This window comes from Amphibalanus amphitrite, unplaced genomic scaffold, assembly GCF_019059575.1.
Source record: "Amphibalanus amphitrite isolate SeventyFive unplaced genomic scaffold, NRLGWU_Aamphi_draft 000837F_arrow, whole genome shotgun sequence".
In the NCBI taxonomy this organism is placed as follows: Eukaryota; Metazoa; Arthropoda; class Thecostraca; order Balanomorpha; family Balanidae; genus Amphibalanus; species Amphibalanus amphitrite.
Genome location: NW_024882331.1, coordinates 141485 through 284651, shown reverse-complemented (window position 1 = coordinate 284651; position 143167 = coordinate 141485). Strand labels below are relative to the sequence as shown.

Below are 143167 nucleotides of genomic sequence, written 5' to 3'. Positions count from 1 at the left end.
AATGAAAATGGCAGCTGTGACCCCTTTTTATATGCCCCTCAGGTCATTGCAGGTCCCCAATGCTATCTGACTGTTTTTCGCGAATAACTTTTGATAGAGCATGTTAGAGCGATGAAAACACCTTAGTTGTGTTGGCTCGACGATACGGATGGACTGATATGCAACTTAACCATTACCGGTCAGGCAATGACCATTTCACCTTTTCAATTTTCAAGTTGACCTTTCAAGGTCAAGTGATAATTCATTCGACGCGTCTTGACGAGAGGAACACGATGCTGGTAAAAGGAAGCTCGTGCAAGGTTTGAGTCAGAAGTTATTGCAGAAAAACGGTTTCCGAAGAAATCGGCTATTTCGGCAGTTTTTGCCCCCTGCAGGCAAAACCGTTGACGGTAGGTCAAATCCAAGGGAATTGCTCAGAAAGCACGGTAATTGGGCTATCAAATGAGCCTTTCCGCGGCGCTGTAGCTTTATTATATAGTTTCCGAGCTGTGCGTCGATTTGTTGAAAGTCGTTGACATCTGACTTACAAATCGGCGAATTTTGGACTTCAATGACCTCTGGTGATCGGACCTTTGACCTGACCAAAAAAGTGACCAAAGTGATTTCTTCCTTTTTTTGGCGCTCTTTCGAACGCCGCCTTCTGCGTATCGCTACATGGACCAGGAGCCGAGTTAGAAGGGGGTGTTCAAACACCCGCCCCCAGCAGGGCGTGGAAATCAAGGACCCCCAGCCGGGCGCGGATTAACATGAGTCAAAAGGGAAAAACTAATTGATTAAATATATTGTCAATCTCTTACGATGAGTTATTGTAAAAATCAAATCAACATGTACGAGTACAAACCTATGTTTGTGTATCGTCCACCTCATCTACATGTTATCTCATATGACGTCATCTAATATTTCAGCGAAGGCCTGCTCAGTGACAACCCGGAGCCGAGGGGAGACGAGCTAGGCGGGGCCATCGCGTCCCTCTTCTCCGCCATAAAGGCGGCCATACTCGGGCGCAGCAGCGATCCCCAGTGGCAGGAGACCACGAACCTTACTGTCAGCTCCTGCCAGCAGAGCCTCCAGCCGGGCCTGTCACTGAGCCAGGCGTCCGTCTACGCGCTCCTGTGTATCCGCTGGTCGCTGTTCGCCGACTGTGACCGCCAGCAGCGGGAGCGCGGGGAGCTGGACGCCGCTGGAGAGCAGCGACAGGTCGCCTTCCTTCAGGGAGACTGCCCGCTCAGCCCCCAGACCCTGAAGGACGTGCTGGAGGCCGTGACCGGACGCACCTTTGAGCAGTGCGGGCTGGACACAGCCGCGACCTATGATGACTTCGTCAACGCGCTGCACTGCTTACTAGAAAACTTCCAGAACGGAGTGAACATGGACTACGACGAACTGAAGAGTGCCATCAATGCAGCACTGACGGGGCCCAACGCCCAGCAAGCTCAGACTCTACTCGAGAAAATCGTAAACAAGTGCGAGGCCAACAAGAAGAGCGACGACTTCTTCAATTGCTGGATCAATCTTGGCGTGCTCAGCTGCGCTTACCAGGAGGCCAACCAGGTGGCAGCCGCCATCCCCGGCCAGTGCAAGCTGTCCGCCTGAGGGCCACATCCGGTGTCGGAGGAGGGGTCCGGGAGCCACATCCGGGAGGGGGCTGCAAGGGTCGCCGGCGGACCGTCAGCAGCCGACAGGACTGCCAGCAGATGTCCTGATCCGTGGGACGCACAACACCCTTTGAGCTAACGATTGCAGTTTTGGTTGAAGGAATGTCACAGAGAGTTCTTGCATAATGAAGCTTTAAAATGTTTGGGATCCTTCATCTGAGCGCCGTGCGATTTAAAAGCGGTGCAGATGCCGCCGCCGAGCGCCGCCGCGCTGATGGTGTGTGTGCTGCATTTTGTGTTTATCTACCTTAGTTTGCCGTCCGTGCTGTCTTTAGGCGCACTTTTGCATGCTGTGAGCTATCAATATCTTTTGCGGGCCTAGCACCTTTGGTGACCACTGTTTGTATCGATGATGGCGTTGAAATACATGGGAATTCGCAATGCTGATTTCAGACGGCGAGTCCCGCTGGAACCGGGTCACCACTGGTAAATAGGGGGGAGGGGTCACACATGGGGTCACTGGACAGTCCACCGGAGGTAGCCTCAGCAATGCTGAGGCTACCTCTGATGGTCCTCAGAGGTAATCTCTAGCTGTCCCCCAGAAGTGACCTCTGACTGTACCCAGAGGTGACCTCTAACTGTTCCTAAAGATGACCTCTGACTGTCCCCAGATGTGACCTCTAACTGTTCCCAGAGGTGACCTCTAACTGTCGGCAGAGGTGACCTCTGACTATCCCCAGAAGTGATATCTACCTGTCCCCAGAAGTGACTTTTGACTGTCCCCAGCTGGTGACACCTATCCGCGGAGGTGACCTCTGACTGTCCCCAGAGGTGACCTCTACCTGTCCCCAGAGGTGACCTCTGACGGATGTCATGATTCAGACCACGCCAACCGTCCGCAGCTCACGGAGTGAACCCCGGAGCCGTTTCACCAGCGATAGATCGCCCGTCCGGGATGTGTCACAACACTGCGGGCAGCGCTGACTCACCTGATCCTGTGACGCCTTGTCGGACGGGGGGGGGGGGGGGGGTACAGGGGTACAGGGGGGGGGGGTACAGTCCGGGGTGGGGTGAGCGTCAGCAAGGGACACGGGCACTGCCAGCCTCCCAGCTCCTCTGACGAGCTGAGCTGGGTAGGCGTGCTGTTGTCTTACTCTCTCGCCATACTTATCTTAAGACTTATCCAGACTTATCCAGACTTACCTTATGAGACCTGGGATGACGTAGGAACGCCTTCACCGTTGGTGGCGGGCACTGCTCGTTTGACGATGATCGGAGAGGTTTAGGGAGGACCCACTAGACACGATTGTGACCTCCACATAACCCAATCACGGACGGAGACGGCAAGACACCGTTTTCCGTTTGCTCACGCCCCAAACATTAAACTGTCCTCCGATTCTGAAACGTACTGACATTGAGAAAATATTACCCGAATAATGATACGACTGAATAATGACCTATTTTGACAAGTTTTAGGTTGTCTTTGTACACTAAATCGTCAGCAGGCGTTTTCACGACGGTTATCTGGTAAACATTTGATTCACATATGGTGCAGAGTCGGTCAAATTAGGTTCATGGTAGCTTTTGAGTGGATTTCCAGCTAAGGAAGCAATGGTTGATCATTTGAAAAAATTTAGCAACCAACCAGACATTAATTTTAGTTAAAACGTTATGACTTGAAATTGTTTGATGAAATATACAACTTGCAATCTAAATAGCGTAGACATATATAATACCAAGTTGCCACGCCGCACATATTTCATTCAACTCTGGCTGGCGCAAGATAAGCGTCTACGGACCAACGTGACCAAAGAATGTTGTAATTAAAATTTACGTCGGATAACTGGATAAGTTAACCTTCGCCCTGGCAGGGCATTTTTCATAACACGGCCTGGCAGGGGGGTCGATGCGACCCCAGCTCGCGATTGGCTCCTATGGCACATAGAAACACCAAATTTGGTAGGTAGGTGGGCCCCCTAGAGTTCTCGCCCCTGTGCAAATTTGGTTGCTCTAGGTCAATATTTAGGGGGGTTTTGGGGGGTATAAATGTAAAAATTTCGCTAAAAACAGGTCAAAAGTTTTTCGCTTATAACTTTTGATCTATTTCAGATAGAGCAAAAAGAGAAGCACCAGTCAACTCAGCACGTCAAGGCGCGTCGAATGATGTACTTTTTAGCTTGCTTAAGTGTACTTAAAGTTTTTTTTTAAATTTTTAAGTAATCTTTAATTAATTAATTAAGTTCAAGTTAACCAAATTGCATCATATCGCATATCATTCGATCCGGCTGATCATAAGGCACACAATGACACCATTTTTTAAGATCTAGCGTCATTATGTGCCAAGTTATTGGCAAAAACGTCATTTGACCTCAGTTGACCTCATTTGACCTGACCCATGGATAAGTACACCAAACAAAGAAGCACCAAGTGACCTGCTGTTAAGTACTGTGGTTTCAAAGCACAAAATTGATAGAACGAGGTGGATATCTCCAGTATTTTCCGAATTTAGTATTTTCCCATAGGCTGAACATTACGGCGTAATGACCTCTAACTGACCTCAGGTCAGTGACCTAAAAAAACCGAACCATGTGTTATACAACTCGGTGAACTTAGCACATCCTGAAAGTTTGAAGGAAATCAGTCGAAAACTGTGAGTTGGACAGGTGCAAAAAGAAAATTGGAATTTGACCATGACCTTGTACCGGGTTTTCTGACCTGGTGACCTGACCCAAGGTCACCCGGATCTGAAATTTTCAGGTCATATGTAAAAAGATTGCCCCATAGGCTGTGCCAAATCTGGCGGCGCTGCGCGCCGCCGTTTTTACGCTATCTTCGAAAAACCTTAGGGGGGGTCGCATCGACCCCCCTTGCCAGGGCGAGGGTTAAAATCATCAACGAATGCTTCCTAAGCTGGAAACCTACTAAAAACAACTATGAGCCTAATGTTACTAAATCTGCTCCAAATATTTAGCATATGCCGGAGTATGTCTTTAGCATTAGCGCGAGCGTGCGGTAAAAGCTTTTTAGATTAAACCGCATAATGTTGAAGGCAATTGGTCAAAGGTTTCGGCCCATGGGCAAAACATTTTATCAGCGAATTTTAGAAGCATTTTCTGGGAAGGAGGAACCTGCCAAAGAAAAGGAAAACTTCGTATAGTAGTAATGATGAAAGAAACGCATTAATGAAACATCTAAAGTGTATTTTGATGAGACACTGACGCAAGTGCGCACAATCAGGACACTAAAGACATGGAGTCACTGTCTTTAAATTGGTAGTTTATCATGTGATGCTGTATAAAGTGAGCGGTTCGTTCACTTTGCTCAACGAGCGACGACAGTTATGTACATATGTACAAGAACCGCCTACTTTCCTGAAACGTTCACGTTTTGGCAGTTGCTGATGTTAAAAACGAAGGTAGCGCCGGGTGCCACGGTGACCTCTGTGGATGACTTCGTCTTTTTAGTGGCCGAAAACTCTGTCCCATTCATGATGCTGGTGCAAAGAGCCCTCTGAACATTCACGTCTGCTACAGCATAGTTTTCGAGACTTGCCACAGACTTGTGCCCAGTTAGCTGGGCTACATATTCCCGTGGGCATCCGGTGTCCAGAGCTCTCTTTACGCACGTTTTGCGTGCCGAGTGGTTGCTTCTCTTTCCTCCGATGCCTGCTTTTTCACACGCTTCTTTGAGAAATGAAGCGAGCTTGTTTTTCCCCATGGGAGCCTTCTTGTACCATTGGAATGTTGTGTCTTTTTCCGGGGACCAGCAGTTGTTGACCGCCAAGAAGAAGGGGCTGTCGTCATCCATCATTTCCCTTGGGCGGTGTGCGGCAAACTTCTTGTAAGCCTCAATGGGACATCTGCTGGGATCTTCTTCGTTTTTGAAGACTTTTGGGTTGAACGCCCGAGCACCGGAAGTGCTTCCTCCGTCTCGGGTCTTGGTGAGTCGCTCGTTGAACTCTAGGTACTCGGACCCTGTCTCGTCAGTTTTCAAAACGACGTCTCCCCACTTGAGCTGACGGCTTTCATCACGCCCTCTGTGACCAAACAACATAGTCAGATGCCACCAGACGGTCCGTTGCAGAGATTCGGGGCTGTGAGTGCCCAATTGGCCCTTCTCGAACAGCATCTCTTCTTCTTCTGGACTAATGGCAATGGCCTGGTTTGGGCGATTGCCCTTTCCATCCGACTTTAGTTGCTTTAATTTCGCCCTCTTCACATCCCTGAGCCCCTGATAGACGTCATCCTGTTCAATATTTCCCTTCCCCATCTCTTTCACGTAACGACCAAGCACTGAAACGGTGGAATGCATCGAGCTTGTTTCATAGTTTGTGCCGTCCACTTTTTTCAGTTGAATAACGAACATACATAGCAGCTTATTGAGTTCCGTCTTTTCTAAGCATTCTGGTTCACCAAAACCTGACTGAGCTGCAAAGCCTTTTAAGTTGTCGATCCAAAAGGTCATCTTTCTTTTGGTTGATTCAGATTCTGATGTTTTAATGAATTCGGCAATTTTGTCGCCCTCTTCATCTGGAAGAAATCCTAAATATTTTGGAAAAAATGGCCTGCTCATGTTTAGTCATCCACGGCATATGCTAAAATAAATATCACACTTGGGCCGGAATGTTTCATTCAGGACCTCGGGCTTTGTTGAATTTTCCGCCCTCGACCTTCGGTCTCGTGCGGAAAACTCAACAAATCCCTCGGTCCTGAATGAAACATTTTACCGGCCCCGTGTGATATTATATAGAACCAGATGTTTACGGGATAACCGTCGTGAAAACGGCTGACATGATCTTTATATTTTGTCAAGTAACTACATGTCAAGTACATGCTAAAACAAATACGCCGCTATCGTTATTTTGCAGACACATTCCAGACGCGGTTCCAATGGTAATAAATGCTTGACAATATAAAGAAATTCTGAGCCGGGAGTACATTTTAGTATATTTCAACTCCTTGAACAGGTCAAACCAACAGCAAACATTGTTCCATTGCTTGATTCATAATGTCAATCACGCATGCCAGGTCAACAGTCACGATAGATAGTTGTGTTACATTTTTCTGGACTCAAAGTTCGAAGTAATTATTGCACTTCTTAGTTCTTAGTTCTATACAGACAATTGATGAAATCACTGTATCCGCATAAATGCGAGGAACAATAAATACCATGCTGAAGGGTGCTGTGATGATTTAACAATCAGCCTCAAACGTAGTTTTGCCATTGGTGGCTCTGAACATGTAGCTAATGAAGACTAACAAAGAATGCAAGAATGCATGGCACAGACTTCAAAGCATCGAAGCACGTAATGTTGGACACTGATCTATGTTAGACGGCTGTTAACTTTGCTGGCAGGCGCAGGAAACGGAATCAGATGGCCTACATCGATTTTAGAAGCTAGTATACTGCATCATCAGATAGTTCAGAGTTCACCAGTTGCCGTTTTCACGACCGTTATCTGGTACACGTTTGGTCATATTTGATGCGATTTGGTCAAGTTAGGCTCAGATTCTTGATACTGTTCTGCATTGGTTGCACCAGTTTTTTTATTTTATAAATTTAGTCCGAATGGCTGAATGGGCGGATTTGAGGAATCAGAGCCCACACTAAGCATAGCTTGTTGTGCTGACCCTGACCCCACCACCCGATCGCGCAATTCCAGTTGTATGGCAGAATTTTGTCCGAACGTTTAACGTGCCCTCACGACTGGACACGGTCCCCTCCGCTCACTCACGTTACCTGGCTTCTGTGCGGCCCCTGCCACAGACACGCACGCCATTACACGTAGGAGCTAAATGTGGCCGCCCGCACCGGGGCTTGAACCGGGCTCTCACTACCGGCTAAGCGTCGAATTCCGGCGCTTTTACCCACTCGGCCACGGAGAGGTTATATCCCTTAGTTGCTTATATGCCTTGTCTATAGATTTATCAGACATCATTTTCTATTAAACCATTATATGTCAAGGAGTTTTGGTTGAAATCAAATTCGTCAGATAACCCGTCATGAAATCGGCTAATGCATACCAATAGATTGATTTGATAACAACGTTGATGAAACATACAGGGTTTGACGTAAAACGAACTCCAGACCGAGGCGTTAGGGTGACTGAAGCGGCTCAGAATTCCAGCGTCATTAATTCACAGAAGCTGTCCATACATTCTCAGAACAAGCGGCACAGTGACGGAGTGGAGTATTGGACGGACGTCAGGCGTCCTGGGCCTCGTTTCATAAAGCGAGTCCGTAACTTACGCCGGTTTTTGGTATCGTATTGCAAGCGCATAGGAAGCGATGACGATAGTTTGAATCGTTGAACTTATTTATCTTGGAAGCAAGAACGGAAGGGAGAAGTGGAAATAAATTTATTGCTTCACATGCGCTTGCAATACAAGCCCAAAAACCGGCGTAAGTTACGGACTCGCTTTATGAAACGAGGCCCTGCACGGGAACAACGACATGACGCACCGCCCTCAGCTGTCCCCAATAACCGGCGCTACTTCAAACACACAGCACACACGGGCGTATACGCATCAGTGTATCTCGCGATACTGCACCGCAGAGCAGACCTGCACCGCGGCACAGCCTACCTTCCAGGTATCGAGACGCAGCGCGGGCTTACAAGGACCAGCGAGCGCACCAGAGAATGTCGCCAAGCTGATCATGCCAATATCTACACTGTGAATGGTAACAATAGCTCAAGCAAGAAATGGCTCACTGCTGAAATACAATGCCATCAACTGCTTCCCGAAAGAAGATGAAGTGTATGAGATATCCTCACCCCTAAGACAACATAACGTATTAAACACGACTCGCAATCAAGAAACGCTTCAAAACGCCGATCAAATACGCAGTTTGTTCCTTTGACAGTTGGATACGGGGTAGCTGTAGTGCGCCTGTTGTCTTTCACGAGTGCTGAAAAAACAAACACATCTTATAATGTCATATGTGACAAATTAGGGTGTCGTGAAATGTTAATTAGGCGTTGTTACATGTTATATGTATGCTGTTATGGTGATTTTATCGAAGAACATATCGCAAAATGTGATTAATGTACATATAAAAACATTGTATAAATACATGTAGCTAATAGCTATCAGTGGTATCAGTGGTAGGCAGGCAAAGGCATTCAGGCACAGTGCAGTTAACTGTTTGTCTTTAGAACCTGGCACCTCACATGAGTCCATTAAATTAATCAGCGTGCTTTCCTCACGAAAAATGTGTTTCATGTGAGGCTTTTTGTGCCTTTTTAGTGTGAGCATGCACGCAGAATAAAAAGTGAAATGCCTTTTTTGGAATGAGGTGAACATACGTGCAATTATGAATAGGAATGGTCGACCTGCGACCTGCTATATCAGCAAAATTTGCATCGTCGTTCAGTTTTTTTTTTAATTTGAGTCCATTTTAATGTTGGAAGCAGTCTTTTCAGTGACGAGGGCTGCAAAAGAAACGCCTAGTGCAGAATGACTTGTATTTACTTTTCCACGCTTTTTGCCTTTCTATTGATTATGTTTTTGTCGTGCCTAGCGTATCAGCAATAGCGTTAAAACACTTCTGATGTCACCAGATCAGCATGTAAGATAAAGTTAGATGCACCCAGGCCCGTAGCAGCAGAGCCTGGTATGAGGATTGTAATCATCTTCGGAGAAATCGGTGATAGCCTCTGCAGCAGAAGCACCTATTCATATGGGTTCTGCGGTGTCTGAAATGTCATTGGTATCTAAAGCAGTGGTACTTACAGTTTGCATCGCATGCGATTTCTTCTGACGTTTGAGGTAATGTCTGACAGCATTACGACATCATTGGCGATTTTCGATTCACGTGTGGAATGTGGATATCGTCGCGAATTAGGACTCCTCCGCTACTAACTGTAACACTCGGAGATAAATTTCTTTTTTCCTTTTCCCGCTTTATAACAATGAATAACTCTGTGGCACTTTGCGAAGCATGTATAACGGTTGCCCTCGGAACGCTATGCAGTAACAGCTCTTGTGTCTGGTTTGTATGACCGTTGGAATGCGCTGTAGCTTCGATGGCTCATCCTCTTCGCCTGCCCGCTTTATCCGGATTATTTGCTTTTCCACCGGATCTCTCGCCTGACTTTTTCCCCTTCCTTTTCCTCTTCGGCATATCCTTAGAATAGTCTGAGGTTGTGGTTGTGATTTTAGCATGCTTTATGTTGTTAATGGTATTGGATAGGGCTGCGGTAGTGCCTAAAGTAGTGTTCGGATATCCCTTTGTGGCAGCTGCGCTTGTCATGCTAGCCTCGGCGGCACCTTGGTTAGAGTGTTTGATAGCTTCTGTGTGTCCGATTTTACCGTTCGTTCCAAGATTATCGGGTTTACTGCTTGTGGCACCGTCTGAATAGTCACTACCCTTGCTACCCTTCCCCTTTTCGTTGGTTTTCCTGTGTCGATGGCCCGGAATATTTGTTGGAATATTGCCGTGCCTTGTGTGGCTGACCGTACCAGAGGATGTAGCAGAGCCCGCAGGAAGGTCCGTATCGGTCCGTTTCGCCGCGGCGCTGGTCACCGGCACCACTGTGGTGCCTATTTTGGTTTCTGTGCTTAAACGGTGGCTTGTTGTTGCTGGATAATCTTTGTTTTTAGTTGGCAAAACACTATAAACCATAGCATTGGTTGGTCTCTTTTCTCCCTCTGAACCCGCCGTAGATTCTGTTGGGAAGCCTTTGCCATGTCTTCCAGCCTTATTCTTGCTGGTTTTTGTTTTTCGGCCGAAGTTTCCTCTAGCACTGCTGCTTCCTTTGTCCTCCCCTTTTCCTTTTGCTGGCTGCTCAGTAGTGATATCTGTAGTAAGACCTTTCAGGGATGCCCCTGTGCTGCTCGTTGTAGTCTTGCCACCATTGATATTGGTACTGGTATCTGTCGAAATAGTTTCTGCCATAGTGACTGTTGCTGTGCCCAAATTATTGTCTGTCGTTACCCCCGTAGTGGTAACTAGCATGGCATCTGTGACTGCCTCGCCGTTTGAGTGCGTTGTAGTTAGTTATTGTAGTCAGCCCATTGTTGTGTTCTTTGTCTTGAACTATGTCCTTGTTTGGTTTCTCACCAGAATTACCATTATTTTTCTTGCCATTGCCCTTGCCTTTGGTTGTTCCTTCGTCCATTGTATCCGCACTGGCCAATGCAGCGGTAACAGTATTACTTGAGCCAGTCACTAGATACGTAGTGTTCTTGGTGCTATATTCAGGAGTAATACTAACAACGTTTTCTGCCATGGTGTCTATAGTTTTGTCAGCAGATTTAAGTGCTGTATTATTAGCATCAGTTGGAGTCGTCATTGGACCTGTTGTAGTGTAGGTAATGGCATTTGTGATACCAGTATCCTCGCCGTGTGAGTTTGTTGCCGGTTTTGTAGTAAACTTGTTCTCGTTTTCTTTGTCTTTGTCTTTGTTCTTCTTTGAGTTTTCTCCAGACTTGCCGCCATTCGGATTTCCCTTTCCTTTGATTTTCGTTGTTTGCTCAGAGTTGTATAGAGTTGTTGCTGTGCTTCTAGCATCTGGAGCTATTTTAGTGTCAGCAGTGGTATCCGTAATAAAGTCAGCATCAGTTACTCCTGACACTGGAACTGTTGTAGTGCCAGTAGTGGTATCTGTGGCAAAATCAAACTTAAACGAACTTGCCATATCATCTGTCGTAACCTCAGCGTTTGGATATGTTGCAGGTTTTGTAATATATTTCTTATCACTATCTTTGTCTCCATCTTTGTTCTTGTTTGGGATGTCTCCAGAATTTTCATTTTGCTGGTTCCCCTTCCCTCTTTTCTGTTTTGCTGGCTCCGAAATTTTTAGAGAGGTTGCTGCGCTTGGGGCATCTGGAGTTGTTGTGCTGTGCTCAATAGTAGTTCCTGGAGTAAAATCGGTATTGGCTGAACCTGCCACTGCAGCCGTTGAAGTGTCAGTTGCGGTACCTGCAGTAAATTTAGTATTAGTTGAACTCTCCACTGGAAATATTGTAGTATCAGTAGCAACGTCTGCAGTAAAATCAGTCAAAGTTGACTCTGTCATACTCTCTGCCGGTAGCTCAGGGTTTGGGTCCGTTGGAGATTTGGTAACAGCCTTCTTTCCTTTTCCTTTATCTTTGCTCTTATTTTTGTTTGAGCTGCCTCCAGCATTGATGCTAGACTGGTTTCCCTTCCTCTCCTTTTTCGTTGTTGGTTCAGAGTTGTACAGCGAGGTCGCTGTGCTTGGGGAGTCCGGAGATGTTGTAGTGTCAGTAGAGGTGTCTGTAATAAAATCAGTAACAGTTGAACCTGTCGTAGTACCTGTCGTCTTCTTGCCATTTGTGTGTGTTGCAGATTCTGTGCTAAACTTATTCTCGTTTTCTTTGTCTTTATCTTTGTTTCTATTTGGCTTGTTTCCAGACTTGCTACTTTTCTGATTCTCCTGTCCTTTCTTTTTTGTTGTTGGCTCATAGGTGTATATACTGGTTGTTGTGTTTGTGGCATCTGGAAGTGTTATAGTGCTATTAGTTTTATCTGTGGTAACACCTCCAAGATTTTTTCCTTCCACTGGAGTCGCTGTTGCGTCAGTAGTGGTGTCTTTAGTAGTATCTGTAACAGATGAGCCTGCCGCTCGAGGTGTCGTAGTGTCAGTGGTGGCATCTGTCATAAACTCAGTCACAGCTGAACCTACCACTGGAGCTGTTATAGTGTTTGAAGAAGTGTCTTCAGTGAGAGCAGTAACAGTTGAGCCTGTCATATTATCTGTCGTCTCCTCCCCGTTTGAAGATGCTAAAGGTTTTGTAGTAAGCTTATTCCCGTTTCCCTTATCTCTGTCTTTATTCTTGTATGGCTTATCTCCAGAATTGCCTCTATTTTGGTTGCCTTTGCCTTTGTTTTTCGTTTTTGGCTCTGGAGATATTGAAATGTCGGATGTAGTGTTTGTATTAGCATCTGTAACATTCGCACCTGTCACTGAAGATGTTGTAGTATCAGTAGTTGTATCTGTAGTTAAACCAGTATCAATTGAGCCTGTCACTAGAGCTGTTGCAGAATAGGTATTGATATCTGCTATGGGATCTGTGACAGTTGAGCCTGTAATATTCTCTTCCGTCTCCTCCCCATTTGAGCGGGTTGGAGGTTTTGCATTAAACTTGTTCCCGTTTGCTTTGTCTTTACTCTTGTTTGGTTTTTGTCCAGAATTACCGCTATTCTCCTTACTCTTCCCTTTGTTTTTCGTTGTTAGCTCAGTGGTGTATGTAGTGGCTGCTGTGTTTGTAGCATCTGAAGTTTTTGTTGTGTCAGTAGTGTATAGAGTGGAAGATATTCTTGTGGCATCTGGAGATGCTGTATTGTCGGTAGTAGTGCCTGCAGAAACTTCAGTACTAGTTGAACTTCCCATCGGAACTGTTGTTGTGTAAGTAATGGTATCTACAGTGATTTCAGTATCAGTTGAACTTGCTATTGGAGATGTAGTATCAGTGGCAATGTCTGCAGTTAAATCAGTCAAAGTTGATTCTGTCCCACTCTCTGCCGTAGCCTTAGAGTTTGAGTACGTTGTACGTTTTGTAGTAGGCTTGTTCGGGTTTTCTTTATCTCTATCTTTCTTTTTGTTTGGCTTTTCCCCAAAATTGCCTCTGTTCTGGCTATTCTTCCCCTTGTTTTTCGTTGTTGGCTCTGGAATTGTTGTAGTATCAGTAGAAGTGTCTGTTGTAAAACCTTTAACAGTTGAACCTGTTACTGGAGCTGTTGTAGTGTCAGTAGTGGTTTGTGCGGTAAAATCAGCATCAGCTGAACCTGTCACTAGATTTGTTGTAGTGTCAGTAGTAGTTCCTGCAGTAAAATCAGTATCAGTTGAGCTTAATATATCATCTGTCGCTACCTCGCCGTTTGAGGATGTTGGAGGTTTTCTGGTAAATTTATTGATTCCTTTATCTTTATTGTTGTTCTTGTTTGGTTTCTCTCCAGGCTTCTCGCCCTTTTGACTGTCCTTCCCTTTGTTTTCCGTTGTGGACTCTAGAGCTGTTGTAGTGTCATAAGTAGTGACTGTAGTATAATCTGAAACACTTGAGCCTGCCACATGAGCTGCTGTAGTGTCAGTTGTGGTGGCAGCAGTATCATATGTAACAGTTGAAGCTGTCCCTGAAGCTGGTGTAGTGTCAGTTGCTGTGTCAGCAGTATCATATGTAACAGTTGAAGCTGTCCCTGGAGCTGGTGTAGTGTCAGTTGCTGTGTCAGCAGTATCATATGTAACAGTTGAAGTTGTCCCTGGAGCTGGTGTAGTGTCAGTTGCTGTGTCAGCAGTATCATGTGTAACAGTTGAAGTTGTCCCTGGAGCTGGTGTAGTGTCAGAAGTGGTGTCTGTGGTAACATCTACAACATTTGTCCCTGCCACTGTAGCTGTCGTAGTTGGAGTAGTGGCGGCAGTAGTAAAATTAGTACGAGTTGAATCAGTCACTGGAGCTAGTGTGGTATCAGAAGAATGAAATGAAGCAGTACCAACATCAGTTGAACCTGTCGCTAGGTTTGTTGTAGTGCCAGTAGTAGTTCCTGCAGTAAAATCATTTTCAGTTGAATCGGTCATAGCCTTTGTCGCCACCTCGCCAGTTGAGAATGCTTGAGATATTGTGGTAAACTTGTTAGCGTTTCCTTTATCTTTATCTTTGTTCTTGTTTGGTTTCTCTCCTGACTTCTCGCTCTTCTGGCTGCCCTTCCTCTTGTTTTCTGTAGTAGGCGCTAGAGTTGTTGTTGTAGTGACTGTAGTAAAATGTGTAACACTAGAACCTGTCACTGAAGCTGTTGTAGTGTCAGTGCTGGTGTCAGTTATATCAACTGTAACAGCTGAGCCTGTCACTGAAGGTATTGCAGTGTCAGTAGGACCATATGAAGTAATATCAACAACAGTTGAACCTGTCACTGGAGCTGTTGTAGTGTCTGTAGTAGTTCCGGCAGGAAAATCAGTATCAGTTGAAACTGTCACTGTATCTGTTGTAGTTTCGGTAGTAGCTCCCGCGGTAAAAACGGTATCAGTTGAACCAGTAATGAGATCTGTTGCAGTGTTAGAAGTGCGGTGTGTAGTAAAGGCTGTGTTAGTTAAACCTGTCATATTATCTGTCGTTACCTCGCCGTTTGAGGATGTCGGAGATTTTGTGGTAAACTTGTTTCTGTTTCCTTTATCTTTATTTTTGTTCTTGTCTGTTTTTTCTCCAGACTTCTCCCTCTTTCGGCTGTCCTTCCCATTGTTTTCCGTTGTGGGCTCTAGAGTTGTTGTAGTGTCAGCAGTAGTGGCTGTAGTAAAATCTGAAACACTTATTGAACTTGCCACAGGAGCTACTGTAGTGTCAGTTACTGTGTCAGCAGTATCATATGTAACAGTTGAAGTTGTCCCTGGAGCTGGTGTAGTGTCAGTTGCTGTGTCAGCAGTATCATATGTAGCAGTTGAAGCTGTCCCTGAAGCTGGTGTAGTGTCAGTTGCTGTGTCAGCAGTATCATATGTAACAGTTGAAGTTGTCCCTGGAGCTGGTGTAGTGTCAGTTGCTGTGTCAGCAGTATCATATGTAACAGTTGAAGCTGTCCCTGGAGCTGGTGTAGTGTCAGTTGCTGTGTCAGCAGTATCATATGTAACAGTTGCAGCTGTCCCTGAAGCTGGTGTAGTGTCAGTTGCTGTGTCAGCAGTATCATATGTAACAGTTGAAGTTGTCGCTGGAGCTGGTGTAGTGTCAGTTGCTGTGTCAGCAGTATCATATGTAACAGTTGAAGCTGTCCCTGGAGCTGGTGTAGTGTCAGTTGCTGTGTCAGCAGTATCATATGTAACAGTTGCAGCTGTCCCTGAAGCTGGTGTAGTGTCAGTTGCTGTGTCAGCAGTATCATATGTAACAGTTGCAGCTGTCCCTGAAGCTGGTGTAGTGTCAGTTGCTGTGTCAGCAGTATCATATGTAACAGTTGAAGTTGTCCCTGGAGCTGGTGTAGTGTCAGTTGCTGTGTCAGCAGTATCATATGTAACAGTTGAAGCTGTCCCTGGAGCTGGTGTAGGGTCAGTTGCTGTGTCAGCAGTATCATATGTAACAGTTGAAGCTGTCCCTGGAGCTGGTGTAGTGTCAGTTGCTGTGTCAGCAGTATCATATGTAACAGTCGAAGCTGTCCCTGGAGCTGCTGTAGTGTCAGTTACTGTGTCAGCAGTATCATGTGTAACAGTTGAAGCTGTCCCTGAAGCTGGTGTAGTGTCAGTTGCTGTGTCAGCGGTATCATATGTAACAGTTGAAGCTGTCCCTGGAGCTGGTGTAGTGTCAGTTGCTGGGTCAGCAGTATCATATGTAACAGTCGAAGCTGTCCCTGGAGCTGCTGTAGTGTCAGTTGCTGTGTCAGCAGTATCATGCGTAAGAGTTGAAGCTGTCCCTGGAGATATTGTAGTGTCAGAACTAGAAGTGGTGTCTGTGGTAACATCTACAACATTTGTCCCTGCCACTGTAGCTGTCGTAGTTGGAGTAGTGGCGGCAGTAGTAAAATTAGTACGAGTTGAATCAGTCGCTGGAGCAAGTGTGGTGTCAGAAGAAGTAAATGAAGCAATACCAACATTGGTTGAACCTGTCGCTAGATTTGTTGTAGTGCCAGAAGTAGTTCCTGAAGTAAAATCATTTTCAGTTGAATCTGTCATAGTATCTGTCGCTACCTCGCCAGTTGAGAATGCTGGAGGTATTGTGGTAAACTTGTTAGCGGTTCCTTTATCTTTATCTTTGTTCTTGTTTGGTTTCTCTCCTGACTTCTCGGTCTTCTGGCTGCCCTTCCCCTTGTTTTCCGTTGTGGGCTCTAGAGTTGTTGTAGTGTCAGTAGTAGTGACTGTAGTAAAATCTGAAACACTAGAACCTGTCACTGAAGCTGTTGTAGTATCAGTGGTGGTGTCAGTAATATCAACTGTAACAGTTGAACCTGTCACTGGAGGTATTGTAGTGTCAGTAGGACCATATGAAGTAATATCAACAGTAGTTGAACCTGTCACTGGAGCTGTTGTAGTGTGTGTAGTAGTTCCAGCAGGAAAATCAGTATCAGTTGAAACTGTCACTGTATCTGTTGTAGTTTCGGTAGTAACTCCCGCGGCAAAAACGGCATCAGTTGACCCAGTAACGGGATCTGTTGCAGTGTTAGTAGTTCGGTGTGTAGTAAAATCTGTGTTTGTTAAACCTGTCATATTATCTGTGGTTACCTCGCCGTTTGAGGATGTCCGGGATTTTGTGGTAGACGCGATCCTGTTTCCTTTATCTTTATTTTTGTTCTTGTCTGGTTTCTCTCCTGGCTTCTCGCTCTTGTGGCTGCCCTTCCTCTTGTTTTCCGTAGTGGGCTCTAGAGCTGTTGTAGTGTCATAAGTAGTGACTGCAGTAAAATCTAAAACACTTGAACCTCCTACATAAGCTGCTCTAGTGTCACCTGTTACAACTGTTTCTGTCACTCTACCTGTTGTAGTGAAAGTAGTGGTGTCTCGAGTAAAATGGGCACGATTTGAAGCTGTCACTAGAGGTGTTGTAGTATCAGTAGTGGTGTGAGTAGTGTCATCTGTTACAGTTGTACCTGTCACTTGAGCTGTTGTAGTGTCAATAATGGCGTCTTTAGTAAAAACAGAATCTGTTTTAGTGTCAGTTGCGATGTCTGTAGTAAAATTGGGTCCAGTCGAACCTGTCAGTGGAAATATTGTAGCGTCAGTAGTAGTGGGTTTTGAAATATCAGCGACGGTTGAACCTCTCACTGGAGATGTTGTAGTATCTGTAGAAGTTCGTGCAGTAAAGTCAGTATCAGTTGAAGCTGTCACTGGAGCTGTTGTAGTGCCAGTAGTAATATCTGCAACAGTTGCTCCTGCCACTGTGGTTGCTGTATTGGGAGAAGTGGTGTCTGTATTAAAATGAGTATTTGTTGAAACCGCTACTGTATCTGTTGTAGTTTCGGTAGTAGTTCCCGCGGTGAAAAGAGTATCCGTTGAGCCTGTAACAGGCTCTGTTGCAGTGTTAGTAGTGCGGTGTGTAGTAAAATATGTATCCATTGAAGTTTTCGTAGTATCTGTCGTTTCTCCGCCGTATGAAGATGTTGAAGGTATTGTGGCACACTCTGCCCCGTTTCCTTTATTTTTCTTTTTGTTTTTGTTTGGTTTTCTTCCTGAATTGACGCTTTCCGTGTTGCCCTTTCCCTTGCGTTTTGTCGTCGGCTGCGGAGTTATTGTAGTGTCGGTAGTAGTGTCTGTAGTGAAAAATGTAGTGATATGAGTTTCAATTGTACCTGCCACTGGAGATATTGTAGCGTCAGATGCAGAGCGTTTTGTAAAATCAGTGCTAGTTGAACCTCTCACTGGAGGTATTGTAACATCTGTAGTAGTTCTTGCAGTAAAATCAGTATCAGCTGAACCTGTCACTTGAATTGTTGTAGTGTCAGTTGTGGTGTAAGAAGTACCATGTGTAGCAGGCGCACCTGTGATTGGAGCTGTTGTGGTGTCGGTAGTAACATCTGCAGCACTTGTTTCTTCCTCTGTAGTTGTTGTTGTAGTAGTGGTGTGTATAGTAAAATCAGTACGAGGTGAATCCGTCGCTGGGGCTAATGTAGTGTCGGAGGAGGTATATGGAGTAATATCAGCATCAGTTGAACCTGTCGCTAGATATGTTGTAGTGACAATAGTAGTTCCTGCAGTAAAATCAGTATCAGTTGAATCTGTCACCTTATCTGTCGTTACCTCGCCACCTGAGAATGTTGAAGATTTTTGTGATCAACTTGTTTTCGCTTCCTTTATCTTTATCTTTATTCTTGGTTGGCTTTTCTCCAGAATTGCCGCTATTCTGTTTTTCCTTCGCCTTGTTTTTCGTTGTTTGCCCTAGAGTTTCTGTAGTGTCGTAAATGGTGTCTGTAGTAAAATCTGTGACAGTTGAGCCATCCAATTCAGTTGTTGTTGTGTCCGTCGTGGTGTCTGTAATAACACTTAAAACAGTTGAGCCTACCACTGGAGAATATAAAGTGTATGTAGTCATTTCTGCAGTACCATAAGTATTAGTTGGGTCTGTCTCTGGAGATGTTGCACCGACAGTAGTGGTGTCGGTACTGGTAGTAACAACTGTATCACCTGAATCTGCAACTGAAGCTATTGCATTATCTGTAGTAGTACCTTTCGAGAAGTCAGTATCAGTTAAACCTTTCACTGGAGGTGTTGTAGTGTCTGTAGATCTTGTAACAATAAAATCAGAGCCAGTTGAATCAGTCACTAGAGGTGTTATAGTCTCAGTAGGAGCATATGCAGTAATATCAGCATCAGTTGCAACTGCCACTGGATCGGCTGTAGTGTGCAGTTGAGGTGTCGTGGTGTCAGTACTGGTGTCTGTAGTAAAACCCTTAATCGAAGAAGCTGCTTCTAACGGTGTTGTAGTGTCGGTAATGGTATCTGTAGCAGGATCAGCATCAGATGAGCCACGAACATCAAATGTTAGAGTGTCAGTACTGGCATCTATTGTAACAACAGTAACAGTTGAGCCTGTCGCTGGAGATGCTGTAGTTTCAGTAGGAGTCTCAGCAGCGAAATCAGTAACAGTTTGGCCCGTCATATCTCCTGTCGTCTCCCTCCCGTTTGAGGATGTTGCAGGTTTTGTAGTAAGCTTATTGCCGTTTTCTCTGTCTTTATCTGTATCCTTCTTTGGGTTTTCTCCAAAATTGCCGCTATTCTGGTTCCCCTTCCCTTTGTTTTTCGTTTTTGGCTCGTTGGTGTATTGAGTTGTTGCTGTGTGAGTGACATCTCGAGTTGTTGCAGTGTCAGTAGTGTTTACAGAAGATGTTGTTCTTGTGATATCTGTTAATACCGTAGATTGAGTTGGGATGTCCGTAGTAACACCAGTAACAGTTGAGCCTGTCACTGGAGCTGTTGTGGTGTCGTTAGTTTTGTCAGTAGAAACACCAGTAACAGGTGAGCTTGTCCCTGGAGATGTTGCAGTGTCAGTTATGGGATCCATAGTAGAACCTGTAACAGTTGAGCCTGGCACTGCAGCTGTTGTAGTGTCAATAGTTGTGCCTGTAGTAACACCAGCAACAGTTGAGCCAGTCACTGGAGATGTGGTGTCAGCAGTTGTGTCTGTGAAAACACCAGTAACAGGTGAGCTTGTCCCTGGAGATGTTGCAGTGTCAGTTATGGGATCCATAGTAGAACCTGTAACAGTTGAGCCTAGCACTAAAACTGTTGTAGTGTCAATAGTTGTGCCTGTAGTAACACCAGTAACAGTTGAGCCTGTCACTGGAGCTGTTGTCGTGTCGGTAGTTTTGTCAGTAGAAACACCAGTTGCAGCTGAGCCTGTCCCTGGAGATGTTGTTGTGTCAGTTTTGGGCTTCATAGCGCTATCTGTAACAGTTGAGCCTGTCACTGGAGCTGTTGTGGTGTCAATAGTTGTGCCTCTAGTAACACCAGTAACAGTTAAGCCTATCACTGTAGATGTGGTGTCAGGCGCTGTGTCTGTGAAAACACCAGCAACAGGTGAGCTCGTCGCTGGAGATGTTTTAGTGTCAGTTATGGGATGCATAGTAGAACCTGCAACAGTTGAGCGTGGCACTGCAGCTGTTGTAGTGTCAATAGTTGTGCCTGTAGTAACACCAGCAACAGTTGAGCTTGTCACTGGAGATGTTTTGTCAGCTGTTGTGTCTGTGAAAACACCAGTAGGAGGTGAGGCTCTCCCTGGAGATGTTGTGGTGTCAGCATTTGTGTTTGTGAAAACACCAGTAACAAGGGAGCCTGTCGTTGGTGCTGTTGTGGTGTCGGTAGTTTTCTCAAAAGAAACACCAGTTGCAGTTGAGCCTGTCACTGGAGCTGTTGTAGTGTCAGTTATGGGATCCATAGTAGAACCTGTAACAGTTGAGCCTGGCACTGCAGCTGTTGTAATGTCAATAGTTGTGCCTGTAGTAACACCAGCAACAGTTGAGCTTGTCACTGGAGATGTGGTGTCAGCCATTGTGTCTGTGAAAACACCAGTAACAGGTGAGGCTGTCCCTGGAGATGTTGTGGTGTCAGCATTTGTGCCTGTGTAGACATCAGTTGCAGTTGAGCCTGTCATTGGAGATATTGTAGTGTCAGGATTGGTATCAGTATTATCACCCGTAACCAATGAGCCTGTCACTGAAGATGGTAAATTTTGAGTAGTATTATCAGCATGGAAATCAGTAACAGTTGGTCCTGTAACATTTTCTGTAGTTTCTACCCCGTTTGAAAGTGTTGCAGGTTTTGTAGTAAACTTGTTCCCATTTTCTTTGTCTTTATCTTTATTCTTATTTGGGTTTTCTCCAGAACTGCCGCTATTCTGGTTCCCCTTCCCTTTGCTTTTCGTTGTAGGCTGGCTGGGGTATAAAGTTGTTGCCGTGTGTGTGACATCTAGAGTTGTTGCAGTGTCAGAAGTGTTTGCAGAAGATGCTGTTCTTGTGAAATTTGTTGATACCGTAGGTTTAGTTGTAGTGTCTGCAGTAACACCAGTAACAGTTGAGCCTATCACTGGAGCTGTTGCGGTGTTGGTAGTTTTGTCAGTAGAAACACCAGTTGCAGCTGAGCCTGTCCCTGGAGATGTTGTAGTGTCAGTAGTGGGATCCATATTACTACCTTTAACAGTTGAGCCTGTCGCTGGAGCTGTTGTGGTGTCGGTATTTTGGTCAGTAGAAACACCAGTTGCAGTTGAGCCTGTGCCTGGAGATGTTGTAGTGTCAGTTATGGGTGCCATAGTAGAACCAGTAACAGTTGAGCCTGGCGGTGCACCTGTTGTAGTGTCAATAGTTGTGCCTGTAGTAACACCAGTAATAGTTGAGCCTATCACTGTAGATGTAGTGTCAGCCGCTGTGTCTGTGAAAACACCAGTAACAGGTGAGGCTGTCCCTGGAGATGTTGTGGTGTCAGCATTTGTGTTTGTGTAGACATCAGTTGCAGTTGAGCCTGTCATTGGAGATGTTGTAGTGTCAGTATTGGTATTAGTATTTTCACCAGTAACCAATGAGCCTGTCACTGAAGATGGTAAATTTCCACTAGTAGTATCAGTATGGAAATCAGTAACAGTTGTTCCTGTCACATTTTCTGTCGTTTCTTCCCCGTTTGAAAGTGTTGCAGGTTTTGTAGTTAACTTGTTCCCGTTTTCTTTGTCTTTGTCTTTATCTTTATTTATATTTTTGTTTTCTCCAAAACTGCCGCTATTCTGGTTCCCCTTCCCTTTGCTTTTCGTTGTTGGCTGGCTGGGGTATAAAGTTGTTGCCGTGTGTGTGACATCTATAATTGTTGCAGTGTCAGTAGTGTTTACAGAAGATGTTGTTCTTGTGATATCTGTTGATACCGTAGGTTCAGTTGTAGTGTCTGCAGTAACACCAGTAACCGTTGAGCCTGTCACTAGAGCTGTTGTGGTGTCGGTAGTTTTGTCAGTAGAAACACTAGTTGCAGTTGAGCCTGTCCCTGGAGATGTTGTAGTGTCAGTTATGGGATCCATAGTGCTATCTATAACAGTTGAGCCTGTCACTGGAGCTGTTGTAGTGTCAATAGTTGTGAAAGTAGTAACACCAGCAACAGTTGAGCCTGTCACTGGAGATGTGGAGTCAGCAGTTGTGCCTGTGAAAACACCAGTAACAGGTGACCTTGTCCAGGGAGATGTTGTAGTGTCAGTTATGGGATCCATAGTGCTATCTATAACAGTTGAGCCTGTCACTGGAGCTGTTGTAGTATCAATAGCTGCGCCTCTAGTAACAACAGCAACAGTTGAGCCTGTCACTGGAGATATGGTGTCAGCTGTTGTGTCTGTGAAAACACCAACAACAGGTGAGCTTGTCCCTGGAGATGTTTTAGTGTCAGTTATGGGATGCATAGTAGAACCTGCCACAGTTGAGCGTGGCACTGCTGCTGTTGTAGTGTTAATAGTTGTGCCTGTAGTAACACCAGCAACAGCTGAGCCTGTCATTGTAGATGTGGTGTCTGGCGCTGTGTCTGTGAGTATACCAGTAACAGGTGAGGCTGTCCCTGGATATGTTGTAGTGTCAGTTATGGGATCCATATGAGAACCTGTAACAGTTGAGCCTGTCACTGGAGATGTGGTGTCAGCTGTTGTGTCTGTGAAAACACCAGTAACAGGTGAGGCTGTCCCTGGAGATGTTGTAGTGTCAGTTATGGGATCCATAGTACTACGTGTAACAGTTGAGCCTGTCACTGGAGATGTGGTGTCAGCAGTTGTGTCTGTGAAAACACCAGCAACAGGTGAGCTTGACCCTGGAGCTGTTTTAGTGTCAGTTATGGGATGCATAGTAGAACCTGCAACAGTTGAGCGTGACACTGCAGCTGTTGTAGTGTCAATAGTTGTGCCTGTAGTAACACCAGTAAAAGTTGAGCCTGTCACTGTAGATGTGCTGTCAGGCGCTGTGTCTGTGAATATATCAGTAACAGGTGAGGCTGTCTCTGGAGATGTTGTAGTGTCAGTTATGGGATACATAGTGCTATCTATAACAGTTGAGCCTGTCACTGGAGCTGTGGTAGTGTCAGTAGTTGTGCCTGTAGTAACACCAGCAACAGTTGAACCTGTCATTGGGGATGTGGTGTCAGCATTTGTGGTTGTGAAAACACCAGTAACAGGTGACCCTGTCGCTAGAGCTGTTGTGGTGTCGGTAGTTTTCTCAAAAGAAACACCAGTTGCCGTTGAGTCTGTCACTGGAGCTGTTATAGTGTCAGTAGTTTTGTCAGTAGAAACACCAGTAACAGGTGAGCTTGTCCCTGGAGATGTTGTAGTGTCAGTTATATGATCCATAGTGCTATCTATAACAGTTGAGCCTGTCACTGGAGCTGTTGTAGTGTCAATAGTTGTGCCTGTAGTAACACCAGCAACAGTTGAGCCTCTCACTGTAGATGTGGTGTCAGGCGCTGTGTCTGTGAATATACCAGTAACAGGTGAGGCTGTCCCTGGAGATGTTGTGGTATCAGTTATGGGATCCATAGTAGAACCTGTAACAGTTGAGCCTGGCACTGCACCTGTTGTAGTGTCAATAGTTGTGCCTGTAGTAACACCAGCAACAGTTGAGCCTGTCATTGGAGATGTGGTGTCAGCATTAGTGGATGTGAAATCACCAGTAACAGGTGAGCCTGTCACTGGAGCCGTTGTGGTGTCGGTAGTTTTATCAAATGAAACACCAGTTGCAGTTGAGCCTGTCACTGGAGCTGTGGTAGTGTCAGTAGTTGTGCCTGTAGTAACACCAGCAACAGTTGAGCCTGTCACTGGAGATGTGGTGTCAGCAGTTGTGTCTGTGAAAACACCAGTAACTGGTGAGCCTATCGCTGGAGCTGTTGTGGTGTCGGTAGTTGTGTCAGTAGAAACACCAGTTGCAGCTGAGCCTGTCCCTGGAGATGTTGTAGTGTCAGTAGTGGGATCCATAGTACTACGTGTAACAGTTGAGCCTGTCACTGGAGATGTGGTGTCAGCAGTTGTGTCTATGAAAACACCAGCAACAGGTGAGCTTGACCCTGGAGATGTTTTAGTGTCAGTTATGGGATGCATAGTAGAACCTGCAACAGTTGAGCGTGGCACTGCAGCTGTTGTAGTGTCAATAGTTGTGCCTGTAGTAACACCAGTAACAGTTGAGCCTCTCACTGTAGATGTGGTGCCAGGCGCTGTGTCTGTGAATATACCAGTAACAGGTGAGGCTGTCCCTGGAGATGTTGTAGTGTCAGTTATGGGATCCATAGTGCTATCTATAACAGTTGAGCCTGGCACTGCAGCTAATGTAGTGTCAATAGTTGTGCCTGTAGTAGCACCAGCAACAGTTGAGCCTGTCACTGGAGATGTGGTGTCAGCATTTGTGGTTGTGAAAACACCAGTAACAGGTGAGCCTGTCGCTGGAGCTGTTGTGGGGTCGGTAGTTTTCTCAAAAGAAACACCAGTTGCCGTTGAGTCTGTCACTGGAGCTGTGGTAGTGTCAGTAGTTGTGCCTGTAGTAACACCAGCAACAGTTGAGCCTGTCACTGGAGATGTGGTGTCAGCTGTTGTGTCTGTGAAAACACCAGTAACAGGTGAGCCTGTCACTGGAGATGTTGTAGTGTCAGTTATGGGATCCATAGTAAGACCAGTAACAGTTGAGCCTGGCACTGCACCGGTTGTAGTGTCAATAGTTGTGCCTGTAGTAACACCAGCAACAGTTGAGCCTGTCCCTGGAGATGTTGTAGTGTCAGTTATATGATCCATAGTGCTATTTATTACAGTTGAGCCTGTCACTGGAGCTGTTGTAGTGTCAATAGTTGTGCCTGTAGTAACACCAGCAACAGATGAGCCTTTCATTGGAGATGTAGTGTCAGCAGCTGTGTCTGTAAAAATACCATTAACAGGTGAGCTTATGCCTGGAGATGTTGTAGTGTCAGTTATGGGATCCATAGTAGAACCTGTAACAGTTGAGCGTGGCACTGCAGCTGTTGTAGTGTCAATAGTTGTGCCTGTAGTAACACCAGTAACAGTTGAGCCTCTCACTGTAGATGTGGTGCCAGGCGCTGTGTCTGTGAATATACCAGTAACAGGTGAGGCTGTCCCTGGAGATGTTGTAGTGTCAGTTATGGGATCCATAGTGCTATCTATAACAGTTGAGCCTGGCACTGCAGCTGTTGTAGTGTCAATAGTTGTGCCTGTAGTAACACCAGCAACAGTTGAGCCTGTCACTGGAGATGTGGTGTCAGCATTTGTGTCTGTGAAAACACCAGTAACAGGTGAGCTTGACCCTGGAGATGTTGTGGTGTCAGTTATGGGATCCATAGTGCTATCTATAACAATTGAGCCTGTGACTGGAGCTGTTGTAGTGTCAATAGTTGTGCCTCTAGTAACACCAGCAACAGTTGAGCCTGTCATTAGAGATGTGGTGTCAGCATTTGTGGTGGTGAAATCACCAGTAACAAGTGAGCCTGTCGCTGGAGCTGTTGTGGTGTCGGTAGTTTTCTCAAAAGAAACACCAGTTGCCGTTGAGTCTGTCACTGGAGCTGTGGTAGTGTCAGTAGTTGTGCCTGTAGTAACACCAGCAACAGTTGAGCCTGTCACTGGAGATGTGGTGTCAGCTGTTGTGTCTGTGAAAACACCAGTAACAGGTGAGCTTGTCCCTGGAGATGTTGTGGTGTCTATCATGGGATCCATAGTGCTATCTATAACAATTGAGCCTGTGACTGGAGCTGTTGTAGTGTCAATAGTTGTGCCTCTAGTAACACCAGCAACAGTTGAGCCTGTCATTAGAGATGTGGTGTCAGCATTTGTGGTTGTGAAAACACCAGTAACAGGTGACCCTGTCGCTGGAGCTGTTGTGGTGTCGGTAGTTTTCTCAAAAGAAACACCAGTTGCCGTTGAGTCTGTCACTGGAGCTGTTGTAGTGTCAGTAGTTTTGTCAGTAGAAACACCAGTAACAGGTGAGCTTGTCCCTGGAGATGTTGTAGTGTCAGTTATATGATCCATAGTGCTATTTATAACAGTTGAGCCTGTCACTGGAGCTGTTGTAGTGTCAATAGTTGTGCCTGTAGTAACACCAGCAACAGATGAGCCTTTCATTGGAGATGTAGTGTCAGCAGCTGTGTCTGTAAAAATACCATTAACAGGTGAGCTTATGCCTGGAGATGTTGTAGTGTCAGTTATGGGATCCATAGTGGAACCTGTAACAGTTGAGCCTGGCACTGGAGCTGTTGTAGTGTCAATAGTTGTGCCAGTAGTAAAACCAGCAACAGCTGACCCTGTCATTGGAGATGTGGTGTCAGCATTTGTGGTGGTGAAATCACCAGTAACAGGTGAGCCTGTCACTGGAGCAGTTGTGGTGTCGGTAGTTTTCTCAAATGAAACACCAGTTGCAGTTGAGCCTGTCACTGGAGCTGTGGTAGTGTCAGTAGTTGTGCCTGTAGTAACACCAGCAACAGTTGAGCCTGTCACTGGAGATGTGGTGTCAGCTGTTGTGTCTGTGAAAACACCAGTAACAGGTGAGCTTGTCCCTGGTAATGTTGTGGTGTCTATCATGGGATCCATAGTGCTATCTATAACAATTGAGCCTGTGACTGGAGCTGTTGTAGTGTCAATAGTTGTGCCTCTAGTAACATCAGCAACAGTTGAGCCTGTCTTTGGAGATGTGGTGTCAGCATTTGTGGTTGTGAAAACACCAGTAACAGGTGACCCTGTCGCTGGAGCTGTTGTGGTGTCGGTAGTTTTCTCAAAAGAAACACCAGTTGCCGTTAAGTCTGTCACTGGAGCTGTTGTAGTGTCAGTAGTTTTGTCAGTAGAAACACAAGTAACAGGTGAGCTTGTCCCTGGAGATGTTGTAGTGTCAGTTATATGATCAATAGTGCTATCTATAACAGTTGAGCCTGTCACTGGAGCTGTTGTAGTGTCAATAGTTGTGCCAGTAGTAACACCAGCAACAGCTGAGTCTGTCACTGGAGATGTGGTGTCAGTATTTGTGGTTGTGAAATCACCAGTAACAGGTGAGCCTGTCACTGGAGCAGTTGTGGTGTCAGTAGTTTTCTCAAATGAAACACCAGTTGCAGTTGAGCCTGTCACTTGAGCTGTGGTAGTGTCAGTAGTTGTGCCTGTAGTAACACCAGCAACAGTTTAGCCTGTCACTGGAGAGTTGGTGTCAGCTGTTGTGTCTGTGAAAACACCAGTAACAGGTGAGGCTGTCCCTGGAGATGTTGTAGTGTCAGTTATGGGATCCATAGAATAACCAGTAACAGTTGAGCCTGGCACTGCACCTGTTGTAGTGTCAATAGTTGTGCCTGTAGTAACACCAGCAACAGTTGAGCCTGTCATTGGAGATGTGGTGTCAGCATTTGTGGTTGTGAAAACACCAGTAACAGGTGAGCCTGTCGCTGGAGCTGTTGTGGTGTCGGTGGTTTTCTCAAAAGAAACACCAGTTGCCGTTGAGTCTGTAACTGGAGCTGTTGTAGTGTCAGTAGTTTTGTCAGTAGAAACACCCGTAACAGGTGAGCTTGTCCCTGGAGATGTTGTAGTGTCAGTTATTTGATCCATAGTGCTATCTATAACAGTTGAGCCTGTCACTGGAGCTGTTGTAGTGTCAATAGTTGTGCCTGTAGTAACACCAGCAACAGTTGAGCCTTTCATTGGAGATGTAGTGTCAGCAGCTGTGTCTGTAAAAATACCATTATTAGGTGAGCTTATGCCTGGAGATGTTGTAGTGTCAGTTATGGGATCCATAGTAGAACCTGTAACAGTTGAGCCTGGCACTGCAGCTGTTGTAGTGTCAATAGTTGTGCCTGTAGTAACACCAGCAACAGTTGAGCCTGTCACTGGAGATGTGGTGTCAGCAGTTGTGTCTGTGAAAACACCAGTAACAGGTGAGATTGTCCCTGGAGATGTTGTAGTGTCAGTTATGGGATCCATAGTAAGACCAGTAACAGTTGAGCCTGGCACTGCACCGGTTGTAGTGTCAATAGTTGTGCCTGTAGTAACACCAGCAACAGTTGAGCCTGTCACTGGAGATGTGGTGTCAGCAGTTGTGTCTGTGAAAACACCAGTAACAGGTGAGCCTGTCGCTGGAGCTGTTGTGGTGTCGGCAGTTTTGTCAGTAGAAACATCAGTTGCAGCTGAGCTTGTCCCTGGAGATGTTGTAGTGTCAGTAGTGGGATTCATAGTACTACGTGTAACAGTTGAGCCTCTCACTGTAGATTTGGTGTCAGCTGTTGTGTCTGTGAAAACACCAGCAACAGGTGAGCTTGACCCTGGAGCTATTTTAGTATCAGTTATGGGATGCATAGTAGAACCTGCAACAGTTGAGCGTGGCACTGCAGCTGTTGTAGTGTCAATAGTTGTGCCTGTAGTAACACCAGTAAAAGTTGAGCCTCTCACTGTAGATGTGGTGTCAGGCGCTGTGTCTGTGAATATACCAGTAACAGGTGAGGCTGTCCCTGGAGATGTTGTGGTGTCAGTTATGGGATCCATAGTGCTATCTATAACAGTTGAGCCTGTCACTGGAGCTGTTGTAGTGTCAATAGTTGTGCCCGTAGTATCACCAGCAACAGCTGAGCCTGTCACTGGAGATGTGGTGTAAGTATTTGTGGTTGTGAAATCACCAGTAACAAGTGAGCCTGTGACTAGAGCAGTTGTGGTGTCGGTAGTTTTCTCAAATGAAACACCAGTTGCAGTTGAGCCTGTCACTGGAGCTGTGGTAGTGTCAGTAGTTGTGCCTGTAGTAACACCAGCAACAGTTGAGCCTGTCACTGGAGATGTGGTGTCAGCAGTTGTGTCTGTGAAAACACCATTAACAGGTGAGCTTGTCCCTGGAGATGTTGTAGTGTCAGTTATGGGATCCATAGTAGAACCAGTAACAGTTGAGCCTGGCACTGCACCTGTTGTAGTGTCAATAGCTGTGCCTGTAGTAACACCAGCAACAGTTGAGCCTGTCGCTGGAGATGTGGTGACAGCAGTTGTGTCTGTGAAAACACCAGTAACAGGTGAGCCTGTCGCTGGAGCTGTTGTGGTGTCGGTAGTTTTGTCAGTAGAAACACCAGTTGCAGCTGAGCCTATCCCTGGAGATGTTGTAGTGTCAGTAGTGGGATCCATAGTACTACGTGTAACAGTTGAGCCTGTCACTGGAGATGTGGTGTCAGCAGTTGTGTCTGTGAAAACACCAGCAACAGGTGAGCTGGACCCTGGAGATGTTTTAGTGTCAGTTATGGGATGCATAGTATAACCTGCAACAGTTGAGCGTGGCACTGCAGCTGTTGTAGTGTCAATAGTTGTGCCTGTAGTAACACCAGTAACAGTTGAGCCTCTCACTGTTGATGTGGTGTCAGGCGCTTTGTCTGTGAATATACCAGTAACAGGTGAGGCTGTCCCTGGAGATGTTGTAGTGTCAGTTATGGGACCCATAGTGCTATCTATAACAGTTGAGCCTGTCACTGGAGCTGTTGTTGTGTCAATAGTTGTGCCAGTAGCAACACCAGCAACACCTGAGCTTGTCATTGGAGATGTGGTGTCAGCATTTTTGGTTGTGAAATCACCAGTAACAGGTGAGCCTGTCGCTGGAGCTGTTGTGGTGTCGGTAGTTTTCTCAAATGAAACACCAGTTGCAGTTGAGCCTGTCACTGGAGCTGTGGTAGTGTCAGTAGTTGTGCCTGTAGTAACACCAGCAACCGTTGAGCCTGTCACTGGAGATGTGGTGTCAGCTGTTGTGTCTGTGAAAACACCAGTAACAGGTGAGCTTGTCCCTGGAGACGTTGTAGTGTCAGCTATGGGATCCATAGTGCTATCTCTAACGGTTGAGCCTGTCACTGGAGCTGTTGTAGTGTCAATAGTTGTGCTTCTAGTAACACCAGCAACAGTTGAGCCTGTCACTGGAGATGTGGTGTCAGCATTTGTGGATGTGAAAACACCAGTAACAGGTAAGCCTGTCGCTGGAGCTGTTGTGGTGTCGGTAGTTTTCTCAAAAGAAACACCAGTTGCCGTTGAGTCTGTCACTGGAGCTGTTGTAGTGTCAGTAGTTTTGTCAGTAGAAACACCAGTAACAGGTGAGCTTGTCCCTGGAGATGTTGTAGTGTCAGTTATGTGATCCATAGTGCTATCTATAACAGTTGGGCCTGTCACTGGAGCTGTTGTAGTGTCAATAGTTGTGCCTGTAGTAACACCAGCAACAGTTGAACCTGTCACTGGAGATGTGGTGTCAGCAGTTGTGTCTGTGAAAACATCAGTAACAGGTGAGCTTGTCCCTGAAGATGTTGTAGTGTCAGTTATGGGATCCATAGTAGAACCAGTAACAGCTGAGCCTGGCACTGCACCTGTTGTAGTGTCAATAGTTGTTCCTGTAGTAACACCAGCAACAGTTGAGCCTGTCACTGGAGATGTGGTGTCAGCTGTTGTGTCTGTGAAAACACCAGTAACAGGTGAGCCTGTCGCTGGAGCTGTTGTGGTGTCGGTAGTTTTCTCAAATGAAACACCAGTTGCAGTTGTGCGTGTCACTTGAGCTGTGGTAGTGTCAGTAGTTGTGCCTGTAGTAACACCAGCAACAGTTGAGCCTGTCACTGGAGATGTGGTGTCAGCAGTTGTGTCTGTGAAAACGCCAGCAACAGGTGAGCTTATCCCTGGAGATGATTTAGTGTCAGTTACGGGATGTATAGTAGAACCTGCAAAAGTTGAGCGTGGCACTGCAGCTGTTGTAGTGTCAAAAGTTGTGCCTGTAGTAACACCAGTAACAGTTGAGCCTCTCACTGTAGATGTGGTGTCAGGCGCTGTGTCTGTGAATATACCAGTAACAGGTGAGGATGTCCCTGGAGATGTTGTAGTGTCAGTTATGGGATCCATAGTGCTATCTTTAACAGTTGATCCTGGCACTGGAGCTGTTGTAGTGTCAATAGTTGTGCCTCTAGTAACAACACCAGCAACAGTTGAGCCTGTCATTGGAGATGTGGTGTCAGCATTTGTGGTTGTGAAAACACCAGTAACAGGTGAGCCTGTCGCTGGAGCTGTTGTGGTGTCGGTAGTTTTCTCAAAAGAAACACCAGTTGCCGTTGAGTCTGTCACTGGAGCTGTTGTAGTGTCAGTAGTTTTGTCAGTAGAAACACCAGTAACAGGTGAGCTTGTCCCTGGAGATGTTGTAGTGTCAGTTATGTGATCCATAGTGCTATCTATAACAGTTGAGTCTGTCACTGGAGCTGTTGTAGTGTCAATAGTTGTGCCTGTAGTAACACCAGCAACAGTTGAGCCTGTCACTGGAGATGTGGTGTCAGCAGTTGTGTCTCTGAAAAGACCAGTAACAGGTGAGCCTGTCATTGAAGCTGTTGTGGTGTCAGTACTTGTATCTAAATTAACACCAGAAACAGTTGAGCTTGTCACTGGAGGTGTTGTGTCAGTACTGGTATCTAAAGAGGCACCTGCGACTGTTGAGTCTGTTACTGTGGATGCAGTTTCAATAGTTGTACTTCTAAAAATACCAGTAGCAGTTGAGCCTGTCACTGGAGATGTTTTGTCAGTCCTGGTATAAAGAGTAACACCTGCAACAGCTGGGTCTGTTTCTGGAGATGTTGTGGTGGCAGTAGTTGTATATGTAGTAACACTAGTAATATCTAAGCCTGTCACTGGAGCTGTTATAAGTTCAGTAGTAGTATCTATAGTTACACCAGTAGCAGTGTAGCCTTGCACTGGAGATGTTGCAGAGTCAGTACTGGTATCTATAGCAACACCAGTAATAGTTCGGCCTGTCACTTGAGATGTTCCAGTGTCAGTAATGGTATCTTGAGTAACACCTGTAACAGTTGAACCTGTCACTGGGGACGTTATGGTGTCAGTACTGGTATCTACAGAGGCACCTGTGACCGTTGAGTCTGTCACTGTGGATGAAGTGTCAGTAGTTGTATTTGTAAGAACACCAGTAACAGTTGTGCCTGTCACTGGAGATGTTTTGTCAGTACTGGTATCTAGAGTAACACCTGCACCAGCTGGGTCTGTCACTGGAGATGTTGTGGTGTCAATAGTTGTGTCCGTAGTAACATCAGTAGCAGTTGATCCTGTCACTGGAGATGTTGTGGTGTCAGTTATGGGATCCATAGTGCTATCTATAACAGTTGAGCCTGTCACTGGAGCTGTTGTAGTGTCAATAGTTGTGCCCGTAGTAACACCAGCAACAGCTGAGCCTGTCACTGGAGATGTGGTGTAAGTATTTGTGGTTGTGAAATCACCAGTAACAGGTGAGCCTGTCACTAGAGCAGTTGTGGTGTCGGTAGTTTTCTCAAATGAAACACCAGTTGCAGTTGAGCCTGTCACTGGAGCTGTGGTAGTGTCAGTAGTTGTGCCTGTAGTAACACCAGCAACAGTTGAGCCTGTCACTGGAGAATTGGTGTCAGCTGTTGTGTCTGTGAAAACACCAGTAACAGGTGAGCTTGTCCCTGGAGATGTTGTAGTGTCAGTTATGGGATCCATAGTAGAACCAGTAACAGTTGAGCCTGGCACTGCACCTGTTGTAGTGTCAATAGCTGTGCCTGTAGTAACACCAGCAACAGTTGAGCCTGTCACTGGAGATGTGGTGTCAGCATTTGTGTCTGTGAAAACACCAGTAACAGGTGAGCCTGTCGCTGGAGCTGTTGTGGTGTCAATAGTTTTCTCAAAAGAAACACCAGTTGCCGTTGAGTCTGTAACTGGAGCTGTTGTAGTGTCAGTAGTTTTGTTAGTAGAAACACCAGTAACAGGTGAGCTTGCCCCTGGAGATGTTGTAGTGTCAGTTATGTGATCCATAGTGCTATCTATAACAGTTGAGCCTGTCACTGGAGCTGTTGTAGTGGCAATAGTTGTGCCTGTAGTAACACCAGCAACAGTTGAGCCTTTCATTGGAGATGTAGTGTTAGCAGCTGTGTCTGTAAAAATACCATTAACAGGTGAGCTTGTGCCTGGAGGTCTTGTAGTGTCAGTTATGGGATCCATAGTAGAACCTGTAACAGTTGAGCCTGACACTGCACCGGTTGTAGTGTCAATAGTTGTGCCTGTAGTAACACCAGCAACAGTTGAGCCTGTCGCTGGAGATGTGGTGACAGCAGTTGTGTCTGTGAAAACACCAGTAACAGGTGAGCCTGTCGCTGGAGCTGTTGTGGTGTCGGTAGTTTTGTCAGTAGAAACATCAGTTGCAGCTGAGCCTATCCCTGGAGATGTTGTAGTGTCAGTAGTGGGATCCATAGTACTACGTGTAACAGTTGAGCCTGTCACTGGAGATGTGGTGTCAGCAGTTGTGTCTGTGAAAACACCAGCAACAGGTGAGCTGGACCCTGGAGATGTTTTAGTGTCAGTTATGGGATGCATAGTATAACCTGCAACAGTTGAGCGTGGCACTGCAGCTGTTGTAGTGTCAATAGTTGTGCCTGTAGTAACACCAGTAACAGTTGAGCCTCTTACTGTAGATGTGGTGTCAGGCGCTTTGTCTGTGAATATACCAGTAACAGGTGAGGCTGTCCCTGGAGATGTTGTAGTGTCAGTTATGGGACCCATAGTGCTATCTATAACAGTTGAGCCTGTCACTGGAGCTGTTGTTGTGTCAATAGTTGTGCCAGTAGCAACACCAGCAACACCTGAGCTTGTCATTGGAGATGTGGTGTCAGCATTTTTGGTTGTGAAATCACCAGTAACAGGTGAGCCTGTCGCTGGAGCTGTTGTGGTGTCGGTAGTTTTCTCAAATGAAACACCAGTTGCAGTTGAGCCTGTCACTGGAACTGTGGTAGTGTCAGTAGTTGTGCCTGTAGTAACACCAGCAACCGTTGAGCCTGTCACTGGAGATGTGGTGTCAGCTGTTGTGTCTGTGAAAACACCAGTAACAGGTGAGGCTGTCCCTGGAGATGTTGTGGTGTCAACATTTGTGTCTGTGTAGACATCAGTTGCAGTTGAGCCTGTCATTGGATATATTGTAGTGTCAGTATTGGTATCAATATTATCACCCGTAACCAATGAGCCTGTCACTGAAGATGGTAAATTTTCAGTAGTAGTATCAGCATAGAAATCAGTAACAGATGGTCTTGTCACATTTTCTGTCGTTTTTACCCCGTTTGAAAGTGTTGCAGATTTTGTAGTAAGCTTGTTCCCATTTTCTTTGTCTTTATCTTTATTCTTATTTGGGTTTTCTCCAGAACTGCCGCTATTCTGGCTCCCCTTCCCTTTGTTTTTCGTTGTTGGCTGGTTGGGGTATAAATTTGTTGCTGTGTGTGAGACATCTAGAGTTGTTGCAGTGTCAGTAGTGTTTGCAGAAGATGTTGTTCTTGTAATATCTGTTGACACCGTAGGTTCAGTTGTAGTGGCTGCAGTAACACCAGTAACAGTTGCGCCTATCACTGGAGCTGTCGTGGTATCGGTAGTTTTGTCAGTAGAAACACCAGTTGCAGCTGAGCCTGTCCCTGGAGATGTTGTAGTGTCAGTAGTGGGATCCATAGTACTACCTGTAACAGTTGAACCTGTCGCTGGAGCTGGAGCAGTAGAAACACTAGTTGCAGTTTGGCCTGTCCCTGGAGATGTTGTAGTGTCAGTTTTGGGTTCCATAGCGCTATCTGTAACAGTTGAGCCTGTCACTGGAGCTGTTGTAGTATCAATAGCTGTGCCTCTAGTAACAACAGCAACAGTTGAGCCTGTCACTGGAGATGAGGTGTCAGCAGCTGTGTCCGTGAAAACACCAGTAACAGGTGAGCTTGTCCCTGGAGATGTTGTAGTGTCAGTTATGGGATCCATAGTGCTATCTTTAAAAGTTGAGCCTGTCACTGGAGCTGTTGTAGTGTCAATAGTTGTGCCTGTAGTACCACCAGTAACAGTTGAGCCTCTCACTGTAGATGTGGTGCCAGCCGCTGTGTCTGTGAAAACACCAGTAACAGATGAGGCTGTCCCTGGAGATGTTGTGGTGTCAGCATTTGTGTCTGTGTAGATATCAGTTGCAGTTGAGCCTGTCATTGGAGATATTGTAGTGTCAGTATTGGTATTAGTATTTTCACCAGTAACCAATGAGCCTGTCACTGAAGATGGTAAATTTTCAGTAGTAGTATCAGTATGGAAATCAGTAACAGTTGGTCCTGTCACATTTTCTGTCATTTCTTCCCCGTTTGAAAGTGTTGCAGGTCTTGTAGTAAACTTGTTCCCGATTTCTTTGTCTTTATCTTTATTTTCCTTTGGGTTTTGTACAGAACTGCCGCTATTCTGGTTCCCCTTCCCTTTGCTTTTCGTTGCTGGCTGGTTGGGGTATAAAGTTGTTGCTGTGTGTGTGACATCTAGAGTTGTTGCAGTGCCAGTAGTGTTTGCAGAAGATGTTTTTCTTGTGATATCTGTGGATACCGTAGGTTCAGTTGTAGTGTCTGCAGTAACACCAGTAACAGTTGAGCCTGTCACTGGAGCTGTTGTGGTGTCGGTAGTTTTGTCAGTAGAAACACCAGTTGCAGCTGAGCCTGTCCTTGAAGATGTTGTAGTGTCAGTAGTGGGATCCATAGTACTACCTGTAACAGTTGAACCTGTCGCTGGAGCTGTTGTGGTGTCGGTAGTTTTGTCAGTAGAAACACCAGTTTCAGCTGAACCTGTCCCTGAAGTGGTTGTAGTGTCAGTAGTGGGATCCATAGTACTACCTGCAACAGTTGAGCCTGTCGCTGGAGCTGTCATTGTGTGGGTAGTTTTGTCAGTAGAAACACCAGCTGCACTTGAGCCTGTTCCTGGAGATGTTGTAGTGTAAGTTATGGGTTCCATAGTGCTATTTGTAACATTTGAGCCAGTCACTGGCGCTGTTGTAGTGTCAATAGTTATGCGAATAGTAACACCGGGAACGGTTGAGCTTGTCACTGGAGATATGGTGTCAGCAGTTGTGTTTGTAAAAACACCAGGAACAGGTGAGTTTGTCCCTGGAGATGTTGTAGTGTCAGTTATGGGATCCATAGTAGAATCTGTAACAATTGAGCCTGGCACTGCAGCTGTTGTAGTGTCAATAGTTGTGCTTGTAGTAACACCAGTAACAGTTGAGCCTGTCATTGGAGATGTGGTGTCAGCATTTGTGGTTGTGAAATCACGAGTAACAGGTGATCCTGTCGCTGGAGCTGTTGTGGTATCGGTAGTTTTCTCAAATGAAACACCAGGTGCAGTTGAGCCTGTCACTGGAGCTGTCGTAGTGTCATTGTTGGTCCCTGTAATATCTGTTACAGTTGAGCCAGTCCCTGGAGCTGTTGTAGTGTCAATAGTTGTGCCAGTAGTAGCACCAGCAACAGCTGAGCCTGTCATTGGAGATGTGGTGTCAGCATTTGTGGTTGTGAAATCACGAGTAACAGGTGATCCTGTCGCTGGAGCTGTTGTGGTATCGGTAGTTTTCTCAAATGAAACACCAGGTGCAGTTGAGCCTGTCACTGGAGCTGTGGTAGTGTCAGTAGTGGGATCCATAGTACTACCTGTGACAGTTGAGCCTGTCGCTGGAGATGTGGTGTCAGCAGTTGTGTCTGTGAAAACACCAGTAACAGGTGAGCTTGTCCCTGGAGATGTTGTAGTGTCAGTTATGGGATCCATAGTGCTATCTATAACAGTTGAGCCTGTCACTGGAGCTGTTGTAGTGTCAATAGTTGTGCCTCTAGTAACACCAGCAATAGTTGAGCCTCTCACTGTAGATGTGGTGTCAGGCGCTGTGTCTGTGAATATACCAGTAACAGGTGAGGCTGTCCCTGGAGATGTTGTAGTGTCAGTTATGGGATCCATAGTGCTATCTATAACAGTTGAGCCTGGCACTGCAGCTGTTGTAGTGTCAATAGTTGTGCCTGTAGTAACATCAGCAACAGTTGAGCCTGTCATTGGAGATGTGGTGTCAGCATTTGTGGATGTGAAATCACCAGTAACAGGTGAGCCTGTCGCTGGAGCTGTTGTGGTGTCGGTAGTTTTCTCAAATGAAACACCAGTTGCAGTTGATCCTGTCACTGGAGCTGTGGTAGTGTCAGTAGTTGTGCCTGTGGTAACACCAGCAACATTTGAGCCTGTCACTGGAGATGTGGTGTCAGCTGTTGTGTCTGTGATAACACCAGTAACAGGTGAGCTTGTCCCTCGAGATGTTGTAGTGTCAGTTATGGGACCCATAGTGCTATCTATAACAGTTGATCCTGTCACTGGAGCTGTTGTAGTGTCAATAGTTGTGCCTCTAGTAACACCAGCAACAGTTGAGCCTGTCATTAGAGCTGTGGTGTCAGCATTTGTGGTTGTGAAAACACCAGTAACAGGTGAGCCTGTCGCTGGAGCTGTTGTGGTGTCGGTAGTTTTCTCAAAAGAAACACCAGTTGCCGTTGAGTCTGTCACTGGGGCTGTTGTAGTGTCAGTAGTTTTGTCAGTAGAAACACCAGTAACAGGCGAGGTTGTCCCTGGAGATGAAGTGTCAGTTATGTGATCCATAGTGCTATCTATAACAGTTGAGCCTGTCACTGGAGCTGTTGTAGGGTCAATAGTTGTGCCTGTGGTAAAAACAGCAACAGTTGAGCCCTGCATTGGAGATGTGGTGTCAGCAATTGTGTCTGTGAAAACACCATTAACAGGTGAGCTTGTCACTGGAGATGTTGTAGTGTCAGTTATGGGATCCATAGTAGAACCTGTAACAGTTGAGCCTGTCACTGGAGCTGTCGTAGTGTCATTGTTGAACCATGTAATAACATCTGTTACAGTTGAGCCTGTCACTGGAGCTGTTGTAGTGTCAATAGTTGTGCCAGTAGTAGCACCAGCAACAGCTGAGCCTGTCATTGGAGATGTGGTGTCGGCATTTGTGGTTGTGAAATCACGAGTAACAGGTGATCCTGTCGCTGGAGCTGTTGTGGTGTCGGTAGTTTTCTCAAATGAAAGACCAGGTGCAGTTGAGCCTGTCACTGGAGCTGTGGTAGTGTCAGTAGTGGGATCCATAGTACTACCTGTGACAGTTGAGCCTGTCGCTGGAGATGTGGTATCAGCAGTTTTGTCTGTGAAAACACCAGTAACAGGTGAGCTTGTCCCTGGAGATGTTGTAGTGTCAGTGATGGGATCCATAGTGCTATCTATAACAGTTGAGCCTGTCACTGGAGCTGTTGTAGTGTCAGTAATTTTGTCAGTAGAAACACCGGTAACAGGTGAGCTTGTCCCTGGAGATGTTGTAGTGTCAGTTATGAGTTCCAAAGCGCTATCTGCAACAGTTGAGCGTGGCACTGCAGCTGTTGTAGTGTCAATAGTTGTGCCTGTAGTAACACCAGTAACAGTTGAGCCTCTCACTGTAGATTTGGTGTCAGCCGCTGTGTCTGTGAAAACACCAGTAACAGGTGAGGCTGTCCCTGGAGATGTTGTAGTGTCAGTTATGTGATCCATAGTGCTATCTATAACAGTTGAGCCTGTCACTGGAACTGTTGTAGTGTCAATAGTTGTACCTGTAGTAACGCCAGCAACAGTTGAGCCTGTCACTGGAGATATGGTGTCAGCAGTTGTGTCTGTGAAAACACCAGTAACAGGTGAGCTTGTCCCTGGAGATGTTGTAGTGTCAGTTATGGGATCCATAATAGAACCTGCAACAGTTGAGCGTGGAACTGCAGCTGTTGTAGTGTCAATAGTTGTGCCTGTAGTAACACCAGGAACAGATGAGCCTGTCATTGAAGATGTGGTGTCAGCATTTGTGGATGTGAAATCACCAGTAACAGGTGAGCCTGTCGCTGGAGCTGTTGTGGTGTCGTTATTTTTCTCAAATGAAACACCAGTTGCAGTTGACCCTGTCACTGGAGCTGTGGTAGTGTCAGTAGTTGTGCCTGTAGTAACACTAACAACATTTGAGGCTGTCACTGGAGATGTGGTAGTGTCAGTAGTTGTGCCTGTAGTAACACCAACAACATTTGAGCCTGTCGCTGGAGATGTGGTGTCAGCTGTTGTGTCTGTGAAAACACCAGTAACAGGCGAGCTTGTCACTGGAGATGCTGTAGTGTCAGTTATGGGATCCATAGTGCTATCTATAACAGTTGAGCCTGTCACTGGAGCTGTTGTAGTGTCAATAGTTGTACCTGTAGTAACGCCAGCAACAGTTGAGCCTGTCACTGGAGATGTGGTGACAGCAGTTGTGTCTCTGAAAACACCAGTAACAGGTGAGCTTGTCGCTGGAGCTGTTGTGGTGTCGGTAGGTTTGTCAGTAGAAACACCAGTTGCAGCTGAGCCTGTCCCTGGAGATGTGGTAGTGTCAGTAGTGGAATCCATAGTACTACGTGTAACAGTTGAACCTGTCACTGGAGATGTGGTGTCAGCAGTTGTGTCTGTGAAAACACCAGTAACAGGTGAGCCTATCGCTGGAGCTGTTGTGGTGTCGGTAGTTTTGTCAGTAGAAACACCAGTAGCAGCTGAGCCTGTCCCTGGATATGTTGTAGTGTCAGTAGTGGGATCCATAGTGCTATCTATAACAGTTGAGCCTGTCACTGGAGCTGTTGTAGTGTCAATAGTTGTGCCAGTAGTAACACCAGCAACAGCTGAGCCTGTCATTGGAGATGTGGTGTCAGCATTTGTGGTTGTGAAATCACCAATAACAGGTGATCCTGTCGATGGAGCTGTTGTGGTGTCGGTAGTTTTCTCAAATGAAACACCAGTTGCAGTTGAGCCTGTCACTGGAGCTGTGGTAGTGTCAGTAGTTGTGCCTGTAGTAACACCAGCAACAGTTGAGCTTGTCACTGGAGATGTGGTGTCAGCTGTTGTGTCTTTGAAAACACCAGTAACAGGTGAGCTTGTCCCTTGAGATGTTGTAGTGTCAGTTATGAGATCCATAGTGCTATCTATAACAGTTGAGCCTGGGACTGCAGCTGTTGTAGTGTTAATAGTTGTGCCTCTAGTAACACCAGCAACAGTTGAGCCTGTCATTGGAGATATGGTGTCAGCAGTTGTGTCTGTGAAAACACCAGTAACAGGTGAACCTGTCGCTGGAGCTGTTGTGGTGTCGGTAGTTTTGTCAGTAGAAACACCAGTTGCAGCTGAGCCTGTCTCTGGAGATGTTGTAGTGTCAGTAGTGGGATTCATAGTACTATGCGTTACAGTTGAGCCGGTCACTGGAGATGTGGTGTCAGCAGTTGTGTCTGTGAAAACACCAGCAACAGGTGAGCTTGTCCCTGGAGATGTTTTAGCGTCAGTTATGGGATGCATAGTAGAACCTGCAACAGTTGAGTGTGGCACTGCAGCTGTTGTAGTGTCAATAGTTGTGCCTGTTGTAACACCAGTAACAGGCGAGCCTCTCACTGGAGATGTGGTGACAGCAGTTGTGTCTGTGAAAACACCAGTAACAGGTGAGCCTGTCGCTGGAGCTGTTGTGGTGTCGGTAGTTTTGTCAGTAGAAACACCAGTTGCAGCTGAGCCTGTCCCTGGAGATGTTGTAGTGTCAGTAGTGGGATCCATAGTACTACGTGTAACAGTTGAGCCTGTCACTGGAGATGTGGTGTCAGCAGTTATGTCTGTGAAAACACCAGCAACAGATGAGCTTGTCCCGGGAGATGATTTAGTGTCAGTTATTGGATGCATAGTAGAATCTGCAAAAGTTGAGCGTGGTACTGCAGCTGTTGTAGTGTCAATAGTTGTGCCTGTAGTAGCACCAGTAACAATTGAGCCTCTCACTGTAGATGTGGTGTCAGGCGCTGTGTCTGTGAATATACCAGTAACAGGTGAGGATGTCCCTGGAGATGTTGTAGTGTCAGTTATGGGATGTATAGTGCTATCTATAACAGTTGATCCTGGCACTGGAGCTGTTGTAGTGGCAATAGTTGTGCCTCTAGTAACACCGGCAGCAGTTGAGCCTGTCATTGGAGATGTGGTGTCAGCATTTGTGGTTGTGAAAACACCAGTAACAGGCGAGCCTGTCGCTGGAGCTGTTGTGGTGTCGGTAGTTTTCTCAAAAGAAACACCAGTTGCCGTTGAGTCTGTCGCTGGAGCTGTTGTAGTGTCAGTAGTTTGTTCAGTAGAAACACCGGTAACAGGTGAGCTTGTCCCTGGAGATGTTGTAGTGTCAGTTATGTGATCCATAGTGCTATCTATAACAGTTGAGCCTGTCACTGGAGCTTTTGTAGTGTCAATAGTTGTGCCTGTAGTAACACCAGCAACAGATGGGCCTTTCATTGGAGATGTGGTGTCAGCAGTCGTGTCTGTGAAAACACCATTAACAGGTGAGCTTGTCCCTGGAGATGTTGTAGTGTCAGTTATGGGATCCATGGTAGAACCTGTAACAGTTGAGCCTGGCACTGCAGCTGTTGTGGTGTCAATAGTTGTGCCTGTAGTAACACCAGCAACAGTTGAGCTTGTCACTGGAGATGTGGTGTCAGCAGTTGTGTCTGTGAAAACACCAGTAACAGGTGAGCCTGTCATTGGAGCTGTTGTGGTGTCAGTACTTGTATCTAAATTAACACCAGAGACAGTTGAGCTTGTCACTGGAGGCGTGGTGTTCGTACTGATATCTAGAGAGGCACCTGCGACTGTTGAGTCTGTCACTGTAGATGCATTATCAGTAGTTGTACTGGTAAAAACACCAGTAACAGTTGTGCCTGTCACTGGAGATGTTTTGTCAGTACTGGTATCTATAGTAACACCTGCAACAGATGGGTCTGTCACTAGAGATGTTGTGGTGTCAGTAGTTGTATCTGTAGTTACACCAGTAGCAGTTGATCCTGTCACTGGAGATATTGTGGTGTCAGTACTGATATCTAGCGAGGCACCTGCGACTGTTGAGTTTGTCACTGTGGACGCAGGGTCAATAGTTGTACTTGTAAAAACACGAGTAACAGTTGAGCCTGTCACTGGAGATTTTTGATCAGTACTGGTATCTAGAGTAACACCTGCATCAGCTGGGTTTGTCACTGGAGCTGTGGTGTCAGTAGTTGTGTCTATAGTAGCATCAGTAGCAGTTGATCTTGTCACTGGAGATGTTGTGGTGTCAGTACTTGTATCTATAGCAGCACCAGTAATAGTTGGACCTGTCACTTGAGATGTTGTAGTGTCAGTAATGGTTTCTTCATTAACACCTGCCACAGTTGAACCTCTCACTGCGGATGTTGTGGTTTCAGAACTGATATCTAGAGTAGCACCTGTATTAGTTGAGCCAGTCACTGGAGGTGTGGTGTCAGTAGTTGTGCCTGTAAAAACGCCAGTAACAGTTAAGTCTGTCACTGGAGATGTTTTGTCAGTACTGGTATCTAGAGTAACACTTTTAACAGCTGAATCTATAACTGGAGATGTTGTGGTGTCAGTAGTTGTGTCTGTAGTAACACCAGTAACATCTAATCCTGTCACTTGAGCTGTTGAAGTGTCAGTAGTAGTATCTATAGTGACACCAGTAGCAGTTGATCCTGTCACTTTGGATGTTGTAGTGTCAGTAATCGTATCTTGAGTAACACCTGTATTAGTGGAGCCTGTCACTGGAGGTATGGTGTCAGTACTGGTATCTAGAGAGGCACCTGCGACTGTTGAGTCTGTCACTGTGGATGCAGTGTCAATAGTTGTACTTGTAAAAACACGAGTAACAGTTGAGCCTGTCACTGAAGATGTTTTGTCTGTGCTGGTATCTAGAGTAACACCTGCAACAGCTGGGTCTGTTACTGGAACTGTTGTAGTGTCAGTAGTAGTATCTATGGTAACACCAGTAGCAGCCGATCCTGTCACTGGAGATGTTGTGGTGTCCATAGTACTGGTATCTAGAGTAGCACCTGTATCAGTTGAGCCTGTCACTGGAGATGTTGTGGTGTCAGTACTGTTATCTATAGCAACAGAAGTAATAGTTGCGCCTGTCACTGGATCTGTGGTAGTGTCAGCACTGGTATGGATAGCCACACCTGCAACTGTTGAGCCTTTCACCGGAGATGTTGTAGTGCCAGTATTTGTGTTTTTAATATCACCTGTAACAGTTGGGCCTGGCACTGGAATTGTTTTGGTGTCAGTACTGGTATCAATAGTATCACCTGTAACAGTGGAGCCTGGCTTTGGGGATGTTGTTATGTCTGTACTGTTGTCTACAGTAACACCAGTTACAGTTAAACCTGTCGTTGGAGATTTTGTAGTGTCAGTAGTGTTCCTTGTAGTAAAATGATGATTAGTTGATTCTGCCGTTGGAGTTGTTTTAGTGTCAGCAAATATATCTGTAGTAAATCCAGCGTTAGCGTTTGTTGTTATTGTGTAAGAAGGATTTATTGCGGTGGTATGCGTTGTATAATTAGATTTAGTTGAGCCCTCCATTTTACTGGGTGTCGTTTTCGTACTTGGTCCAGAGTTATTATTAGCACTTATGCGAGTACTTGCTGATTTTTTCGTTTTTGTTATATCGGTTTCGAAAGCTTCATTAGAGCTGGTTTTAGGCAATAGTGAAGTCTTTCTGCTAGTGGTCTCAGTTGTGGCCGGACGTGTAGTCTCAAAAGTAGTCCCCTCATAGACCGTGGTTGTTGTGGTACGTATAGCAGCTGTGATGTCGCTCTTGGTTCTACTAATACCATCAGCTGCTGTAACTTCTTGGGAAGAATTTAGGCTGTCACGCACAGTGCTATGTGTGGATGTTGGTGAAACAGCATGCTCGGTGTTCGCCGTGCTAAGGTTGGCATGCAGTGAGGTTCCCAGCTGATCGCGGATTTCGAGTCCGTCCGTCCCCCTCGGGCCACTCTCTGTCCTTACGGTGACCGGCACGGAACTGGTGGCCGCGGACGCTGCTGGGTCTGGTGACTCCGAGACCGAGGGCTCCGGAGTCCCCTCGCTGGAGTCAGCAGCAGACTCCACGCTCGTCTCTGCGACAGAGTCTCTAGTAGTTTCCGACGCTGTTGACTGTGCTCTCGGAGCCTCCGTTGTTTCGGTTGGCCTCGTTTCGGTCCCCCAGGTCTCTGCTGTTGCTGTTTGAAGCACCGTCGCTGGTGACGTTGTCCCTTGCGGCGCTTCTGATTGAGACGGCATCATGTCAGTGCTTCCCATTTCTGTTACCGTCGATTGCGGCGACGCGGTTTGTGACGTCACCGTTGGTCCAGTCACCGTTTCTGCTGTCTCCCCTTGTGACACCGTAGCGTCTGTTCCCGCCGTTTGTGGTTGTGTCGTTTGTGGCGCCATCGTTTCTGTTTCCGAGTTTTGTGAACGGCTTGTTATTGACGCTGTTGCTTGTGAACCCGTTGTGTCTGTTTCCGTCGCTGCTGTCGTCGTTTGTGACGTTTCTGACAACGTCGTGTCGTTCTTTGTCATTTGCGACTCAACTGTGTGTAATGATGTTGTATGTGAAACAGTCGTGTTTTTAACAGACGCTTCTGTCTCTGTCTCTGTTTCAGACTCTTTTGTTGACGTCGTTAGTTGAGTTGCCGTCTGTGACGTCGTTGTTTCCCGTGCTGCAGTTTCTGATGTAATTTGTGACGCCGTTGATTGTGACGCCGCTGTCTCTATTGCCGTTGTCTGTGACGTTATCGCGCCGGTAGTTGTCGCTTGCTTTGTCAATTGCAACTGCGTCGTTTGTAACATTGTTGGTGTGGCAACCATTTCTGTTTCGGTCGTTGCTGATTCTGCCGTTTCTGACGGTGTCGACTGTGACGCTGTCGACTGTGACGTTATCGTTTGTAACGCCACTGTTTGTGCAGTTGTTGCCTGTGACGCAATCGTGTCAGTTTCTGTAATTTTTACCGTCGTCGGCTGAGACGATTGCATTTGTGACTCTGTCGCTTGCGACGCTGTCGTTCGAGCAGTTGTTTGCGACAGCGTCAGGTCGATTTTTGTGCTTTCTTCCGTTGTTTGTAAGGTCATGGTTGGTGAAGTCGCCGTTTCTTCTTCCGTCATTTTGGTTTTCGTGCTTGCTGTTCCCGTCGTTTGTGACGTTGTGATTTGTGATGTAGTTATTGGTGTTGTCACCGTTTTTGTTTCAGACGTTTCTGTCGTCATGTCTGATTCCATTGTTCGTGATGTCACTGCTTGTGCGGTTGTTGCTTGGGACACAATTGTGTCACTTTCTGTCATTTCTGCTGGCGTCGGCTGAGACGATTGTGTTTGAGGTGGAGACGTTTGTGACGCAGACGTTTGTGGTGCTGTGGACAGTGACGCCGTTGTGTCGGCACCTTCTATTTCTGCTGTCGCTTGAGACGTCGTCATTTCGGCTGTCACTGTTTTTGATGCCGTCATTTGAGACGACGTTGATTGTGACGCTACTGTTTCTATTGACGTTGATTGTGACGCCGTGGTGTCGGTACTTGTCGTTTCTTTCGTCGATTGAACCTCCGTCGTTTGTGACGTCGTCGACTGTGGCGCCATTTGTGCAGTTGTTTGTGCAGTTGTTGGTAGTGGCGTAATCATGTCAGTTTCTATCGTTTCCATTGTGGTTGAAAGTGACGCTTGCGCTTGTGACGCTGCTGTTTGTGAAGCCATTATTTGTGACACCGCCGTGTCTGTTGCAGTTGATGTCGCTGCTAGTGAGACAGTCGTTTGGGATGCTATCGTTGGCGCAGCCGCTGTTTTTGTGCCCGTGGCCTCTGACGCCGTTGTTTGTGACACTGTTGATTGTGACGTATATATGTCAGCTCCCGCTGTTACTGTTGTTGGTTGCGACGCAACCACTTCTTCAGTTGTTGATTGTGTCGTACTATTGTCAGTTTCCGTCGCTTCCATTATTGTCGGACGTGACGCTTGCGTTGCTGACGTCGCCAGTTGTGATGTTGCCGCTTCTGTTTCAGACGTCTCTTTTAACGTCTTTTGCGACGTCATCGTGTCTGGTTCCATCATTTGCAATGTTGTTGGCTGTGGGGCCGTTGTGCCGTTACCTGTCATTTCAGTTATTGTTTGCGACGCCGTCGATTGTGGAATCTCCGTTTCGGACGTGGTCGTGTCAGCTCTTGTCGCTTCTGCTGTCGATTGTGACAATGTGAACTGTGATGTTTTCGTTTGTGAGATTGTCGATTGTGCAATTGTTGATTGTGAAGCCATCTTGTCAGTTTCTGTCGTTTCTGTTGTCGACTGAGACGCTTGCGTTTGAGACGCAGATGTTTGCAACTCAGTCGTTTCTGTTGACACTGCTTGTGCCGCCGTCGTGTATAACTCCGTTGTTTGTGACACTGTTGTGTCTGTGGCCGTTGTTTGTGACAACATCACGTCTGTTGCCGTTGTCTGTGACACCGCCGTGTCTGTTGCAGTTGTTTGTGACGTCGCTGCTTGTGAGACAGTCGTTTGGGATGCTATCGTTGGTGCAGCCGCTGTTTTTGTGCCCGTTGCCTCTGACGCCGTTGTTTGTGACACTGTTGATTGTGACGTATATATGTCAGCTCCTGCTGTTACTGTTGTTGGTTGCGACGCCGCCACTTCTTCAGTTGTTGATTGTGTCGTACTATTGTCAGTTTCCGTCGCTTCCATTATTGTCGGACGTGACGCTTGCGTTTCTGACGTCGCCGGTTGTGACGTCGTTTCTGTTTCAGACGTTTCTTTTAACGTCTTTTGCGACGTCGTCGTGTCTGGTTCCATCATTTGCAATGTTGTTGGCTGTGGGGCCGTTGTGCCGTTGCCTGTCATTTCAGTTATTGCTTGCGACGCCGTCGATTGTGGAATCTCCGTTTGAGACGTGGTCGTGTCAGCTCTTGTCGTTTCTGCTGTCGATTGTGACGTTGTGGACTTTGATGTTATCGTTTGTGAGACGTTTGATTGTGCAGTTGTTGATTGTGAAGGAATCGTGTCAGCTTCCGCCGTTTCTGTTGTCGTGGACTGAGACGCTTGTGCTGGAGACGCAGACGTTTGCAACTCAGTATTTTCTGTTGACACTGTTTGTGACACCGTCGCGTCTGTTCCCGTTGTTTGTGACACCACCGTGTCTGTTGACATTGACTGTGACACTGTCGTATCTGTTATCGTTGTTAGTGACACTGTCTTTGGAGTAGCCGCTGCTACCGTGCTCGTCGCATCTGACGCCGTTGTTTGTGGCTCGGTTGATTGTGACGTAGATATGTCAGCTTCCGTTGCTAGTTGCGTTGTCGCAGCTTGTTCAGTTGTTGATTCTGATGTACTATTGACAGTTTCCGTCGCTTCCATTGTCGTCAGACCTGAGGCTTGCGTTCCTGACGTCGTCGGTTGTGATGTTGTCTCTGTTTCAAACGTTTCTGTTGACGTCATTTTCGACATCCTATCCGATTCTATCGTTTGCGATGTTGCTGGCTGTGACACCGCTGTGCCGTTACTTGTTATTGCCGTTGTTTTTATTGTTGGTGAAGTCGTCGTTTGTGGGATCTCCGTTTGAGACTTGGTCAAGTCAGTTCTATAAGTTTCTGCTGTCGATTGTAACGTTGTGGGCTGTGATGTTTTCGTTTGCGAGACTGTTGATGGTGCAGTTGTTGATTGTGAAGCCATCGTGTCAGTTTCTGTCGTTTCTTTTGTCGACTGAGATGCTTGCGTTTGAGACACAGATGTTTGCAGCTCAGTCGTTTCTGTTGACCCTACTTGTGACGCCATCGTGTCCAACTCCGTTGTTTGTGACACTGTTGTGTCTGTTGCCGTTGTTTGTGACATAACCGTGTCTGCTGCTGTTGTTTGTGACACTGTTGTGCCTGTTGACCTGGTTTGTAACACTGTCGTTGGTGTAGCCGCTGTTTTTGTGCCCGTCACTTCTGACGCCGTTATTTGTGACACTGTTGATTCTGACGTATAAATGTCAGCTCCCGTTGTTATTGTTGTTAGTTGCGACGCCGCTGCTTGTTCAGTTGTTGATTGTGTCGTACTTTTGTCAGTGTCCGTTGTTTCCATCGTTGTCGAACGTGACAGCTGCGTTCCTGACGTTGTCGGTTGTGTTGTCACAGCTTCTGTTTCAGACGTTGCTGTTGACGTCGTTTGTGACGTCTTATCTGTTTCCATTGTTTGTAATGGCCTGGCTTGTGCAGTTGTTGCTTGTGACGCAATTGTGTCAGTTTCTGTCATTTCTGCTGCCGTTGACTCAGACGATTGCGTTTGAGATGGAGAGGATTGTGACGTTTGAGACGCAGGCGTTGGAGACATAGACGATTGTGACACAGACGTTGGAGACAAAGACGTTTGTGACGCAGACGTCGGAGACAAAGATGTTTGTGACACAAACGTTTGTTGCGTCGTCGTTTGCGCTGCTGCAGACAGTGACATAGTTATGTCGTTACTTTCCTTTTCTGTTATTACATGGGACGTCTTACTGTCTGTTGTCGTTGTTTGTAACAACGTCGTATCTGTTGCCGTTGTTTGTGACTCCATCGTGTCTGTTTCTGGTGTTTGTGACACTGCCGTGTCTGTTGCCGTTGTTTGTGACACCGTTGTGCCTGTTGATTTTGTTTGTAACACTGTCGGTGTAGCCACTGTTGTGTCCGTAGCTTCTGACGCCGTTGTTTGTGACACTGTTGATTGTGACGTAGATATGTCAGCTCCCCTTGCCGGTTGCGACGCCGCCACTTCTGCAGTTGTTGATTGTGTTGCACTATTGACGGTATCCGTCGCTTCCAGTGTTGTCGAACCAGAGGCTTCCGTTTCTGACGCCGTCGATTGTGACGTCGTCTCTGTTTCAGACGTTTCAGTTGACGTCGTTTGCGACGTCGTCGTGTCTGGTTCAATCATTCGCAATGTTGTTGGCTGTGGCACCGTTGTGCCGTTACCTGTCATTTCTATTATTGTTTGCGACGTCGTCGATTGTGGAAGCTCCGTTTGAGACGTGGTCGTGTCAGCTCTTGTCGTTTCTGATGTTGATTGTGACGTTGTGGAGTTTGATGTTATCGTTTGTGAGATTGTCGATTGTGCAATTGTTGATTGTGAAGCCATCTTGTCAGTTTCTGTCGTTTCTTTTGTCGACTGAGACGCTTGCGTTTGAGACACAGATGTTTGTAACTCAGTCGTTTCTGTTGACACTGCTTGTGCCGCCGTCGTGTATAACTCCGTTGTTTGTGACACTGTTGTGTCTGTGGCTGTTGTTTGTGACAAGATCACGTCTGTTGCCGTTGTCTGTGACACCGCCGTGTCGGTTGCCGTTGTTTGTGACGTCACTGCTCGTGAGGCAGCCGCTTGCGACGCTATCGGTGGTGTGGCCACTCTTTCCGTGCCTGTCGTTTCTGATACTGTCGTTTGTAATGCTGTTGGTTTTACCGTAGACATCTCGGTTCTTGTTGAAACTGTGGTCACTTGCGACGCCGCCATTTCTGCAGTTGTTGATTGTGTCGTATTATTGTCAGTCTCCGTTGTTTCCATTGTTGTCGGACGTGACTGTTGCGTTTCTGACGTTGCCGGCTGTGACGTCGTCTCTGTTTCAGACGTTTCTGTTGACGTCGTTTGCGACACTGTCGTATCTAATTCCATTGTTTGCGACGTTGTTGGCTGCGACACTGTTGTGCCGTTACCTGTCATTTCTGTTATTGTTTGCGACGCCGTCGTTTGTGGAATCTCCGTTTGGGAAGTGGTCGGATCGGTCACTGTGGCTTCTGCTGTCGACTGTGACGTTGTCGACTGTGATGTTATCGCTTGTGAGGAGGTTGATGGTATAGTTGTTGATTGTGAAGGAATCGTGTCAGTTACCGTCGTTTCTGCTGTCGTCAACTGAGATGCTTGCGTTTGAGACGCGGATGTTTGCAATTCAGTTGTTTCTGTTGACACTGCGTGTGCCGCCGTCGTGTCCAACTCCGTTGTTTGTGCCACTGTTGTGTCTGTTGCCGTTGTTGGTGACATAGCCGTGTCTGGTGTCATTGTTTGTGACACTGTCGTGTCTGTTGGCTTTGTTTCTAACACTGTCGTTGGTGTAGCCGCTGTTGTCGTACCCGTCGTTTCTGACGCCGTTGTTTGTGGCACTGTTGATAGTGACGTAGATGTGCCAACCCCCGTTGCTGGCTTCGCCGCCGCCGCTTGTTCAGTTGTTGATTGCGTCGTACTATTGTCAAATTCCGTTGTTTCCATTGTTGTCGGACGTGACTGTTGCGTTTCTGACGTTGCCGGCTGTGACGTCGTCTCTGTTTCAGACGTTTCTGTTGACGTCGTTTGCGACACTGTCGTATCTAATTCCATTGTTTGCGACGTTGTTAGCTGCGACACTGTTGTGCCGTTACCTGTCATTTCTGTTATTGTTTGCGACGCCGTCGTTTGTGGAACCTCCGTTTGGGACGTGGTTGCGTCGGTTACTTTAGTTTCTGCTGTTGATTGTGACGTTGTGAACTGTGATGTAATCGTTTGTAAGGCTGTTGATTGTGGAGTTGTTGTTTGTGAAGGGATCGTGTCATTTTCTGTCGTTTCTGTTGTCTTCGCTTGTGACTCTGTCGATTGTGGCGCCGTCGATTGTGACGCTGCTGACAGTGACACCGTGGTGTCTTTACCCGTCGTTTTTGTTGTTGCTTGTGATATTGTCGTTTGTGACGTCGTTTCTAACGTTGTTTGTAATGCAGATGTTTGCGACGCTGTCGTTTGTGACGTTGTCGTTTCTGACGACGCTTGCGAGCTGTTTGTTTGCGACGCTGTTGTTTGTGTCGCAGGCATTTGTGCCATAGTCGTTTTCGAGCTGGTCGTTGGTAACGTTGTCGTTTGTAACGTTGTCGTTTGCAACACTGTTGTTTGTGACGTTGTCGTTTGTGACGTTGTCGTTTGTGACGCTGTCGTTTGTGACGCTGTCGTTTGTGACGCTGTCGTTTGTGACGTTGTCGTTTGTGACGTTGTCGTTTTTGGTGCCGCCGTCGCTGTACGAGTGGGCGTTTCCCACGTTGAGGAGTCGGTGGTTGACAACGCCGTCCTATCTGTAGTTGTATCAGAAGGACCTGCCAAAAAAGAACAATTGATTAGCCACTAGCACGTGCACCGTACTTCAACAGTGAGTTGCTAAAAGGACTAATTATACTGGGACATTTAGCAGAAAATGAATGAACTGCAACATGCACGTCAGAAAATTGTATTTTATATCGGAAATTTCGCTTGTAATAACTCAAGCAATATGAATCTCTGAATAAACGTTACCTTACCATTATTTAACTACCTCGCTCAACATGATACTCGCTCAAATAGTAGTCGGCGAAATCGATGTCGCTGAAACATAGCTTGTGCTCACATTGATAATCGCTATATTTTATAATCGTTCCAATTGATAATCACTGAAATGACAGTCACTGAAAACAATTCCCTCAAATGACGTTCACTAAACTGACACTTGCTGAAGTTGCTCGTAACCCTTCTTTGGGGCATTTGACCTGGCCACAGATGTCACCGGTTGACCAAAGACCTTTTAATCCAATACCAGTTCCTTTGTGGGAGACACACACCCGGTGTTTTTTTGGCGAAGCTTTAGCTCAATAAGGGGTGAAATAGCGACGAGGGTAGTTACATGCCTCCTCCCCTTTGTGAGGAGAGGAGGCTGGTGCTCATGTTATAAACCGATTATAACCGATTCGACGACGGATTGGGATAGCAAATGCTAAATTGGCTGGAATCGGTTTGATATCGGTATACCAAAAACTGTTATCCGATTGACATCTCTTATTGTTTCAAATGACCATGCTTTAACCCGCGCCCCACTGGGGTCTGCGTATAACACGCCCTACTGGGGGGGGGGGGGGCTACTCATAGCCCCCCTCCTAACTCCGAAACTAATGGGCCGATCGTCAAAATTCAAACGGCGTCTGATAGCCCCGGAAAAACTGTCGAGCGAAAACTAATTTCATTGACCTCGAGGTCACCGATGACGTCACAAGTCAGGTCAAATTAAAAATTATTAGCATCTTGGTTTCTTCACGTTTTGGGCTCTGGCCGCCGTCTTACAAGTCAGATCAGTCTCATTTTTGGTTCACACACTCGTGAACAGATGCTCTAGATACTCTGAGGGTACCAAACTTGTACTTTGATTTTCAGGTCAAGGTCAGGTCATCACAGGTCACGAAAATGTTATATCATCCGTCGGTCACGTGACACATGTTTTATGGTCCATTTAGGCCAAAAATTTCGAATTTGATGTCGTCTGTGTCATTCGAGGTCATTTTGAGTCAAATTTAGCTTAGGTCAGGTCACTTTCAGGTCAAAAAAGGTCAAATTTTAAAAAAAATAATTTTTTCAACAAAAAAAGGTGTCTATTGAATGCAGGTTGAGCTCAGGAACACGATGGTGCTACTTATATTGGCGTACGATGTCAAATTCGTGCTGAAAAATTGATTTTAAAAATTAATAATTGTTAATTTTTTTCAATAATGCGTATAACTTGGCCATTTTTGACGATATTTAGCTAAAACTTGCTAAAGTTAGTCATAATAATGCGTTCTATCACATGTATTCCAGTTTTTTCAAAAAGTCAATTTAAAAAAAAATGTAAAAATATAAATTTTGAATTTTATTTTATAAAATTTTCGAAATTTTCAAAATTTCGAAAATCCGAGATAGCAGGTTGATAGCGCAGTCTATTCTGAGTCCTCTCATGCAAAGAAATTGGATCTAGCTTAAAAACTGAGCTCTTGGGAGCGATTGCCGTGGTTCAATGTTTTGCGTCGAAATCGGCCGAACATGACGTCACTCTGACGTCGTTTCCGGCCAACCTATAATAGGTACGAAGTTCAAATTTTGACACAAGGTGTCAAATTGATGCAGCCGAAGGTACTGTAAGTTTGGTGTCGATACGTCGAGCGGTTTGGAAGTTATTGCAGAAAAACGGGAGGGGGTTATAAATAGCCCCCCCCCAAGTGGGGCGCGGGTTAACCCGCACCCCGTAGGGGGGACGTCCCCCTTGTCCTTCTCCGTCGATATCGGCTGCAGATATCGTCACCAAACTTTCAGGATCCCTCCGGGCATCAATTTTACACATTGAGACCGAAATTTGTTCCAGAGACTATGATAGGTTGGCCGCAAATGACGTCAGAATGACGTCATGTTCTGCCATCTTCGACAAAAACAGAAACGTTTAACAGAAAGAGCTGTCAGGCCTACAGCTTTGAAGATACAAAAAAATGTGTCCATCCAGACATAAAAGGTATTAACATGACTAAGTAACAGGACTATAAAACTAATACCTCAGATGTTTGAATTTATAAGATTGTAACCCCCCAAAATCAAAAAAGTATTTTTTTTTGGGGGGGGATATAACAGCCCAAAATCCCAAAAGTTTTCGAATTTCGAAAAACCGGAATAATTATGATACACTCTCCCACCTTCTATCCACATGTCAATTTTTAGAGTGAGACCTCTTTTTTGGCCAAGTTATAGCGAAAACACTGTTCAAAATTGATGACGTCAAATTTTCAAACTAATTTTTTTCAGCAATTCCAAAACCACGTAGCGCAAAACAAAGACCACCATTAGACTCCCCGCGACGAGCTGCATCGAATCGATACCCATCTTATGCAAAAATATCAACTTTGAAATTTGACCTAATTTGACCTGACCTTGAACTGACCTTCACCAGAACATAACCTTAACTGGCCCCTTGTCTGACCCACATGATCTCATTTTTCATGTAAAATGGACCATAAAACATGTATCATACGATACTTTCGTACTGTCACTCTCAGTGACCTGACCTCTGTGACCTGACCTGGTATCAATGACCTCAAATAGCAAACTATGTGTTTAACCGACAATGCCCCCATCCATGATTTTCAATAACATGCCTTTTACTCGATTTTACAACGCATTTCTTGAAATGCCAGTAAACGGTAAAAACTCGACCTTTGACCTGACCTGTGACGTCATCAGTTGGATCGAGGTCAATGAAATTGGGTCAAAAGGTAGTTCCGTGTTAGGGCTATCCAACGTCGTTTGAATTTGTAAAATAAACCGGTAACTTTCCGAGATCTTGGGGGGGGGGGGGGGCCGAAACGGCCCCTTCCCCTACGGGTGGTAGGGTCCGCCGATAGCCCTACGGGGCGCAGGTTAAAAGGGGGATGTTCCACTACTAAAAAGATGAAAGTTCCTTTGGGCGTTGACGTGAAAATTAGAACTGAATTTGCAAATGGAGAAATTCAGAACCTGGTTAGCCCCAACGAACCACAGAAACAACCATATTAACCCGCGCACCGACGGGGGTCTGCGCCAACTTAGTACCGACGGGGGGGGGGGGGGGCGGATGACCGCCCCCCCTGAGATCTAGAGAACGAAGCAAGATAGCGACAAGCGGTAAACGGCATCGGATACGCACGGTCAAGATCTACAATTTTTACTAAGGTCATTTTCAGGTCAGGTCAAAGATGACGTCACAGGGGTCGAAAAAGTCAAAATGGCGGCGCTAAATATGGAGAGAGTTTTTCTCGATTAACTTTCGAATTAGTCAAGATAGGAACAAACTAAGGGCATCATCGTGATCCTCTCGTCAATCCGCATCGAATGATATATATGTTGACCTCGAAAGGTCAAGGTCAAAGGTTGACCTCAGGTCACGTGACCTCGAGGTCATCATGTATATCATTCGATGCGTCTTGACGAGCTGAACACAATGAGACCATCCACGCGTCTGTATCTTGTTCCTGTACGGAGTTATTGGCCAAAAACCTTTGGTGACCTTTGATGACGTCACATGACCTCACAGCTGCCCAACAGCAAAACAGACCTCAAGGTAGTGAAGGTTGATCGTATATGAAGTCATGTATGGTATATGGGGCCATTCCGACCCGTTTTAGTGGTAAAAACAGGGAGTTGATTTTTCCCCCATTGACTTATAATGGGGAGGTCGCGAAATTGACCTGACCTTAGGTCACCGATATCAAAATTCCGAGATACACAAATTGTAGCTACTAATGACTTAATAACATCCTGCGACTTTCAAAGGCCTCCGACATCTACTGTAGCTCTGGCACGGTGACAAAGTTGCAAAAAAGTGACTTGAGGTTGGGTCATTCAAAGTGACCTGGTGACCTGACCTTGAAAGGTAGGAGGTTCAAACTTGCACACCATGTGTAAAATTGATAAGGGAATAGTCATACCAAATTTCGCGGCCGCGGTTTTCCCGCTATTCGCGAAAAACCTCAGGGGGGGGGGGGCGGATATCCGCCCCCCCCCGTCGGTGCGCGGGTTAAATGTTCATCACAAACGTTTCCGGCTCAGTACTCAGTACTAAATCAATTTGTAGCCCGTTCTAAAAGTTTCTTCATGTAGCAGAGCCAAATTTAACACTTTCACTTTCAGATAGCGCATAAAAACGGTTCATTACCATCCATTCACTGGATTTTTTCATTGACGTCATTTGACGGATGCCACCCTCGTCCCGACACCCGGCGCCAGTGGCTTATATTCCACTCTGTCTGATCACTAATGCAAATCACGGTTGCACGGTGTGTTACATATTAGTCGGTCTATTATCGCGGGGTTCCCGACATCCTTTATTCATTGTTGGATCGCTGCGGTCGTGTGTGATAGTATCTTCTGTCGCCGCCTAAAGGCCTTCAGCGCAGTCGGTACGGAATCAATGTCACTGGAAAACTGCTGTGGAGGTGTCACGCACAAAATATGACCTCTGAAGAAAAGCAAAAAGGCAGAGTGAAGGAAGTCGATGTAAGGAACGACTTTAGCGCTGCACAGCTCTATTGTTCCTTTAATTAAATTAAGTGCATTTTGCAGACACCGTTTTGCTAAACACAGATAAGTATGCAGCACGAGCCGTTAAGCTCATTAAACCACGCCATCTTCGCCTGCAAGGGAGGAGGGGTGTTTGAACTTTGTGCATCCCCCTGCCTAGCTCGGTGTCTGGGCCACGTAGCGATAGTTGCCTTCAAAAGAGTTTCAAAATCATAAATAAAGTGCTTCAGTCAATTTTTATGTCAAATCAAATGTCGTCATTGAAGGTTGTTAACCCAACGCCGGGCCGATACACGGCACCAACCAGGCCGGGCCGGGGATGTTTGAACACCCCATCCCCTTAAACCCTTGCCCGTTGTTCCGGGAGTGCTCTTAAATAATGTCTCGAGAATAATGTCTCGAGACAAATACTAAGGGCCTGTTCCAGCGCCTCCAGAAACCTCCAGAAAGCTCCAGAAAGCTCTAGAATCCTCCAGAGAGCGTTCCAGCGCCTCCAGAAAGCTCCAGAAAGCTCTCGCCAAAGCTCCAGAAACCTCCAGTAGCCTCCAGAGAGTTGAGAGGTTCAAATTTCTCTGGAGGCTCTGGTCTACAATTATGGTGCACATGTGACAATCACGAATGTAAACAAAGGACATTTGACTGATTATTTTACAACTTGAATGTAAAGAAAATTACATTGCTATAATTTTATTTATCTTTTTAACTAAAATTGAAAACAAATTTTGCGTTTCAAGAGAGAACAATCGTCATTCTTTTGGTATCTATGACGCCAATCTCCAGAAATCTCCAGATTGCGTTCCAGCGCCTCCAGTAAAACCTCTGGTAGAGCCTCCAGTCAAGAATTTCTTCTGGAGGCGCTGGAACAGGCCCTAAGAATTTGTGTTACGCATGGATTTTGGCTGTCTCATGTGTCTCATCTACTTGTCTGACTAGCATGTCATTTTAAGTATATCATTTGTGTGATATAAATCCTGTACTTATTTATACCTATTGTGTCAACAAACGAAACATGGCGCAGCCGACAGGATTTCCATTAGTAAAATGTAACGTAAGATAGTAAAAAAAGAAAGCAAAAGACACGATTAGGTACGAGAAATATTCACAACAAAGCAAGCAAGCAAGCAAAGCAGCAAGCAACCAAGTGTATAGGTATCAAGCGAATATTTCAACAAAAGAAAAGAAACAAGCATATCCAGTACAAGTAAAAGTAAAAAGTCAAGCAAGCAAGAGAAACAGTAAAAAGCAAGAAATCAAGAGAAGCAAGAAAAGCAAACAGAGAGCACCTGGCATCCAAGAGCCAATCATGCCTGGTTCGTTTAAGCCACCAGATAACTTCGATTTTACATCGCCAGATCAGTGGCCTGCCTGGAGAGAACGCTTCAAGCGATACAGACTAGCGTCAGCTCTGCACAAAGAAGATGAAGAAATTCAAGTATCAGCACTCATCTACAGCATGGGACCCGAAGCCGAGGGCGTAGTGCAATCTTTCGTAGGTGAAGCAAACACTTTTGCAGCAGTGATAGATAAGCTGGATGGATACTTCATTCCGAAGCGAAACCACATCGCCGAAAGACAGTGCTTTGAACAGCGCAACCAAGCGGAATGGGAGTCCAATGAGCAATACATCCGTGCCCTGTTCACGCAAGCTGATAAATGTGACTTCGCCGATAAGCAGGAGCGTCTAAGGGACCGGTTATTGGCTGGGATGAAAGACAAGGAACTTTCAAAGAAGGTTCAGCTTAAGGCGCTGGAAGAGGCTGTTACTCTCGATACAGTTATACAGATGCTAAGAAACACGGACATCATTGAGGGTGACACCAGATCAAAGGAACCAATCGGGAGTGTTCAAAGAGTGTACCAAACTCATTATCAAAAGAGACAAAAAGTACACAAAGGGCATGAGCAACATAAGAAATTCCAGCCAAGATACAAGCCAAACCAAAACAGAGCAAACATAAGTACAAGCACGACCTGCAAATACTGCGGGCGCGCAAGACACGACAGCCCCAGTGAGTGTCCGGCCCGTGGAAGAACGTGTGCCAAGTGTGGGAGGCGAGACCACTTTGCCGCAGTGTGTCTCTCAAAAGCTCCCGGTCATGTCACTGAGACAAGTGCATCACCGCAGACAGAGCAAAGCGAGAAGATGACATTTTTAGGAGAAACAGAAAGTGGCGGCGTATCAGATTGGCGGGTGCAGCTGGCTGTCCACGGAGAGCAGTGCTCCTTTAAAGCTGACAGCGGTGCCGACGTAAACGTGCTTACCCGACGTCAGTTCCTGGCTTTCAAGGATCCAGTTCAGCTGAAACCAGCCGATAGAAAGCTGCAGAGTGTGGGACACGCACTGGATATCGTCGGCATGTTCAGCGCTGACATCTCATACAAAGGGATGCTACTGACGCAGGAGGCCTTCTATGTCGTTGACACATGTGAGAACCTGCTATCACGAGAGACCTGTTCCAAGCTGGGAATTCTGAGATTCGTAGACGGCATTCAGCAGAGCGTCTACGGAGAAATCGGCCTGATGAAAACTCAACCAGTCAAGCTGGAGGTGTCTGCAGAGGCAAAGCCATGTGCTGTCACGTCGGCGCGGAAGGTTCCGATCCCTCTCATGAAGCCTGTTGAAGATGAGCTGCTCAGAATGGAGGAAGCGGGCATCATCAGACCCGTCACGTGCCCAACAGAGTGGTGCTCCCCGATGGTGCCTGTCAGGAAAGCTGGAGGGAAGGTCAGGATCACAGTCGACTACAAGCACTTGAATAAAGCAGTAAAACGGGAAATATTTCCCATACCGACTCTGGAACAGCTCACATCAAAGCTCAGCGGAGCAACGCTGTTCTCAAAGCTAGACGCGGTCTCCGGATTCTATCAGCTCCCATTAGACGAGGAGAGCTCTCTGCTGACTACATTCATTACCCCGTTTGGAAGAAAGGCCTTTCTCCGCCTGCCGATGGGGCTCAACATGGCTCCGGAATGCTTCCAACGAAAAATGGAAGAGACTCTCAAAGATTTACCAGGAGTTATCTGCTACATGGATGACATCATGTGCTTCGGTGACGAGGAGAGCCATGACGCGCGGTTGAAAGCCGTGATGGAGCGCATTGAAGCCTCTGGTCTCAAGCTAAACCAGTCGAAATGCGTGATCCGTCAGTCTAGCGTCCTCTTCCTGGGAATGAAGATTTCTCAGGAGGGACTGCAAGTCGACCCAGAGAAGCTGGAAGCAATCCGAGCTCTAGAAGCACCGGCAAACACAAAGCAACTGCGATCACTCCTGGGGATGATCAATCATCTTAGCAGGTTCGTTCCGCGCGTGCAGGAAACACTGAAGCCACTGAATGAGCTCCTCAGAACAAATACAGCATGGAACTGGTCGTATCCGCAAGAAAAAGCACTTGCAGAGGTAAAGAATCTGCTGACACAGGCACCCGTGCTGGCATTCTTCGATCCATCAAAAGAGACGGTCGTCAGCGCCGACGCGAGTAGTTTTGGAATAGGAGGTTGTATCCTCCAGCGCCACGGAAAAGGCATGAAGCCCGTGGGATTCTGCAGCAGAACACTGACCGATACGGAGAAGAGATACGCCCAGATCGAGAAAGAGCTGCTAGCAGCGACATGGACGTGTGGAAAGTTCCACATGTTTCTCTCAGGTCTTCCAGAGTTCCGACTGGAATTGGACCACAAACCACTCATCCCTCTCATCAATTCAAAGAACCTGGAAGACGCGCCTCTCAGATGCCAGAGGATGTTGATGCGGCTCATGCACTACAACGGTACAGCCGTCTTCGTGCCAGGAAAGGAACATTGTATTCCAGACTATCTGTCGAGGAATCCTCTGAAAATGACTGCAGACCACGTAGGCGAGGTCATCCAACAAGAAGTATTCGAACACTGTACGGGAGTGTTCAGCGACCTCCCTGCCAGTGTGAAGAAGCTGGAAGAGATCAGCAAATGTCAGCAAGAGGATGACCTGATGAGAGCAGTGTCAGAGCAAATTCAGAATGGATGGAGAGAGAGTGCGAAGACGGGCCCCCTCAGCGAGTTTTTCAAGGAAAGAGGTCAGTTGAGCGTGCTACACATGACGTTCGGGCCCCTGATCATGAATGGTAAGCGTTTGGTGATACCAACTCGCATGAAAGCAGACATCATCAGCAAAATCCACGACGACGGCCACTTCGGAATAGGGAAGTGCCGAGAACGAGCCCATGCGTCGGTGTGGTGGCCAGGTATTGGTGCAGACTTGAAGCAATATGTGTCAGCTTGCAACTTCTGTCAAGTCAACTCGCCTATCCAGAAGAAGGAGCCTCTTCTATCGACAGCAGTGCCGACGAAAGCATGGTCGCACATAGCAACTGACATCTGTCATCATGCCAACGCTGACTACCTTGTCACAGTCGATTTATTGAGCCGCTTTATAGAGATACAGAAGCTTCCGAGCACCACAGCTGCAGCAGTGATAGAGCGCTTGAAGTCGCTCTTCAGCCGTTACGGTATCCCTGACTGTGTGACTTCAGACGGTGGCACGCAGTTTACCTCTCAGACATTTCGGGACTTCTCCTCTACCTACGGTTTCAGTCACCGCATCACAGATCCGCACACGCCGTCTGCAAATGGAGCTGCAGAGCGTGCAGTGCGCACCGCGAAGTGGGTACTCAAACAAAAGGATCCACACCTAGCGCTCTTGAACTACCGAGCCACACCCATTGAGGCGACTGGCCATTCACCTGCTCGCATGCTGATGGGGCGTGAGCTGCGGACGCGACTACCCAAGCTCACTTCTGAAGAGGACGGACTAAAAGAGGCCCGTTCGAGAGACATGCAGCAAAAGAAGAGGACGGAGCAGCGCTACCGGAAGCGTCACGGGGCCAAATCGCTGCCTGTCCTGGAGCGGGGTGATCATGTCAGAGTTAGAACAGAAGCGGAAAAGCAGTGGTCGGAAACGAAGGCATTGGTAACAAAGAGACTAGGCCCTCGAAGCTACCTGATCAGTCACCGAGGAACGACCTATCGTCGAAACAGGCGTCACCTGAAGCTCGTGTCTCGCGCTCCAAAAGCCAGTGTCCATACCAAGTCAAACTGCAACAACCCACAGCAAGATGACTTTGACTATCTTGTCACCTATCCAGCCCACGTAGCACAACAGCAGGCGAGGCAGCCACCGGAACAAGCCCACAGCAGCCCACGTGTCACTCGAAGCGGAAGGGTGTTCGGTTAAGTGGACTTAAGCTCGTGCTCTCGAGCTTGCAGGGAAGGTGTTCCGGGAGTGCTCTTAAATAATGTCTCGAGAATAATGTCTCGAGACAAATACTAAGAATTTGTGTTACGCATGGATTTTGGCTGTCTCATGTGTCTCATCTACTTGTCTGACTAGCATGTCATTTTAAGTATATCATTTGTGTGATATAAATCCTGTACTTATTTATACCTATTGTGTCAACAAACGAAACACCCGTATTGGTGTTTTGCCAGCCGCGAACGTATAAGGGGGGGGGAGGGGCGGTCCGTTGGACCCCTTGCCGTTTCGCCCCTGATCAAGCTAGAGCTTCGCGAAAAAAACGAGCGTGCTGCCCGTGAGGAGAGGAAGCCGATGATACCCAATTATAAGGTCCTAGATCATTAAATGACCTTCCAGGTTAGCAGGGGCGCCGCCACGGATTTTTGACTGGGGGGGACGGACTGACCGACTGAAAACCCAATAGTAGACATTCTTACCGTGGCTTTTTCGGTCGGATGCATTCAACGTTTAAAGCAAATATGCCACTTTTAACATAGGGTTTGAACTGAAGTAACAGTTTTGTAGCTTGAGCTCAGACGAGAACAAATCAGGAGCTTTTATGGCCCAACGATCACCCTAGCCAAATATATCGGTATCGATTTTAGGTTTGAAGACTGAAGTCATTCCCACAGATTACACTTTGTCATTCTCTTACCGAGGAATCCATTCCCTTACGGAAAAATGCTAGCCAATCAGCATTCAGCTGGTTTGAACTACGTACTATGCTTGGTAGGTATTTCCTTAAAGTAATGGCTATAGACCGCATTCCCACCGAGTACCTACCTATATACATACACATCTGATGTCCGATTCAGTTTGACACGGCAAAGCCTCGTGTTCTATCACGGTATGATTGCTGATGTATGCCACTAATATGATCGATAATGCATATTGCATAGGTAATGCATATTGCATACCCGCGTGGGGGAGGGGGCGTTGTAAAGTCACAAATCTCTCTTTTTGGTTTGTGCACGAATCGGCGCGAAGCGCCGCGAAAATTGGCAAAAAAACATTAGGCAAAACTGCTCCAAAATAATATTTTGCAGCCCGTGTAACAAGCTTGATACCAGAAAACCTTAGGTCAGGGAAACCAAGTCAAGTAGTCAAGTCGCCTCAAAGTTTTGTGGTCCTGTCAACCGTATAGCTTATTTCTTAGAAGCTGGAAATTTAGTGTAGCGTGACTGCAGAAGTGTGGGGTCGGAGCCGGAATCAGTCGGAGTTGACTGTTTTGGCCAGTTTTGGCCAGAGTCGGAGTTGAAGTCTTCGAAAATGTTCGGATTTGACTTTGAGGTCGGATTGGTGTAAAGTCATGCTCTTGGCTGGTTAGACGACTAAATATATTAGGCCCGTGTTCGGCCAGTCGTGTTATACGACACACGTTGAACACGATATCAAAAATCGGCAGTTCCGCGATGACAGGTCGGATAAGAGCTGGAAATTTTGTTGGCCGAGGTGGCAGGGGTCAGACCAATGCCTGTAGGCCCACACCCCATATACTGAGTATCTAAACCTCCTGGACCCTCTCAGATTCGGCACCGGCCGTTCCATCTCTTCCATCCTCATGACAGTCAAATCCTTCTCCTCCACGCCGCAACCCCCTGCTCCGGGCTGGACGGGCAACTCTATCCCATGCGGGAATGGCTCCACTGGAGCTATAGTCCTTTGCCGGGTGCAGTGAGTGCCAGTGGGCTGGGCTGCCTGTTCAAATGGTCGGGTTCATCCCAAGTGGCTCACTGGGGTAGCTGCCCCGACCAATGTCTCCCACTAATTCTTTCATACTTGCGGCTCTGAAATGGTCTCATTGGACCGAAGGGCCTAATCAAATTTCGAGTAGGATAACAACCAGTAAAACGCCTTTTGGGGCGACCAACGGAGGGAGCGAGAGGGTGGGGTGGGCCTTGCACGTGCGAAATTGCGAGGGGATACCGCCAACAACTTGTGCACAGGCACTGCACCCTTCTAACCGGTCCCTAACGATGTGCCAAATTTGAGATCAATCGGCCGAGCCGTTCTCGAGATCTGGAAGCGGCACTCTGCACGTGCGCACGTGCAAAATGGGTCCCAAATGACTTTTGCACGGCACGCTACTAACCGGTCCCTTACCATGTATCAGATTTCAGGACAATCGGTTCAGCCGTTCTCGAGATCTGGAATCGACCCCTGCATGTGCGCACGTGCAGCAGCACCCCAACTGTGGCACATGGACATGCATTGCCTAGTGGGTATACCTACCTACATGCCAACTTTCAGCGCAATCGGCCCAGTAGTTGCCGAGATATTGAAATTGTTACAAAACTGACACCTCTTCGTTTTTCACGTGGCGCGTGCATATGGGGTCACTCACATGCATCGGGAATAGTCCGATGCTTGTTAGAAGGAATGAATCTAGTGCTACCCTACAAAAATAACGTCAATCGGTCAAGTGGTTGCTGAGATATAAGCCTAGCAAAAGCGTGACCACGGCATACTCAGAAATTTCCGTTAACCTACGAAAGACTACGCTCGCTTCGCTCGCTCCGTAATGAGTTTGGGGGGGGGACGTCCCCCTTCCATTCTGAGAGTGGGGGGACGCGTCCCCCCGTCCCCCCCGGTGGCGGCGCCCATGCAGGTTAGGTCAATGACCCAAAAGTCGGGAAAATCGGGATCAGATCAGATCAGATCAGATTTATTCACAGCACATCCACAGCACGGTGGCTTTTCAGTGTTGCGTGTCATATCAGCACAGGGACAAACAATGCTCGGAAGATGCACGCTCGTGTAGCACTTAAATCAGTGGTCGGCAGGTCATTCGGGATTGTGCCCCCTCCATTACCCCCACCTACCAGACCCCATTGCTGACACAACCAAGTTTACTGAAATTCCATACCTTTCTGGAACTCTTAGGGTATTTCTGCATTTCCGATGCATCAAATTTAAAACATGACACTTTCTCCACAAAGCATTTAACATATCCCACTTAACCCTCGTACATATAGGGGCGGCGGGTGGTTTTTTGTTAAAAGCTCACGTAAAAGCCGTTGGATCACGATCAAATTGTACCCTCGAGCCAATCATTTTTTTTCTTTACCTGCCCGGGAAAACCTGAGGGCCAGTTTTACCAACAGAAAAATAGCCGCCTGCCGGAGTTTTTGTCTAAAAACCGCTTCACATACGGAGCGTAAGCGCGATGAGCATGTAAGTGGATAGGGTTGTACTGTTTACGCTTCGTATGTGAAGCGTTCTTTAGGCGAAAAAATTCCGGCAGGCGGCTATTTTTCTGTCGGTAAAACTGGCCTCTGGACCCATAATGATCATTGGCTTATGAGCTTTTTCTGGAGATCATCTTGAGCCATAAAATCTCACTTCAAGAAGTTATAGCGGGTCCCGATTTTCTCGACATTTGACCTCCTGAATGAGACGAAATGACCAAGGACCTTAAAAATGGGCAGCAGCGGCTTCCTATAGTCACGGGTAATACGCTCGTTTTTTTTATGCACGGCTCCATATCAGAGTCCGAGAGGCCGCGGGGGTCCGATCGACTCCTCCCCCTTACGTTAGCGGCTGAGGAAACGCCAACAGATGGGCGACGGAAATTGCAGGTGCTTTTGTACGACTGTACGGAGCAGCGGTGAGATGGTGAGGCGAGCAGCTACGTGAAAATTGGTATCTAATCAATGTGTGCTTTGCCTTTGACCTGGGCCAAGCTTGGGATGCAACAGTCACTATGGTTCCATCAATGGAGCCACTATCTCTAAAAAGATAGGTTTTCTCAGAATGCCTCATTACCCCCACCGAAAGGGCTCAATTACCCCCAAAGGGGGCATGCCCCACCATTTGCCGACCCCTGACTTAAATGAAAAACTGTGCACAGTCTTGACAAAGTTTATGACAAGAGACACCCAGTAAGAGCTTCTAAACTCCATGCTACTGAAAGCTCAACTGCTGGTGTTTGACCTGACCTTGAGCCGACCTGCGACCTCGAAATTCAGCTTTGAAGTACTCATTCGAAGCGACTCGTCGCGTTCTTTCGGTTGCAACTTGCAGTCTCGCGCAAGTTGCAACTTTCGCTGTGCCTATTGGTTCTCGATTTATCGGCTGAGGGCTTTTAACGCCCCAGCCCCCAGAAACTGGCGAATGGCGAAATACCCCAGACACTGCCGGGTTCAAGTCATTTGGAAAAAAAGACCGAAGGTCAAGGCCATGACCTGACCGGAAAGGGCATGCTGCATATCAGTCGATCCGTATCGTCGACCTGAACACATCTAAGATGTTTTCATCGCTGGAGCGTGTCTATGAAAAGTTATTGTTAAAAAAAAAAACTGCTGGAGACCTTTCATGACCTGAGACCTAAGATGACCTCAGGGGCGTAAGGCGGGGTCACGGCTGCAATTTTTCGATGACCACGAAAACGTTAAACCATGATTGATGATTTGGCTTTAGATGTCTACAGTGCTTCTATCCTGGTTCATTATTTTCTGTTCAGGTATCTTTCTTAGCCCCTTGCAAATTTACGTAAGTATATATGATGAGCTCGAGATTCTATAGCGGCATAGCCTAAAACAATATGTTTTTGTCTATTTACTTTATCTAAAAACAACCAATTATGTACCATTTTGCTGCATTTTGTTGTGCGTGGATCGGTAAAAGGTTTAACACAATTTAGGTTATATTTACTTTACACACACATCACATAAAAACGAGCGAAACGAATAAAATAGCCGAACGCTGACACCGCGCCGCGAGCCAGTGCCGAGAGAATCTCGAGGCGGCGCGACCTTCAGAAACGTAAACAATCAGCTGTCGTAGGGAAAGCGCAACCAAATTGCAGGCACTACATGCTTCCCCCCCAGAGCGGTGACGAGAAACACGAATCGGAACCGGTCGACAAAAAAAGGAGAACCTGCACGACACAACACAACGAAAAACGTCACTGTCCGACAAACGTCACACGGTAGCGAGCGGGTCGTTGGACCTCCCGTCCAGATCGAGTCTTCAAAATCGAACGCGGCGCCGGCACAGAGCTGGGCGCCGACGGCGGTCGGGGGGCACGCGCCGGGAGGGGCGGCTGACCCTCGGGCGGCGCGGCAGGAGTCACGGGCGGCACAGGCGGCACGGAGGGCAGGGTAGGTGTCACGGGCGGCGCGGTAGGCGGCACAGTAGGCGGCACGGGCAGCGCGGTAGACGGCACGGGCGTCCCGGTAGGCGTCACAGGCGGCGGCCGACCAGCAGACGGGTCGCGCACCGGCATCAGCGGACGCGGACCGAGGAGCGGCTGCGCGGGCGCGGGCCGGCCAGGAGTCACTCCAGTAGACAGGGAGCGTGGCCGGCGCTGCTCGCTGTGACAGTCTCTATCCGCTGGGTCGAGGTGAGCCGGTTTGACACGGTCGACCGAGACTACGTCCTGGCGGCGGCCGAGGTCGAGCGTCAGCGTCTTGTCCGAGCGAGCGACGACTCGGAACGGGCCGTCGTAGCGGCAGGCGAGAGGCGGCTTCGTGGCGTCACGGCGCAGGAACACGTGTGTGGCGTCCTGAAGAGCGCGCGGGACGCGAGCCGCTGAGCTGCCCGGACGCGGCGGCGTGGGCCGCAGCTGGTCCAGCGCCCGGCGGAGGCCGTCCGCGTAGGAGTCCGGCGTCGGAGCGGCAGTGGCGGAGCGCTCCAGGAACTGGCCGGGCAGGCGCAGCGTGGTGCCGTAAACCAGCTGGGCCGCTGAGCACCCGAGGTCCGTCTTCAGCGCCGTGCGCATGCCAAGGAGGACGAGCGGCAGCGCGTCGGACCAGGTGGTGCGGCCGCAGGCACGGAGCGCCGACTTGAGCTGTCGGTGAACGCGCTCGATCAGGCCGTTGCACGCCGGGTGATAGCTGGTGGTGCGGCGGCGCTCGCAGCCGAGCAGCGCTGACATTTCGGCCCACAGTGCCGACTCGAATTGCGAGCCGCGGTCGGTGGTGACGTGGTCAGGCACGCCGAACCGGGCCACCCAGGTGCTGACGAAGGCGCGGGCGACAGCTGCCGCGCGCGTGTCGCGCAGCGGGACCACCTCTACCCAGCGGGTGTAGCGGTCCACGCACGTCAGCAGGTGCGTGTAGCCGTCGGACGGCGGCAGCGGCCCCACCAGGTCGATGTGCACCGCGCTGAATCGCTCGTCCGGCGGTCGGAACGGGGTCACAGGAGCCTTGGTGTGCTGCTGAACCTTGGCTCGCTGACAGCGGACGCAGGAGCGGGTCCATGTGTGCAGGTCCTTCTTCATCTGCGGCCAGACGAAGCGAGCCGTGACCAGCTCGGTGGTGGCTTTGATGCCCGGGTGGGACAGGTCGTGCATCAGTCGGAACACGTGCCGGCGGAGGGCAGTGGGCACCCACGGCCGGGGCATGCCGGTGGAGTCTTCCACGAGCAGCGTCTTTCCAGAGGCGAGCTTGGCGTCTCGGAGGCGGAGCGAGTGGTTAGAGGACCGGAACGTGTCCAACGTCGGGTCCTCTCGCTGCGCGTCTGCCATGGCGTCGAAGTCGTCCAGCGGCGGCTGGGGGACGAGCAGCATGGAGACGGTGCGGGAGAGTGCGTCCGCGACCAGATTGTCCCGTCCGGGGACGTGACGGATGTCCGTGGAGAACTGGGCCACGTAGTCCAGCTGTCGCATCTCACGAGGCGAGTGCCGGTCAGTGCTGGAGCCGACAGCGTGGACCAGGGGCTTGTGGTCAGTGTAGATGATCAGCTCGCGGCCCTCCACTGCGTAGCGGAAGTGGCGCAGAGCGAGATACACTGCCAGCAGTTCCCGTCCGAACGTGCTGTAGCGGGCCTCACGCGGCGTCAGAGACCGGGAGAAGAACGCCAGAGGCTGCCACGTGCCGTCATGGTGCTGCTGTAGCACCGCGCCGACTCCGCTGTCCGATGCGTCCACGTGCAGCGCCAGCGGCGCGGCCGGGACCGGGTGAGCCAGCGTCGCAGCAGCGGCGAGCGCGCCCTTAACGCGTGCGAACGCGTCCTCAGCAGAGTCCGTCCATGTCAGCAGTTTCTTGCTCTTGGAACCTGGCTGCTTGGTCAGCAGCTGGTGGAGCGGACGGAGCAGAGCTGCGGCATCTGGAATGAAGCGGTGGTAGTATGCCGCCATTCCGATGAACCTGCGCAGCTGCTTCTCGGTGGTAGGCCGCGGGAACTCGGTGATGGCGTCCACGCGGTCCTGTAGCGGCGCGATTCCACTCGCTGACACGTCATGGCCGAGGAACCGGACCCTGGGGGCTCCCAGGACGCACTTCTGCGCGTTCAGGACCACGCCATAGTCACTGAGGCGCTGGAAGACCTGGCGGAGGTGCGCGCGGTGCTCCGAGAGAGTGGCGCTGGCCACCAGAATGTCGTCGATGTAGACGAAGCAGAAGGGCAGGCCGCGCGTGACCTCGTCCATGAAGCGTTGACAGGTCTGCGCCGCGTTACGGAGACCGAACGGCATCGACACCGCCAGGCGGGGCGCGGCGGCCGCGTCCAAGCTGCAGCCCGGCGGGAGCTGGCTCGGAGGCAGGACACTGATCTGAGCTCCAGTGTCCACCATCATGGTGAGCTGGCCGGTCGTCACGTGCAGGAGCGGCGCCGGCGATGCCCGGCCCGGGGACGGCGCCGATGTCCCTAGGCCGTCTCGTTTAACGGCGACCAGGAGCACGGCTCGGCGCATTTCGTGGCCGCTGCACCGAAGCGGCGGTGGAAGAAGCACAGCTGCTTCTGTTGCTGTTGCTGTGGCTGTTGCAGCTGCTGCGGCTGCTGCCGTCGACCGCGAGAGCGGGACCGGCGGCGGTACCGGTCGGAGACTGCGCCACCGTCACGGTCCCGGGAGGCGGCGCGGGAGCGGTCGCCGAGCGCCATCTCCAGTCGCTGAACCGCAGCCGTCAGCGATGCCACCGTGCTGTGCAGAGTTGGCACATCGCCAGCAGTAGCGCAGGCCGTCGGGTCGGCGAGCTGCACGGCCGCGAGCTCGTGAGGGCCGGTCGCCTCCACGTATCGGTCGGCCGCGGCGGCCAGCTGGCTCAGCGTGGTGTCCTCCGGGAGGAGCGACAGGGCAGCCGTGGCCGCCCGCGGCAGGCGCTGCAGAAACAGCGTTCTAAGTAGCGCGCTGTCCTGCGCCTCCTCTCCCAGCTCCGAACGCATGCGCAGGAGCAGCTGCGTCGGTTTCTGGTCCCCGAGCTGGGTGTTGCGCAGCAGGGCGGACAGGCGTGCGGCCCGGGACTGCGCCAGCCGGGCCTGCAGGGCGCTCGTCAGCGCCGTGTAGTTCGCCGGGGTGGCGGTGATGACGTCACGGACCTGCCGAGCGACGTCAGTCGGCAGGTTGGCGACTAGCAGGTCGAATTTGACGCTGCTGTCGGCGATACCGGCCACCCGGCAGGCACACTCCACCTGGGCCAGCCACAGGGCGGGGTCCTCGGCCGAGAATGGAGGCAGTCGGAACGCTGCGTGAGCCCGTGGGGCGGCAGCGGTCTCAGCGGGTGCGGGTGACGGCGGCGGCGGCGGCTGATCAGGCGACTCGGCCATGGCGACTGGTTGAAGTTGTAGTGAAGTTCGCTCTCACTAGGTGGCGCCACCAGTATCCGGTGCAGGACGGCGATGGCGGCGGCCGATGGACACGTCACGTGCTGTCGGTGTATGAGAAAAAATTCGTCGGCGCGGCGATCGGGCACCGGACGATTACGTTGACACAGCACAGTCACAAAAATGTCAGTAGAGTTATCACGGTCCAGTTCGGGGGGCAGGCGCTCTGAAACTCCAGCGGGAGGAGCACGCTGCCGGCACGCCGGCGAAACTGGACGAAATTTGCGTTGAAGAACTAGTTGCTTATCTTGTCGGGGTCACCAATATGTTGTGCGTGGATCGGTAAAAGGTTTAACACAATTTAGGTTATATTTACTTTACACACACATCACATAAAAACGAGCGAAACGAATAAAATAGCCGAACGCTGACACCGCGCCGCGAGCCAGTGCCGAGAGAATCTCGAGGCGGCGCGACCTTCAGAAACGTAAACAATCAGCTGTCGTAGGGAAAGCGCAACCAAATTGCAGGCACTACAATTTCATTAAAGTTATTCACGGCCGGCTGACGGCTGGCCGCACATTACGCACATACCTACATATAGTTTGCCACGACTGTGGGTGGGTGGCTGTGGCTGTGGAGCCACGGCTGATGGGGCGGCTAGGCTGTGGAAAATTGCACAGAACTCTTTTGCTAAGGCTTCGAGACCAAACTCCGGACGGATGTTCAACATAATGCTATATCTTTTTAGAAATACAACAGCACCGCCAGTTTTTAACAAGTGTGAGAAGACCATTTCTTGCTTCCGCTGGCACTGAGTAGGTAAATACGAATGCTTGTTGTATTGCTCATTGCATTTCCGGCAGTCGCTGCGTTTTGGTGCACCTGATCGTGCATATCGTCCAATAGGCCGCAAAATGTCCCATGTCGACCATCTTCAGGCCAGTTTTAAAGGCTCCCACAGACTTTAAAATGCATATTTTCACACCTACTCAAATATATTAAATATATTTGTTAAATATATTTTTTCTTTTAAATTTCATTCAACAATGTCATTAACGATGTCATCCAAACAGCTGTATAGCCGTCCTCATGACAACGCCCCACCTCACACTGTATCCCTCTCTCCGCGGTCTCACCTGGGCAGGGCGTCAGCCTCCTGTAGTTCCTCGTCTCCCTTCCCGCCGCCTCCGGCCCCGTCTCCGGGCCGGAACAGTCGCCGGACTCCGGATACAGCCGACAGGGCCCGCCCCGCACATAGCTGAACCCACCGCAGACACCCCGACCCGCGGCCGTGCACCGCGCCGCGCACACGAACAGAGAGGCCGCGGCGCCGGTGAAATTCGCGGCGCCGGTGAATGACCCTGAGACGTGCTCAAACACGTCGTACACCGGGCCCGGGTGGCGGAGGTCGCCGGAGGTCACGTCGCGCATCGACGCCGGTAGAAGGAGCAGCATCACTGCTGAGAGCGGCGTCATGGCCGTCCCGGGGAGTCGGGGGGAGGAGCTGGGTCTGGAGCTGCGGCGCGCGGGGAGTGGTTGCACTGCGCGGGCGGGGAGCGGGGCGCGGCCGGACGGCGCGGGACGGCGGAGACGACTCCCTACCGCCCGGGTCGTCGGTCGGGTCGTGGTGACAGCGGTGTGTGGACTCTAAGTGGCATGACAACGGAGCATCGCAGACAGGGGACTTTGCAGCTGAACGGCGTCGGTCGCGGCAGTCCGCTACTGACATTGAAGTTCCGACACTCAGTAGGTACCTACTGTTGTTGAACTGTTGAACTGTTGTTGATACTGTTGAACTGTTGTTGATACTGTTGAACTGGATTTAACTGGACACTGACACTGAAACCGACACTGACACCCACAAAGCAGTTAAGTAAGCGCTCAGTGCTAAGGTGCATGGGTAGACTAAGTATGTGATTGTGAACGCAGTAACTCCTGTAACTGTATAGTTTGTTGCCAAGTTATAGATGCAAAACTCAGGTTATTTTTTAGGAGTAAGGCAATGATCACATCTGATACGCGAAAACATAAAATTTGGGCTTTTGGATCCGTCCTTTATAGTTCACATGTTCTAATGATGGCATGCGTCGTTGATTTAGAACGCTCAATAAGGGAGCATCTTTTGAAATCTACACGGTATGAAAAATAAAAAAAACTCGCATAAAAATGCGTTTTTAGGCGCTACTGTGCTCCAATATACATTATACATGCAAGCTAAACACGGAAAAAAACACGGAACCTTCAGCCTGGCTACCTGGTCGTTCAATAAGTAAGGTAAAATCACACGTATTTCAGTCCACAGTTGATGCAACAACACAAAACTAGCAACATATGTTCATTGAAATATCGTCTACAAATTGGCTATAAGCATTTGTAAGCAGGTCTCTTCGGAAAGCCTCCCAAGCCTTCGGAACTGGCACCTATATCCAATCACCGTTCAGGCGCACGCGCTTATCCAGCACTCCACCCGGCGTTGAAATCCTGCTTGGAAAACTCCTTATTGCTATTCCAAAGCCATGTCTTGATTATTTTATCGATTGCCTGATCAGTTAAGATTCCGGTGATCCAAACAGGTTCAAGTGGGACGGTGCCAGATCACGGCTGTACTTCAGCTTTCCTGTACCTACTGCTAAAGCAAAGCCGATCCCACACTGATGTCTCGCTGGGCGTCCTTCTGTTGTTCAGTGAGCTCTTTGGCTTTATTAACCTCGTGATGACCTTGTAAATATCAAGCATATCTGATGATGCCTAGAACTGTTCCGACATAACACTTCACCCTGTTAATGAAAGCAGTCACACAGATGCTTCGGGTCTCCATAATCAGCTCCCCGACTTTACAGACTGTGCCCAGTCCAGAGAGGTCTGCGGGCAAAAGTCTACCCTGCTCTAGAACTTTGTCTCTTACACTGCTGTGTTCTTGTTGAAATCGTACCAGCTGTTCACCAGCAAGCATTGCCAATGGCAATAGCGTCATCAGGTTCAACTCACTCATTTTGAGGGTAATTTTGGCTCGCGTGACAAACCGGGGATTTTTAGAACGGAACTCTGCTGCATCAATGTTTTCACATCGATCGTGTTCGGACAATGAGCCAAACTCCCAAAAACATTTTCGAAGGTTGTGTAGAAAATTGTTCAACGATTCAGATGGCATATTTGATTTTGCTTGAATTCCTCATATAAATGAACTATGGTACATTTTACCTTACTTATTGAACGACCTGCTTATCCGTTTTAAATAATTGAGCAGCAAAACACTATTTGTATTTGTAAGAAATGTAGACTCATGCACCTATACCTCTTCCTTCATCAAACATCTTTATAATCATCGAAACAAAAGTTAGTTTACACACTGAATTATATTTAAACGCCGAATGCCAAATGGGTATTCAGTACCGGTGGGCATGTGTTCGGCACGTGCTAAAGGTGGATCACTTTTTCAGGAGTTCCTCTGCTTTAAAAACTATATAAGTTACCAAAAAGCTATAACTTTTTGCGGTGTAAGGTCGATCGCCCGCCCAAACAGAACAAACCTCAGTATTCTGGTCCTTCTACTTTTTAAAATGCTTAGCCAATACATTGAGCGATGGTGGATGTAGTCATACCTTCTGTTTCAAGCGCTAAGATATAAATTACATAAATAGGCATCAAATATTCCACTACTAACTCAAATATATATGTTCCATTACGGGTATATCATGATTACCTACTTGGTCGACATGATTTGTTAGGACCTTGTGAATATAGTCGATGAGGCTCTCACACAAATTGTTCATATTTACTAGGTATATCAATATTTCGTACCTATCAATATACAGTACCAGTGAACAAAAAGAATCGCAATGCAACGCGTCAATTATGCATATTGCAGCGTTATCAGTATAGGTATAACAATCAGCGCCCTACAAACAACTGACACATGAATCCGTCATTGTAATGTCACACGTCGTTTTACAGGCACAAGTTTCCGCAGTGTTCAGATCTATGCGATAAAAAAACTCCGGACTGCATTGAACGACTCGTGTTTGATGATGACTAAGTAATACGTTGGAAATCATTTCACTTTCAGGGGTGGAATATTGAATTGCCATTCTTGGGCACTTGTATCATATGAAAGGATTAAAAGTGTCTACGACTCACTATTGATTTAGGCTAGCACTATCAAGTAAATCACGCTTAACCATAACGCGGCCTAGAATGCATTCATTTATTTGTTTGGAAGATTTAGGCCATATTGTTCTAATGATACCTCTTCTGAGTCAGAACACTGAAAACAATTTAACCCAAGGCCGGCGAGTAAACCGGTGTTTCGCGGGTACCCCTATCCGCAACCATTTTTAACCACCCTCCCAGGAGTACAGTAAGGTCCCATTGCAGTGTAGTCGTCCCTGCTCTCAGCGGACATGTTCGCTGACAGCGGTTATATCCGCTCAGAGCAAGTACGACTACACCGCCATGGGACCTAGCACTACTCCTGGGAGGGTGGTTAAAAATGGTTGCCGATAGGGGTACCCGTGAAACACCGATTTACTCGCCGGCTTTGGGTTAAATTGTTTTCAGTGAAGGGTGATAGGATTTAGGGAGAGAAATTGGTCTGGGCGGGCACCCTGGTGCTCCACCGGGGTTTCCATGGAAACATCAACAAACTCGGACGTTCGCAACCCTGAAGGGTCGATGCTAATTCCGCACCAATACACCGCTACGCGTAGAGCACTGTAGCGGCGTACCTGTGAAACAGGGCCCTGGCTGAACCCAGCACGTGGACAGGCCAACCAGCTCCGCTAACGGTAATATCACCGCACGAAACAACTCACGTCGGATAAAGGCGAGTCAGTGACCGTCCATCCCAATCTCGGAACAGGGGTTTGAGGCGCGGAGGAAAAGGAATCGATTGTACTGAGGACGAAAAAGAGGGAACTGTGAATGCATTCAAAGCCATATGTCTATCTTACAGTCCGTTTTTGTTTTTGTTTTGTTGGGTTAGGCCCTTTCGGTCTGACGAGACCATTTCAGAGCCGGAAGGATGATAGGAATTAGGGGGAGACATTGGTCTGGGCAGGCACCCTAGAGAGTCGCCGGGGCTGAGCCCGTCCAAATGGACAGGCCGACCAGCCCCCCAAGCACTCTCTGCACCCGGCTACGGGGTGCAGCTCCCTCGGGAGCAGCGGTGCCGCTCCAAGGGAGCAGCCCGCATGAGATAAAGTTGCCTGTCCAGCCCGGAGGGGGGTTGCGGCGTTGGGGAGAAGGATTTCAGTATCCTGAGGATAGAAGCACGGAACGGTGATTTTATAGTCCACTCAAATTTGATGCTCTATACATGCATCTTTGAGATTCATTCACCTACAAATTGCTTAATTACACGTTCCAGGCAATTCACTTACCTACGACACAACTCACTGGGACACTCTGGTAAAACGTTATCGCAACTTTTCGCACTTATCAACACATTGTACAAACAAATACGCAGGTAACAGCCCGATGGGTTACAATCGCGATGTCAAGAACAGTATCCACAATAGAAGCGCCGAAGGAAGCACCGCAGCACCGGCCGCCCTCGGTCGCGGAGTGCTGCCATCTTCCGGCTGCGATAGATACTTGAAGTGCGGCATGAAGCCGCCACACGTCGGGAAGCCCTCGGGCGTTTTCGGGAGGTGTTCTTTCTCTCCGACGTGGAAGATGAGTGCCATGCCGACCTCAGCGTGGAAGTTCATGTGACAGTGGAACAGCCACCAGCCTGCGGAGCACGTTCGAAGACGTAACTAACAGATACTAGCGGAAGAACTATCTAACACGTCATGCGTTTCTAGCTAGATTGAGATGCCTACTGCCTAACATAGGCTACCTAATGCTTTAAAGATTCGCACACCTTCTACGGAAGAAAATACGTCTACAAAGCAGTCGATACACGCAGAGCTGTATTTGCAACTATCACGCTACTACTACAAACGTTCAACAATCATGAGTTAAATGAAGCACGAAGCAGGACAAAGCACTTCTTGCCTTTTACGAAGAGACCTACTGCTGAGTGCTGCTCATATTCATTCATGCAGTTCCTCATCTAGCTCTAATTACTACCAAGGTAGAATTGATGTTATTCTTCGTTTTAGCACAATTGTATTTATGAACTATCCATAACGGTTTTCAATCATCATCAATATCATCCGCTTCCCTTCCTGATCAGCTCTTCCTGAGGCACCATTTCACGTTTTGGGCGTGGAAGTTTTTTTCACCTGTTTTTTTTTTGCGCGGAGCTGGCGCTTACCTGAGCTTTTGGCCCGCTCCCCTAGGTCTCCGAGCACTAACCTGGGTTTTTGGCGTGGAACCGGACGGCCGTGTAGCCGCCGTCGGGTACGGTGACGGTGTCTTTGAGCGGCGCTCGGTGCAGCCGGCGCGGGATCAGACCGGCCCGGTCGCGGTCAATGACCTCCTGCCGGGTCACGTGCGAGCCGAACCGCTCCATCGCCACCACACGGAACGCGTAGCCGTGGAGGTGCAACGGGTGGTTGGCGTCGTACGTGAAACCTGCCGGTGTGAGTAGGATACTAGCGTCAAGCGTGAATTGTGAAGGGATGCTAGCTAGCGTCATATGGGAATCCAGGGGATTGAAAATGGTTGACGTCGCGCCCACGTGAAACCTGCGGGCATAAAAGCCGGGATGCTAACACCATACTTGAATCCAGCAGGGTGGCTGGCATCATTTGCGTAATTTCCAATCACTTTTTCTGCATGACTCTCCGCGACTCACCGCGATCAATGAAGAACAGCTCGACCACAGCCCCGAGCGGCACGTGGAGGACGTGCGTGCACTCGCAGTAGTCGTGCTGACAGTCGCCGGCCGAGCTGGCGTTACAGGTGGCGCTGAGGTCGTCCGGCTGCGATAAAGGTGGCGCCATCGGCAGCTGCATCGATATGTTGTTGAACTGAGGCGTCAGCATCTGCAGGTGGTGCGGCACTGGAGGCAGAACACGCTTTGAAATCAGGCATCTTTAGTAGCCCAATGCATGGCGCTTAACCCGCGCCCTGCTGGGGGGGGGGGTGTTTGAACACCCCCCCTTGTGGTTTTTCGCGAATATCTCAAAAACGGCGGCGCGGAGCGCCGCCGTTTTTGGTACACCTTATCACACATCAATTCTACACATGTTGTGAAAATTTCAGACCAAGGTCATTCAAGGTCAGGTCACCAGGTCACTTAAAGTGACCTCACCTCATAAAAAGTTTCAATTTTTCTCATAGCTACACCGAGTGACCGATCGCTTTGAAACTTTCAGCGATTGCTAAGAGCAATAGCATGTACAAAATGTATATCTCAGAATTTTGATATCGATGACCTAAGGTCAGGTCAATTTTGCGACCTCCCCATTATAAGTCAATGGGAGAAAATTGAAATGCGCCTCTTTTGGACGAAAGACATTATAAACACTCCCAAACACTGAATTACAAGTGGTTTAGACACACTGAACATGAAAATGGTGTCCGTGACCCCTGTTTATGCCCTGAGGTCATCTTAGGTCACGAATGACGTGTTACTACACCATGACGTGTTATTACACCACTTCAACTATTTTGATACAGTCAAATGAAAAGGGACAGGACGGCACGGGAGCAGCGATGATCTTTACGGAGCACTATCTAGTCCCCTTCTTGGATCATTTAGTTGCAAGCTTTCCTATGACAAACATTCAATCAGACATGAAGGAGAAGATAAGCCGGGCTTTGTCAGAGGAAGAATCAAAGGCAATGTTTTGCTCGGTGTGCCTTTTGCCACTGACGTACAGGAGGCTGAGAGGCAAGAAGACAGTGGGAGTACGGTCCTGTGCGAGCAGTTCATGCCAGAAAATGGCACATACCAGTTGCGTTGGGGAACAGAGCGACATCTGGCTCTGTGTGCACCACCGTGAACTAGCGGGCACTGGAGCATCCGTATCAGTCTTCGGACGGCAGGAGAATCCATCATCACCGCCCGAAGGTAAAGCATCGGCTATAAACCCACAGTCAGAGCGGCAGACGACTGCACCACAATCCGGGGTACCAGGGTCGGCCTCAGGACAGCCAGGAGGGCAGCTGTCGTCAGCATCCTCCGTAACAACAGGGCTGGCCTCAAGGCATCAAGAGAAGTCAACGACTACACCACCCTCCGTGGCACCAGGTCTGGCCTCCGGACAGCCAAAGGGGCAGGCGACCATCCCACCCTCCGCGGCCCCAGGGCTGGATTCAAGACAGCTGGAGGAGCCGACAGCTACAGGACAGCCAGAGGGACCGCCGTCACACCGTCTGGGTGACAGGGGAAACCTCTACACTTCTCAGGTCACACACGACAGGGGTTGCGTTAGTCAAAACGGTGTGAGTACAAGTATGGAAACAATGGACAGAAATCTGCCATTACCAGGCCCTTCCTTTTTAGGTGTCACATTAATGGACTTGATGGAAGCGATTAGGTTGATGCAGTTCAGTATCGATCAGGTGCGGGAGGATGTAAGAGACATAAAATTGAGACAAGAGACACTGTCAAAGGAACTGTTTAAAAGCGGGCAAAATGTAAAGGGAGTAGATGCGCTGCTGTGTGACTCGTCGCCTGGAATAAGTCACAAAGGAACGAGACCCGTCGAGGCTAAACTATCGGGGGATGTAGAAAAGAGTTCGACTGATAATGGTTTAAATTCAACACATGGTCTGCAGGGGAATGGTCAGGCAGCTGTTGGTCGTCACACAGTCTGCAAAACGGTGTCTAATGTTTTTAGTGAAAATTCCGATGCTCGTAAGCCAGGGGAACGGGAGGTGCTAGTTTATGGAGACTCTCGGATCAGGTTCATGGATAGAGCGTTCTGTGAACGAAACCGGGACAAGCGATTGCGAGTGTGCTTGCCAGGGGCGAAACTTAGGGATTTATCTGATAGGTTTGATGACGTAATTCGAGGAAGTAGCCCTAACAGTGTTGTCATATTGCACGGTGGTGTCAATGATATTGGAAACACGCACTCGGAGGAACTCATTGATACCTACAGGACGGTGATCACAAAATTGGTTAAGTCTGGGAGGAAAGGCCTAGTTACTAGCATTCTGCCCAAAATTGGTGCTGGTACAGAATGGTCATCGAGGGCCATTGCGATTAACGAAAGGGTAAGGAAACTCTGTAAGAAAAACAATATAGAGTTCTTAGACTACTGGGATAACTTCTGGGATAGGAGGGACCTCTATTCGATGGATGGCTATCACTTAAGTAGGAATGGGGTGTTACTCCTGAGTGAACTTTATGAGAAAGAACTACAGCAGGGAAACTAGTGACATTTACAGGTCAGGAAGTCTCAAATAGAAATATCTCTAGGGACGTCCTCAAGTGTTTCTATACCAATGCTAGGAGTATAAGAAATAAATTCGGAGAGCTACAACTTTACATACTAACCGAGGATCTTGATGTGGTTGTTATAACGGAGGCATGGATCAATGAAAAGTTGTTAGGGGACCGTACACAAGATTATGATATTACTGGTTATGACATGTTTGTCTACCAAAGGAAAATCAAAGTAGGTGGAGGTATTTTGGTCTACGTAAAGAAAAATCTAAGACCTTTTGAAAGGAGCGATATTGGCACGTCCAACGACGTCGAATCTCTTTGGATCGATATCTTTCCTAACTTAGGCAAAAACGATAAAATAAGAATAGGTGCTTTCTACAGACCTCCCAATCAAACACAACAAACTAATCTTGCCATGCTTGACGAGATAGAAAAGGGCATTGTCAGTGAAACAATTCTTTTAGGGGATTTCAATTTGCCCAGACTTGTGGGGGGTCTAACATCTATTACTGGGGAAACGAGGCTATTCAGGGAAAACTTTGATGAACTATTTTTGACTCAACATGTTCTGGAGCCCACCAGAAAAGATGAAATACTTGACTTAATTTTAACCAACAACGAAAGTCTTATTGAAGATGTCACATTGGGTGAAACAATTGGTAACAGTGACCATGTGATTATAAGGTTCAACATTAAATGTAAATTAAAGAGAACAAGCATCAGACAAAACCTTACCCAAAATTTTGCAAAAGGAAATTATGAAGCTATTCGGGCATTTTTTAGAAGCATGAAATGGGTACGAATGCTTGAAGGGAAAAATGTTCACGAAATGTGGAGTATTTTCAAAACAACAATAGCAGAGGCCCAAGATCTTTTTATTCCTATGAAAAGAAATCTGTCAGGAAAACCATTAAAGCCAATTTGGTTTAACAGTAATGTGCAAAAGAGTTTTAGTGAAAAGAAAACAGCATTTCGTCTCTTCAAAACAGCTCCATCGGCTGACAATAAATCGCATTATATCAAAGCCAGATCGAGACTCAAAAAGATAATTCGAGAGGCCAAACGAGCAGCTGAGATTAGATTGGCAAATGAATGTGGAGGTGATCTCAAGCGGTTTTTCGGTTTTTATAAATTTAACAGGCATGATCCAAGAATCGGGTTAATAGAAAAAGATGGGCAAGTTTATCATGAAGATAAGCTCAAAGCTAGGACATTTAATGAGCAGTTTTCAAGTGTTTTTACTGATGAGTGTCTAGCAAATATGCCAATAAGTAGAAATGATGCCAGACTGTTCAGCAAACTTACAACTATCGATTTAGTTCAAACCGACATCTTGAAACATCTCGAAAGCCTTAAAGCAAATAAGGCTTGTGGTCCCGATGCTATTTCAGCAAGAATACTAAAGGAAGCTGCAAAAGAGCTTTCCGTGCCTCTTTATATAATATTCAAACACTCATTTGAAACAGGTATTATACCTGAAGACTGGAAGCATGCGTACGTGGTACCAATCTTTAAGGGGGGTAGTAAAACTAAGGCTGAAAATTATAGGCCTGTTAGCTTAACTTCTATCGCTTGTAAAATACTCGAGAAAATAATAAAATGTAATATACTGAATCACTTAGAGCAAAATGAACTTTTATTGCCTTCTCAACATGGATTCAGAGCTGGACGATCGTGTCTGACAAATTTGCTAGACTTTCTCGAATATGTAACAGAGCTATTAGACAGGGGACAGAAGGTAGCAGTAGTGTATTTAGATTTTTGTAAAGCTTTCGACAAGGTTCCACATCAAAGATTATTAGTTTCATTACAGTGTCATGGCTTAGACGGTTTCCTCCTTAGATGGATAGAGACCTGGCTGGTAGGACGTAAGCAGCGAGTTGTTTTGAATGGACAACAGTCTGAGTGGGCGGAGGTTAAGAGTGGTGTACCACAAGGTACGGTTCTAGCCCCATTGCTCTTTATTATTTTTGTAAACTCTCTGGATAATAATTTAAGCAGTAGGCTTTGGAAATTTGCTGATGACATTAAGCTGGCAAAAGCAATTACATCAGACGAGGACATGAAAACATTACAATCAGATTTAAACATTCTTTTCAATTGGAGCAGAAAATGGCAGATGGAATTTAACGTAGAGAAATGCAAAGTTCTTAGCGTTGGGGTAAATGAAAATGATCGATATTATTTAAACGGCAGTCAACTGCAAAATGTTTTTGAAGAAAGAGATTTAGGTGTTTTAATCACAAATGATCTAAAATTCAGTCATCAATGTCAAGAAGCCCGTAAAAAGTCTCTGAAAATGTTGGGAGTAATATATAGAAACGTTAATTATAAAAGTAAAGACGTCATGAAAAAACTTTATTGTTCTCTTGTTCGTCCACATTTAGAGTATTGTGCACAGGCATGGTACTCGCCCTTTAAAAAAGACGCCAAGTCTCTAGAGCGTGTGCAGAGGAAGGCCACTAGGATGGTGCATGGTTTTCGCGGGATGACTTACAGAGAAAGGCTTGTCTCGTTAAATATGTTTTCACTCCATTACCGGAGAGTGAGAGGTGATTTGATTGAATTGTTCAAAATTTATAGAGGCATTGATAAGCTAGATTTTAAGAGCTTATTCACGATAAGTTCGAACTCTACAAGAGGACATGGATGTAAATTGGTAAAGAAATTTTCAAAAACGCGTTTAAGGCAATCCTTTTTTACTAACCGCGTCATTGATATGTGGAATAGCTTACCTCCTTGGGTTATTGATAGTTCCTCCCTTAACAAATTCAAACATAACGTGGATTTGTATTTTACGGAGCGTGGTGCGGTCTTTGACACCATTGAAGACGTAGACAACTCTGATAGGTTTCGTTGTTAGGATACACTCATTGCATTCATTGTCATGTAAATCTTGTTCAGTGTGCATGAATGTGTACATCACTGTGTATTTCATCCTTGTAACCTTGTTGGGCTCCTGTAGCCTGTTGTTACATTGTAATATATGTTATGTTATGTTAATGGTATCTAACAGTTTTTCGCAAATAACTTTTGATAGAGGCATGCTAGAGCGATGAAAACGCCTTAGATGTGTTCAGCTCGACGGTACGGATCGACTGATATGCAACATGACCCTTTCCGGTCAGGTCATGACCTTGACCTGAGGTCAAATTTTCAAGTTGACCTTTCAAGGTCAACTTATAGTTCATTCGATGCGTCTTGACGAGAGGAACACGATGCCGGTAAAAGTAAGCTCGTACAAGGCTTGGGTCAAAAGTTATTGCAGAAAAACTGTTTCCGAAAAAATCGGCTATTTTTGCAGTTTTTGCCCCCTGCAGGCAAAACCGTTGACGTTAGGTCAAATCTGAGAAAATTACTCAGAAAGGGCGTTAATAGGGCTATCGAATGCGCTTTTCCGCGGCGCCGTAGCTCTATTGGTTCCCGAGTTATGCGTTGGCTTCTTTGAAATTGTCGACATTCGACCTGGAAATCGGCGAAATTTTGCCTTCAATGACCTCTGGTGACCTGACCTTTGACCTGACCAAAAAATTGACCGAAGTGATTTCGTCATTATTTTTGACGCTCTTTCGAACGCCGCCTTCCGCGTATCGCTACGTGGCCCAGGAGCCGAGTTAGAAGGGGGGGGGGGGTGTTCAAACACCCCCCCCCCCCCAGCAGGGCGTGGAAATCCAGGACCCCCAGCCGGGCGCGGGTTAACTCCATGATCAAAGACGTCTACACTAAATATATCAACATAACTCTAAGAAGTGCCTAATTCTAAACCTTTTAATGTTTTTCTCTTCGAAATTTCAAAACGACGACCAAATTGCAGCAAAATAAAGTTTTAAAGAGTTATTCACGCCTGCCATCACTACCATTGATATGCCGTTCGCAGCAGAAGCTGCTTAGAAAATATTTCCACTTCACCCAGTGAAACAAATTGTCTGTAGATACAAAACTATCAAATTATAACTGTTGGCTCGGTTCCGTCTCTCACACCAGTCTAGAGCCGATAACTAGGCTCCAGTTGGTCGGCCGGCACCCACCGCTGAAGACGGAGTAGTGCTGCCGGTGGTGGAAGTGCTTGTTGTCCACCTGGTTGAAGTCGTAGTCCAGGTAGAACTTGACGTCGGCGTGCTCGGCGGACGTCACGTCGTCGTCGTGCAGCGACTTCAGCTGTGAGACGGGCAGCTTTAGAGCCGTGTGTTCCACGTCGTTAAATGGCGATACTTGCTGTCAGTGGCAGACACAGACGGAAAATGTGAGTCGTCAACAACACACCATCCAATATACGAAACGATATTGGTAGCTGTAGCGTTTTTAAGTGGTAAAAACAGTGTGCGTAATATGGCACATTTCGTAGTTTATTTGCAGTGTGCTATTTTACTGCTCTGACTCTATGAGTGAAACTTTAATACAATGCAAGCATCACTCCAGCGTTTCCGATCGATCACTATACATATATGTCATTAAGCCTCAAAGAACAGGCCAGCTGACGTTTGTTTCGGTGTATGCTATAGAAGACCTTAACCCTCGCCGGCACAGGCCATTTTGAGTCCTTCGACGGCACAAGGGGGGGGGGGTTGGTTGGTACGACCCCCTCGCGTTTGGCCCCTGATGGAGCTAGAGCTTCGCGGAAAAAACAAGCGTGTTGCCCGTCACGAGAGGAAGCCAATGATACCCAATTTTATGGTCCTAGGTCATCGGTTGACCTTCCAGGTCAGGTCAATGACCCAAAAATCGGGAATATCGGGACCTGTTAAAAAGTCGTAAAGCGTGGCTGCTAGGGGGTTTTCCGGGGTGCTGATCACGAATATCGTGTTAGTTTTGATCACAGATGATGTCGTTAAGCGTTTAGACCAGGTCGGGTCAGGTCAGGTCAGGTCAGGTCAGGTCAGGTCAACCGGTAGGGGTCGTGACGGGTATTCGTAATACGTGTCAACCGCCTCTGCCAACTTCGTAACATGTTACGAAGGCACCAAAACTACTTCGTAAATGTTCAAATGGTTGCTAAATTCGAATTCAGCTCCAAAAACTAACCTAGAAACATGTAAAACTCGAAAAAGTGAACCGAGGTCACCAAAGGTCAATGACCTGACCTGACCTTCATGTGACCTTGACACGCACCCAAATGCATGGGAGCAACATCAAATCACATGTTTGAACGTTTGAAACCACGAAAAGCTTGCAAACGCGCGGCTAATGCGAGCCAACATACGCCGAATCGCGATTTCGGCCAAACATGGTCACGGAAAAGAGGTCACAGGTCAAAGGTCATTGGGGTCAGGGTCATGAAATTTTCAGGGTAGGTGTAAAATTGATCCATGCGAGGGTACTGAAAGTTTCGTCGCGATCGGCAGCTTTTTACGCGAGTTATTCGCGAAAAACCTTAGGGGGGTTGCATCACCCCCCCCTGTGCCGGCGAGGGTTAATCCATAAAAGCAAGCTCTGATTTCAGTTGGTGGGTTTCGCTTATCTATGCCATGTTTTATTCGATTTTCTTTTTTTAGTCGATCTCAAGACATGGATTTAACACGCGCAGTGGAAGGGGGGGGGGGGGGGCGGATTTCGCCCACCCCTCCTGTTTTTCGCCAATAACTCGCGCCGCAAGCATAATATCAATGTGAAATTTCGGCTACCTGCCCAGAATTGAATTGCGGATCTTCTCGTGCAAGAAGTAAGAAAATCGGTTCACAACTTTCCTAGTAATAGCGGTGTAAAGTCAAACATCCTGCCGCCGCGGCGGCGCGGCGGCGCGGCGGCCGGCGCTAGCCGTTACGCGCCGCCTGAATTGTAGACTGTGCCGGGGCGGGACGGTTCCGTCTTTACATCGCGCTCCTTACCGTTGATTATATCAGATTCGCGTCAAATTCGGTGAGAAGACTGAAAAATGTACAGGCAATCATATGGTCAAAGAATTTCGAAAATCGGCCGGTAACAACTTGAGTTATGACTTATGAGTGTGTAAACACAAAATTGTGATTGCCGCTTTTCCCGCGTCGGCCGATGCCGCTTCAGCCGGCGACATCTTACCCTTAGCAGGCTTCTAACTGCCATATTTATTGTTGGATTATCTAGAAATTCACCATACATACTCACAAATGTTTGTTCTTTCGTATAGTGAAAGATTAAAAAAATAGGCCGGTAACTTTTTGAGTTATCGGCGTGTAAACGCAAAAAAAGTCGCTTATATGGCAGATTTGACCACATTTGACCACATTTGACCTTGAAGATATTGACCTAGGGTCATGAAATTCACACACAACAGAGTTCCCCATGGCCCCCACCTACCCTCCAAATTTCGTCCTTCTAGCTCCAGTGGGAGCTGAGATCTTAGGGGGGGCGACATCCGCCCCCCCTTCCACTGGGCGTATGTAGTACTCGCAACCCTTCCACTGCGCGTGTTAACCCTCGCATGTGTGCGGCGTTTGCCAGCTTCTAATGTGTAGGGGGGGGGGGGTCGGTTGGACCCCCCCCTTGCCGTTTGGCCCCTGATCGAGCTAGAGCTTCGCGGAAAAAACGAGCGTGTTGCCCGTGACGAGAGGAAGCCGATGATACCCAATTTTAAGGTCCTAGGTCATTGGGTGACCTTCCAGGTCAGGTCAATGACCCAGAGTCGGGAAAATCGGGGCCTGTTAGAAAGTGGTAAAGTGTGGCTGCTAAGGGGTTTTTCGGGGTGCTGATGACGAATATCGTGTTAGTTTTGATCACAGATGATGTCTTTAAGCATTTAGACCAGGTCGGGTTAGGTCAGGTCAGGTCAACCAGTAGGCGTCGTGACGGGTATTCGTAGTACGTGTCAACCGCCTCTGACAGCTTCGTAACATGTTACGAAGTCACCAAAACTACTTCGTAACTGTTCAAATGGTTGCTAAATTCGAATTCAGCTCCAAAAACTAGCCTAGAAACATGTAAAACTCGAAAAAGTGAACAGAGGTCACCCGAGGTCACCAAAGGTCAATGACCTGACCTGACCTTCAGGTGACCTTGATACCCACCCTAATGTATGGGAGCAACATCAAATCACATATTTGAACGTTTGAACCCACGAAAAGCTTGCAAACGCGCGGCTAATGCGAGCCGACATACGCGAAATCGCGATTCCGGCCAAACATGGTCTCGGAAAAGAGGTCACAGGTCAAAGGTCATTTGGGTCAGGGTCATGAAATTTTCAGGGTAGGTGTAAAATTGATAAATGCGAAGGTACTGAAAGTTTCGTCGCGATCGGCCGCTTTTTACGCGAGTTATTCGCGAAAAACCATGGGGGGTCCATCCGACCCCCCCCCCCTACACATGCCAGGGTTTTAAAGGACGACTGTCAACTAATCCCCAGGATCTCTGGAAACGCTGTGAAAACTAGCCCTACCGGCCACATTTCCCTAAAAGCTGCGAGCGTTGTAGGACACAGGACAGGTTCCTGCTCCTGGCCTTTGCACGATTCCGGTCTGTTCTGCATTGCAAGTGGACAGACGCGTCCTCGTCACGACGAATCAGTACCTTCTGCGCAGCGGAGGCGCCATTTGAATTGCATGACGACTGATTTCTGCGGAGCACGCACAAGGACGTGATCTGGGTAAAAATGGGTATGTCTGCGCTGGCAACAGGGTAATTTTAGCAACGCCAGAGCCAATCGGGAGCATAACTTTAGATCGGAACTTATTGCTGCTATTGCTAATCGAATTGCAATGTTTCTCTTAGCGTAACGGTGAACCAAAGTGGCCATGAATACCTACCGTAAGTAAACAAAGTGACTGGCATATCATAGTATGAAGGTACCGATCAGTTATTATGCATGCATCGAAGCACCTCTGGCACACTCTTTATTCACCATTAGGTGTCACCATGTCGACTGAGGCTACCTCACTGCACTGAGAGAGGTGTCAGCTCATCAATACACGGCGAACACCTTGTCCGGGCCGGCAAGGTTACGTCGCACCTGCACGGACTTCGCTCTCCATCAGACTGTGCTGAGAGCACGCCCCTCTCCGGGGAACGTTGACCGGGGGTATTACCGAGCACGGCCGACTGTGACCGAGCACGGCCGGCCACGGCCGCACAGACGTGGTTCGGCACGTCAGAGAACGTCTCTGGTCGACTTTATCACCCGGGCACGACAAGGGGTATCGGGGAATACATTATAAAAACGGCGTTGGTATTGCAGGCAGGCACAAGTGAAAGGGCAGATTCCACATCCGATTTGCTTTGTATTGCTGATTTTGAACGACTGGAACACCACACACAGTCGAGTCTAGACATGGGTGTCGATTTGTATACCTTTGGGGGTGCTGCAGCACCCCCAATGCTCAAATGAGCACCCCCAATGGTTTTCCGGGCACCCCCAATGATTTTGTCCCTCAATAACTCCCACCAACTCTGCTTGAGGAAAATAATTTTTCTGCAGTAGTTCACTACTAAAAATAAAACAATTACGCAATTTACAAGGCATGAAATAAAGATGTAAAGAAAAGAAAAGTTAGATTTAAGAAGAAGGGCGAAAAAAGACGTTAAGTTGCAAAGATGGTGTGGGTCCGTCGTACACGGGTGTCGGACCCTTAGAGCTGCTGGCGCGTACCCTTAACAAGCCGGCAGGGGGCTCCAGAGACCGGCGACGGGCCCTCAGAGGCCGGCAAAGGGTCATCAGAGGCCGGTGGTACCTTCAGAAACCCTGTGGGGTCATCTTTAGAGACCGGAACGGGCTCAGGCGCTGATGGGGCCCTCAGAGTCGCCGGTGTGGGGCCTTCAAATGTCACCGGTGGCAGGGTGGCCGTCACATGCGCACTTGTGGGGCCTTCAGAAGCTACGATGTTGGGCCCTCAGAGCCGCCGATATAGGGCCTTAAGAGGCACTAGTGTGGGGCCCTCGGACTGGAGGCGCCGGTGTGGGGGCTCTCAGAGACACTGGTTTAGGGCCATCACAGGCGCGCGTTGGGCCCTCAGAACTGCTGTTACGGAACGGATCCTTCATAGGCCGACAAGAAGATATCAAGAGGTCACCGGTGCCTTCAGCAGCCTTGTGGGGTTCTCAGAGACTGGCATGGTGCGCTCAGACGCCGCTGGGACCCTCCGTGTCACCTGTGTGGGGCCGTCAGGGTCGCTGGTAACTGTCAAGGGCCCTCAGAACCGCGTCCGCCCATGTAGGGTTTTTAAAGGCATTGGCATAGGGCCTCAGAGTTAGGGGTGTGGGGCCCTCAGAGACGCCGATGTGGCGCTCAGGGGCGCCGGTGAGGGCCCTCACAGTCGCCGTTATAGGGGCCCTCAGAGAAATGGGTGTGGGGCCATTACAGGCGGGTGTGCAGCTCCTAGAGCTGGCCCCCTAGAGGCCGGTTAAGACCCTCAGAGGCCGGCCGCAAGTGGCCCTCAGAGGCTGGCTTGGGGCCCTTATGGAGATCTTAATGTTAGTACTTGAGGGCCCATGAGGTGTTCTTACGAGCCCTGTGGGGCCCTTCTGAGTCCAAATACGAGCATAGCCAACGTGGACCCTCAGTGGCCAATTGGCGCCGCAGTGCCCCTCAGGCCCGAATAATCCGATGGGCCCCTGAACCTGATGGGGCGGGGGGGAGGGGCTCACGGGCCCACCTGGCTATGCCACTGAGGAAAATCGTAAACCCATAAATATCGAAATGCAATCACCTGTTATTTTCAGCGATTATTGTGATCGTCTGATAAACGCCAAAGCCTCGTAGCTATACCGTTGCCTCCCGCGCAATGTCCGCCCCTGCGGACCGCAGGGGCTGCTGCACCGGTGCTAATCGCGGTCATCGGTTTCTGTCACCTTATTACAGAGGTGCCGGGGCTGCTGCCGAGCTGCCGGCAAATTTACGCGTTTTTTTTCGGAAAGATGTTTATGTAATGAGGTAGCCAAGTACTAGGACGAGCAGAATGATTTTGAAGAACGTTCAACCTTTGGGAAATATTAGTGGAAATCCCGGGATTATCAGTACCTTATGGGGATACACAACCATGCCTTGTACATAGGTACGGTTGTGCCCCATGGCAAAGCTACAATCTTTCACCCGGTGCAGGGGTTGAGCACCCCCAACCATTTTGAAAAATCGACACCCCTGCTAGACTTCAATGTTTCGCGTCGCGACACTACATGACCGCCATTGCCTAGCCTTTAATTGAAGTTAAATATTTATATTCATTTCCAGGTATTTGATATTCATTTCCAGGTATAGGGAGTAGGGACCCAGTGTTGGTCTCAAAGGGCCCTTTTCTGCTATCTGAGGGCTCTCCAACGGCTACCAAAGTCCCCACAACAGCTCCTGTGTATGTACTGACCCTGCTGTCCCGTCTGGTAGTTACTGACCCTGTCTGGTGGTTACTGCCCCTGCCGTCCCGTCTGGTGGTTAGTTACTGCCCCTACCGTCCCGTCTGGTAGTTAGTTACTGCCCCTGCCGTCCGGTCTGGTAGTTAGTTACTGACCCTGCCGTCCCGCCTGGTAGTTAGTTACTGACCCTGCCGTCCCGTCTGGTAGTTAGTTACTGTCCCTGCCGTCCCGTTTGGTAGTTACTGACCCTGCCGTCTCGTTTGGTGGTCCAGTAGCTGATGTCCTGCTCGGGTACCGACTGCTCGGCGCCCTCGTACCGCACCACTGCCACCTGGTGTGCCAGGGTGTACCGCTCGTCGCAGTCCATCAGACCCTGCACCTTCATCCAGTACACTCCGGGCGGCTGGTCGGCCGTCAGGATGACGTCATAACGCTCCCCGGCGTACACCACCACCGAGTCGGCTGCCGGACACACAGTGACGGTGTGAGGTCAGAATGACGTCATATCGCTAAAGGTGTATTGATATACACTAGCCCGCGCCCTGCTCGGGGGGGGGGTGTTTGAACACCCCCCTTGTGGTTTTTCGCGAATATCTCAAAAACGGCGGCGCGGAGCGCCGCCGTTTTTGGTACACCTTATCATACATCAATTCTACACATGTTGTGAAAATTTCAGACCAAGGTCATTCAAGGTCAGGTCACCAGGTCACTTGAAGTGACCTCACCTCATAAAAAGTTTCAATGTCTGTCATAGCTACACCGAGTGACCGATCGCTTTGAAACTTTCAGCGATTGCTAAGAGCAATAGCAAGTACAAAATGTATATCTCAGAATTTTGATATCGATGACCTAAGGTCAGGTCAATTTTGCGACCTCCCCATTATAAGTCAATGGGAGAAAATTGAAATGCGCCTCTTTTGGACGAAAGACATTATAAACACTCCCAAACACTGAATTACAAGTGGTTTAGACACACTGAACATGAAAATGGTGTCCGTGACCCCTATTTATGCCCTGAGGTCATCTTAGGTCACGAATGGTATCTGACAGTTTTTCGCAAATAACTTTTGATAGAGGCATGCTAGAGCGATGAAAACGCCTTAGATGTGTTCAGCTCGACGATACGGATCGACTGATGTGCAACATGACCCTTTCCGGTCAGGTCATGACCTTGACCTGAGGTCAAATTTTCAAGTTGACCTTTCAAGGTCAAATTTTAGTTCATTCGATGCGTCTTGACGAGAGGAACACGATGCCGGTAAAAGTAAGCTCGTAGAAGGCTTGGGTCAAAAGTTATTGCAGAAAAACTGTTTCCGAAAAAATCGGCTATTTTTGCAGTTTTTGCCCCCTGCAGGCAAAACCGTTGACGTTAGGTCAAATCTGAGAGAATTACACAGAAAGGGCGTTAATAGGGCTATCGAATGCGCTTTTCCGCGGCGCTGTAGCTCTATTGGTTCCCGAGTTATGCGTTGGCTTCTTGGAAATTGTCGACATTCGACCTGGAAATCGGCGAAATTTTGCCTTCAATGACCTCTGGTGACCTGACCTTTGACCTGACCAAAAAATTGACCGAAGTGATTTCGTCATTATTTTTGACGCTCTTTCGAACGCCGCCTTCCGCGTATCGCTACGTGGCCCAGGAGCCGAGTTAGAAGGGGGGGGGGGTTCAAACACCCCCCCCCCCAGCAGGGCGTGGAAATCCAGGACCCCCAGCCGGGCGCGGGCTAGGGTGTTTCACTTTTCACTTTTTTCTCAGATTGTCTCTCCTCCATCGGATTCCCATTATTTCATCTTTTTAATAAAATTTGGTGGCAATTATTCGATTTTAAACTCGATTCTAAACGTCGCGATAATTCGCTAAAGTTTTCAATTTTTGTGCCGTTCGGCGTTGAAGTCACCCATGTTAGAGCAATTGCAAGTAGGGCACTAACACCAAGAAAATACGGCCGTGCAAGAGGTGGTATTAACCGGTATTTTATGACACTGTGAAGGTTGAATATGGTACCTGCGCTTCCATAAAAGTGTCGTCGCATATTCTGGTGCTCAGATTAACATACACAGACATAACTCATTATTCAGGACACGACAACTTAACAGTAATTAAAACACTGGTAGGTACGTCAGTGACGGCAAAACATGTATTTCGGTACCGGGCCTCAACACCGTTTCTCATCGAACCCAGTCACAGGGTAGCCAGGGCTGCCTTTGTCATGTGTGGCACTGCACGCCTGTGCCTCTCCACAGCCTGCAGAAGCCACTGGAATTGGTCCTGCCCCTTCACATGCTGAGCGAATGTTTTCAGAAGAGCGATGCCCCTCTCCGCGGTGTCGTTCACGACTTTCACTGTTTTCACGAATTCCTTGCATAGGATGTACGCCTCGTGACCTTCCCACTCCCCAGGAGGCTTCGTCATCCACTCGTGGTCGACTCCCATCAGGTCAAACATCAGCCACGACGACGTGGTCACCAATTCTGACAGGCTGGTGATTATACACCACAGGGCCTTATGAGGGACACTTTGAGGTCAGCAAAGGTAACTAGTGATAGGTAACTAGTGATAGGATAACTAGTGATAGTGATGTGATACCTACATCACCTCGCTGTTAAAGATTGTATGAAATTTTGGACAAAATTTAGAAAGCAATGAAACCAATGGCAGTTTCAGTTTCTCTGAATCTACCATTTTTTCTCTTCCAAACACCAAAAATTTAGCTACCAAATTTTCTCTCTTGACACTCAAGGATTGTATTACCTTAGCAAATTTAAGTAAAGCTGAGCAGTAGCATTATAATTCTACGCAGTTGTCTTATGACATCAGATATTTTCATGACAATACTCCAAGTCTACACTTTCCCAACTGAACGGTAGGCACCTACTTTAAGTGGTTGCCATATCGGCATTAGAGATAACATACGGAAAATGTGCCAGGCTTACGATGCCAAATACCGATTGGGGATTATAGGGATCTGCAAGCTGGACCAGGGAACATATGGGCGGTCCCGATTCGGTCATGATATGCAGGCCGGTTCCATTTCCAGTTGGAATGTCCAGAAATCCTCCGATTGAAAGCATGACGGAGCTTCCGCACAATGACGAAAACGTGGCCGTTGATGTCGGTCGCACGAAGTTGCGATTCCTCGACTGTATCGTGATAGTGGAATATTTTCATAATAAAAAATAGACAACGGACAGAAAAGGAGACACGCGTGCCCTTCAGAATATTTGGAGAAATAAAATAACATGCCGGTCTTCAAAATAAAACACCGTCCCCATTGTCGTTGGACCCATCACCCCAAGATTCCTTTACTACTCCATCACCCTACCGGCCCCAGTGTCGGCGAACCCCTCACTCTACCAACCCCAGTGTCGGTGTCTACCGACCCCAGTGTCGGTGGAGTCCCTCTCACCCAGCTCGGGCTGCACGTTGTAGCCGTCAGACGCGATCACCGTGAGGGTGTGGTTGTCCACTGATACCGACAGAGGGCAGTTCATCACGCCGTTACTGATGAGACGCAGACGATGCCGAAGGCCCTGTGGGGTTAGCGGAGGTCAGCAGGGGTCACCAGAGGTCACCAGAGATCACCAGGGGTCAACAGGGGTCAGCCGAGGTCCGTAGAGGCCACCAGAGGTCAGCAAGGGTCGGTAGGAGTCAGAAGGGGTCAGCCGAGGTCAACAGGAGTCAGCAAGGATATCAGGGGTCACTACCTAGCGGCCCGTAGGGGTCACCAGGGGTCAGCAGTGGTCACTAGAGGTCACAAAAAGGCCAGCAAGAATCAACAGAGATTACCAGGGGTCATCAAGGGTCATCAGGGTCACCAGAGAACAGCAGGGGTAAGGTGGGTTAGAATTGGGTTATCAAAGACTGCCATAAGTCAGCAGGGGTCAGCAGAGGTCACCAGGGTTCAGCAGAGGTTACCAGGGGTCAGCAGAGGTCACCAGGGCCAGCAGAGGTCATCGAGGTCACCAGAGGTCAGGTGGGGATGCATGGGTTAGCAGGGATTGATTCAGCAGGGGTCACCAAAGGTCAGATAAGTTCAGGAGGAGTCACCGCAAGGCAGCGAGATCATCGGCGGTCATCAAAAACATGAATATTTGTCTAAGGTCCTTTGCATCTTTATGTAACTGAATTCACCAGAAATACCCTATTCAGTATTCATGCAAACAAACAGCGGATACGAATTATAAACAACAAATACCCTTCAAATGAAGGACCTGCCTTCTACATACGTTTCACCGTATTTCCCTCATGTGATGATATACAGTGTCGCGATGTTATACAACGTCGTCGTGTTATATAAGATTTATCCCGTATGCGACCGCGTATGCATCGTGCATTTATGCATTCTGCTTATCCTGCATCAAAATCGATGCCAGAATGGTAGATGCATTCACTGGAACGTACCAATGTCACGGGGTCGTCTAGGACCAACGCAGAATCGGGGTGGGAGGTTGATCAATTCCTTATGTTTAGTGGCGGTCTCGGATCAGAAGAGGAGATTGGATGCAATCATCATCGCGCGATCAAGAACGATATTGAAGGAGTTGCCGGTCCCGCAGCTCAGTCGGTAGAGCGTTTGACTCCGCGTGGTGAGAGCACGCTTTCCCGGTTATAACAGTCCGGGTTCGAAGCGCGACGGGCGCTTGACGTTTATGGGCCTCCTGACCGGTATGGTTGCGGTTGGTGGCAGGCCGTAGCCAGGCGAAGTCAGTGAGGGGACCGGCCGTGCGCGGTTATGTGCGCAGTGCGCACGTTAAACTTTGGACTTTCTGCCAAAGAACCGGAATTGTGCGATCGGAGGGTAGAGGCCGGGTAAACGCAACAAGTTTCGTTTAGCGGGGACTCTGTCCTTGTGAATACTTCCACTCAAAAGGTTTGAACAAAAAAAAAAAAAAATGTTTTTCGCTATAGTCTGTTCCATATATCAAGCTTGCAGTCGGAGTTTCTTCGGCAGGTCGCTACTCCGCTCAAGAATTTGCTTCTTAAAATGTAAGAGCTGTATATACAGAAATCACGCACTGCTTTCAGCAGGGCACTTCGGCTGCAAACTTGAAACGGAACAGAGTATAGATTATATGCATGGCTTCATGACTTCGAAATGGCGTAACTGAATACTGAAAACCGTGCCGGCTAAAGACAAACCTGGCAGGCTGTGCGCGCTGACCTACAGTAACCAAGTGGCCCTGACTATTTTCGGTGACCTCTGACCTGTTTGACGACGAACTCGGCTAGCGGCGTGTGGGAGCTGTTGCGGTGGTGCCCCACCGGCCTGCCCCGGCCATTGATGAGAATCGTCTCCGGTTTGTTGGTACCCAGCGAGTGGTGGTGCGAGACAAACCTGAAACGGCGCGCGACGGGTAAACGGACGGGAACGATGCCATACTACACGTATCTAGCAATACTAAGCGCACGTTTGATTTACGTTGAAATATAGGTTGATGTATTTGATGCGCCTTTGATGCATTGATTGCGATATAAAAACTATAAAAACACGCTCAGATGAGAAGCCAATAATTTTCCCCTCACAATTTAGCCGGTCATAATTTCAATTTTACTCGACAGTTCACTTATGATTAAAAAGAGTTTCCTTCTCTCAAATCGTATGCCTCTGTAAATGGTTAGTCTATTGAGCTTATTTCCCTCATGCCTAGTGTGCCATTTATTGCGGCCATTAACCTTAAACTGTCGATAGAGGAAGAACTTTATCCTAAATTACTGAGCTGTTTGGTATTTAAGGTCACAGCTGTGACCTATTTATTGCCATCGATAGCCTATTTATGTTGATAAAAGATGAAGGAATGTGAATCACGTAATACGAAAGTAACTGCAATTCACTTGAAAAACATGAAATAGACACGCACAGAAGGGAAAATACCTAGGCATACACCCCTCTATAAGAGAGGTAGCTCAGGTTGGGATTTTCAATAGAAAATCACAATTCTAAAGAATAGTGATTGTCTCAATTGAAAAGTCCCAACCTGTGGATATTTCCCTTTTACGTAAATACAGCAGGTCATCACACGATTCCACCACAGATTCCCCGCTCCTCACCTCTCGACGGCCATCTCCTTGATCCAGTCGGTGAGCAGGATGAGGTGCTCGGAGAGGTCCGTGTCGAAGAGGGCACCGTGGACGTCCAACTCCTTCGGCTGCCGGATGGTGAGCGCGCCGTAAGCGCCGTCTGAACGCTGAAAACCTGAAGGAGGGAGGGAGGTGAGGGCACTGTACGCGCCATCCGACCGCTGGAAACCTGAGGGAGGGAGAGAAAGGTGAGGGCGCCGTCCTGTTGGTATAGAGATGTGAGGGCACTGTACGCGCCGTCCGACCGCTGGAAACCAGGGGGAGGGAGGTGAGGGCGCCGTCCTAAGGGAGGAGAGAGGTGAGGGCGCCGTCCGACCCCTGAAATACTGAGGGAAGAAGAAAGGTAAGAACATAGTAATTTTTAAATCATGCGGATGGAAGGACGTGTAGGGACGCTGCACTTTTAAGAAATTCTGCGGGAGGGCAAAAGGTGATGGCGTCTTGGCATTGAAAACACGAAGAAGGGGAAAATCTGATGGCGTTTAAATCTGATCCGAGACAGATAATTCATTCAAAATTCCATCATAGGTACATCATACCGTCTCGCTGATGTAGTACAAGCAAATACTTACTACTCACTCACTCACTCACTCACTCACTCACCCGCCCACTCACTCACTCACTCACTCACTCACTCACTCACTCACTCACTCACTCACTCACTCACTCACTCACCGGAGTGTGAGTGCCAGAAGTGAGTGCCGGGGTTGTCTGCCCGGAAGGTGTAGCGGAACACGGTGCCGGGCAGCTGGGGGCACTGCGTCACGTGCGGCACCCCGTCCATGTGCTGAGTGCCCTCCTGGTGCATGCCGTGCCAGTGGATGCTGGACGTCTCGCTGCCCAGGTGGTTCTCCAGGTCGACCACGATCGTGTCACCCTCGCACACCTGGTCAGCGGGTCCAGAACGACAGCGGTTTGTTTATATGTACACACGTGTATGTACACGAAGCTGTTCGTTGACATGCATGCTGGCTGCTCAATGAACAAGGGTTGGATATCAATCTGAACACAGACCGGGTAGAGCACTGGGGCTGCAAGACAAAAACTGCAAAACCGCGACACTCAAACGGCTTTCTCTTTCGGAGAAAATGTCATGTCATCACTTATTGAGCAAAGTTATGACGCTCCTTCAATAAAGGGCACCGCACCACCACCGGACTAACTCACTTCAGACTGACTGATAGCTTCTTTACACTAACTGTCAACCAATGGATGTCGGATGATTTGATGCTGCTTTAGCCTTTACTAGATCTAATCCCTAAGATGCTCACGACTTGGTCAGGTAGGTAGTTTTTATTTTACCTCGACAGGTGGCCCGGGCATCTGTCGATTGACGGTCACCAGACCCCGCCTCATCCCGTCTCCGGCGACACAGTGGGGCCGGAAACAGTCGGTCCGGTTACCGGGGCAACCGTAACACGCCTGAAATAAAACAACATGGCGTCACTGGTCTGTGAATCAAACGGACCGGTTACCAGGACAACCGTAACACGCCTGCAATAAAACAACATGGCGTCACTGATCTATAAGACAGTCCACATGGTTACTGGGGCAACCGTAACACGCCTGAAATAAAACAACATGGCATCACTGGTCCGTGAATCAAACGGACCGGTTACTTGGGCAACCGTAACACGCTTGAAATAAAACAACATGGCGTCAACAACATGAGGGACAGTCCGCATGGTTACTGGGGCAGCCGTGACTTGCCTGAAATAAAACAACAGTCCGGCTACTGGGGCAACCGTAACACGCCTGAAATAAAACAACGTGGCACGAATGATTTGCGATACAGTCCACATGGATACGGGGAAACCACGGCTGAAATCAAACAGCATGGCGTCGCTGATCTGTGAAACAATCGGTTCGGTAATGATGTTATCTTGCTTGGCGATCGTACCATGACAGCTGAACCTCAACAACAAACGTTGTCACTTTGTGTGGACTGTGGAGTACCGTTAGCTCTTACGTACCTAGAAAAAGTAGTGCAACCGGTTAACGTTGTCGATTTTGTGATAAGCCCAACAGGCTGCAGAGAAGCATGCAATAGCCAATAATAGATGTTGCCGTTGGAACAATATGGCGGAGGCGGAGAATGACTGCAGTACTGTGCATTACTTGTTGAATAATGTTCATGCACCGAAGTGCCTCTCTGAGCGGTTTGTACAACGCAGCGACGTGTCGAGCAGACAGACTCGAGCCACTGAGAATATGCAGCTCGAACTGCCGAGGGTCCGCACCGAACATGCTCGCAAGTTCTTTTATTACCGCGCCTGTGACGTTTGGAACTCGCTGCCAGCAGACATTCGGTCGTCGCGCACGTCGGCCACTTGTCGCAGGCGTTGTCGACTATTACTCAATGGTGACTAGTCACTGTGCGCGTAGCTTTCGGTCATTTGTACCGATATGCATTTTACTTTTTAAGTCCCATGCTTTTCATGGTTTTTACTTTTAGCTTAAGTGTTTATTTTAGCTTTATACCTATATGTGCCTACCTATTTACTGTATGACACTTGGACTGAAAAGCCGTGAGTGCATGGAGCTTCCAAACGAAATAAATGATGATGATGATGAATAACAACAGCAATAATGTCGCCCCATCTTCGCAGACAAAATCTACAGGAAAATCATAGCATTAATAGGGATTAATGTTCATTATTCTAATACAGTCTGCCTTCGAGCATGACGTATATAGTAAGGTGTCCGGACAAATTGCCGAAAGGCGATTTGCCGAATGTCATTTTGCCGAATGCATTTCGCCGAATGTCATTTTGCCGATGTGCTTTTTGCCGACGTGTCAAAAAGTCGAAATGCTAAAAGTCGAAATGCCATTTGCCGACATGCCTTTTTGCCGAAATGCCAATTTGCCGAAATGCTTATTAGTCGAAATGTAAATTTGCCGAAATGCGATTTGCCGAAATATCAATTAGTCGAAATGTAACTTTGCCGAAATGTCAATTTGCCGAAATGTAAATTTGCCGAAATGCCAATTTGCCGAAATGCCAATTTGCCGAAATACCAGTTTGCCGAAATGCCAATTTGCCGAAAGGTCAATCTGCCGAATCGGCAGTTTGCCGAAATGTCGATCAGTCGAAATGTAAATTTGCCGAAATGTCGATTAGTTGAAGAAATGTCAATCTGCAAACCTAGGTTAGGTTAGGTGGTACCTATTTGTTTACTTTAGGATCGATCATCAATTTACTTTTAGTGCAATCCCGGATACCCAAGTAAACAGCAAATCACATGACATCCTTTGACCTCCTGATTTCATAACTAATAATTATCCATGGCACAAACAAGTTTAAAAGCACCAACACAATATGGAAAATAACATCAAATTGCTCGTGGCGAAGCAGTGCAGTGCCGAAGGCAATGCCTTAGGAGAGATTACAGGCAATGGTAAGTCAAATATTTTAGTGGTTGTGTATCTGGCTTCAGGCTTTCGGCCTGAAGCCTGATGCACAACCACTTAACCTAAAAATATTTGACTTATCATTGTCTGCAATCTATTCATGTGAGTAACTTCTTCCTTATCCACGGGTAAGCAAAAATCAGAAGGTCAGGTTAGGTAAGGTTTGGTTATGTTTTTCTTATATTTTGGTGACATGCTGTATCACATCAGGATTTAGGAGCTCAAAAAAATGGAAGAAGGTGTAAAATTTGCCTAACAAAACTGAGTCGGTCCTAAAGCTAATACTTACAGGTTAGGTTAGGTTAGGTTAGGTTAGGTTAGGTTGGGTAAGCTTCGGCTAATTGGCATTCGGCAAATTGACATTTCGACTAACCCTCGCCGGCCGAGGGGGGGGGGGGCGGGTGCCGCCCCCCCCCCATAGGGTTTTTTCGCGATAGCTCCAAACACGCTGGCGATAGAGAGCTGAAACTTGGCATACCTGACCTTTGATCCAAGCCGGATCTTTTGACACCAACCGCATTTTTGGGTCAGGTCAGGTCACTGACCTATGACGTCATAAGTGAACCTCTGCACGGTCTTCAGATGTCGCAACTTCGCAACGCCCTCACTGCCAGAGGAGATGTCACAGGGAAATGAAATTTGCAGGATCTAGTATCCATTATGAGTCCCACAACTTGTAGGTATATCTCGGATTTTTCCTAAAGGTCATATGAGGTCAGGTCATTTTCGTGACCTCACCATTATAAGTCAATGGGGAAAATGAAAACTGCTATTCTGGCGCTGGGAACGATCTCCAACTATCTCAAGCACACAGAATCGTGATTTAACCTTCGCCCCAGTGGGGGGGGGGGGCATATGTTACCACCCTGTCGCGTTTTTTGCGTGTGAATAAAAAACCGCGGCGCGTAGCGCCGCGCCGCTTGGGGTAGCTTTTGGTACATCAATTTTGGACAATGTGTGAAATTTTTGACCCCAGGTCATGTCAGGTCAGGTCACCAGGTCAAGTTAACTGACCAAGCCTAAAAAAAGTTTGCAATCATGTCCAGCCTGCAGTGTTTGTCAGAAAGGTTTCAAACTTGGTGGATTGCATGCTGTTATGGGCGCCTACAAGTTGTATATCTCGGATTTTTTATATCCGTGACCTAAGGTCAGGTCAGTGGCGAAACCTTTCCATTACAAGTCAATGGAGAAAAATGAAAATGCCTCTAGATCCGTGTGTACGCATCGGAACAGTCCAAATATTTCAGAATCACAATTATTTGGTCCACTCGTGATGACCAAGGTGTCATTTTTGCTGATAGCCTCTAGACAGGTCATCCGAGGTCACTTGAGGCTACAAACAGTTTTTTGCCAATAACTCGCGATTGGAAAGAGATAGAACGCTGGGGATGGTCTCATTGTGTTTGCCTTGTTGAGACGCATCGACTGATATGCAACATGACCTTTTCCGGTAAGGTCATGACCTTGACCTGAGGTCAAATTTTCAACTTGACCTTTCAAGGTCAAATTATAGTTCATTCGACGCGTCTTGGCGAGAGGAACACGATTCTGGCAATAGAAATGTCGTGTCTTTTTGTAGTCGAAAGTTATTGTCGAAAAACACTTTTCGTAAAAACAGCTATTTTTGGACTTTTTGCCCTCTGGAGGCCAAACCGTTGACCTGAGGTCAATATTGATAATGACCTTTTCAAAAGAAGAGTTCAAAAGCTATCGATTGCTTTTCCCTGCGTTATTCTAGCTACCATAGTTCCTGAGATAGCGGCATGTTTTCTGAAAAATATAATGACAATTGGCAAATTTTGACCTTTGATGACCTCTGGTGACCCCAATATTGCTCTAAGGTGAAAAATGACTGAAATACTTTCAAACGTACGCATTGAAAGCTATCGACTGCTTTTTACTGCGTCTTTCTAGCCCTCTTAGTTTTTGAGTTAGAGGTGGGTGGTAACATATGCCCCCCCTCACTAGGGCGAAGTTGGCTGAGACCGCCACTGGGGCGCGGGTTAATGCACTCCTTGCAAGGTTAGATGCGTCACTTTTGCAACGTTGACCTTTCGTGACGTCATTTATGACGTCATCAAGGTCATATTAGTTTTTCGTCAATAACTCTTGATCAAATTGAGCTAGCGAGTCGGGAAAGCCACCAATGGACTCAGGAAGACCTGCCGAATCGAATGATATGCGACATGACCTCTTTCGACCAACTTCGTGACCTGGGGGTGCTGACCTGACCTTGACCTGAGGTCAACACCCCAAGTTGACCTGACCCGGACAAAAAGTATATCATTCGACGCGCCTGAGCGAGGCGAACACGATGCTGCCAAAATCGTCGCTCTGCGGCCGTTTTTTGCGAAGTTATTCACCAAAAACTGAACCGTACCTTGGGGCACTTGACCTGACCTCAGAGGTCACCGGTTGACCTAGGACCTTAAAATCGGGTACCAATCTCTGCGTCTCGTAACGGCGCACACGCTCGTTTTTTCCGCGACGCACTAGCTCCACCAGGGGCGAAACGGCGAGGGGGGGGGTCGTACCCGCCCCCCCCCTCGGCCGGCGCGTATGTAGAAAACCAATAGGTCCGGCGAGGGCTAATTGACTTTTCGGTAAATTGACATTTCGACTAATTGACATTTCGACTAATTAGCATTTCGGCGAATTGACATTTCGACTAATTGACTTTTCGGCAAATTGACATTTCGGCAAATTGACAATTCGATTTATTGACATTTCGGCAAATTAGCATTTCGGCAAATTGACATTTTCGACTTATTGCACGTCGGCAAAAAGGCATGTCGGCAAATTGCATTTCGACTTTTAGCACTTCGCCTTTTTGACACGTCGGCAAAAAGACACGTCGGCAAAATGCATTCGACATATTGACATTCGACGAATAAGCATTCGGCAAAACGCAGTTCGGCAAATTGTCCTGTAACCTATAGTAATGAGACTTCAACTGAGTGTTTAAATAAAAAATCCACTTTTGACTGACATGCTATGAAGTATGAAATGAATGGCGTTTCCTAGCGAATGAATATCGGCTCGTGGAATTAGCAGTACCTAACAATCGGACTTCCCTAAGATCGAGGATCGAGAAACCGTGCGGAACCCGTAAAATATAAACATTGTGGCGTCACGCGATCACCGCAGCCTCAGAAAATGACGTCATCATTAGTCAGTTGGGAAAACTCCGCGTCTGTCTGTTACCAGGCACCGCGTGGACAGGTCCTGACATCAGCACGTGAAGATCAGTTGAAAGATAAACAATAGCGGCAACATCGCTGGATGGAATTCACGAAAGAAAACCATTTAGAGGAAAGACTGCATAGAGTGTCACAATAAAAAATCAGAAAAAACGTCAAGAATACAGGATTATTAACCGAGTTCTAGTAGTTAGAAATGAAAAACTGTGTTTGTCAAAAAGCGTTTGACCCGTGCGTTTGTTTACGCCAGAGTTCACTGAATCGACAAAACAATGGAGACAGCGCAGCGGCGACGTGAGAGGAATTTGAGACGGATGTTTGGGACGCGTGACGTTATGAGGCATCACTGGTGATGAGAGGTTCAAGGACCGGCTCACGCACTCGGAGGAAGATCCTATAGGTATGTAGAGTGTGCTTTAATTGGAGGTAGTGCAGAAGCGGAGTGTCACGGTCATTTCTTCGCTATAGTTTCTCTTCCATAGTTCCTACACCACCAGCAACCTCCAGTGTGGGGGAATTGAGGCAGTGGCCAGCGAATCATCATAACACAAGAACTGTGAGTGCGATTTGACAGCATCAACTTTTTGTGGAGAAACTAGACGGTACTCATAAGGAAATCGTCTAGATTTCATGCATTTCGAATGGCGGCATCGTCTGGAAAAATACCTACTGTCTTTTAAACGATTGGGTAATGTAAGAAGTACAAGTTTACGTTTACTGACAACACTGGGGGCGATAAAGATCCCGGGGAAACTCCGGATTATAAAAAGGCTTGTCTAGCGGTGGAAGATGACAAAGTTCAGAGCAATTCATGGTGAAACATTTTCTTTTTGCAGATTCCTTTGTCATATACATCGTGTTATCAAAGCAGAGAATGGGCCTTGGTGCGGGGTTTATGCTTACGTAAGTAGGTGCTGACCTAGAAAACGTACAGGCCTTATTTGCCCTTCCCTCTGCAGTCTGCATGATGTTGAACATATGTCTGGTGATTTACATGGTTGACAACAATCATCAAAGAAGGCCGTACGCGCAGCAGCGCCAAATGCCAATTGTGTGAGCGCCTGTACCTCAGCCAACGTGCTTTGGACTTTGCCACTTCTAGTCAAAGTGTGTACTTCGGAATATAATCCAGAATTGGAGGATCAAAAGCATGCGATAGCATGCTTTTGCATCCGGAAATTCCCATTGGTGGGTCGCTGAAGAAAAGTTCGGCCAAGCCTGTTTGTCAGTATGTGAGTGAGTATGTGAGTGAGTATGTGAGTGAGTTTGTCCAAGCTTTTTTGGACCTGGAGTCAAAATGGGTGGACCGATCGGGACGAAAGTGAGACCGTTCGATTCGTCTCCGGCGAGGTAAACTTTTGGTGCTGACCTCGGTTAGCTCAGTGCTTCGTGGCACATGCTATTCCGTTTCAAAGTTTCGGTGACACGAAATTTTTTGTCAAGGCTACAGGTCAATCCGAGGTCACGGGCAAAGCCACACTGGCGGGACACATCGGTAACACCTTGAACCAGTTTCCAGGGGGGTCACCGTCTGCGAGGGGTGCAGGCTGCACGTGCTGGGGGCGGAAAACCGTTTTGACGTGAGGTCCTCTGGCTCAAAGAAATTTTGAGCTATCAACCTCAAAATCGGTTCAATGGTAGTCCCAGGCAAGGCCTCCAAAATAGTGCACATTTGGTTGAGCTAAACTCCGTGGTGCATGAGCTATGCACGTGCAAGCCGATTGCACCCCTTCGTACGTTGCCACGCCTGCAGGGTAAACGGCAGCTCTAACTGGTTCAAAACTTGCAGGTCATAAGAAGAATACATTGAGTCATGACATTCCGGCGAGATAATATCCGAGGGGTGCAAGCTGCGCGTGCGGGGGGCGGTTAACGGTTTTGACGATGGATCCTCTGATCCCGGGAAACGTCGAGCTAGTTACGAGATGGGAAGTGAGTATGTAAGAGGCAAATATTATAGCAAGTACATTATTGTCAAGATATGCCTGCAACGTGCCATGAGCTCGAAATCATGATATTTCGGAATCACTTCTGTCGATAGGAGTCTTCACAATAATTAACATAGCTAAGCCTACAAATGACAGCGTGCAAAAGATTTAGTAGAGGGCCGACTCTGTGCAATTAAAACTGCTGTGCACTGTGCAGCCAACCGGAGAATGTTTTACGGTTCGACGCAAATTGCTCCTCCTTTCTCCTGGGCGTATGCCTGCAATTATCCCTATCCGTGCTCCGAATTCATAATACATTCACGGGTTATACATTCCGAATGCAGCCCGTGTACAAAATACAAACTGCGCATGTATGCCTTCGTTTTATTCAGCGCGTCCGCCACGTCTCTATCACATGCACATTTCGTCCGTCCTTCACACCATTTGCGCCTGTCTGTCTGTCGCAATGAAATATGTTTACTGCGAGGAAAGTGTAGGAGCGGCGACCTTTGCGACATTCACAGCCTTCTCAATCCTGATGCAATTCCGATGACCGTGTTGTGTGCGCACACGTATGCGTGTCACGCCGGTGTTGTGAGTGCGTGTGTGTGTCTGTCTGCGTGTGTTTGGGGTTGTCTGGTTGTGGACCTATCTGTTTGTCTGTCGTCTGTCTGCCTGTCTGTCGGTGTCGCACGTTACGCACGTTATGTGCGTTTCCCATCTAACCGTGACCTTGACCGTTGTGATCTTGCCAGATGACCTTGGCACGTGATCCAGTGCATTCACCTTACGAGGCTTACCCTGGTGTTGACTGTGGTAACAGTGGCGCCCTACAGGTCAGGTGCGAGACTCGGCGCACCATCTGTGTACCGTTCTCCGAGCTAACGGGCGCTAGCGATGAATGACATGCATAGAGACAAAATGGAAAACATAGATAAAACAAAATAGACAACAATGGTCCGCAAAGGAACCTTCTCGGATAGTACACAAAGAGGAAAATTACGGCTGAAAAATATGGATTCTGCCGAGAATGAGTGAGCAACAAATAACAATACACAAAGTCAAAGTGAGTAGGCGTTAAAAGAGACAAAGACCGCAAACAATAGATTGCGATTTGCGGCAACAAAGAGCGTTGATTCAGCCGTGACAGCCGCATAGTTACGCCGAGCAGCACTGTAAACAGGGTCATCGAGCTTACCATTGAGATGGTGTAGTAGTACTCCCGAACATACCATCGAGAGGGTGTAGAAGTACTCCCGAACTTACCATTGAGAGGGTGTAGTAGTACTCCATTCGGAAGTGGTAGTAGCAGGTTTTCGGCTTCTCGAACTGACTACATTCCCTCCGGCACGGGTGCAGGCCGCTCGTTTCATTCAAAGTGACGAACTGGGCCGGGACGATGATTGTCGACGAGACGCTCCCTGAAAGCAATCGACGCGTCAGGGGAGTGCAATGCAAGGGCTGCACAGTGGCGGATCCAGGGGGGGGGGGGCAAAATGGGCATTTGCCTCCCCCAAACGGCATAATTTTAACATTACGCCTATGGACGAGGCATGGAAAGAATCGATAAATTGTTATGGTTTGCCCCCCCCCCCCCAAAAAAAAACTCTGAGCTGGATCCGCCTCTGGGGCTGCGTCCACTGCTAGTGGGAAGCGGATCATCCTGGTAAAAAATAAGGGCATGCGTCTTTGAAGCAATGTAAGTTGGAATGAAATATCCCTCGCCGGCCGAGGGGGGGGGCGGGTGCCGCCCCCCCATAGGGTTTTTTCGCGATAGCTCCGAACACGCTGGCGATAGAGAGCTGAAACTTGGCATACCTGACCTTTGATCCAAGCCGGATCTTTTGACACCAACCGCATTTTTGGGTCAGGTCAGGTCAATGACCTATGACGTCATAAGTGAACCTCTGCACGGTCTTCAGATGTCGCAACTTCGCAACACCCTCACTGCCAGAGGAGATGTCACAGGGAAATGAAACTTGCAGGATCTAATATCCATTATGAGTTCCACAACTTGTATATCTCGGATTTTTCCTAAAGGTCATATGAGGTCAGGTCATTTTCGTGACCTCACCATTATAAGTCAATGGGGAAAAATGAAAACTGCTATTCTGGCGTCGGGAACGATCTCCAACTATCTCAAGCACACAGAATCGTGATTTGATGCACTCCTTGCAAGGTTAGATGCGTCACTTTTGCAATGTTGACCTTGCGTGACGTCATTTATGACGTCATCAAGGTCATATTAGTTTTTCGTCAATAACTCTTGATCAAATTGAGCTAGCGAGTCGGGAAAGCCACCAATGGACTCAGGAAGGCCTGCCGAATCGAATGATATGCGACATGACCTCTTTCGACCAACTTCGTGACCTGGGGGTGCTGACCTGACCTTGACCTGAGGTCAACACCCCAAGTTGACCTGACCCGGACAAAAAGTATATCATTCGACGCGCCTGGGCGAGGCGAACACGATGCTGCCAAAATCGGCGCTCTGCGGCCGTTTTTTGCGAAGTTATTCACCAAAAACTGAACCGTACCTTGGGGCACTTGACCTGACCTCAGAGGTCACCGGTTGACCTAGGACCTTAAAATCGGGTACCAATCCCTGCGTCTCGTAACGGCGCACACGCTCTTTTTTTCCGCAACGCGCTAGCTCCACCAGGGGCGAAACGGCGAGGGGGGGTCGTACCCGCCCCCCCCCCCCTCGGCCGGCGCGTATGTAGAAAACCAATAGGTCCGGCGAGGGATATAATGCCAATGGTTACGAAATAACGCTGTCCGAGCCTCAAACTGTCGCCGATGGGCTTGGTCTTGAGGTTCGTTTGTAGTGCGGAATTAGCATTGAAATTTGAACAATAATCTGAGCATTCTTCTGACGTAGTATCCGTGGCATGAATATATAAGATAAGTGATTTTCTTTTTTAATACATCCTAGCAGACATAGCTTATTTCAGTTATGCCATGGAGCACGTAGATTGCCTCTTAGCGTTAGCTTTGCTTGGGGAGCATCACTCCAATACGATGTCGTAATTTTATACAGTATTACGGCATAGGTACAGATTGCTGTTCATTAATGCATTGTGCTCGGAAATTTAAGGTGAGAGATGCAAGCTCGATGAGATGAGCTTTCTGGAAAAGGTACGAATTCTCACAAGACCTAACCGGTTGATGCACCATCACGGATGGCAACAGAGGAACAACGAAGAGACAAACAATCTTAACAAAAACTTCAAAAATATTGTTTCTCATTGCGCCGTGCTTCCAAGATATACAGATTAACAAATAGAACGTGAGTCAGTGGCTGAAACATATTTACAAATAGGTCTTGTCATCGATGATGGTTTGCAAGCATCGACAATCACTGGCGACTGTTCGAAAGTGCTTCGTGCAACAAGCTAACACTGACTGATGATCCTCGTTAGTCGTACTAGGATGCACGGACATCTGTCAAATCAGGGAAACATTTCACTTTGATCGGCCACGGATGAGTGGTTTCAGAGAGGGTGTTGTTGTTTGTGATACCCATAACGGTTGCAGCGTTGCCACTAGTTGCAGTCGAAATCCATCGTTGGCGCATGCTTGATACCCAGGCGTAATTCGTTGCAATGAGCCGATAAAACACTTGCATATCAGCACGGTAACTATTTAGGCCTTAAATTTCGTGTGTAACCACAAAGGTTATTTTCGTGACGTATCTCTCCTTGATAACTGACCCCACCATCACTGCCCCCGCCCACTCCCCCCGGGACCACATACACACACGCAAAAAGTGTCCAATAACACCTGTGGATGCTCCCCGCGCGCACCTGTCATCCTTTATTATTCCACCTTCGCCCTCCTGCGGCTGCTAAGTACTCCGGGGAAGCACGGGACCTCCCGCGTTGGGCAACACCCGCCGTGGCCCGGACCGCCCCGGCGGTGTTTGCGTAGTTACGCGGCGGTAATTACGTAGTTACGCGGCGGTATTTACGCGGTGGTAAAACCGCGGCCGGCGGCTAAACAGCATCTCGCTGCACAGAGATAACGCTGTTGATGTCGATTGATGCGAGCTGAAAGCTTGGTGCATCGGGAACAGTGGCTAGGTCAGGCTCGCGACGGGGCGAAATGTTCCGAATGATACGCCGCTTCGAGCTCATTCCGCGCAAATGAACTCTGCGTGATATCCTACACCAGGGGTCGGCAAATGGTGGGGCATGCCCCCTTTGGGGGTAATGGAGTCCTTTCGGTGGGGGTAATGAGGGATTCTGAGAAAGCCTATCTTTTTAGAGTTTGTAGCTCCAGTGATGGAGCCATCGTGACTGGTGCATCCCAGGGTTCAAAGATTAGCCCAGGCCAAAGGCACAGCAGTCAGCACACATTGATTAGATACCAATTTTCACGTACCTGCTCGCCTCACCATCTCACCCCTCCGTACAGTCGTACAAAAGCAGCTGCAACTTTTGACCGTCGCCCGTCTGTTGGCGTTTCAACAGCCGCTAACGTAAGGGGGAGGAGTCGATCGGACCCCCGCGGCCTCTCGGACTCTGATATGGAGCTGTGCATAAAAAAGACGAGCGTGCTACCCATGACAATAGGAAGCCGCTGCTGCCCATTTTTAAGGTCCTTGGTCATTCCGTCTCATTCAAGAGGGCAATGACAAGTGTCGAGAAAATCGGGACCCGCTATAACTCCTTGAAGTGAGAGTTTATGGCTCAAGATGATCTCCAGAAAAAGCTCATAAGCCAACGGTCGTTATGGGTCCAGAGGCCAGTTTTACCAACAGAAAAATAGCCGCCTGCCGGAATTTTTGCCTAAAGATCGTTTCACATATGGAGCGTAAACGGTACAGCCCTATCCGCTTACGAGCCCATCGCGTTTACGCTCCGTATGTGAAGCGGTCTTGAGGCAAAAATTCCGGCAGGCGGTTATTTTTCTGTTGGTAAAACTGGTCTCAGGTCATGATATTTTCCGGGTTGGTAAAAAAAAAAAATATGATGGGCTCGAGGGTACAATTTGGTCGTGATCCAATGCCTTTTACGTGAGCTTTTAACGAAAAACCACCCGCCGCCCCTATACGTACAAGGGTTAAATGGGATATAGCATAGGCGGCGGAACGGGGAGGGCACCGGGGCACCGTGCACCCTTTGATTTTTGCATATTAACATTAGCCCTATGGGCGTTGCATGGAAAGAATGGGACCAAAAGTCAGCAGTGCCCCCCCTCCCCTCCCCCTTATTGAAGGTGTTCTGCCGCTAGTGGGATATAGGCATTAAATGTTTTGTGGAGGAAGTGTCATGTTTTAAACTTGATGCATTGGAAATGCACAAATACCCAAAGAGTTCCAGGACGGTATGGAATTTCAGTAAACTTGGTTATGTCAGCAATGGGGTCTGGTAGGTGGGGGTAATGGCCCTGCCTGGCGCCCAAAAAGGAGGCACGACCCCGAATGACCTGCCGACCACTGTCCTACACGAAGACTGATGAAGTAGGTTTGACAGTCAAGAACTGCGTTATTACTCGGAACTTATCATTCCTCCTCATTGCTCAATTTAGACATGACCAATCTTTCGAAATAATTTGTCAAGGCTGGTTGCACATACATAAATGATATCACTCGTTTAAATTAAAATTAAGTTTGCTGAATGATCTTCCGATATGGCGGCAAGTTTCCAGAGCTCTAATGACTGAGACCATCCCGTTTAATAAACACTGCTGGATTCTCCTTTTTTGCAGGGAAGTCTAGCGTATGTGACGCAAGAACCATCGCTACTTCGTGACGGCCTTTCAACATCAAGATGACATATATTCTTGGACTTCATCGGACGAAACGCGACCAAAGCGAGTGACAGCCGCAAGATCAAAGCAGAACAGCCCAGGCAGGTTATAATGGACGGCCTCGTCTATGACGTCATATACGAACGAACTTACTGCAACTACCTAAACACCAGTGAGCCGAGACGATCTGAACTCAAATGCAGACGCATTAAAGCCACTAAAGCGCCAGCGAAATGGAAACCGACACTAAATTTAGAACTGCAATCATCCAAATGTAAATATTGCACGAAACCAGGGATATACGAGTACGTCATTAACGGGAAATGAAAGTCATCGTAATGTCTCCACATCTCGAGTCGCTTTAGTGATTCGGTGATGTGAAAACAGCGCGAGTTGGGGATTGCCACCTGGTATTCCACGATGTAGTGGAACGTCAGGCATGATGCCTAATGAGACACGGGGGCGTGCCCCCGACCATTGACGCCTGTTGCCTCCTAACGTAGACACGTTTCTAAGCTACGGAGGCCATGAAATGCGATCATCGAACAGTCGTCAAAATCAATCATGCAAATGTCCATTAATAATTGTTCAGTCAGATTAAAGTTTAGGTCGTCAGGTCATCACAAATAAATACCATTACCTTGCCACTTTTTTGTAAATGGGTAAAATAAGCTCCCCCCCCAAAAAAACGTCTATCTGGAACACATTTAATCACGTGGTAGGTAAACAGCAATTCTACGAAACAATTAGGGGAAGTTGGGGCAATGCCGGAGTTGGGGCAAAGCCGAAATTCGAGATATTTCGAAAACCGTAAGACATGGATGCCACCTGTCAGTGATGCTCTGAAGCTTAAGTGACTACAATTATCGCATGTTTGTTACGAGTCGTCATTCGGAATGCTTCGGCTGTGAGGGCGCCAAGAGCGTTTTCAAGGTACGCGTTCCTTGTACTACATGCGCCTTTGAAGCTGCATTTCTTACTCATTATGCTACCGTTTGTCTGGCCAATTCGGTCAAGTAATCTTCAGCATGTCTTTGCATAAGTGTGCTGCCTATTTGAAATTTATACGGCACGTTGAAAAGTTATGGGCCTGCAAATGAAAGTATGGCTGGCTGGGGTAATGCCGAAAACGTGCAATTACTCACGTTAAAGCACGCTACGTGGACTTTACTGCTGTAGAATAGCAACGCGAATTTTTAGTCACACAAATTACACTTTCAACCGACACAACGGCCTGTTACCTATAAGGAATTATTTACCTGGCATTTTCTTATTATATCACACAATTATAACTTCCAGTGTGCACCAAGCGTCCTCAAGCTCTTAAAACGCGTGTCAGCTTTGATAAATTCTGGATAAAGTTTGAGATAAAGTGGCAAAACATCAATGTCGGCATTCCCGTAGATCATTTCTCCCATTTTCGGCTTTCCCCGCAGTCCGGGGCAACGCCGAAAAAGTCACTTCTTTGATATTTTTAGTTTGTGCGCTTAACGGTATGCGAATTCATCAAATGCGCCTGGTATGTTTGAAAGGCAAAAGACTGGCCTCTCGAATGACGCCAACAAGAATAGCTTATGTTGTCTACCTTGCGTGCTACGGGCGTCAGAAAAAAAGTATTCGGCGTTCCCCCAACTTCCCCTATGGTTTACAGCTCACGTAAGGCAGACGTGCAGTTACTCGCCATGTGGCTATCCGTTCGTGATTACTGATTAGTATCGTCATGTGAAACGGTTATGTTGAATGCCATTTTTGGTTTACAGTCAAGGACTTGACAAGCCTCCTGCACTGTATTCATAACGGATAGAGGCTCACTAACGCAGTTCGCAGAATGCCGTCACTGATTGTTCGTTTTGTGAAATGACTGCATTGTCGCTGTTATTTGTCCAAAGCAGCAGCTTCCGGCGATGTCGCTAACAACTCTAAGCGCATTTCCATTGGTCAAACCTTGGGGTCAGCCACAATGAACGCGTGCGGTTATTGCCGAAAATGAGCGCCTATCGTGACGTCGTCATATGAAAGCGCCCGCCGGCGCCGTGCTCCGTTTATCTCAATCAGACGAGGGGTGCGCCGGAAGTGCTCGGCATGGAGCACATGTCGGAGACCATCCGACAGTCTTGCCGAAAGACGGGGCCGACACACCGCCAGACGGCCGCTGGAGGTCATATGGTACATATGCACTGTATACGGAGACGAGGGTGGTGGAAACACAGAGTGATATGCGTGGCGCGTTTGTTTGTTCAGTCACAGACCGAGCCGAACTTGATATGAGGATGTGGTAGAAAAAGCAGACCGAATGGTCATGACGTACTTAGCCATTGTACTGATTCATAACGTACTGTTACCATCCGTATTTACATATGCCTTGTCGTCGAGGTACTTCACGTTCATGTTGACGCAGCATTGAATGAGTACATAATAATGAGTACATACTACATAATGTACATAATTGAAAGTTTTTGTACCATATTAATTAGTTTGTTCTTCTGGGGAGGCAAAACTTGATTCATCTTTCATTTCAGCCTTCAACCTGCAACCATCATAGCTTTCTTCACTTTTTCGTTTCGCGAAATCGCTGTAAGTACTTCTATACGGATGTAGCTCAAAGAAACGCAGTCCTTGACGGAAAGGTTATCTCCAAGCCGCATGATGCATCGATGACTCTTCAACATCTATTCACCCTCCCTACGTGACAAGAAGCGAAAGAGAAGACAAACAGCAATAGAGAACAGCTTGGTCATCACTCATCAAAACACCTGCGCCATCACCATCTGCGTACCGGAGAACCCTCCGTGGCATCAATGAGCCAGTGACGTCATTAACACTCCTCAATAAAGGGCGCCCGCTCACGTGCCTCGGGGCGAGAGGCACTCTGGCCGTACGCTGTGCATGCCAAATAGCTCGCAATGGAGGCTGAAATGGGACGAGCCGAGCTGGGAGGAGAATGGCAATCTCTGAGAGGAGACTGCCGTTTGCAGGGTCACCTTGCCCGGGAGCTGGGCCCATTCAGATGCGAGAGAGAGAGAGAGAGAGAGAGAGAGAGAGAGAGAGAGAGAGAGAGAGAGAGAGAGAGAGAGAGAGAGAGAGAGAGAGAGAGAGAGAGAGAGAGAGAGAGAGAGAGAGAGAGAGAGAGAGAGAGAGAGAGAGAGAGAGAGAGAGAGAGAGATGTCGGGCTGCACAGGAGAGGGCTCCTGGATTTTCCACCGGTGTACAAGATGGGATGGATAAGTGGGAGTGAGTTAGTGAGTGAGCTAGTGAGAGTTAGTGAGAGAGATAGAGAAAGAGAGAGAGGAATAGAGGAAGATAGAGAGAGAGAGCGAAAGTTAGAGAGAGAGAGAGAGAGAGAGAGAGAGAGAGAGAGAGAGAGAGAGAGAGAGAGAGAGAGAGAGAGAGAGAGAGAGAGAGAGAGAGAGAGAGAGAGAGAGAGAGAGGGAGGGAGATGAAGAAGGGAGAAGACGAAGGGAAAGGACGAGGGAGTAATCCCAAATCAATATCAGAGATGCGTCGCATGACTGATGACCGTTTTGGACCACAATAGCCAAATGTCCAACCGCCTCCTACGTCCTCATTGCCCCCATCAAGACCGGCCCAATGCTATGGTAGGCTATGGTAAAACAAACTAACGGTATCCCCGTATATGAAGCGCTACCACGAGGAAACACCGTCCTAATAAAAATAATGTGGTTAACCACAGGCACGCGCAAACTGGGACAGCTGATCGTCGAGGAAAATGTGGCGCATGCATTTCATAAAATGCAGCGCATCGTAACATTTATGGTCACCTTAGACGCTGCCAGGATAATGCCATTGTCTTTGGAGTGGAGCACTGGTGAAACAGAATCCGAGTGGTGTTTGTATGAAGACTAACATATCCTTAATTTTCTAACATAATCGCCAATTTTCGCGGTTAAATTATCTGACAGCTTTTTGTATTGTCTTGCTAACAACTATACATGACGTGTTTCACCTTTTCAATATTTCAAGAAGATCCTTGACATTTAACAATAATGCCACTATACCGGAACAGCAGTGGAATCATTGCGGAAATGTGCTCAAAACCTGTATATATTGTCTGCGGGCCATCATAAAGAGGCAGCTACCGGGTCACCGGGAACCAGCCCTGACCGAATTGCCACCACCCCCAGCCGCCGGCTGATTCGGGAGTTATCCCACGAGTATGCATGGCAGGCGCTCGCTCACCCATCGCCGTATGTTGTGCCGCTTCCACTTCCAACCGCGGCGGCTTTGGTTACGTAACCAGTCGTACCCGGCAGCTGCTGGATATTATCCAGTGGTCTCTAATCCGGATAAACAATAATAATCCAATAGAAAGAATCTGGACAAAAAAGATCGGTTTGATCTGTGATCTCCACCGTAAACTAAAGCGGAATGAGTAGCACGTGAAGGCGAGGTTGTATCAATTTGGGATTCGGTCATGTACCACCTGACCTATTGAATTCGGAAGTTAAAAGTGATGGCATCATAGTTGATGTTTTCTTCAAAGGATACATTAGGAAAGTCTATCAAGCAAACATATCTGACCGTTAGAATCAATGTAAATCATGCAATGTAAACTGCAAGCTTCTAGAGACTCACAAGATGATTTTCAAATCCCATCAAGTTGAATAGTACCTTCCACACATTTCTGATTCATACCGCATATACGTCTACACCTACAAGAATATACGGAATTGGACTTGTCGGGCTATAGGTATAACGTGAAACCGGTATAGTAACTGGTCTAAACCACCGCGCTCCTCGCGCCGGTCCGACCATATCTGACCGGAAGGTCAGGGTCGTACCAAAAACAAACGGCCGTGTCCCTTCTATCGGAGTCGGACCGTGCCTGGACTTCTATTATACAAAAAAACATGTTTTGTCGGTGTATTCGGCCATCTTGAACTAGTCCGTCGCGACTTTGGAAACAGCACGTGGAAAGAACGTGATCTTTGTACAGCAAAGGCACGTGGCTAGACACGTGACTACGAGTGGAAGCCACTTACTATTAATGAGCTGTTTCACATCCCATACCTCACCGCCAGATACCTAGGTGGGTTTTGGAACCAAGAAACACTTCAAATATACATCAATCTTCCTTGAACCTATCATTGGGATCATACGCGCTGGTTGTTACCACAATATGACTGAATTGATAGAGAAGGTCTCACTTTACCAATCAGACGCGACACAGCAAAACCAGCGACGTCGCACCGGGTTCAGTGGGGTCACTCAAGGTCAACTGGTTCCATTCAGCGAGCGAGACACCCCGCTGAAGCAGTTCAGGCTCAATGGCATTCCAGACGTTCCTAAAAAAGCGTTGTTTAGAAAATTAAATCAGCATTTAGAATATCGAGAATATTTTTGTGATAAGTGGCATCTTAACCCTCGCATGTGTGCGGCGATTGCCAGCTTCTAATGTGTAGGGGGGAGGGGGGACCCCCTTGCCGTTTGGCCCCTGATTGAGCTAGAGCTTCGCGGAAAAAACGAGCGTGTTGCCCGTGACGAGGGGAAGCTGATGATACCCAATTTTAAGGCCCTAGGTCATTGGTTGACCTTCCAGGTCAGGTCAATGACCCAAAGTCGGGCAAATCGGGACCTGTTAGAAAGTCGTAAAGTGTGGCTGCTAGGGGTTTTCGGGGTGCTGATCACGAACATCGTGTTAGTTTTGATCACAAATGATGTCTTTAAGCATTTAGACCAGGTCGGGTCAGGTCAGGTCAGGTCAAACGGTAGGAGTCGTGACGGGTATTCGTAGTACGTGTCAACCGCCTCTGGCAGCCAGGGTTGTGCTTGACTCATGAGTCGAGTCATAAATTTGACTCAACTCTGACTCAAATGAGTCAGATTTGAGTCGAGTCGAATAAAATGTTGAGCTGTTGAGTTGAGTCAGAGTTGAGTCGGACAAAAATATTAAGGCGTTGAGTTGAGTCAGAGTTGAGTCAGTAAAATAACTTTTGACATTGAGTTGAGTCAAACATTTAGGAACTAATGTTTGACTCATGGAACTGTTAGGAACTTTGTTTGTTAAGGAACATGAGTCAGCTGACTCAACTTTCTAGAAACAAGCTTTTCATTCCCCCCCCCCCGCTCAGCAACTTCGCCCTGGCCCTGTTACCGGATTTTTTTTTTCACCCCCCCCCCCCCGCTCAACAACTTTTTTATTTGAGTCAATTTTGAGTCAACTCACTTGACTAAAAAAAAACTTGAGTCAAGTTTGAGTCGACTCATATTTTCATTGAGCCACTTGAGTCATGAGTCGAGTCAAGGGGAAAAATCAGCTCCTTGTTTGAGTCAGAGTTGAGTCAGGGCTTTCTGAAATTGAATGATGAGTCGAGTCGGCAAATTTTTTTGAGTCGAGCACAACCCTGCTGGCAGCTTCGTAACATGTTACGAAGGCACCAAAACTACTTCGTAAATGTTCAAATAGTTTCTAAATTCGAATTCAGCTCCAGAAACTAGCCTAGAAACATGTATAGCTCGAAAAAGTAAACCGAGGTCACCAAAGGTCAATGACCTGACCTGACCTTCAGGTGACCTTGACATCCACCCAAATGCATGGGAGCAACATCAAATCACATGTTTAAACGTTTAAAACCACGAGAAGCTTGCAAACGCGCGACTTATGTGAGCCGACATACGCCGAATCGCGATTCCGGCCAAACATGGATTCGAGAAATAGGTCACAGGTCAAAGGTCACTTGGGTCAGGGTCATGAAAGTTTCAGAGTAGGTGTAAAATTGATCAACTCGAGGGTACTAAAAGTTTCGTCGCGATCGGTCGCTTTTTACCCGAGTTATTCGCGAAAAACCATGGGGGGGGGGGCCATCCGACCCTCCCCCCTACACATGCGAGGGTTAATTGTTTGTTTACATTGCAGCAGCCGAACAGTGTCTGCGGAGGGAAGCATCGGTAGTATCTAAGTTATCCGTGTGCAAGTGCCATGGAGTACAATTATCGTCAAAACTACCTATCAATGTCCCTCACATTGACTGAAAACTTGCATTTCTTCATATTCACTTTTGGAACTCGCACAATCGTTTCACACCTCAAAGAATCGCTAATATTAGGTAATGTGGATTTCTATAGTCCTCAGATGACGTCTATCCCAGTAGTTAACACGAGACAAGTAGCTTATAAATAGCGTATGCCGTATACCATATAACAACATACCTAAGAGCAGTCATTGGCACCAGGAAAAAATGAGCCCTTTTCCAACGAAAGAAGCTGCCTAAGGCATACATGCATAAATGGGATCACGTCAGTTCATTCCACCCGGGTTCACAGTTTGGACAGAATCGTCGCATGTTCCAATATCACATTAAGCCCTGCTGGGACGATGGGTGTTGCCCCAACTGTATGTTGACGGTTGTATCCCAGACTCCCCAGTATCAGTATGCTGAGTCTGCAGTGGTATCGGATGTCGGACATGTGTAAAGACCACCGGAAGGGAGGGACCTACCTTACGGTGCTCCACATACAGACCAAAGGCTGATGAAGTTACGTAATCATTTCCGAACAGCCTAAGGCCGAGGTGGGTCAGGTGACATGTGCTGAGTCAATGTCAAAATGTAGGAAAGGGTTGGGCCTTCGTAACAACGGACACCGTCCTAAGGATTTTGAGATAAAACGCTTTTTGTGACCCAAATAATGTATGTAAGTATCTCCGCACGCTACAGATAATATCTGACGAGAGATACATGATAGATTAATGTCTAGTCAAATCGTATGAGCTTTAGTTCATGCCGCTGTGTTTTCCTTGAAAGAAGACATGACTCACCGAGACAGACGATGTCTTTCATGACAAGTAAACGGATTTGCATGGAAAACGATAGGCAATTTTATGCCATTAAGTTGTGTAAAAAAGCGAGTACACTTTGCAGCTTGCTTTTTAGGCAAAAGGTTTCTATGAAGCTATGTAATTAACCATCAGAGCATTTGCAATCAACACTGCAAGCTCGACCCAAAGTGATAATATTGCATCAACCGAAAAATGAGACCCTGCACTTGAGCCAATTCTCGATTCGTTGCACACCTTCGGGCAAAACTATGGTCGGCTTGTTTGACGAATTATCTATCATGGTTTAACCATGGTAAAGCTATCAATCTATATGACCAATCCATCAAACATGGTTGCAACAAATCTACTAACCACGGTTCGACAAATAACTGACCTGCAGGGCCTCGTTTCATAAAGCGAGTCTGTAACTGACGCCGGTTTTTGGGCTTGTATTGCAAGCGCACGTGAAGGGATAAATTTATTTCCCCTTCTCCCTTCTGTTCTTGCTTGCAAGATAAATAAATTCAACGATTCAAACTATCGTCATCGCTTCACATGCGCTTGCAATTCAAGATCGAAAACCGCCAAGTTACGGACTCGCTTTATGAAACGAGGCCTAGTATTGTGATTAAGCCATTACCCAACAGCCGCATCCCCGTTGTCCCTATACTTGACCCGCCCCAGCGCGTCGCTCATACATTTGACCCGACACTGCCCAGTGCCCAGTATCCCGTCATTTGACCCGACCGCCAGGTCGTCCCGATATTCGACCCGACCCACCGGGCCAGTCGGCACCAGCTGTGGCCAGCTTACCCCGCCGGGGGCCGGAAGTGACCCCGTCCGAGCTACTCACCCAGAGTTGAGAGCAGGACCCCGGCCAGCACCGCGGGAACCATCGCTACCAGCGCGCGTCCCGCCGCCATCTCCACTGCGCTCAATGGCGCCAAATCGGGCACACGCCGCCTTTAAACGCGACACAGTGACGTCACCGTCCGGGGCACGTGACCGGGTGACGTCACACCCCACCGGGTGACGGCTCGGAGTGAATTACGTGCCGGCGACACTGTCCACGTGTGGAGCGCGTTCCTCCGCCACGGGGTCCGCGGCTGCTGCCGACACCGCCGGTAGCTGACTGAAGCCGCCGCTCGCCCGTCCCCGTCCGTCCGTCCGCCCCGCCCCCTCCATCCGCCCCCCCCCCTCCGGCACCCCCCCCCCCCCCGGCCCCGTCGGCCAGCGCTCGGCGGCAGGGCGCACAAATTACTGTGAGAGGCGGGCGGGGGACAGGACGGCGAAATTGACAGTCATGGACAACATTACACACATGTCGCGGAGCATGTGGTGTTTGAGGTTTGGCGTAACCCTCGTCGGCTGAGGGAGGTCGGCGCCTACTTCTCTTGTCGGATTGTCACGATCACATGGTACCGAAAGGGTTGAAGGTCTTCATCACGTTCGGGCTTCGATTCAACCCGGACCTTTTGATACTGCTTCAGTTTGATGTTCCGACATCCGTTTTCTCAGTTCTCAGGCCCCGCCCATCCGCATCCTCTTTTTCAGACTATTTGTCCGAACGGGTGGTCACTCGACGCCATAGACACGCGCAGCTAGAGAGCAAATCCAAGGGGCCAAGAATGACCACCTGGGTGGCTGGATAGATTAGTGCATTCTGCGTGGGGACACTCCGTTGCTTACCGAAGAGATGCTTACCGAAGAGATAGGATACGGGGGTAAGGGAGCAAACTAAGGATGCTCGTAGTGGCTACCCCCTCTCGTCATTTGTTCTGCGACATGTTGGTCATATCTTCTCTTGAACTGGTTGATGTTGTCGCTGGATACCACATGTTCTGGTAAACCGTTCCACATGTCGACCACTCTTGCTGAAAAGAACTTGTTGCGCTTTAGTGTTCGATGTCTTGGTTTGACGAGCTTCATCTGGTGTCCTCTAGTTCCCAGGTACCTGTCATCCAGCTTGAGGAATGTGCTGTCAACCTCAACTCTGTCCAGACCTTTCAGGATCTTGAAAGTTTGAAGCATATCTCCGCGCGTTCTTCGCTGCTCTTACGTTGTCAGCCCAAGAGCACTCAGTCGGTCTTCATATGGTAAATTTCTAAGTGAGGGAACCAGCTTTGTCGCTCTCCTCTGCACCTTTTCGAGCTTTTGAATGTCTTTTTTGAGATAGGGTGACCATGTCTGGATCGCAAACTCCATCCTGGGTCGAACCAGCGCCTTGTATAACTGGCGTTAGTGGTGGAAGGATCTTGTCATTGAGGCATGTGAAAGTACTCCTTATACGGCCCAACATGGAGTTTGCTGAGGACGCAGCTTTGGCAACTTGTGCTGAGGGCTTGAGATCTGTTGAAATCAGAACTCCAAGGTCCTTTTCTTGTTCAGAGTGGGCCAGTTGAACTCCTCCCATGCTGTAGCTGCAGTTGGGATTTCTGCTACCGAAGTTCATGACCTTGCATTTATCCTGATTGAACTTGAGTAACCACCTGTTGCTCCACTCTTGTAGTTTATCCATGTCTGCTTGGAGTTGCTGCTGATCCTCATTGCCTCTCATACGCCTGTAAATCTTGGCATCATCTGCGAAGAGCTTGCCCTCTGAGTGAACTTCATCAAGCAGGTCATTAACCCGCGCGGGGCTGGGGTCTCCAGCCGAACGCGCGGGGCTGGGGGGGGGGGTAAATTTTACCCCCCCTGTTATCTCCCGAACTAATGGTCCGATTTGGAAAATTCAAACGCCAATCGAAAGCTCTCATCACGAACTACTAAAAACATGTACTTAATTTAAATTTTGAGGTCAAGGTCAAGGTCAGGTCAAGGGTACAAATTGCAAGTTTCTACAGTATCGGCCTTGCACCGTAGTTGCCGAAGAATGGAGTCATGGACTGAGACTGATCGCCCAAAACGTGTTCTTAGGCTACCAAGACAATATTCGTTGCATACAATATCATTCAGAGGTCAAGGTCAAGGTCAGGTCAGGTCAGGTCAGGTCAGGTCACCAAAAAACAAAATATAGAAAAGGGCATGTGCGACACATGTTTTATGGGTCATTTTACTCATATACTTCAAAAGGCACACTCAATAAGTGATATGGACCACCTCTGGATGAATTTCAGGTCGAGGTCAGGTCAAGGTCAGGTCAAGTGAGGTCAAATTTTGAAGTTGGTTTTTAAGGCCTAAAAAGGTGTCTATCTGATGCAGTTTTTCACGGCGAATCGAATGGTGCTATTTTGGTTTCCGTACGAGGTCTAGAACTTCCAAAAAAGGCATTTTTCAAAAATTTTGTGTGTCGTGACGTCATAAAATTTTGAATAACTCCCACATTTTTGAACCGATTCTTCTAAAATTTGGTATGTAGGTGCACATAGACCACTTCTCTGACATACATTCCGGTTTTTTCGATAGACTCAAAATTTTGGATTTTATAATGATTTTCCCAAAAAAGCCAGTTTTTTGAAAAAAATTAGGCCAAAATCCAAAATTTTCAAAAAACCGAGATAGCCATTTGATAGACAAAGTAAAATTACGTATAACCTTTTTGTTACGTCTTGATTCCTTTAAAAATGAAGATGTTAGCGGCGTTTGAACTTTTGCCGTTTTTTAGGCGAAAATGGCGAACATGACGTCACTAAAACGTCAATTTCTCAAAAAATTTCCGACCGATTTCGCTCAAATTTTCAGGGAACGTGTCAAATTGATGTAAGAAAAGGTACTGAAAGTTTGGCGGCGCTGCGCGCCGCCGTTTTTGAGATATCGCAAAAATTCGCGAGGGGGGGTAAAATTTACCCCCCCCCCCCAGCCCCGCGCGGGTTAATGTAGACAAGGAAGAGGATTGGCCCCAATACGCTGCCCTGTGGAACACCACTCCAGACTTTTCTCCAGCTTGAGAAACTTCCTCTTATGGTCACTCTCTGCTCTCGGTCTGTTAAGAATGACTTTATCCAGAGAAGTAGTGGGCCATCGATTCCTGCAGCCTTGGGTTTCGTTATTAGGTGATTATGTGGAACTGTGTCAAAAGCTTTGCAGCAGTCTAGGTAGATGGCATCTACTGCGTCACCTTCATCAAGAGCATTCTGAACCTCATACAGATACTCCAGAAGCTGGGTTGTGCATGATTTGCCAGACCGAAATCCATGTTGCTCCTTACAGAAGAAATTGAAACTTTCCAAGTGGGAAACTAGGTGGCCTTTCACAAGTCTCTCCAAAACCTTGCAAACTACTGATGTAAGGCTGATCGGTCTGTAGTTGAGTGGATCCGAACGGCAGCCCTTCTTATATATCGGAGTTACATTTGCCTTTTTCCAGTCACTTGGGATGCTTCCTGTACTCAGTGATTCCTGGAAAATCATTGTCAGAGGCTTGCTGACATTTGTTGCACAATTCTTGAGTAAAACTGGGTGGATTCTGTCAGGGCCAGGTGCAGATGGTTTGAGTTCGGAGAGTAGCTTTTGCACCTCGGCTTTGGTGATGCTGATGGATGAGAGTTTATCCCCATTGAAAGCTGGGAAGTCTGGAGGCACATTGTCAGTCTTAACAAAAACCTCAAAACTTTGATTCATTATTTCACAGGTCTCTTCAGGTGTGTTTGAAAGAAACCCTTGGTCATCCTTGACTGTGGTGACTTGTTCCTTTACGGTTGTTTTATTTCGAGCATATGCGTAGAAAGCCTTTGGATTCAGTTTTACCTCTCTGGACAATGCCAGCTCATACTGGTATTTCGCCTCTCGTACACTCTTGGTTGCATTATTTCTTTTTTCTTTGTACATTCTAAACCATTTTGGGTTATTCTTCTTTCTGTATCTTTTCCAGGCTTCTTCCTTGTCAAGGATGTCTTTCATTACACTTCTTGTCATCCATTTCTTTTTCCTGTTGCTGTTGGGATTGTTCAGGGAGAGAGGGACACTTTCCTGTATAACATGTTCATAGTGCTTCAAAAAGATATCCCAAGCTTCCTGAGCATTCTTGTCTTTAAGCTCAGTCTCCCAGTTGACAGCACTAAACATCATGGATGCTTTATCAAAGTCATGGGTGTAACTTTGTATACTTTTGAGGTCCCAAGTGGGACCCCAATGCGAACATTTGGGACCCCAATTGTCATTTTGGGACCCCAATAGTGGAGGCCCCCGAGACGCCCCAGCTACTTTACAAATGGAGGTCCGATGTTCATATAGAAGGTTCTCTGTATAAATAGGAGGTCCCTTGGACAAATCGCAGGTCCTGTTGGACAAATGGGAGGCCCCCTGGACAAATCGCAGGTCCTGTTGGACAAATGGGAGGCCCCCTGGACAAATAGGAGGCCCCCTGAACAAGTCGGAGGCCCCCTGAACAAGTAGGAGGCCCCCCGGAAAACAGGAGGCCCCCTGGATAAATAGGAGGCCCTCTGGAGAAATAGGAGGCTCTCTGGACAAGCAGGAGGCCTTCTGGACAAATAGGAGGCCCTGGACAAATAAGAGGCCCCTAGACAAATAAGAGGCCCCTAGACAAATAGGAGGCCCTCTGTACAAATAAGAAGCCCCCTGAACAAATAGGAGGCCCCATGGGCAAGTAGGAGGCCCTCTGTACAAATAGGAGGCCCAAGACCTAGACAAACAGGAGGCCCCTTTCACAAAAAGAGGCCCCCTGGACAATTAGGAGCCCCAGGACAAATAGGAGGCCCCTTTCACAAAGGAGACCTCTTGGACAATTAGGAGGCCCCCTGGACAAATAGGAGGCCCCCTGGATGAATAAAAGGCCCCTGGATAAATAGGAGGCACCCTGGATAAATAGGAGGCACCCTGGATAAAGAGGAGGCCCCTAAAAATAGGAGCCCTCTGGATAAATAGGTGGCCGCTTGGAAAATAGAAGGCTACTTTAACCAATAGGAGCCCTCTGGATAAATAGGTGGCCGCTTGGAAAATAGAAGGCTACTTTAACCAATAGGAGGCCCCCTGGACAAATAGGAGGTCCCCTGAACACGTAGGAGGCCCCTTGGACAACTAGGAGGCCCCCTGAACAAATAGGAGGCCCCTTGTACAAATAGGGGGCCTCTTGAACAAATAGGAGGCCCCATGGACAAGTAGGAGCTAGAGGCCCTCTGTACGAATAGGAGGCCCCCTGGGCAAATAGAAGGCTCTCTTAACAAAAAGGAGGCCCTTCAAAAAAGGAGGCCCCTGGACAAGTAGGAGACCCCTGGACAAATAGGAGGCCCCTGCACAAACATGAGACCCCTGGTAGAATAGAAGACCCCTGGATAAATAGGAGGCCCCTGGTCAAATAGGAGGCCCCTGGACATGTAGGAGGCCCCCTGGATAAAGAGGTGCCCCCCTGGAAAATAGAAGCCCCCTGGATAAATATAGGGGACCATCTGGACAAACAGGAGGCCTCCTGGACAAATAGGAGGCCCCCTAGACGTTTAGAAGGCCGCTTGGACAAATAGGAGGCGCCATTAATCAATAGGAGGCCCCCTAGACAAATAGGAGGCCCTCTGTAACAGTAGGAGGCTCTCTGTACGTACAAATAGGAGGCCGGCGCTCGACCTGTAGAAGCTTAGCTGTATGTAAAAAAAAGGAGGCTCTCTGTGCAAGTAGTCGAAGTAGGAGGCTCTATGTACTGTACCTACAAGTAAGAGGCCCCCTGGGCAGCTTAGAGGCTACACAAATCGGAGGTCACCTATAAAAAAGCGGGACTCTGTTGGAATGCCTAGGTATTTGAATAAATTGTTTTCCTGATATTCAAATTATTTAACCCGCGCCCCAGTGGCGGTCTCAGCCAACTTCGCCCTAGTGAGGGGGGGGCATATGTTACCACCCACCTCTAACTCAAAAACTAAGAGGGCTAGAAAGACGCAGTAAAAATCAGTCGATAGCTCTCAATGCGTACGTTTGAAAGTATTTCGGTCATTTTTCACCTTAGAGCAATATTGGGGTCACCAGAGGTCATCAAAGGTCAAAATTTGCCAATTGTCATTATATTTTTCAGAAAACAAGCCGCTATCTCAGGAACTATGGTAGCTAGAAAAACGCATGGAACAGCGAACGATAGCTTGTGAACTCTTCTTTTGAAAAGGTCATTATCAATATTGACCTCAGGTCAACGGTTTAGCCTCCAGAGGGCAAAAACTCCAAAAATAGCTGTTTTTACGAAAAGTGTTTTTCGACATTAACTTTCGACTACAAAAGGCCACGACATTTCTATTGCCAGAATCGTGTTCCTCTCGCCGAGACGCGTCGAATGAACTATAATTTGACCTTGAAAGGTCAACTTGAAAATTTGACCTCAGGTCAAGGTCATGACCTGACCGGAAAAGGTCATGTTGCATATCAGTCGATGCGTCTCAACAAGACAAACACAATGAGACCATCCCCAGCGTTCTATCTCGTTCCAATCGCGAGTTATTGGCAAAAAACTGTTTGTAGCCTCAAGTGACCTCGGATGACCTGTCTAGAGGCTAGCAGCAAAAATGACACCTTGGTCATCACGAGTGGACTAAATCATTGTGAATCTGAAATATTTGGACTGTTCCGATGCGTACACACGGATCTAGAGGCATTTTCATTTTTCTCCATTGACTTGTAATGGTAAGGTCACGCCACTGACCTGACCTTAGGTCACGGATATAAAAAATCCGAGATATACAAATTGTAGGCGCCCATAACAGCATGCAATCCAACAAGTTTAAAACCTTTCTGACAAACACTGCAGGCTGGACATGATTGCAAACTTTTTTTTAGGCTTGGTCAGTTAACTTGACCTGGTGACCTGACCTGACATGACCTGGGGTCAAAAATTTAACACATTGTCCAAAATTGATGTACCAAAAGCTACCCCAAGCGGCGCGGCGCTACGCGCCGCGGTTTTTTATTCACACGCAAAAAACGCGACAGGGTGGTAACATATGCCCCCCCCCCCCCACTGGGGCGAAGGTTAACCCTATTAGTGGCAGGGGGGTTGTTTTTATCCACCCCTCAGGTTTTTCGGGAATATCTCCGAAACCGCTGAAGCTACGATGCTGAAATTTTCTGACTTTTCCTAAAACTAAATTGGGCACATTCCCTGAAAATTTCAAGTTCATACCTTTACCAGGGGCGGCTCCAGAGCACTGGGAATTGGGGGGTCCTATTCGTGAAGCGAGTCATTTGGGCGAAGATCACGATGCTGCACCAGTTTTACGAACAGTGAATGAAAGGTATCATGTGATAACATATACAGTTATTGTGCATCCTTTTTTGACACGTTTTTGCTATAATAGGCGGATCCAGGCGTCCAAAAAGGGGGGTTATGTTTTACCTCCCAACATAGGTGCCCTGACACCGCCTATGCATGACCAATACAATTGTAGTCGTTCTCTCATAAGAAAATTGTAACATAACAAGACCATTACCACCCTTTTTAGAAACAGTACCAACAAAAACCTTATTTACTATACTTTTTGTGTACCCCCAATCTCAATGATCTGTATCCGCCTATGATTTTTGAAAATGCATATTTTTAGGATCCATGTGAATTCCTGGTTCATTCTCTATCGATCGGCAAAAGTTGCGTTAAGATTGGTTCAGAAACCTGGCCGTGATAAACAGTCTAAAATGTATCTGCAATTTGCCCGTTTTTACCCCCCTCTACCCCCCCTATTGACATTTTTTAATTTTTATTTTTTAGAAATGTAGATCACGTTGAGCGAAATCGAATGCCGTTTGAATTTTGAAAATCGGCCCGTTAGATCTCGAGATATCAAGGGGGGGGTCGTAAACAGCCCCCCCCCCTGCCACTAATAGGGGGTAGCCAGGAGCCTGCCACTAATAGGGTTAATCCTCGCCCGCACATGAGGGGGGAATTGCTTGCCACCCCCCCCCCCCAGGTACTTTTTTCTTCTTTGCACTCAACATTTTGATTGCTAGAAGCCGGGTGTTTCGTATATCTCCTGCTCTATCCTTTCTTAGCGTCCACTGAAAATTTCAAGTTTCTGTGGTTTTTGGTTTCGGAGATATGACCTTATTCTTCAGGTGATGTCATTACCCAAATGACAAATACCCTGACTTGATGAGGTTAAATTTGATATCATTGGATTCGTCTCTTCCCAAAGAATCTGTTGCTCTTGACTGCAAAGCTTAAAATCTTGTTTGAATAAATTGTGGTGATGTCGATAAAATACCTAAAGCAGCGGGCCAACCCATCATATACCGATGACGCTGCCGTATTGGTGCCAAGCCAGTTAGAACAGCTCTTTGTCACATTATCCGACTAATTTGCTGACTGTTGTCATTTCACGTCAAGTAAGGTCAAGGTCAATGATATGGGTTTGTATGTCTGACGTCTGTGTATGTACTGATGTGTGCACATATTGGTTTGTGTGTCCCTATTACATGAGATCATGAACTGTGAAGCTTTTACTAAACATGCAGTCAAGGAAACTTCACGAAAATAATTTAGATGACCTAGTTTGACCTTGACCCTGACCCTGACATCTGTACATCGCAGAACAACATGTTCAATGATTGGTGGGAGGTAAGACTGGCAAACAAAAGCGGAAATCAAGGTGTCGAAAGCTCATAAGGCCCATAGCCAACGCAAGATATTGGGTATTCGTCATTTAGGTCATGGCATGACCTGAAGAACAAGGTCATATCTCCAAACCCAAAAGCCACAGAAAATGGAAATTTTCAAAGCGGACGCTGAGAAAAGATAGAAAAGCAGCTATCAAAAGATCAGGTTTCTAGCTTTAAAAATGTTCAGTGTAGAGCAGAAAAACTAACTTGGGGTGGCAACCCTCCCCCAGGTGCGGGCGAGGGTTAAGCCTCACAATTTCTGGGGTCGGCTAGATTCGTTGCGCAATGCTGTGCCATTAAATTCTTCTTTTTTTCTATTTTATTTTATTATTATTCTATTTCTATTTGTTTTATTGTCGAAAGTGAAAAAGCCAGAAATTTTCGTCGATTTCGGACGCCGCGGGGGATATTTACATACAATGTCACCCTGCTGGCCTGGATCCACCAGAAGGGTCAGGTGACCTACCATTTCTTTATTAATATTCAAAAAATTAAATCATTGCATCCGGGCTGTGACGAAAAATAAGTGGCCTAAATCTGATGATAAAAGTGGATTTGGGGGTACCCTAGGTTTGGCTTCTGAGCCTCTGGTCCCCCAGTGAAAATTTCTTAGAGGAGGCCCTGGCGTGGCTCGTAAATTACCGCTTCCGCAATTGGAGGCCCCTAATTGCTTGGAGGCCCCCCCCTAAATGGAGGCCCCCTCGGACGTTTGGGACCCCAATGGTGATGTCAAAGTTTCACCCATGATCAAAGTCTCCTTTGAAGAAGTTCCTCTTCAGATCAGTATGCGGGAACAGTTCAACCCCCTCTACTAGCTTATCAAAAATCATCAAGCAATTCGTTCTAATGGTATGGCTTCGTCAGCTGCATAGAACCAATCACTGGACGATAGGGCCCAATGTATCACCCTTTTCATCGCCTCCCATGAATTAGAAATGAGTGAATTGGATCGAATCGCTCTTACTCGAATCGTCCTTACTCGATCGAATCATCATATTTTGTGCTCGTTATTTAACAGTGACCTAGCGTGCTTGTCTTCTGTAAGGAAAGCTTGGTTTACTGTTCAGTTCAAGTGATCATCTCCACTTGTCATACTAGCCTAGATATGGACTATGTAAGTCTGTCAATACAGGAATCTCTCTCTCTCTCTCTCTCTCTCTCTCTCTCTCTCTCTCTCTCTCTCTCTCTCTCTCTCTCTCTCTCTCTCTCTCTCTCTCTCTCTCTCTCTCTCTCTCTCTCTCTCTCTCTCTCTCTCTCTCTCTCTCTCTCTCTCTGTCTCTCTGTCTCTCTGTCTCTCTGTCTCTCTGTCTCTCTCTCTCTGTCTCTGTCTGTCTGTCTGTCTGTCTGTCTGTCTGTCTGTCTGTCTGTCTGTCTGTCTGTCTGTCTCTCTCTCTCTCTCTCTCTCTCTCTCTCTCTCTCTCTCTCTCTCTCTCTCCATAGGCGCGGGAGCCGGGGGGGGCAGTGGGGGCAGCTTGCCCCCCCAACTCTGGGGCCGTGGGGGCGGTGCCCCCACAGCTTTGAGACGGAATACCACACTTTTTTTGCAAATGTTTTCTTTTTTTGTTGAAAAAGCCGAGGGGTGAAAAATAAGTGGCCTAAAACCGGTGAGAAAACTAGATTTTGGGGTACCCTAGGTTAATCTCTATTATGGTGTGCCCCCCCAGTCGGAAAGTAGTTCCCGCGCCCCTGTCTCTCTCTCTCTCTCTCTCTCTCTCTCTCTCTTACGGCTTACCCCAGCAGAAGAAACAACCTACGTTCCGTTAGGTCACTGGGTACCTTCTGACTTATGTTGTCGTACATTAATCTCTGCATGTCCAAATGCATCCACAATTCGTCATATACCAAGCAAAGGCAGCATAACTAAATACGAATATTCATTATTGCGTTGTGTTCCATAGACGTAATTCTCGGCATTCTCTTCTGTCATTTTTTTTTTGTGCGAGACAATAAGAAACTTATATAAGCCATCATATTGTCTTCTCCGGCGCGGACTCAGTCATTGGTTCTGATCGAGAGGTGGGACACTCAAGGTCGGCCTATTCATAGAGTTCACTCGTCTCGTGTACTACGGTCATCTGCTGACTTTGGTCGTTGGGCCGGAGATGACCTTGGAGCGACTGCTGCTCAATGCCCATCTAGAAGTTCAACTCATGACTATGGTTGGCTTAATCCCGGCCGTGTTAGATTATTGACGAGTTTGTATGATTAAGAAATACAAACAGGTTTTGCTATATTGACAGCAATTGTTTTGACAAATATGTGTACCTGCATCACCTGTGTGAGGAATCCCTTGTTATAAAAGATCACAAAACTGACCACGGTAACATTTTTTTATGACTCCTTTATCGACTTGCTGGCTTTTTGTAGTTGAACAATTTTATTAGCTATTTAATGTGAGTAGTTTTTAATCATGCAGAGAGGGTAGGCAATATCACGAGTGTTATTTTGTTTTCGACACCCCGTCCCGGGCCCATTTGGTATTCCCGTGCCGGGCTTCTGCTCACAGTCCGTAACACGTGTCGCTCGGGTGGAATGTGCTGCTGGTAGGTTCTATGTGGTACAAAGTTATAAATTTCATAAACATTTGTGGTCAACGTAAAACATTTAAATACCTACTAATTACACATTGATCTCCATATTTCACAATTAATTTTATAAAACGGCCGGAGTTGGATGGAAAGTGGTCACCAACAGACGAAGACACCAGATCTTGTACTTATTGCACAACAGACCTTGTACTAACTGCACACCAGACCTTGTACCAATTGCACATCAGACCTTGTACCAATTGCACATCAGACCTTGTACCAATTGCAGGGGCACTTGGTTTCTTCGTGTTCACAGCAAAAGAGTTATGCCAACATATTCATTGACATACTATCGCACAATCCATCCTAGCACGTGTAATGATGTGCCGGTAAGCACTCTAAAACGAATCCGTCTTCTTTATATTTCGGTTAAGTCCTCTACATGTCCGACACCTCTCAGGAATATATTGCGTTTTTTTTTGGGAGGGGGGCTGGGTAGCCAGGCTAGGTCGGAATGGTGGAACAGCTGCGCAGTTTGGCGAAGAAGTGGTTAACATATTGTCACACGCGTTACGAAAGCAATCATCTGCCTCATGAAATGAAGGGTTTTCCGGCCACGCAGGTCGCAGACCACGTGATGGGAGGCATGCAGCAATCGATCTGTCGCATCTTTGGCATCAGCATTGGAATCTGTTCTGTTCAGCGTCTTTTTGAACACGAGTCTCGCCAAGACAAGCGCAAATCACCGCCGATGTCTTAATCATGAAAAAGCTCAATAACCTTCCGCAATAACTTCTCCGGCAGCAATCTGCAATAAATTCAGCTGTCATTCGATATCACGCAAAATGTAAATTTGGCTTTTTCAAGGCGGTAATCTGGCGAACATTTGCTGCACGCTTCGTCGGATTTAGACAGCAGAAATGTTAGCGTTTGTCTGTGTGTCTGTGTCTGTGTCTGTGTGTCTGTGTTTGTGTGTCTGTGTCAGTATTTCTGTGTGCCTGTGTGTGCCTGTGTGTCTGTGTGTCTGTGTCTGTGTGTCTGTGTCTGTGTGTCTGTGTCTGTGTGTCTGTGTCTGTGTGTCTGTGTCTGTGTGTCTGTGTCTGTGTGACTGTGTCTGTGTGTCTGTGCCTGTATGTCTGTGTCTGTGTCTGTGTGTCTGTGTGTCTGTGTGTCTGTGTGTCTGTGTCTGTGTGTCTGTGTGTCTGTGTGTGTCTGTGTCTGTGTCTGTGTCTGTGTGTCTGTGTCTGTGTGTCTGTGTCTGTGTGTCTGTGTGTCTGTGTCTGTGTGTCTGTGTCTGTGTGTCTGTGTCTGTGTGTCTGTGTCTGTGTGTCTGTGTCTGTGTGTCTGTGTCTGTGTGTCTGTGTCTGTGTGTGTGTGTCTGTGTGTCTGTGTCTGTGTGTCTGTGTCTGTGTGTCTGTGTCTGTGTGTCTGTGTCTGTGTGTCTGTGTGTCTGTGTCTGTGTGTCTGTGTCTGTGTGTCTGTGTCTGTGTGTCTGTGTCTGTGTGTCTGTGTCTGTGTGTCTGTGTCTGTGTGTCTGTGTCTGTGTGTCTGTGTCTGTGTGTCTGTGTCTGTGTGTCTGTGTCTGTGTGTCTGTGTCTGTGTGTCTGTGTCTGTGTGTCTGTGTGTCTATGTCTGTGTCTGTGTCTGTGTGCCCTACTGTCTGCACGTCACTAGTCTGTTCAGGCATCAGACACGTGACACCGCCCCGGTGGAGGGAGGGGAGGAGGGGGGGGGGGGTGCAGCGGTGCCTTTGATGGTAGCTGGCACGGGGCCTGAGTCCCTGTCACCAGACCCGCCCCAAACCACACATCTGACGCTAAAGGAGGGGACGCCACCCACGAGTTCGTCCGCATATTTGCCGAATTAGAGAGATTTGTGGCCTATTTATCACCCTGTTGTACGCGTTAATGGGCTATAAAAAGGGGTGAATCAGTTCATTGAACATTTGAATGATTGATAGGTATGTGAATAATGTGAACCATATGCTTTTTTTAATGACAAATATTGCCCTTTTACCCATGAGTGTTGAAATTTTTACAAAATGAGCGCGGTTATGTAATCATAACAAGGCTTGTGTCATGTTTTAAGACCGAACTTTGCAGCTCATTGCAAATGTACGATTCATTAAGCGTTTATGATACCTAGTGCAAAAATTAACAGAATTCATTCTGCAATCCAGCTGAATGGCATGGCTGTTAATTATGAAGTAACGAACATGTACCTAACTTGAACGCATCATGTAACAAAATCACAGCCATTCCATCGATGGATAGCGACCTTTTTCTAGCAATGATCATTTCCAGTGTTCGGTGACTTTTTTCGTCCGCGATGCAGCAGTAGAATGACATGCCTGCCGGCATTTTTTTTGGCAATCAGGGTAAGTATAGTTAGTTTGGTGCGACTGTGCACGGACTATGAACCAGCGATGTCAAATACAAACAGGTAGCGGGCGGGCGGGCAGGCACAAAAACGGACACAAGTTCCGTCCGTCACGATCCGCACCCGTTTGTGCAAGTCATCACTGCTCGATGATGAAAACCGGGATTACCTCCTTCTCACGAACAGTACCTACCTCTTCTGCAGCGCAATGATGCAATGAGCCCTGAGCTCTTTTGGACAATGCACGATGTTTGCACGGAGAAATACAAGATACTCACAGATTCTCATGCGCTTTCTAACTTCATCCAGGGACCTGGCCGGGCGCGGCCTCCTGGCGGGGCGTGCGGGGGCGGTGGCTGCGGGCGGTGGCCGGCGACGGGGCGGCGGTCGGGCGAACTTCTGACTGAGCGTATGTTCGAAGTATGAGAGATGATGAATGTGTTCAGGCGTGTACGTATATATGAATGTATGTGTATGTATGTACGTATGTGTATGTATGTAAGTATGCATGTATGTGTGTCTGCGCTAGTATTATACATACATATTTCCGGTGCACTGCATCACGAGAGTTGGCACCGAGACTTAAGCCCTTTGGCTTTTGTGCCTCCTCTTATTTTACTATATATTATGCGTTTAATTTGTATTACCAATAAACAGTTGGATGGATGGAAATACTCACTGACCTGTTTGTAAAGCTGTGCCCGTGCAGAAACTCCGAAAACAAATGAACTTTTTGTCAATCCATTTGTTTGCACATTAACCCGCGCCCTGTTGGGGGATTGAAACCCCCCTGTGATTTTTCGTAAATATCTCAAAAACGGCGGCTCGGAGCGCCGCCGTTTTTGGTACACCTTATCATGCATCAATTCTACACATGTTGTAAAAATTCCAAAGCAAGGTGACTCAAGGTCAGGTCACCAGGTCACTTGAAGTGACCTCACATTATAAAAAGTCTCAATGTCTGCCATAGCTACACCGAGGGATAGATCGCTTTGAAAATTTCGGTGATTGCTAACAGCAATGGTATGTACAAAATGTACCTATGTCACAGAATTTTGGTATCGATGACCTAAGGTCATGCCAATTTTGCGAACTCCCCAATCCCCATTATATCTTTCAATGGAGAAAATCGAAAGGCGCCTCTTTTGGACGAAAGCCATTAAAAACACTCCCAAACACTGAATTACAAGTAACCTAGACACACTGAACATGAAAATGGTATCCGTGACCCCTGTAGTTTATGCCCCTGAGGTCATCTGAGGTCACCAATGGTAGTTATATAACAGTTTTTCGCGAATAACTTTTGATAGAGGCATGCTAGAGCGATGAAAACGCCTTAGATGTGTCCAGCTTGACGATACGGATCGACTGATATGCAGCATGACCCTTTCCGGTCAGGTCATGACCTTGACCTGAGGTCAAATTTTCAACTTATAGTTCATTCGATGCGTCTTGACGAAAGGAGCACGATGCCGGTAAAAGTAAGCTCGTGCAAGGATTGAGTCAACAGTTATTGCAGAAAAACTGTTTGCGAAAAAATCGGCTATTTTGGCAGTTTTTGCCTCCTGCAGACAAAACTGTTGACGTTAGGCCAAATCTGAGAGAAATATTCAGAAAGAGCCTTATTAGGGCTATCGAATGCGTTTTTCCGCGGCGCTGTAGCTCTATTGGTTCCCAAGTTATGCGTTGGCTTCTTGGAAATTGTCGACATTCGACCTGAAAATCGGCGAAATTTTGGCTTTAATGACCTCCGGTGACCTGACTGACCTTTGACCTGACCATTATTTTTGGCGCTCTTTCGAACGCCGCCTTCCGTGTATCGCTACGTGGCCCAGAAGCCGAGTTAGAAGGGTGTTCACTTCACCCCTCCTCCTCCCAGCAGGGCGTGCAAATCCAGGACCCCCAGCGGGGCGCGGGTTAATTCATCTAAATTCTAAATGATCAATGATCAATTCTTTATGATCAATTCTTTACTCATTTGCATGGGTTAGAATGTTCAAGAAGTACTCAACTCAACTCACACAAGTGATGGCTATAGGCACGATCGTTGCCTGGGCGCACCCCGTAGCGTTGGGACACAAGTGCCCTGGTGGGACCTCTCACCAGGGCACCCGCTCAAACGTCCCGGGGGGGGGGGGGCATCGCCCCTTTTGTAGTCGTGCAATAATAGCCATCCAACAACTGTCTCTGGGCTGGCTATCAGCCAAAGATAAAAGAAATGCGTCCACGGATGAGGCTGGTGCTATTGTAACTATAACCCGCGACCTGGTGGGGGGGGGCTATTTTTTGCCCCCCCTCCAGACTTTTCGATATATCTCCAGAACCACTGCGCCGATCGTCACCAAACTTTCAGTACCCTCCCGGACATTAATTTTACACATTGTGACCAAAAATTTTTCCAAAGGCTATGATAGGTTGGCCGGAAATGACGTCAGAGTGACGTCATGTTCTGCCGTTTTCGACCCAAAAAAGGGTTTCGCGGGAAGAGCTGTCAGGCCTATAACTTTGCAAATACAGAAAAATGATACAAACATAAAAGCTGTAAAATAGACAGGGCTACAAAACTGCTATCTCGGATTTTTGAAATTTCTGGATTTTGACCCCCAAAAATCAAAAAATAGATTTTTGGAATATAATAGCCAAAAAATTCAAAAAGTTTTTTGAATTTCGAAAAAAACGGAATATATAAGATAGTCCTTACCGCCTTCTATCTACATACCAAATTTGAGATCGATACCTCTTTTTTTGGCCAAGTTATAGCGAAAAAACTGTTCAAAATTGATGACGTCAAATTTTCAAACTCAATTTTCAGCAATTCTAGACCTCGTAGCGCAAAACAAAGACCACCATTAGACTCCCCGTGACGAGCTGCATCGAATCAATACCCATTTTATGCAAAAATATCAACTTTGAAATTTGACCTTTTTTGACCTGACCTTGACCTGACCTCCACCAGAAAGTGACCTAAACCGTACCTGATGGTCTTATAACCAACATTATTGAGTTGGAAATGAAAAACTGGCCATAAAACATGCATCGCATAACCTTAGTAAAGTTGGGTTCATGTGATGACCCTTGGTGACCTTTGGTGACCTGACCTGTGACCTGACCTGGTATGACCAGTGACCTCTAACAGCAACATATCTACTAGGCAACTGACGCCCTATCGCTGATTCCCGACAAAATGCGTTTTCCTCGGTGTTATAGCGCATTCCCTAGAAGACCCGTGAACGGTGAAACATTTCATCTTTGACCTGACCTGTGACGTCATCGGTGACCCCGAGGTCAATAAAATTTGGTTTCTTTCGACAAATTTGACAGGCCTTTCGAACGCCGTTTGAATTTTTCGGATCCGTCCAGTAGTTTCGGAGATACGAGGGGGGGGGCAAAAAATAGCCCCCCCCCCACCAGGTCGCGTTATAAACAGACCCCACCAGGGCGCGGGATAAAGTGGATGGATGAACTTCGGCTACGCTCACCTATCCGTGCTTCTATCCTCAGGAAACTGAAATCCTTCTCCTCCACGCCACAACCCCCTTCCGGGCTGGACAGGCAACTTTATCTCATGCGGGCTGCTCCCTTGGAGCGGCACCGCTGCTCCCGAGGGAGCGCACCCCGTAGCCGGGTGCAGTGAGTGCCTTGGGGCTGGGTGGCCTGTCCTCTGGACGGGCTCAGCCCCGGCGACTCACTAGGGTGCCTGCCCAGACCAATGTCTCCCCCTAATTCCTATCATCCTTCCGGCTCTGCAATGGTCTTGTCGACCGAAAGGGCCTAACCCAACAAAACAAACAAATTCGGCTACGCTACAATGCAGCGGCTCGAGCTTGCCTGGTGCCCCGGCGTATCTCTCTTGGGCAACCCTAGCGTGACCCTCGGAGAGACCTCGCCCTGACCTTGGCGTGTCACTCCGCGGCCTCCCCGTAACGTCAGTGAGTGTGACGCCGACTGAGCTCCGTGTGACGCGGCGTAACGCTCGTGACGCCGAGCTGTCACGGCGTCACGAGAAGCGTGCTGTCTGCTCTGGTCCGCCGCGCCGCCTCTCGGCAGACCGGGCGATCGCAGGGACATCTGTCGTCGGCGCCGGGAACTAGCTACCAACATTGGGCCGATTGTGCACTGTGCACTAGGGCGGGTCGATGAAAAAAGTTTTCAAGTGAAGAGCGATTTTCCTACGGGCTGATCCATAAAACGGTTAAAACATATTTTTTGCGAATTTTTGAAAAGGAACTGGGCGCGCCGTACACGGTTTTTCGAGACCACTTTTGCTAATTTTTCTCGTTGTTTGCAAAATCTAGTAGGAAAAAATCGAGAAAGATACTATATTTACCACTTTCCTAGTTCTACATGCTTACCCCCACCTCTTCACAAAGTTTGGAAACCCCAGTGGCAGAATCGTGCTCAGAATAGCGATTAGCATCGGCGATCTGAGCGCAACGAAACCAGCGCCATCTATTGAGCGAGTTTGGCATAACATTGGTTTTGACGGCTTTCCGACCGTTAAAAGCTGACGCAGCCGCTGCCAGGGTATATTGCCGCTGCCACGTCGGGTATATGGTGTTCTTTGGTGTTCCTACGTGTCTGGTGTTCCTTATTTGACACTAGGTGAGTTGTACCCATTCGATCCATATACTAAGTTGCTCCGGAAGCTATACCTATAGTGATTTCGCCAAGAAAACAGCGAGATGCTTAACTTTGATATATGTTTATCAGTTAAATTAAATTTTGCAGACAGATAACATCAGTCCAAACCGTATGTTCATTTTTGAATGCAATGTAGCCAGCCACCTTACCGTCCTAGGACAGAAAATCACATTTCGATAATTGATTCAAACGCCGGCATGAGAGCGCTGCATTGCGTCCTGATGGCACACATGATGTAACTGAGACGTGCTCTCTTAATAACAACAGCGTAAGCTGCCTAAGTTAGGAGCCGGACGGCTCGCTCCACTGCCTGAGTAGTGAGTATGGGTATGCACCGGATCGAAATTAATTTGCTAAGCAGCGGGTCGAAGGTCACCCTCTTCCAGCGAGATTGCTATTGGTGACTCTGTAACGCGTTTTTTGGACCGATCTATGAGCTGCATGTAGTGCATGACTTGTTTATTGCAAAATGCTGATAGAATCGCATATCTTTGTCTCCTGCCTCATTCACTTCCTATACTTTTTTGCCGTAAGTGTCTCGAGTCTTTTTATCACCATTCCTTAGTTCAGCAAGCATCGCAGCGTATGCACTGTTTGCTGGCTGTCTGTATCGGCTAGTGGCAGTCCAAAAAAGTTTCCTATAGTGAGCCCGGTACTTATTCCTGTCGATCACTGGGCAAATGACACAGACCGATGAGCTGAGAGGTCTCGCAATAGCGGGATGCTTTGGAGTAATCCGTCTCTGCAATGTTTACTCCGTAATTTCGGACCACATTGGGACATAGTGAACAACATTGAACTCGGTGATAGTTCGAAGCTGGTCAATATATGTTGTATGGTGGGCGATCGCGACGGAATACGTAACTTGCAAGCTGCCAACGTAAGCCATTTTACCAAATTCAAGGGCTCAAGCTTCCTTACTGACAGCTACCTCAGGATTTGTCAAGAGGTGACGTCTGCTTCCGGGCTGTTCAGAAGTGTTCTCTGATCTGGACTGCATGGCGTTGCCCGAAACGGCACGAACGGTTCCTGCTCGATGCACAGGCACTCTTAGTAAATGGTCCACTGATCGGCGCGGCTTTAGTCCAGTGGCTTTTCCACAAATCTTGTAAACTTGTTTAATAATTTGGCCCTTGTCTGATTTTGATGTAAAATAGAATAAGCACTGACTACCGGCTCATTTACTGAAGCAATATGCTCGTCCAGCAGGCTCGTCCTAGCCGATGATCCAGCACGGTCATCCTATTTATCATGATAAACGACGCATCCTTATGCACGTAAAATGCAGAAGGGCATTTCCTTTGTAATCACTTGCCTATCCGAGAACAGAATGTGAAGTGTCACCGAGGACCACCACGCGGCATTAGTTCCGTTTCGACATGGAGGCTCCTTTCCACTAACTGCAACAATGTCACATGATTGGGATCACAAATTGCGCCGGCGACCGCTTAGCAGCTACTACTGCGGTTATTATGAGGTCAGTTTCCCTCAAAGCTCGATGCTCCACTGCTTGTTGCGGTGGCCCAGCCCCAATAGGTCATCAAAATGGGATCTGATGGTCCGATGAGAACGCGCGACTCGGGCAGTGATATGATACGCGGATCGCCGATCAGCAGGATACCTCGCAACTCATCCTCAGTCTGCTGTCAGATGAAGCCGGGCTAACTTAGTACTTATTCTGCAGTTGAGCTGCTACTGTTCAGTTCTAACACTAAGTTAGCATTGACAAAAGGTTAAATTTACATGCAAGAAAATAATCGAAGCCAAAACTGAAAATAATGCTGCTGAAGTCTCAGCGCAGAATTAAATAACTAATAGGTCCAGCGGACACTATCGCACTTGGCGAATAATGGCTGTGCTATAGTCAGGTGAACCCCTAATATGTAAATTTCATGGCTAATTTAATTGCAATTGACAGCTTTCACGCTATATACGCTCCTGTGCCTCACGTTTTTTCATCAGCGTCCTAAGATCGCATCAGCAGAATGCATACTGTCTCGACCGACGCAAGGTTAACAGTCCTCTCAAGAGATGGCGCTGCGATCGAGTTGCGGAAAACCGATACAGAGAGCATGGCACCATGGCCACAGTTAGAGAGATACAGCCAACAGACTTACAGAATAGGTTGATGAATAGCTGAAGTTTCGAGGTATATATTTGAAAATAATTAATTATATGATATTTGTGCTCAAAACTCGCGTGCAGTGAAAATGTAGCGAAAAACCCGGTTGATCAATTGGCTGCGGAGACCCGCATCCTCAACCAAAAAAATTGAAAAAATTCACACAGTCTTCTTGTGACATGCTCCGTAGGAATTTCGGTCTTCATTTTGTGTCCTCGAAAAAAAGTTCTCGGATGACCCGCCCTACTGTGCACCATGCAGTCTTACCCCACCAGTTGCGGGGGAGAAGGTGCCGTAAACCCTCGCGGGTCCCGGGGGGGGGGGCAAATACTGGCGGATATTTGCGATAGCTCCCGAACGCTTAGAGATGTAGTAGAAAGACGAATCTTTCCGTACCATGTACCCCATCAATTAGACATCTTCTGGAGCAATAGAAAAAGAAAAAAGACCTAGCCCCCTTGACGACGTCACGGTCTATTTTTCCAGACTCCTGCACGACAAACTTCGACGTCACAAACGTGAACTTCAAATAGCTGCCAAAAATATAGTTTTAGAGATAAAAAATTATGAGCACGGTTGTGCAGCGTTTTACCTGGGAAAAAATGCAAAAATAATTTTGGTGACCTGAGGTCGGAGGTCAGGTCAGCGACTCCGAGCTAGGTTTTAGTTTTTTTCGCAAATAACTTCAACAAAAATGAGCCTAGAGCTACGGCAGTGGTACCATCGCATTCGTCTTAGCAAGACGCGTCGAATGACATATTAGCCGTTTTCACGACGGCCATCTGGTACACATTTGGTCACACAGTGGCGGCGCCACGAATTTTCGCCAGTGGGGGTAAGCTTGAGGTAACCCGACTGTGGTCTGATACCTACTCCGATCTGCAAAATCCATGAGCACCTTGCCCCTAGATGTTGTCATTCAAAATTATTATGGTTTCAGGTTTCATGCATACGTATTGAGCTTAACCATTGACCCTCGCGGGCCCGGAAGGGGGGAGGGCGTTTTTCGCCTCCCCCTGGCGAATATTTGCGATACCTCACGAACGCTTAGGGATAGAAAGACGAAACTTGCTGTACATTATCACCCAATAATTTGACATCTTTTGAAGTAAGCAAATTGGACCTAGCCTTCTTGATAACGTCTCGGGGCAGATTTTCCTAGACTCCTGCACGGTAAACTTCGGCGTCACAGACGTGAACTTCAAACAGCTGCCAAAATTAGAGTTTTAGAGATAAAGACAAATTAAGAGCACGGTTGTGTAGCATTTGACCTAGAAAAATCCTTAACCTTCGCCCCAGTGGGGGGGGGGCATATGTTACCACCCTGTCGCGTTTTTTTGCGTGTGAATAAAAAACCGCGGCGCGTAGCGCCGCGCCGCTTGGGGTAGCTTTTGCTACATCAATTATGGACAATGTGTGAAATTTTTGACCCCAGGTCATGTCAGGTCAGGTCACCAGGTCAAGTTAACTGACCAAGCCTAAAAAAGTTTGCAATCATGTCCAGCCTGCAGTGTTTGTCAGAAGAAAGGTTTTAAACTTATTGGATTGCATGCTGTTATGGGCGTCTACAATTTGTATATTTTGTTTTTTTATATCCGTGATCTAAGGTCAGGTCAGTGGCGTGACCTTTCCATTACAAGTCAATGGAGAAAATGAAAATGCCTCTAGATCCGTGTGTACGCATAGGAACAGTCCAAATATTTCAGAATCACAATGATTTGGACCACCCGTGATGACCAGGGTGTCATTTTTGCTTATAGCCTCTAGAAAGGTCATCCGAGGTCTGGAGGCTACAAACAGATTTTTGCCAATAACTCGCGATTGGAAAGAGATAGAACGCTGGGAATGGTCCCATTGTGTTTGTCTTGTTGAGACGCATCGATTGATATGCAACATGACCGTTTCCGGTCAGGTCATGACCATGAACTGAGGTCAAATTTTAAAATTGACCCGGTCAAATTATAGTTCATTCGACGCGCCTCGGCGAGAGGAACACGATTCTGGCAATAGAAATGTCGTGGCTTTTTGAAGTCGAAAGTTATTGTCGAAAAACACTTTTCGTAAAAACAGCTATTTTTGAAGTTTTTGCCCTCTGGAGGCTAAACCGTTGACCTGAGGTCAATTCTGATAATGACGTTATCAAAAGAAGAGTTCAAAAGCTATCGATTGCTTTTTCATTCGTTTTTCTAGCTAGGTACCATAGTTCCTTATATAACGGCATGTTTTTTGAAAAATATAATGACAATTGGCAAATTTTGACCTTTGATGACCTCTGGTGACCCCAATATTGCTCTAAGATGAAAAATGACTGAAATACTTTCAAACGTACGCACTGAGTGCTATCGACTGCTTTTTACCGCGTCTTTCTAGCCCTCTTAGTTTTTGAGTTAGAGGTTGGTGGTAACATATGCCCCCCCCCACTAGGGCGAAGTTGGCTGAGACCGCCACTGGGGCGCGGGTTAAGTAACTTTGGTGACCTGAGGTTAGAGGTCAGGTTAACGACCCCGAGCTGGGGCTTTAGTTTTTTTTTTCGCAAATAACTTCAACAAAAATGGTGCTGGAGCTACGGCAGCGGTACCATCGCATTTGTCTCGTCGAGACGTGTCGAATGACATATATATTGTTTGGAAAAGCTCAAGTTTTATGTTGACCTCATGTGACCTCGAATGACCTTTGGTTGACTTTGACACATGAAAGGGTGTTTGTGATGATTTCGTTGCCGCTGATCACGATTCTGGCATCCATTTTGCTCTAAGCATTCATTTAGAGCCTCCGGATGGCAAAACATGTCTTAATTATTATGCCTGACTTGAATAAGTGAAATAACCTCTAGCAAGGATACTCTCTTGTGACTTTCACCTTGTAGCAGCCATGTATCGTAAGCTAAGGCACAAATAGGGGCCCGCTAAGCTTCAAAAAATTTCAAAACATCTCGGAATTTAGTAAACAAGATATTAGAAAAAGTGCAAAGTTTGTGGTCAATTTTGGTCATGAATGTGACCTTGAATTTGAATGTTATGCAGATCATCAAAATCCCCAGACTCTCTTCTTTCGTTTAACATCCATTTTAGCCGGTTTCATGCACCATGCCGTCTTCTGGACTGGAACACGTACTTTGAGACCACTACAAAAGTGTCGGTTTTTTGCCTTTGACCTTGAATATTGACCTGATATCAAAAAGTTTAGAAGCTTTAGAATCTTCTCGTAAATACCTTTCGTTTGGTACCATTTTTGTTTCCGCAGCTGCCTTATTTACAGAGTTAGACAGGTGTGGGGGCTACCCCCCCCCCCGCCACACGAGCAAACAAATCGAGCAAACAAACAACAAACAAACCCCCGGACTGCGGTGGTTGGGATTGCCCCCGGGCCCGGGCGGGTTAAAGGGACCCTCCCACCTTAACATTAGTTTTGAGTTGAGATAGCCAAATTGGTGGCCATGGCCTGAAAATACCGGTTTGGGCACTCACAACATCGAAAAATGCTTTAATTCGGAGATATGGAATTTCAAACTTGCAGTTTTCGGATTCTAAGGGGCTAATGCATTGGTATGCCCCCTTAGAATTTGTGACGTCAGCGGAGATCTAACGATTTTTTAATATTTTACTAAAACGTTTGGTAGCACGCGGTGGTATATGCTGCTTTGCGCGCAACAAATGCCGCACTTTCAAATAAAGTCGCTAGGAACAGCGGAGATCCCAAAAAGTAAACAAAAGTAAAAGTCTAATATCTTGAAAACCGGTGAATATTTTTCGATGAAATTTGGTAGATATTCGTTTTCGCTCTTTCTGAACCGAGCGGCATCACTGTCATGCCAATTCATTAACTTTTTTGAAGGTGGGAGGGTCCCTTTAAGGTCGCGAGCAAATAGAACTATAAAACTAGATTGCGAGACACAAACTTATGAAAACGTTACGTTGTTTGTTGAGATGGATTGAGAATGGCGTATTCCTCAAAACAATAATCAGTACCTAGTTCTCTTTTTCCCGTAGTGCGTATGTGTGCGATTGATATACCAATAAGCTCCATTGGGGCGATCCACATACATTTCCAGATAACCCGGATATACATAGTATACCTATCACATTTTGTCATACCTCCCTGAACTCAGTCTCAGTCTAAGGGTTCCCAAAAGATGGTGATCTCTTCTCTGGCCGATTTTGGCAAACTGACTCCCAACCTCCTCGAGGTCAAGCGCGAGGGAAGCCTTCTGGTGAATGAAAATGAGTAGGAGAATGAGTGGGAGTAGGAGATATGCGAGTGACTGCGACAGACGGTCTGAGAACGAAAGTTCTGCTAATGCACTTGAATACTTGATACGCGGGGACCGTAAAAACAGGCGTACTATTAGGGGAAGTTGGGGCAATGCCGGAGTTGGGGCAAAGCCGAAATTCGAGATATTTCGAAAACCGTAAGACATGGATGCCACCTGTCAGTGATGCTCTGAAGCTTAAGTGACTACAATTATCGCATGTTTGTTACGAGTCGTCATTCGGAATACTTCGGCTGTGAGGGCGCCAAGAGCGTTTTCAAGGTCCGCGTTCCTTGTACTACATGCGCCTTTGAAGCTGCATTTCTTGCTCATTATGCTACCGTTTGTCTGGCCAATTCGGTCAAGTAATCTTCAGCATGTCTTTGCATAACTGTGCTGCCTATTTGAAATTTATACAGCACGTTGAAAAGTTATGGGCCTGCAAATGAAAGTATGGCTGGCTGGGGTAATGCCGAAAACGTGCAATTACGCACGTTAAAGCACGCTACGTGGACTTTACTGCTGTAGAATAGCAACGCGAATTTTAAGTCACACAAATTACACTTTCAACTGACACAACGGCCTGTTACCTATAAGGAATTATTTACCTGGCATTTTCTTATTATACCTATCACACAATTATAACTTCCAGTGTGCACCAAGCGTCCTCAAGCTCTTAAAACGCGTGTCAGCTTTGATAAATTCTGGATAAAGTTTGAGATAAAGTGGCAAAACATCAATGTCGGCATTCCCCGTAGATCATTTCTCCCATTTTCGGCTTTCCCCGCAGTCCGGGGCAACGCCAAAAAAGTCACTTCTTTGATATTTTTAGTTTGCGCGCTTAACGGTATGCGAATTCATCAAATG

General features: G+C 47.5%; 3 protein-coding genes across 4 annotated transcripts; all 3 read right to left on the bottom strand.

The window, feature by feature from the left end:
- Positions 1-4958: 4958 nt before the first annotated feature.
- LOC122366892 (cell wall integrity and stress response component 4-like) lies at positions 4959-23314 on the bottom strand. The gene is made up of 6 exons (XM_043339546.1): positions 23197-23314; positions 21019-21096; positions 18355-18552; positions 12936-13079; positions 11619-12056; positions 4959-4966 (listed from the first exon to the last, which is right to left on the bottom strand). The coding sequence occupies exons 1-6, from the start codon at positions 23312-23314 to the stop codon at positions 4959-4961; spliced, it is 984 nt and encodes a 327-aa protein (XP_043195481.1).
- Positions 23315-43742: 20428 nt separating this feature from the next.
- On the bottom strand, positions 43743-45129 carry LOC122366891. The gene is made up of 3 exons (XM_043339545.1): positions 44920-45129; positions 44571-44697; positions 43743-43872 (listed from the first exon to the last, which is right to left on the bottom strand). Exons 1-3 carry the CDS (start codon positions 45089-45091, stop codon positions 43743-43745), a joined length of 429 nt encoding a protein of 142 aa, XP_043195480.1. The 5' UTR covers positions 45092-45129.
- Positions 45130-73720: 28591 nt separating this feature from the next.
- Positions 73721-117993, bottom strand: LOC122366884 (laccase-1-like). 2 transcript variants are annotated; one of them, XM_043339531.1, is made up of 13 exons: positions 117714-117978; positions 104599-104753; positions 96503-96547; positions 96095-96214; positions 95468-95678; positions 94763-94907; positions 93920-94049; positions 92121-92244; positions 88961-89175; positions 82491-82677; positions 75916-76122; positions 75474-75692; positions 73721-74904 (listed from the first exon to the last, which is right to left on the bottom strand). In XM_043339531.1, the coding sequence occupies exons 1-13, from the start codon at positions 117781-117783 to the stop codon at positions 74654-74656; spliced, it is 2079 nt and encodes a 692-aa protein (XP_043195466.1). In that variant the 5' UTR covers positions 117784-117978; the 3' UTR covers positions 73721-74653. The 2 variants fall into 2 exon arrangements, with proteins under 2 accessions (XP_043195466.1, XP_043195467.1); XM_043339532.1 differs by lacking the exon at positions 96503-96547 and having other exon boundaries at positions 117714-117993.
- Between the last annotated feature and the right edge of the window lie 25174 nt (positions 117994-143167).

Bases quoted from the DNA above. Each gene is read 5' to 3' on its own strand.
- LOC122366892 (XM_043339546.1), bottom strand. From the start codon at position 23,314: ATGGATCATATAACTGACACTACAACATCTCCAGGGACAAGCTCACCT. The intron at 21,097-23,196 runs GTGTTTCTTTTG...CTCCAGGGACAG, and splicing joins GACAGACTCAACGGCAACTG to GCTCAGCTGCAACTGGTGTT. The intron at 18,553-21,018 runs GTGTTACTGCAG...ATGGTACTGCAG, and splicing joins GATAGGCTCAACTGTTACTG to AAATGACTACATACACTTTA.
- LOC122366891 (XM_043339545.1), bottom strand. From the start codon at position 45,091: ATGACGGCATCAAAAACAGTGACAGCCGAAATGACGACGTCTCAAGCG. The intron at 44,698-44,919 runs GTGACACAATTG...AAACAACGGAAG, and splicing joins GCCAGCAGAAATGACAGAAA to AAAGCACAAAAATCGACCTG. The intron at 43,873-44,570 runs GTCACAGGCAAC...CTCAATCAGAAG, and splicing joins ACAGAAACTGACACGATTGC to CGCCGCAAGGGACAACGTCA.
- LOC122366884 (XM_043339531.1), bottom strand. From the start codon at position 117,783: ATGGCGGCGGGACGCGCGCTGGTAGCGATGGTTCCCGCGGTGCTGGCC. The intron at 96,548-104,598 runs GTAAGTTCGGGA...GTTTTATTTCAG, and splicing joins ACTACTACACCCTCTCAATG to GCGTGTTACGGTTGCCCCAG. The intron at 82,678-88,960 runs GTCAGTAACTAC...TGCCACTGACAG, and splicing joins CCACCAAACGAGACGGCAGG to CAAGTATCGCCATTTAACGA.